This window comes from Phlebotomus papatasi, chromosome 3 (genome assembly GCF_024763615.1).
Source record: "Phlebotomus papatasi isolate M1 chromosome 3, Ppap_2.1, whole genome shotgun sequence".
Lineage (NCBI taxonomy): Eukaryota > Metazoa > Arthropoda > Insecta > Diptera > Psychodidae > Phlebotomus > Phlebotomus papatasi.
The window spans coordinates 57,702,272-57,846,450 of NC_077224.1; the positions used below are offsets into that span (position 1 = coordinate 57,702,272).

The following is a 144,179-nucleotide window of genomic DNA, read 5'->3' on the forward strand; positions in this document are numbered from 1 at the left end:
TCGCAAAACATTCTCAAGGAGTGTATTCAAATAAAACTCACGATCAGCATCCACATAAATTTTGAAGGATCGTGTCTCACGTATGAGTTGGGGAAAAATATTTAGTCACAGCGCTGTTATTGACGAATCATAACAAATTGCCCCAGTGCTTTATTGTTGAAAATATCATTTATAATGAAATTACACTGACGATATAATCGACAAAATACCAAATCGGCATTCTGTGAGACATTTTATTGTATTTGTATGATCGAGATGTAAATAATATTAGGTGCAGTCGCGAAATTTGATTTAAGGTGATTCCTCTTGCAAAATCCTTTTAGCTCCTTCGTCTTCACTTTAAATGGCAAATTTAGAAATTTATCACTTTGTCACGAAGATTTTTTATTTTCACTATTGTGAGAAAAGAAGAGATCCGCGGTCTTGGAAACGGGCACAGTAACACAACTGGTGGGGGTGGCCCAATAAGTTAACACTTATTAAGAGTGTAGTTTAGAAGACAACTCAAGATGAACTGCCAGCTCAGAGCGAGTCTAATACCATCGAAAGGCACATTCTCTCCCTGTGATAAAGATGTTACACCCTTCACCTCCCACTCAGAGGGCTAACCCTAAGGGACAAGGCACATTACGTACCCAATCAGTCTTTGGGAATTCAAAATAACGGCAGGGTCTTTAGCCGCGGAACCGATTAGTCTTACACTATTTACACTATTTTCTCACAATGAAGATCACTGTATTATTCCAGCAATTGGATATCCATTTGATGATCGCATCTTTAACATGTCACTCACTAAAATTTTCACTGGCAGGTGCGATCGTGAAATAATTTACCTTTCACGCAACTCATTGTAAAGGTATTCTAATTATTTTTTGGGTAATAAAAAGAAATTTACCACAAACATGATGGAAGTGACGGAGTGAGATGGAATGGTATGTGAGTGGCTTCTATGTGAGGTTGGGTAGGTGAGGCACTCGGTGTGTTTAGTTCTGCACTAAGAGATTTTGCCAGTTCAATTTTGTTTATATAGTGCGCTTCTGGATCCTCCAAACGAATGGCGGGGATTGAAAAGTGCGCCAAGCACCTTCCAACACGTGAAGAGAGCTTCCAAAGCAAATCGATTACAAATATACTTTATTGCTCCATTCTTTCAAAGTTCTCAGAGGCAGAAGACTTTGTGATTGGTCGCTTTTGCATATTCACTAACCTTAAGTCCTTTCACGATTGCATTTATAATTACTTAATGCGATGGTTGATTTTCCTTTCTTTTTTTCTGAATTAAATTGATTAGGATAATTTAAAAAGTTTACTTAAAAAATTTTTGATTTTCTGTATCTTGCTAGAATTACTAGATTTACTAATGAAGCCGATATGACTCTTGAAGAGTACTTGAATTTGTGGATGAGTAAACACTAAATCAATACCCCTATGTTTGATTTCTCAGAATCCCTGATCTGAGATTGGAGGTTAAATTTTTTGGATTAAGCAATAATTATCTCGATTCTAAATTTCGAATTTGGATACAGTAGAGTCTCTCAAATTCGAACGATTGGGGGGTATTTTTGACATTTCTCACCTCCCAAATTCGAACGATATTTTTAAAACTAACTGAATTTATGTGAGATTAAATTGCACTTTGAATCAAATGCCCGTAATTTCTCACAAGTTTTAGTGGTAGCATACTTCCTTTTCATTTTATTCGCACATAATGTGTGTAAATGTTCAGGAAACAGCACGGAAATATGATTTTTAATCATCCACAAAACGAATTTTTTAACATAATCTTACAATTGACATTTTAAATCCAACCGGCGTTCGAATTTGAGAGATTCAGATTTGAGAGACTCTACTGTAATTGATATAGAGAAATGTAAGTTTAATCGTTTCGGATCTTCGGATATTAAGATAGAACGGAGGACTAGAGGATGCATAGAAAGTCCAAATGAAGACTGAAGTACATCGGAACCGCAAAGAATAATCTGATTCTTACACTGAATCAATTTTAATATTATAAAAATCGTATGCGAATTCCGAGTCTATTCGATTCTAATCTAGTAATATACCGTTCATGTATTTCCCTTTGGTTTTTCAATTCAGAGTGATATTAGGATCTGTGAAACATTAAAAAATATAGGAAAAAATGCTATAGGGTAAATGTGCCAAATTTCGGCATAGTTGCATGCAAGCGCCAAAGTCTTAAGTTTGAAATGTAATATTTTTAATACAAATTGAATATTGTTGTTACTTTTTATAAGGATCGTTGCTTGGAACCTTGTAGACAGTTTATAGACTTTATTTTCTTTAAAATCATTCTTAATACATTTTAAAATTATTAAAAATGTACACATAGTATTGGTGGCTTATTTCGGCCACCTTCTTTCTCATAGTTCCTTGTCCTTCCGGAATTCTTCCTTGTCTTTTTCAGATCATCTTGTTCGCCGAAACGACATTTTTTTGTTATTTTTTGCATTATATAATCGCTAGAGTATGCAGAAACTAACAATTCATGGAAATTTGAGGAACAAAAAATGTGGCCGAAATTGCAAGCTGGCCGGAATTTGGTACAATTACCCTAAATGATCGAATTTGAGAGTCTGAAGTTTTTTTTTGTTTTTTTTAACTTAACTGGTCAAGAATTTCACTAATCTCAATTTTTTGTAACGAGTAAATTAATTCAATAAATAAAAAAAAATCTGAGCCTATTGGCATGGGTAAATTTATTCTCCGCACAAGGGTATTTTCCTGAGATTTAGCGACCGTTCTCAATATTTAATTTTCAAACTTTAAGACTAAAAGTTCAGCGAAATTGAAAAGAAAAAAAATATTATCCCGAATTATTTTCAGTAAATATAAATTTTCAATCAAACTTCATCTAAATAAAACGTTTTAGTTATATTTTATAAAATTGTTCGTAATGCCCTAGACACACTTACGACTTAAGCCGAGAGACGACTTAATGAAAAAATATGGAAATGTAGTTTAATCATTATTTCGAATATAATTACAATAAGTCGTTTCTCGGCTAATCCTGAAGTCTGTCGATGCCCTAATTGTTTATGAATTCCCAGTGAGGGGACTGGGGACTTATAAGATACTTGTAAAGCGTCGAACTCACTTAAAAGTTCGTAAAATTTTGTACTTTATTTTCACAAAATTTGTTCGTAACATCATCACTTGACCAGAGTTTTTTGTTCTCTTTCAAATATTTGTTCGTACATTTTTGTGTATCTGTCAAAACTTTACGAACAAGTGACGAAATTTTAAGAACATTTTTTGTGTTTACGAACATTTACGAACCAATGTTTTTAAAAGAACAAAAGATGCTCGTCAAGTGATTAATTTACAAATAATGTTTGTGAAAAAGTACAAAATTTTACGAATTTGTGTGTGACTTACGAGTTTTTCTGAAGACCTCAATATAGGCATTTACAAACATATACGAACAATTTACGATTTTCTTTTTTGTGAAGACTCATGTTGGGTAAATTTTACGAGATTTCTAATATTTTGGTTTTTTTTCTTTAACAAGAATAAAGATCAGTAAAGCACAACTTTTAATATATTTTTTACATGTGTACAAAAGACATGGAAAGGTCGAACGGAACAGATGATAATACATATAGCGCCTCTTGATTTTGGACGAGTTAAAAAAAAATTAAAATTGCAGTTCAAACCCGTGATGACACATTAATTAATATACATTAATACACGATATTAAACATTTTACGGAATTATTATTTTTACAAACTGTTAAACATAAAAACGAATGGAAAAGTGGACGACCATCTTGCTATCTTCGTATTATTATTGCAAATATATAGGTAAAGTTCGTAGTACTTGTGTGTTTTTGCTATGTTCCTTAAGTAAATTTAGCAGTACGACTTTACTCATTAAATTAAAAAGAAATGGAAGACTAAGATTTAAATGGGATGTACTATAACTAAATTTTCAAATATTCCGTAAAGTCTTCCTCTTGACTATGCCTTTATCTTAAAGAATTACTCATACTACAAATTATGGCTAAATGTATTATTATACTACAGATCGTGCTACTTATAGTATATCGATATGTTTTTCCAACGTATATGAGCAGAGCACTCAACAAGAAGTCCTATAGCCTTCGGCAAATCTATTGCCTTATTTTTCTTAAAAGATTAAATAAAAGTTTGAGGATCGAGGGAGGTCACTGAAGAATATTAGACAAAGAAGGAAGGTAAATATTTATTTCTCTCTTAAGGAAATTGTGGCAATTGTCGCGGATTTATTGTGAGAAACAGTAACACTCCAGCTAATGAGTTAATGATGCCTAATTTCAGATCATGGTCATGATCATTTATTGCTAGTAAAATGTTTTTTATGTAAGAGGAATGGAAAATACGACTGCGAAAATATAATGACTGGTGATTTGCAAACAGATGCAATTAATTGTGATTTTGGTATGTTTATCGAGGGTTTTCTTGCACAAATATACATATAATCATTTTTGAATTTTAAAGTAATGTATATCGCCAATTGATCAATTGCAATTTCCCTTTCGATTGCACCAGACGTGTTATTCAACGACAATATGTGCTAATTGATTCCTTGGTGATCGTCCCCTTGGGCGACGAAATCTTGAGACATTTCTTCCTTATAAAATGTTCCAACTTGGAGAATATATTCGAAAGTACCGAAGAAATGCAAAATTTCAATAGACCACCACATATTTACAATTTCGTAGATATCTTTCCTTTAGGCCACTTGATAGACTGCTTCTATGGAGATCATGGGAGAAATGTTGTCAATTTCATCAAATCTCAAAGGCAAATAGTGCACAAATTTAGTCATTGTTGTTATTAATAGTATCGCGATATTTTGATATCACATCGCTCCGGGCGGCATTTGGCTCTTTGCTCTGCATCTGATTTGTTGAGTATCTCATATGGAACTATGTTACGAATGCAATACACTCGGAGAAATAAGGTAGTAATTTTTACTATTTACTGGGGCTTTTTTTTACGTTAACGATACGAAGAGATAGGGGAAGGAACAGGCATGTGTCCAGGAATGCATGATTTTCAGAACTAGAAGATTTTGAAGTAAATTATGAATATGGAAAATGCGCAATTTATTTTCAAATAAACATCTAAGAGAAACAGCTAGATTTATGGTGCTATTCCAATGAAAAATTAATGTTTGTTTTAGCATTTTACTGTTCTCAAGTGCTTCTACATAATTGACTTTTCTTTTTATTGGTTCCTGTCACGACTCTTTAGTGGTTTTAGAACGCGGCGAGGACAGGGGACAACAGTCGAGACAGAAACCAAAACAGTGAAAAGTCGATATTGCAGAAGTATATGAGAACAGTAAAAATGCTTAAGAAAAATGTTAATTTTTCATTGCAATAACACAATTAATCAGTCTCAATACTTTATATGGGGCAAACATCTTATAGATGTACCCCTAATAAATTAAAAAATATACTGTCAAAGTAATACTTAAAAAATTGCTTCTTGAATCTGTCCCATCTTCCCTTAATCAACATTACGAGAAAATATTATAGAAATTATTTACCAAAGAATAACATCTTACAAAAAATAGCAATAATTGAAATAGAGATACACTTTCTTTGAAGTCTTCAAAATTATATTTTTTGTCTCTAATATTTTTTAAAGTATAGGGTAAGTGTACCAAATTTCGGCATAGTTGCATTTATTGCTAGTTGTGTTAATACATCCTAAAATGAATATATATTTAAAACCAAAATGAATTCATTGACAATTCGAAGATTACATACATAATTTTAATTAATTTATTTGCATGGCCGAAATTACACTCAAAGTGGCCGAAATTACACTCAAAGTGGCCGAAATTAGAAGCTGGCCGAAATTTGGCACACTTCCCCTATCGTTGATGAACTCAAATATTTAAAGTTATTAAGCAACTAACTGTATTTTTATGATATGAAATTGTTATTTAAAATGTAGCAATTAAAAAAATGGGAAAAATACATATACAAACTTGTGAAAGAGTTTTTCTCCGTTTTCATTTTGGAGCTTGGGAGCTAACACTAAGACGGCGGTGGCCGCAAATTTACAAATTTTCCATTAATTAATCAGCAATGTTTTCCTTTGATAACAAAAAGAATTTTCACTTTTTTTTAGATCGTTTCTCTAAGTTTTGCTTATGCTTATTAATATTTTATAACCAACTGTATTAATGTTAAAAAAAACTAATTTATCTCTTAAGTCTTAATTTTAATTTAGTTTATTGTGACTTTAAAATCGTTAAATCAAAATTTAACGATTTTTGTCTTATTACATTCTAAGAATAATAAATACATATTTAAAATAATGAAATCACGTAAGATTAAATTCGTAATTTTAATTAATTTAGTTGCCTGATCGACGGGCATACAAGTACAAAAGGCAGGCGAAATTTAAAGCTGGTCAAAATTGGCACACCTACCCTAATAACTGTAAAGCGGTCTTCATTCAAAGCGGACTAGAGGTTTAGCCCAGTTCCCGTAGGTCTCAAAATCCTAAATAGCGTGCAATTTAATTGCTTTTTGAAAGGCTAATAGGTTATTTAACTTTTATAATCCAATCCTAAGTTAAATTTTTCTAAAAAGTAATTATTCATAAGAAATTAGAGCAGTTAGCCATTTGGCTAAACCTTAGGTCTGAAGCCCGTATAATAATGCTTTTTTTTATAGAAAATTTTCGTTATAGTCTATATATGTGAAATAATTTGATTGGTTACGGTTTTTTAATACTTTTTAATATTATTCAAGTTCTAACCAATCAAGCAAAGGAATTAAATTAAAATATTTTATTGTATTAAATATTTAATAACATAAGGAAATGTTTTAAGTCATATTTTGATATTTTCAACAAATTCACTCTTATAATTTTTTTTTTGAATTAACAATGCCTACATATTTGAATGTTTACAAGCAATTTTATGCAGATTTAGATCTCTCTCTCTCTTTCTTAAATAATAATATCCGCAATGTGATGAAGAGTTGAGGTGGAGAGTTTGTACTAGAAAGGGCATTGAAGAGACACTGCAACAAAAGATCTCAAATAAATGACTCAGGTATTTCTTTCATAACAATTGGCCCTGTTTCGCGCTGTTGTTCCTAGCATAATAGCTGGAAAATGTGCAAAATCGTCATTTTATCTTGTGAGCAGAGGCGAGATCACTTGGGTGTGTGACAATTTATTGTCAGTGTCTTATAATTACCTTCTCAAATGCATTAAATCCCAACCTCATCGTTGGCATAGAAAAAGCATCACAAAAAAGGCGAGCAAACAAGACAGAGAGAAATTATATCTTAAAACCGTGCAATAAGCAATTTAGAGACATTCTCTGTGGCGGCATCACATTGGTTATTTAATGTATCATTCTTGAATTAGAGGACGTTATGCAATTAAAAATCTGCGTATACCTTGCGGTTTTAATATCCATAACCGTATAGAAGACAAATTCCTGTGCGTCATCGTGTCAAAAGATAAAAGTGAACACAAGAAGGGGCTCCACTTTCTTCTGGTGCGTAGCCAATTGACTCCAAACGGACATGCCAATTGACGCGTTGCTTTTGCTTCTGCATGGCTCAATCACGCCTTACTTTATTAAAGGTGCAGTTACAAGAAATTGTTGCTAAGGTCACTGAAAGCAAAGGATATTTGTTATTTGGACATTTATTTAGAATTAGTCATCATATAAATTCGTAAAATTCTCTTTGTCATGGGAATGATTTAATATTTTGAACAATTTGAGGAAAAAAGTGTACTTTATTCATGTATTTATTGCGTGCACAGAAAAAAATATTTTGTAAAATTGTTCGTAAATGTTTGTGAATTCCTATTTGAGACGTAGGTGAAACTGGGGCACTACCAAACACGGGGTAGCACTGAACACTCATTTTTATATCTTGACTACTTGGACTATCTCAACCATTTTTTCAGTAGACAAGCATCCCTATAGTGCCTATAAATTCCTATAGGTCTTGTCCTTAGAAGTCGAATATCTCATTAAAAAATCGCAGTGTTTGGTGCTACCCCGTGTTTGGTGGTTCCCCAGTTTCCCCTATGCTCAGCGCACAATAACTTTTGTTTGTATATATGTTTTCAAAATTTCCTGTGAGAGTAAGAGAGATGACTAGATTTAAATCTCATTCCCTCTCATTGAAATGTCAATTTTTTTTTGTTCTTTTGCAAACTGTTCGTAATTTTTTGTCATTTGTTCGTAAAGTTTTGTTAGACAAACAAAAATGTACGAAAAATCGTTGATAAAAGAACAAAAATTGCGCATCAAATGATCAAGTTACCGTCGTTGCGGGTGACTTTGCACGTTTTTTCAGTGTTTTTCAACTTTACCCTCTAAAAATGGACAGTTAAAGTGAAGGGAGGGGGGTGAATGGATAAAATTATTTGTATTCAGTTGTTAATGAATGGATTTTGTGCCACTAACATTAATTTTATAAAATTTTACTATGTTAAAAAAATAAAGAAAAAAAGGCTTGCACTTGGGATAAGGTGCGGGTGACTTTGCACTTTTTAATAAAATTTAAAAAATCAACAATTTCTGATAATAAACGACAATGAAGATCTTCACATCTAAGGGTAAGATGCACGAGATCTACAAGATGACGTGGTCGCCATCTTGATTTGACGTTTCTGCCCGCCATTTTGAATAACTGTCAAACCCTAAAACTAGTCCGATTGGGTTGAAATTTTAGTATGTTGTAGCTGATGTCAAGACCTTTTTAAAACGTATCTATGTTCCAGTCTACGTCAAGTATTTACCTAGATACAGAGGCTCAAAGTTTAAAATTTTGTAATACTCATATTTTGGCGGTCTTTATTTTTTAATCTTCAATATTTGAAACCTTAACGAAATGCATCAGTAACCGTTAAAAATTGTTGAGTCTTTAATTTTATATATTTATTTACTCTAACATAATTTAAAAAAAAATAAACGAAAAGTGCATTTAATAATTTTTTTTTATTTTCAATCTTTGCGAAAACAGTTTTTAAGATTCTCAAATAATGTGCTGTTATAAACAAAAACATCACTTTTCTTTTGTTTGTTTGTTAGATCTTATCGCCTAACGATAGCGCTGTCTTTTTTGTGATGGTTTTGATAAAAGAAGCTCCCTGTAGTTCTGTATTCATGAAAATGTCAATATTTTGAAATTTGAGACCCTATATCCAGACAACCACTTGACCTAGGTCGGATTTTATATATGTTCTGAAAAGGCCTTGACATCAGCTACAACATACTAAAATTTCAGCTCAATCGGATGAGACTTTTGTTTTGATAGTTATTCAAAATGGCGGACAGAAACGTCACATCAAGATGGCGACCATACCATCTTGTAGATCTCGGTCATTTTATCTTAAGTTCCCACAAAATTGGATAATTTTTAGCCAAATAATTCTATAATAAAGCTTTAGAAAGACTATTATATGCAATTTTGTAACATAAATCATGCGTTCTTAGGAAGATAATAGGGAAAAAAAATATTTTAATAAAAATAATCAACAAAATCGAAGTGTATTATTCTGGCCAGATAAATTTAGATTGGATTTGGGCAATTTACTACTCTGAAATCGATTTTGGAATTGCACCTTCAGATAACTTTTTCACGGAGTCGTTTTTTGACAAAATACCTATATTTGCATTTCATTTGCTATTACTGAAACTACAAGAATCTTTTTGGGGATCATTGTACCTTACTTGGTACATAACATATCCCTATATACTTTGACATGGTAGACCGGATCGGCGAAGACCATTAATAAGTGCTAGAATTTATGAAAGTCTTACGGACAGCAGAGTGCAAAGTCACCCCCCGAGTGCAAAGTCACCCGCAACGACGGTACGAACAATGTTTGTAAAAACGTACAATTGTGTATTTTTATGACCCAACTTGTTATTTAGTTTGATTAAGTAGGTTTGTAAAGCTGCAAACCTTGGACACAAAGGTTTGTAACTCATTCATTTTACAAACAAGGGTTTGTTTGGTTAAGACAAACCTTGAAGGTGAAAAGCTGAAAATCACATATTTTACAAATATTTTGTTCTCACTAAATTCAATGAAATATTTATTAGTTTTTATTCATATACTTTTTAATCTTTCATAATTAAATTAACTGGATAAATAATTAAGATCTGCGTTATTTTTTAATCTAAGTGTGTGTGTAAGAATTGAACTCCAAAGAAATAGGGTTAAACTATAAAGAAAATTAAAAATGGGGCACTTTTAGAATTGGGATTTTTCTCCTATGTTTAAATGGAACTCAGCCATATCATAACGTGATTTATCTTCTCAATCTGGTTGTGCAGCTAAATTATATCACGATAAGGCTCAATTTTATTTAAAAATAGGTGAAAAATCCCAATTTCAAAGGTGTCCTACTTTCAAAGCTGCCCCACTTCTCCCTATTTGCAAATATGTTTACAAATATTCATGCTTCTTAGTTTCTTCGCACATTCGATTCGTGGATAGAGTAGTATCTCTATGACTGTCAGGTCTCGGGTTCGAGACTAGGCAGCTGCAGATTTTCAGCTGTTGTAGTCTTGAATTCGACCGGTGTATGACTGAAAAAGTAATGCCAATACATTAACAATGAACCGCCTAAAAAAAGAGGTTGATTAGACAAATCTTAATATTAAACATAAATTCCAGGCTTTCCAAAGTGGTCGAACTCGTTACTTAGACAATATACCGCAAAAGTACTTTCGCATCATTTTCCGTTACGGGTTCTCAGCCGATTTGAACCGATTCATAAACCACTCAAAAGATACTAAATGCTTATCGGTTCATAACAGGTTCATTACTGATTCATAACCATTTGGAACCGTTTCAAACTTATCATAAATTCCAATACTTATCTAAAAAGTTATACGATGATACGATTCGATTAAGCACGATCGCTAGAACTTTTTAAACGTTTGACCTTGATTCAAGGTTTTCAAGTTTTCGAGGTCCTTGAAAACCCGTTATTAGGAATGATTCAATATTATTTTCGTGTATGGACGAAATGTCCTCCCGAATAACCTCTACAACATATCCAAAAATAAAAGAAATCGTATGATGCGTTATCGTGCAATCTTAAAAACATGGTTTTGAAGAGGGAGGTGGGGTGTGGTATATGGTATGAAGGGCTTTTTAATGGTCCAAGGGTCAACTTATGGGGGGTTCTCCGAAGGTGCTAAGTCTCTATCTATAACCATTTGGACTCTAGGCGTGGTAACGGCCGGACGGACAGACGCATAGATGGAAAAACAAATGGTGGAAATTTTTGGGGGGTTGAGTTCGTGCAATAAAAAATAAATTATAATATAATTTGCGGTTTATATCCTAAACCTCCTATACATATAAGCTTTATGGATTTTTAGTTCTAAATTTTCGCAATCGTAATTTATAATTTATTCCAATAAGACTAGGTTTTGTGTAATGCAAATTATATTAAATATTTGCTCAAAAGATTTAATTAATGAAACACTTTGCTTCTCATCTTTTTAAAGTAACGCAAAAAGATTTTCCTGACCTATTATCATATCAATTTTAGAATACACGCTTGTAATCTGATTAGAAAGGCTCTGTATACAATTTCTAAAAGCTGAATTACAGAATGACCTGAGTCTGAGTTGTTAAAATTTTCACGAGTTTGTACAGAAAGGTTTTTGAACAAGAGATCGTACCAATAAATCATACCAAATACAGCAGAGCATTGTTATCAGTGGAATAGATTAAGGTCACGTAGTGTCCACTTGAATCTCTATAAAGCTCAAGCCCAAGCTCTGTGACAATTCTGCAGCATAATCGCGTCAGAGATCTTTCTTAGCATAATCACTTTCACCACGCAAGGTTGCCGCCTGACTGGTTAGTCGTTTGCATTATTTGGCTCCCTTGCTGTGTCTTAATTGAGTTGCTGTCTCTAATTTGGTGCAACGTATTAAAGGGATCTGTGACATGCCTTTTTTGCTGGGCAACATTTTAATACTAAAGTCTAGTGAGATCTTATAAACTTTATCCCCTTGGGGCTCTATATTCATTATAGGCTTTAGTAAAACGACAATTTGACCCAGTTGCATAGTAAAATCCGAGAGGGCATCATTTTCAAGGACTGCAAAGGTCTTTCCCTTCTGTGCCAATTAATTGCTAATCACGAGATGGTCAGTTAGTTGTGTGCTTTTCCATGACGAAATTGATTAATTTATATACACACAAGAGTAATTTAAAAATCTCAATTTGGTTACCGGAATAAAAAGATAATTTCGTCACTTTCGCGTGCGAATTTTGGTGTGAAATAGTTTTCTTCACCAAAATGGTCTTTTTCTAAATCAATCCACGAAAAAAGATATCATAAAGTTTTTAATTGTCATTTTGTGCGACTTAAATGCAAAAGAGAGGAAAATTAAATCCAAAATGAATTTAAATATCAGGTTTAATTGAGATTTTTAGTGCTTTTTATCACACCATAAAATATCTATTTGTTAATGATTTGATCTATTTTTTGCACAGTGATAATCACTTTTGGTTTGTTTTTTGCTTATTTTCTTTTACTTTTTAAGAACAAAAGAACTGCTGGATATATTAGATTTTTGCCGAAAGGTTGCAATTTCAGAGACTTTTTACGTAACATCGAAAATTGAGAGATTAATTTCTCAGTCACATTCAGTTCATTTCTGCAATTTTTGATTTATTTAGTCATGGAGCACGCTTTTTCCAACATTTGAACAGTGATTGCTATACAAGACATGACTTGGTAGGCAAAAAAGTCCTCACTATTAATTATTGAACTAGATAATTACAGCTTTCTACACGGTAATTACTCTTAATTATTATATACAATTTGTTTTAAAAGTATACTGTGAGAAAGTCTTTACTTGTTAAGGGAATTTATCACTGTTATTGCATTTAGGTATAAGAAAATTATTTTCTTCAACTTATTCGAATTTAAATGCAATAAATAAAATTAAAAGATTATTTTTAAAATATTGTACGATTATTTAAATTAATTAATGAAATAAATTATTTCGATTTTTTTTTAACTTTTTGTGAAATTTTCAAATTTGAAAATGTTTTTAAAATGAATATCAAAATTAATTGATTTTAAATTGAAATAATTTCATAATTTCACATATATTTATTAATCATTTTCTGTTCAAATTTCGTGAAATAGAGGAAGTGTCCTAAATTTCGGACAGCTTAAATAACGAATATTTACAATGTTTCTCAAAATTTTTAAATGTTTTGCTTATTTATCATTTTATCAGGGTCATACGAGTCATACAATGATAAGGAAACCAAAAAGTGTAGTCTCGGCTAATGAGATTCTGTGGAATAAGTCTTTGAAGAGTTCCAGAAGAGCAAGAAAATAAGAAATTGGAGAAACTTTGTGTCCGATATTGCACACAGAGAAATGTTTTTAATTTTAATCATTTTTAAATGTGTTAAGAATTATTTGAGAGAAAACAAAGATAATGTACTAGTAGTGATAGTAGTAATACTAATAGTAACTTTATTGAGTAGTTTAAAACTACTCAATAAATTTCCAAATAACGCTTCTAAAAAAAGGAACAAAAAAAAATTAAATTTTTAACCAAAATATTTATTTTATTTTTATTTATTGATACATAACTGCTTTTAAACTAGGGCTTTTGAAAGAATATTCCACAGCTCCAGAGAAAACTGGTAGAAAATTCTTTTTCAAGTTGTATGATCGAAAAGGAGCTTACAAAAATAAGCAAAAAAAGAAGGAAATAAAAAAAGAAAGCTTGGAAAATTAATCTTTATTATTTTAATTGCTATTATAAGTGTTTTCAAGTTTTTTTTTAAACACAAACATATATTTTAGAAATGATGTTATCACTGAAATTTACTGATTTATTTACTGATAAACCGGAAAAAACACATTTATGTTAAATATTCCTCAATCCTCACTCATTACTCAATTTTGACAATTTTCGATATAAATGAAAAGATTTTTAAAAACTTTTCATGATAATCACAAATACTCCCTCTGTCCCGAAATAAGTCGTACATTTTTCATATAAAATGTACTAGCAAACGTACGACTTATTTCGGGACAGAGTGAGTAGTATTTTCAGATCTAGAATTCTTAAAATACAAAAGCAGGAACCGATTTCCCAGCTAGGTTATTTTGATTTTTTAAATCAATTATTACGTACTTTTAATAAAGTCACAAAAAATTAAATTATTATTTTTTTTTTATTTTTCAAATCTTTTTTTGGGAAATCTATTTTTACCGCTCGTACTCTACAGAAAGACTTGTATGCGTTGTATGTATAATCCCTCAATTTTGGCCTCAATAACGGTATTTCAAGTTTAAGATCAAAGCTTAAAAGCTCTAGAGAGCGTTCAGAACCGATTGAAAACATTACAGTTTTATCGGGAATTCGAAGACCTTGACACAAACATGATACCATTGGGTTGAGAAATCAAATAAGGGAAAGTGACCTGCTTTTGAATGCGGCAGCCTTTAAATATTTCAATTTTCATCTTATTTTCCAAACCAAAAGCCCTACTTTCTAAACTATATAGTCAATACAACTAACTATTTTTATTAACTTCGATTAACAAAATAGAATTTTTGCTTTGGGAAATAAGAGAAAAAATAAATGTGCAAAGGCTGCCGCATTCAAAGACAGACCACTTTCCCCTATTTCATTTTTCAATCCAATGGTATTATATTTGGGCTCGCTGGAAAGGTCTTGGAATTTCCGATGAAACTGAGCTGTTTCTAATCGGTTTTACACCGGTACTGAATCGGATCATAACTGATAATTAATTTTTATGCGAACTTAAATTATATTACTCTTGAAGTATTTTTTGGGCAATGTTTTGAGTGATTTATGAATTGGTTCAAATCGGTTGAGGTATAACATCTAAGCCACGAGTTCGAGTACTTCGCACAGGTAGAACGCTTTACCATCTTTTTATTTTTTCCGATTTTTTTTTGGAAAAAAGAAACAATATGCTGAGATTTCTCTTTTAATATGTTAAATTGTAATTAAATTATTTAATTATATTAAAATTACTTGTGACTAATTTATTGAATACAGAAAACTTCCTATTTTTTTTTAAAATTATTTTTGTACATCCTCAAAATATTTCTTAATTTTCTTTTTACAATGGTATAATTTCTCAATTATTTATTTTCGGAGTCACAATATGAAAATTATTTTCATCATTTTTACACAATTTCTGCAGCTTTGGAATCCTTCAGAGGCACACATTGAAAAATTCAAATATTCTTATTTCCTGAATTGAGCTTTAGATAAAGTGAGTTATATAATATTATTTGAATTTTGCAGGATGAATTCTGAAGTTTATAGAATCTAAGAAAAATATAAAAAAAAAAACTTATTTTATACATTCGTACCATATCTAACTTTTGACTAACTAATGTAATAGGGGAATGTAGGCATGGTTCGCAAAGAGTGAACCTTTAAACGATGCGAATTTTCTCTTTGTTTGCAAAGACCTGACCTACCATTTCTTATCTCGTTTCATGAGCTTAATAATGATCTATCTTATGGCTAAGAAATGGAGAACTAGCTGCAAACAAAGAGAAAATTTGCGTTGTTTGAAGGTTCACTCTGTGCGAACCATGCCAACATTCCCCTAGTCCTTTAAATATATTGTATGCGCATTCATGAGATTTAAATTTTCTTGGACGTCTAATTTACTACATAAGTCACTGCTTAATATGGTTCTCCTATGTGTTTTGGTACAAAATTGCAAATGAGAGTGAGAGTTGAGGTATGAGCCCACCTCAAATGACATTAATACTTTGCTGAAGAGGTGAGCAAAAAAGTTAAATTGAATAGCCATAAAAAAAACAAGACAAATAAAATACACGATGTTACAATTTTGAGATTTTATTTTTGTCCCACTTAATCCAAATTGAAAGGAGCATAATGTTCATTTTGGGCGATTGCTGAAAAAGACCCGTTTTATTTCTTCAAATATTGCCTGTATGACTTTTTTTGTGCTTCACCAACTAAAGACCGTCCGATGAATAAACCATTGAAACGACCTACAACATTATAGGATATAATACAAATAATTGCAATATTGAGGTGAAGAAAAAAAAGACTATAGCAAATATGTTTGTTTACTTGGCTCAAATCGCGAAAGAGAGAGAGAGGAAAAGAGCACCATAAAGTTCAATGTGCTGTGCGTGATTGTGGTCAAAGGGACATGAAGCATTAGTTTCGTGGATTGCGCAAGATAAAGTCGCCAAGTCAGACCTCAGACTAGCCACAATTATTAGTGCTCTGGAGCAGGTAAAATATGACACGGACTCTTTGAATTTCCACAATGTTCGACATGTGTAAAATTAAGGGCTTGGCAAAATCTCTCTAAAAGTCCAAGAATGATTCGTGCATGAGGTCACAAGAAGAATTTGAATGAGATATTCCTCGATTTGAGAGTCTCTCCAGTTACTTTTCCCAATCACTTCAAATGCGTGATTTTTCATCTCACCAAGGTTGTTTTCAAGCCCAACACCCATTAAAGGGTCACTCATAATGCATCGATTCATAATTTGTGTGGAATTTTAAAGAGTCAGGCGACTAACATAAGGGTTTTCTCTTCTGAAACATTCACAATATTCTGATTTATATTTATGGTACATATTATCATGGATTTCCAGTAAATTTCAACAACAATGAACAATATTGGATATAGGAAACTAAATAACAAGGTATTTTGTTCACAATTTGTTAATAAAATTTAATGTTACAGACAATATTGAGAAGTTTTCAATAGGGACTTTAGGGTACAATAAAGTAATTTGGAATTGGATCTAAGTTTGGCCCTTTGATTTTTTCACTGTTTTGGATGGAAAATAGAAGAAAAAACCACGTAGAAGTACTCTTGACTAGGGCATGTACTTCTACGTGGTTTTCATTTTTCCCTTGCCCTTCTGAAACAATAAGCAAATCTCAAAATTCGCAAATGTTCGATCCTTTTCAAGATATCTTGATAGTATTTACGCGAGAAATTCAAAGCTTCTGCTAAATATTGACAATTTTATTCTCGCCTATAGTAGTTACTACTAGTAGTAGTCTACTACAATATAGGCTTAGCAACTCTGCATAATGCTAAATTAGTCTTCTGGAAGTCATTTGATTTACCTATTCGCAGCTAATTTATTTAAGTCTTATTCGACAGATTTAAAGACTATAGGGGAACTTGGGGCATTACTGAACATGAGGCAGCACCAAACACTAAATTTTCATTTCTAAACTACTTGGACTATCTCGACCATTTCTTCAATGGACAAGCATTCCTATAAATTTTTATAAAGCGTGGAATCGTTTGAATTTCCCCATTGATATGATTTTGATAGTTTCAACTATTATTTACTTTTTGTTTGTCAGTTGTCATTTTTAGTGCATTTCATTAGTTTTATTTTGATACCACTCTCGTTAAAAAATATTAATTTTTGGTTGAGATATCTTTAAGAGGAACCCTTCTCTATCCCTCCATGATTTGGCCAAAAAGACGGGTATTTCACACTACCTAGTTCATAAAATTAAAAAGAAGAATGATTTAGTGACTTATAAAGCCCAACCTGCACCTCATCGTACAGATAAGCAACGACAGTCCGCCTAAACAAGGTCCAGAAAGCTGAATGATCACCTTCTTAAAGGTTTTGAAAGATGTGTTTTAATGGACGATGAAACCATCGTGAAAGCCGACTTTCACCAATTGCCTGGACAACAATACTATATGGCAAAGACTCGTACCTGGGACACCACCGAACATGAGGCAGCACCGAACACTGATTTTTATTTCTAAACTACTTGGACTATGACGATCAGTTCTTCAGTGGACGGACAAGCATCCCTATATAGTGCCTATAAATTCTTATATGTTTTGTCTTTTGAAGTTTAATATCCGATTGAAAAATCGCAGTGTTCGGTGCTACCTGTGTTCGGTGGTGCCCCAGTTTCCCCTACTCATATGACAATTTTTTGCTGTGGTCTACAGAATTCGTGCCCAGGCGTTACGATCTTCGTCTGTTTCTCCTTTGAGAGAGAAATCCGAAAATATTAAAATATACACCTTTACCCTTACCTTTACCCTTCTACCCCAACAACTATGACTAGAAATCTGTGTATGTATCACCTCTTAAAGTTAGGGGTTCAGTTACCCTTATGAAAAAATTCTCTGAAAATGTTGTAAAATTAACGTAAAAATATTGATATACTTTTTGACCTAAAAAATTGTAACCGTTATGACGAAAGAGAGTTAATATAACCTTCTTCGGAGATCGGAGCAGATTTAGTCAGGGGTAGAATTAGACAGTGGGGTGTTCTTAGAAAGAATATTGAGCAAACTACTATTTAATCAGAGTAATAAACGCCCTTCCTCTTCATTGAAATATTTATCAGGCTAATGCAAATGTTTTTTTCGTAAATAGACAACGAAAAACTTTATTTACGGCTAATTCTGCCCCGGACTGCCCTATCCCTCTGTTTTTTATAAACAATCTCAGAGGCTAAACTGTTTGAGATATCGATTTCACATCTTCAGTAACCCCCTCATTTGTGTATTTACCATTAATAACATAGACAGTCAAAGTATTTAGAGAAAACATTAATGTTACAACAGAGTTTTATAAGAGCAAGGGTTTTTTGCACACAGCGGAATGTTTATATTTTTATTTAAAAAAAAATCATTGTCTGTTGCTCGTTTAATAAATGTGTATCAAGTATGAAATCATAAAATTATATTCTTTTTTGCAAGAGATTAAAGGAAATTTTTCCAAAAGATCATACGCATTGAATCCTAATGAAAATGATCTCTGTTAAGTGGAGGACTGCTTTGAGGCGGGTAGGAATTAATTACCGGTATTAAGTGAAATAGTTATGATTAACTCACTGGGCATGAGGGATCACATAGGTCTCTCATTCTCGGCCTCTTCTCCGAAGTCACCAAGTTTACACACGCGATCAACGGGCTCTTAAATGGAAAACACCATCGGTCAATCAGTCCCTGGTATCTCTTGCTGTGACTTGTATCCCCAGCTACTTACATAAGTTTTTCGAAGCAGCCCAAGCGACATGTTGTCTTTCTAAGCCATTTCATCGTCCACCGGCAAAAGCAATATGAGACGTAAGATGGTAAAAAGTTTTGAGGAGGTAAAAAAAAAGAGGCGAAAATATAAATCAGAGAGTCGCACACAAGATTCAAAAACTGGGTGTTTCTCTTGGGGCAAAAGCTCATGGTGCTTGAGGATAAGTTTTGCGCTTTCTCATGTGCTTCATATTTTTGCGATCAATAAATCTGTGTTAAATTCATTTATGCGAAATGGATTATATGCGGCTTTATACCTCCATTGCTCGGGACATTTCTTTTAATGACTTTTCAAATGCAACGAACAAGTCATTAAATGGAATTCCATTTAGTGTTCATTATCGGCACCATTGCCTATTTAATTGAGCATTCTGCAATGAAAGATGACGAATGAAAGATTTGCTAGTAAGATCACTCTATAAAACATACACACGGAAAGGGGTTTATATTCATTATTTGACAAAAATCTGATACAGATATGATCATTTCGATTTTTGTCCCTTAATTCTTCATATTTGTTTAGAATTCATTTCCCAAATAGCTAAATATTAGATGTGAACTTGGAAGCCTTCTCGAAGGTACATAATTTCCCATGTAAATTGTTATAACAAATATGTAATAAATTAATAATCAAAAATTGCACAATTCGCCGGTTTTTCACAAGAGACAGGTGCAAAAAACGCTGAACCATATTGGGGGATATCGTATCTCCACAATATAATTCACAATTGCGGCAGAGAGAGAGAAACGGTCTGCAAGACAAAATGATCAATTGGCAAGATTTGCATGTTGGCGGCTGGAGATCGTGCTTTTGGTGTCCAATAAAATTGTTGAATTCATTTATTAAGATACTGTTTGGCATTCGTCAGACCTCAACGCTAAATACACCAATTTATTTTCCTTTGCTCTGCGTGTGAGTTAACAATAGTCACACCATGTTTGGAGAGACGAAGAAGAAGGTGAATTTAATGTTCCTCCACTATTGTTTTATGTGTCGTTTTTTCCGTACATTGAAGAGGTTATTTTTGCAAAAGTAACACGCCAATGATGGATTGAAAGGAAGTGATTTTTATCATTATGTAAGACTTTTCAACAGGTGAAGAAAGTCCAAATATTCTACTGCTGTACCGGCTATACCCATTTGTCGTTATCTAAAATATACACAGACTTCCCAAAACTGGAATTTGAATTTAAGGCGATATTTGGTTATGGTTATTTTTTGGACACGCAAAAAATTGCGTAAATTTAAATATGTAAATTTTCCTCATTTTATTTTTGTCTATCAAATTTCACATTAAAATGCAGACTGTAATAGTTTTAGACATGGTAGTCTTTTAAGTTAAATAAAATTTTATAGTTTATTTTCGTGGGGGTTTTAATTAGTAAGGGTAGAATAGACTAATTCAGAACCTGCTCCAAACGCAATTTTTGATTAAAATTAGTGATTCCAAATAACCGGGTTTTTATGATAGACAGTTAACCGGTTTTGGGTAGCTCTAAAACCGGTTAACCGCTTTAAAACCGGTTTCAAATTTGGGCTTAGAATATGAAATTTTGAGTAATTTTTCAGAAATTGAACTTTTATGTAATATTTAACACATAAATATATTCTTTTTCTCAGTTAGTTTAGAACTTATTTAGGGTAAAGTGATATAATTTGGAATTAGTGTTACAGGTTGGACAATTCGCCGGTACAAGTTGGACATGGCTTTTTTCTTGATAAATACAGTACAAAATTTGTTTTTAAGCACAAGGAACCAAATTATAAAAGTAAAGCATTAAAAATATACAAATAAAAATGAAGTACTAAATTTATCAAGACAAAAAGCCCTGTCCAAATTGTACCATTGTCCAACTTGTAGCACTGTCCAACTTGTACCACTTTACCCTATTGCTTTATATTGTATTTAAAATAAATCAGAAAATTTCAGAGTGCCGAAATTACTGGGAGTTTTTCCAAGAATATTGTACCGTGGAAAAGTTAACGTAGTGTATATTTCTGTAAAAATAACTGAATGTATATCTAAAATGTATTTTGTCATATAATTTATTTTTCTTAGAATAAATTGGTTATAAACGTTGACATTTTTGACAATCTTCAGTGAGGAAATACTTAAAAATTTTATTCTAGATTTTGAAAAATGAAAAAAAAAATGATTTTTTTAGAAAATGTTTTAATGAACAAACCGAAAGAGTTTTCCTCTTTATTTTTAAAATTCTTTGACTTGTTAAATCTTGTTAAACTTAACTTGTTAAACTAAACTTTTTAAACTAAACTTAAGAACTTAAGTTTAGAAAATTTGAATCGTGGAAGAAAAATAATATTCGAAAAAATATAGAAAAAGGAATATTGAAAGACAGAAAATTTAAAACAAGATTTAAGACAGGGAGAGGTAAACATCTTGTTACTTTTCCACATAAATCAATATTTTACAAGATTGTACTAACTCGTTTACAAATTTTATCTTAGTATTTAGTCTTGTAAATATTTAACTAAAGGTGAAAAGGTAGAATATTTTCAAGTAAAGAAATTCTGGGGTGACATGGTAACTTCTTTTCGACAGTATCGACTGTCGATTATAAAAATTTTAAATGATAATTACACTTTTTATGGATGTTACAAGTCTTTATCAACTACCAGATACAGATTTATCGATACTATCGATTCGATAGTATCGAAGAGTTATCATGCCACTCCTGAATCATTTCCGATAACCTTTAAGCAAATAATTCTTTTTAAAAGTGTAAGGAATGTACAGGAAACCCATTAATATCCTTCATTATTAACATACTATTACTGATTACATTTAGAATCATATTGCACTTCAGATTCCCTTTTAAAGTCAAGGAAATATTTTGTATTGTATCTTGATTTTCAAGAAATAAACTTAAGCTTAAGACAAATTTTAAATTTTTTGTAAAGAGACGGTTTTAAACCGGTTTCATCTCTAAAAACCGGTTTTAAAACCGTCTCCAAAATAGAGCTGTTAACCAATTTTCGAAACCGGTTAAACGTTGTTGGAATCACTAATTAAAATCTACCAATATAAATGGATTTTTGATTTATCTAGAGCACAAATTGTGTCTTTGTCACCCTTTTTAAATTACTTAGGTGAATTTTGAGTCTTGTGTGCATTCTTATAAAGACATTCTTATGCTCTAGGGGAAGTGCTCATAATTTCGGACAGCTTCTAATTTTGAACACTTTGAGGGTAAAATTGGACACTAAAAAATTGATTAAAATTTTCTTCCAATATTTGATTAATAATGTATTCTATCTAAATATTTGTTCTTTTTAGAAGATTTAAACACTTAATTCGTTAAATTTTGAATACGATTCGAGTTAAAATTACTTTGTTGAAACTTCAGTGTGAGCAATTGCTTTCGAGAAATATGTCAGAACTGCGAGTTTACCTCAGTCTTACTTAGCTGTGATGAAGTACTAACATTATTTTCTCTATATTTTTAAGTGATATTCATATTCATTGAATATTGTATTGATTCACGTTAATAGTGATTTGTTTATTTGATCTGAAATGAAATTTGCCTTGTGAATTACATTTTTCGTGTAAAAATAGACAAAATATGTCGGAGATTTACCAATAAGGTGAGGTGATACTTGCTATTTTGCACAGATGTTTTTTCTCGATATGTTGTAAATTTTTAACTTTTCTGATGACTATGTTGTATAAATGCATAGAAAAAACAAGGAGAATCATCTCTACGAATGAAATTTAGTGAGAAAAGACTTAAAAGGGTCTCCGAAAGGCCAAGGAATGCCCGAATCCGTGCGCACTTGGGGAGTACCGAGGTCAACTCACTTTGATGAATGATAGGGGAAGTGGGGCACCTTTGAAAGTGGGGCACCTTTGAAATTGGGATTTTTCACCTATTTTTAAATATAATAAAGTCTTATCGTGATATAGTTTAGCTTCTGAATTTGTTTGTGCAACTAAATTATATCACTAAGGCCCAATTTTATTTAAAAGTAGATGAAAAATCCCAATTTCAAAGGTGCCCCACTTCCCACTATGGAAAGCTTCCAGACTCCTTGTGACAATTTACGATTTCTTCTCATAAACAGTAAGAAGACTTGGTAGTATAGGCTTTTGAAATGGAGAATAATGCCCATCCTATTGAGGTGGATTGGATGTCCGAAATTATAAACAGTGTCCAAAATTACAATCAAGGTGTCCAAAATTTGAGTCAAATTCACCTCTATATATCAATTCATTTTTAAACGTATTGAGACTAATTTTAGTAAAAACAAAGACGATAAACAGTGCTAATTTTTAAACAATCCTTCTGGAAAGAGAGTAACAAAAAAAACAATTAGTATTGAAAATATCGCACTTCCAATATGGAACATTGATACTTATAAGCACTCTGTCCAAAATTATGAGCACTTCTCCTAATATAGGTTTTTTTTTATAAAACTCTTCTTTGCAATGTCATTTTAAAATTTTAGTCTATTTTCCCTGTGTCAATAAATATTGTTTTAAGACATTTTTCACATCAGAAGATAGACTTAGATGGAAAGTATTTTAAATATAAAAGTCAGATTATTTAACCTGTCCATTTATTAGGGTGGAAAAGCCGTGAAATTCCGTGCTTTTGATCTTGTAAAAGAGATTTTAATCAGAATTGCTCGCAGGTGAAACACTTCAATCACTTCTCTTTTCCTTTGCATTTTATTTCGCACTATTGATGACTCAATGTAAGACCGTGAGCAACATTTTTTTCTTATTTCACAAGACATCATCTTATATTGCAAATTTGTTTTATTTTCAAAATATACAGATATATTTTTTTAATATGTCTAACATGAATTTCACCACTTTCTGGTTTCTTCTGTGTTTTCTTTACCAAAAGAAAACACCTCCTAAAATACATTGAAGAGACTTCAAACAAACAATTATTTTTCTTCGTAGATTAATATATTCTTAAAAAATTTCGTACAATCCATCAGATTTTTTTTTCTTTAGTATAATTTGATAAATTTTTGTTTTCAACAATTGTGTGAAATCATTCAGTAAAGTCAGGATGGAATATTTTAAATACTTTGTTCCAGCAAACTCCTTCCACAAATCCATAAATTTGCAATTTTATTATAAAAGAAATACAATGCTCAACTATGGAAAAAAAGAAAGAAATAAAAGCAAAAGCTTCTTGTTGAGAGAATAAGTTGTTTTGTTACCAAACTTTAAAATACAATATGACCTTAAAGAGTTAATATTTTTCTCTTTCCATCTTGTTTCAACTGAAATAAAAAAAAATAGTCCAACAAAACAAAATGCTGTAGAGATTGAGAGGCAAAGAATTATTGGACATTGTGTTATGAACCTGTATGTATTTATGGCACTATTCAAGTTACACTATTATACCGATTATGTTGATTTATGAAGTCACCGAAATGATATTAATCAGCATTATCGCACACACGTATCAGTACGTGCGAGAAATTAGATCCTAGTATAGCTTATTTAATAAACCAGTTTGAGGATGCTATAAGAGAAAGATATCAATATTAGGGTTAGTAATATTTTACGTAGAAAAATATATAAGTCTTGAATAGTGCCTGAAATCAACATGTTTATGTGTATATCACCATAAAGAGTGTGTTAAAAATCATAAGATTTCAAACTATTGTACTTTTCTCAGCCTGTTCTTCCGTCCTTACTTTAGTAAACCCATACATCATAGCAAAACTAACTAAATAAAGCAAAATAAAATTATAAACTGTTGACAATGTCCAGCATGACGACAATTATATAAGTTATATAAATCTGTTCTGTAAACTAAAACTATTGAGATGAAATTATCAAAATTTCACTCTGGCAAGAGCTTAATCAAGTGCATTTCTATTAGCAATAATTGAGACATAATTGGCAAAATGTCGCTTGTATCAGCAATTGTCGTAACTTTGTTTGGAACGTGATTGACAGTCTATCTGAAATTTATGGAATAAATACAAAAATATAACAGTTCATATAAGTCAAAATTCCCAAGAAATTTATGGGAGCAAAAAACAAATTTCTGAGAGCCAAACCGATTTTAGGGGTTTTAGTTTTTGTAAATTGTTTTTATTCCTATTTGTCTTCTATTATATTTGATTCCTCTTTGACAAGAGTCCATTTCCGCACAGTACTAATTTGGCTATTCATAAGATTCATAAAAACCAGGGGCATGACATTTCCTATGTTTCCTATATATTTTTAGCGTGCCGAAAAAACTTTGGAGTTTATTAGGTGTTTTATGTCATTGTAGAATGAATTACCAAAAAATACTAATACAAAATAAAAGCCAATTTAATAACGAAGAGGCAACCGAAAACCCCAAATTGGCAACCTATGTAGTTTTAGAGATATCTTGTGAAATGTGTACAAAAACAGGAAAAACTTTACACTATAACCGGTCGCATTTTTCAGACCTAATGTCACCCCCTGATAAAAACACTACCTAGCTCTTTCGAAAATAAAACTACACTCCAGTAGATCAACATGATCGGCGGATTTCTCTCCCGAAAATCACAAATCTGTTTAATTTTGAGGTTAGTTCATAAAAAATCCATTACGGGAAATCATTCCAGAAAAACAAAATTTTAAAAGTTTTGTTTTAATTTTTTTTTTTAATGTCACTTTGTATTAGAATTTCGTAATTGCATATTAAAATTGCACGAAAAATACTTGTAATTTAACGAAAACACAAAACACGTAAAAAAAATTAAATCGAGCACTTGCTGATTCAAGCGACCAAATACAGAATGATCCTAAATAGATATAAATATTATATAATATAATTATATTATAAAATAATTTTTCTTTGCAATCTGTCTTTGCACAATTGCAAGACACTGAGGGTGTTAAACATCAACATAGTTAGAGCTAAATTATTGACTAAGAGTTAGGATATATAGAAAATCTGCCAAGACAGAGAGGCCCCAAATGGCTGAGGAGGGAGATTGTTGCTGGCCAAGAGCTAGAGTACCGATCGCCTGATGTCTGGCTTTTCATCTTCATCACTCACATACATTCGTGTTAGATCAGATGCCACGGATGCTGTATCGCAATTGCTGTCAATTGGAAACACAAACAGACTCTCGAGATAGAATGAGACTGCTAGTGAGACATCGAAAAGAAATTCACCTGACAACATCTTCGACAGCCTGCACAGATGCGTTCCAAACGGTAGACTGGAAGTCATCATTTGGCCTTTCGCTGTCACAATCCTCCTTGTTGGTCAGATGTACCACATTAACAAGGAGCGGTGGATCAAATGGGGCCTCCGGAGAGCCCTCAAATATACCACCACCTTCACTGTTGTCCGAGACACCGTTGGTCTTGGGACTTGGAGCACCAGCATGGTCTGGAGTATCATGCTCTGAACTGGGGAAAAAGAAGAAACGTCCAACACATAATATGCTGCCAAGTAATATAAGACGCAAATCTATGTCTAGCAGGGTCGATTGAATCAGTTTCTTTTCTTTCTCAATGTTTTGTTAAAAAATCTTTCTTATATTGCTGGGATTGCTGGTACATAAGAAAATGACTGCTTTATAATTTGGTTATGAGATGTATTATATCTCAAGAACTTTAGATACACTTATGCAGCAAAAGGGAATTAATTAAAAAAAACACATCAGAATTCATAAGAGAAATTTCTTTAAAAATTCATGACATCAATAGAAGTTTTTTTTGTGTATGACGTTTTTACGATAATAACACTGTATCATCCATAATTGCAGTTTTTCAAGATCAAATACTAAAAAGGCTCTAGAGATGCAACCGAATGTAGTCACATTTGGAAAGGTCTTGGATTTTCTGAAAAGTTTTAAACGGTTCTAATCAGTTATGAATCGGTTACGAACAGATATATAATTTTAATTCAATATTTAATTTTTTTTAATTCCACCTTATTTATAAGGTCTTATTGGCTTATAGCCCATTAAAGACCGCAGATTAAATTGTATTACTATTAAGATATTTTGAATGATCTTTAAATTTTTTTTTGTAATAAAATGTTAATTTATACTTCTTCGGCCTGAATTGTTGAGTAAGGTTTCCTTTGCATCTATGTTTCGCTGTTCTCTTTATAAATTTTATACTTCATAATAATTTTACATCTACTGATCTAAATAATATTTTGAGTCAAACTTTCTGCTTGGAGATCTTAGGTATTTTGAAAAACTTTTAAAAACTAGTACATATTGGTACAACGGGTACAACCTAATCCATGGTGGTAATCGCCCCACTTAAGCCGTAAAATAAAATTTCAGACCAACAAGTGTCGATTAGGAACCAACAAGAAAATTGTACTAATTCATTCTTTTTTAAAGCTCTGAAAACTATTAGTCCTTTTCTCAAAATATATTAATAAGGCACAGTTTGTAGTTTCATAAAACAAGGTATTTAAGAAAAACACATTTAAATCGAAATATTGAGTTAGATCTTGATATATTATACTTTAGTAGAGAACTCTATAGCATTTATTCAATTTATTTTATTGAATGTAATATTCTTCAAGACAGTCTCTCTTAAAACATGTCCTAGAATAGAGTAATGCTAGTATCAAAAGAACAGATTAATGCTAGTATCTATTTCGTTTCGTTTTTGAAACATTCTCAAAAATCGAGAATCAAGAACTTAGAATCGAAATATAGGGATGTAATCATGGAAATGCGTTAAATGAATACCGATGATAAATCTATTGAATGCGTGGCCGAAAAAAAACTAACATACCCAAATAAACGTTTCTTTTATAATTTATACTTTCAAAAATCCTGTAACAAACTATAAATGTACTAATTTCGTGTACTTCTCCTGAATCTCAAACAAGTGGTCTATAATGGATTTGAGAAAAGCTCTATCTCTGATTAAAAATGGTTCTGGATGATCTTAATTTCATACGAAAAATGTGTGATAAAAAGCTAAGATAGATCCCCTAGTCTTGAGTCTTCTTCAGAGAACACTACTATGCAATTTATTTAACATTTAATGTTCTTTTTTTTACCTTTTCTAAATAGTTTATTAGGATAGAAGGAAATGTGATCTAAACATTATTATGATCTATAATTACGTTAAGCCGTCCTTCGGCATAAGCCGTAGGTCTGTCCAGCATATTACGTCTTGAAGCCTGTTTAGGGAGAGGGTAATGTCGGCTTCAGACTGGAGGTTTAGCCCAGTCCCGAAGGTCTCAAAAATCTAAATAAGAAGCAATTTTATTGATTTTTCAAAATCTAATGAATCATTTCCCTTTAATATCCAATTCTAAACAACAATTTCCTAAAAAATCGTGCCTGATGAGGAATTAGAGGAGTTAAGCCGGGTGGCTAAGACTTACGTCTGAAACCAGTATAACTTAAAATAATTGCTCCTCGAAGCTTAAATAGAAAGTCAAATAATACCTTTTTATCACAAGAAAAATGTGATATAGGTGTTTTAAATCAGTGGCAGCCAAAATCCCGAAAGCCAAAATCACAAACGCCAAAATCCCGAAAAGGCCAAAATCCCGAATGTTCAAAATCCTGAAAGGGATGAAATTATGTGTTGGAAAGTGTTTATAATAATTTCTTAAGACACAGAAGATTTCCCTTTGCCTCCAGTAAGCGCGGGTGCAATCGTGGAAGTAGCTATAACACTTTAAAGAATTTGGGATTTTGGCTTTCAGGATTTTGGCCCATTCTAGATTTTGGCTTTCGGGATTTTCGCGTTTGGGATTTAGGCTTTTGAGATTTAGGCTTTCGGGTTTTGGCTTTCGGGACCCGTTTTAAAGATAGTCATAAAATGAGGAGTCTCCAAAAAAATATAAATTATTTATATACAAAAGAATTACGGAAAGTTCGATCTATGAAGCTTTGAGTTTGTTTTAAATACATTTCGGTAAATATTTTATGATTTAATCACTCAATTTTTAGTCAGGCGGTGGAAGTAAATAAATATTTATAGAGTTGATTTGCAAAAGCTATTAAAGAGTAGAAAAAGAAGATTAACACTAGCTATTGCGGCTATTTCTTACTCTATTGATGATTTATTGTCAAGAAGGGCTATAAAAATTCTGCTTAACAATATAAAGTGGTTTAGTATAAATTTACTACTTTCATCACTTAATAGCTGCATAAATTTGCAAAGACGTTTGTGAAGGAGATAGTATAATGCAAAGTGACAAGTTAATTACATCGTAAAATGGTTTTGAAGTAGCAGAATAAAAGATGGATAAAAAAGTTTATTTATTTCTGGAAGGTGCATTTCAAAGTAGTTTTAAACGTGAAAAACCATTGCAACTGAAACAGTTAAAACGCCTTTTCCTTTGATTATAATTTATGGAATTGCTTTAGAATGATTTATTTAGTATAACCATATTGGCACATCTTTGTAATGATTGTATTGATGCTTTGTCGCTCAAATGCAATTGTCTTTTGCGAGAAATCACTGAGAGAAATTTGAAAATCAGTATTGTTCCGAAATCGGTGTAAATATTATGCTTTTTAGGTGTATAAGGGGTTAAAGTTACCCATTAATGTTAATTTTACCCTTAAAAAGGTGTAAAATTAACATTAAAACATGTTGATATATTTTTACACCTAAAAAGTGTTAAAGTTATGAGCAAAAAAAGTTAATCGCACCCCCTTTTTTTCTCAGTGATTACAGTTTTATGCCTTCACTGGGATCTCTTTGGAATTATATTGGAATTTTTGAGCTTAGTGTGAGATTTCCAAGGTAAGTGCATGTGTTACCGAAACAATTTTGAAAGCAATCACACTGTGTCTTTTTCAATGAAATGGCCCTAATCAGTGTTGGGGATTAATTAAATGTGTCTTATTGTAGTAGAAAAAAGGGTAACATGACTTTTTATGTGCGCCTAAAAACTCAGACTTAATCTTGAATTTATCGATTTAAGAGCGATTTGTGCTCGGTGATTTTATATGGGTGAGAAAATATCCAACGAAATCGACCTTTTGCCAGCTAAAATCTCTATTCTTATCATACCTATGATCGAGCGTTGTCTTACTCTGCATGACGATCTGCAGCCAATTGGGTAGGGAAGGTGTCGATGTGGGTTCAGGTGTGAATCTAGAAATTGAAAGTTGAACATTATCACACCCTCAAGATCACACACATTGCACCTTCCCCTGGAAAAAGAATGCAAAATGGTTGAGCAATAAATTGTGTCAATTGCATTACCTAATGATCGAACTGGTTTGCTTCAATCCAGGAATGGCAAAGTGCTCACTGGAACCCTGCAAGCCATCCTGTTTGGCATTGAAGTGATTGCCACATTGTGATCCCTTTAGCTGATTCACGTCGAACTTCAAGAGACCTGTAAGACATTTTGGATTAGATCTCTTTCAAATTACAGAAATTCTCTCTCTCGCTTTGACGAACATTTATCAATCGGTCCCAATTTCTCAGCAATGCTGTATAGAATATCAGCTGTCCAGAACTCAGGGATGCGTATAAATAATTTTCCCGCATCAACGGGCAAATGGAAGCCCAATTTATGCAGGAGAAGCATAAAAGGCTGATATAGCAGCACAGCACATTGTTCTCCTGTCCAGGGAACAACAGGAATGGACTGCTTCTTCACTGTAAAATCCAATATTCACGGAGATATCAGTCTGATATCTCACATCAAAAGACCTTTCAACAACTTACAAATGCAATGATGAGGAACGGGTTCCATCGTCTTCACATCGGACTCCACAGCAATGTCTTTGGATGTTAATTTGCCCTGACTTATGCACAATTTTATGAAGCAACATTCAACAAGAACCTTCTGGAGCCACAGAACGAACTTCCCTTTGTTCTCCTTGTAGAGACGATCGCGAAGAACCTGCAACAGTCACGCTCTCTTAATTATTCAAACATTTCTGGAAAGATGTTGCCACTTGTTTTTGAGACAATGTAATACAAAAAGTTCAGAGATTGTTGCACTTTTTATGTTGCATAAAAGTTCATTGAGTGAACTTTGAGTACTTAGCATAGGCACATCTTTAAATTATTTTAATTTTTCCTACAAAAGTTACCTAATAGTGATCTTGCGCTGGTATATCCTTAATTTTCTTAATTTGCTATGAAAGCAATAGGGCAATGGCACCCATTAATGCTATGGTATGGTTTGTTAGCAATATTTCGGTAATCGGAAATTGATAAATTATAATATTTTATTAAAATTCTCAAATATTGCAATATTGATGAAAAATACACTTTAATAAAGATAGCATTAAGATGGATATTAGCATAAAAGGATAACACAACTCTAAGTAATATGCTTTTAAATAAACATAGTACATTTTTAATTCACAGAAAGAATGATTTTACACAGAAAAAATATTTTGTAAAAATGTTCGTAAATGTTTGTGAAATCCTATGGAGGACTTACGAAATGCTCGTGAATCATATAACCCACAAACAAGTTCGTAAAATTTTGTTCTTTTTTCACAAACATTGTTCGTAACATGATCATTTGACGAACATTTTTTGTACTTTTACAAACATTTGTTCGTAAATGTTCGTAAACACAAAAAATGTTCGTAAAATTTTGTCATTTGTTTGTAAATGTTCGCAAAATGTTCGACAAGAAAACAAACATTTACGAACAAATGACAAAATTTTACGAACATTTTTTTGTGTGTTTACGAACACTTAGGAACAAATGTTTGTGAAAATACAAAAAATGCTCGTCAAGTGATCAAGTTACGAACAATGTTTATGAAAAAAGTACAAACTTTCACGAACATGTTTGTGGGTTATACGATTCACGAGCATTTCGTAACTCACCCATAGGAATTCACAAACATTTACGAACATTTTTACAAAATATTTTTTTCTGTGTATGAATTCTATTTAGGACTCACGAAATACTCGTCAATCGTGTAACCCACAAAAAAAGTTCGTAAAATTTTGTATTTTTTTTACAAACATTGTTCGTAATATAAACATTTCACGAGCATTTTTTGTTTTGTTAAACACTTTTTTTTATTTATCCGGAAAAACTTTACGAACAAACGACAAAATTTTACAGAAAAGAATATTTCGTAAATGTTTGTGAATTCCTACTGAGGGGATTTCCAAAATGCTCGTCAAAAAGTTCGTAAAAGTTTGTAGTTTTTTACAAACATTATTTCTAGCATGAGCATTCGACCAGCATTTCTTTCTTTTACAAACATTTGTGCGAATATTTTTGTTTGTATGACAAAACTTTACGAACAAATGACAAAATTTATCGAATATTTTTTGTGTGTTTACGAACATTTACAAACACATGTTGGCAAAAGAACAAAAAACTTTCGTTATATGATTATGTTACGAACAATGTTTGCGGAAAATTGCAAACATTTATAAAGTTTATAATGGATTAAATAATTTACAATTACAGTGGGACCTCGATAGGGTCAACCCCTGACACAGTCAATCTCCCATAGAGTCAACAGTTATTTTTTTACTCTACGGACTCCGATAGAGGCAACTTGGACCCAAATTGACTCCGATAGAGTCAACTTTTCTATTATTATTGAACTAATAATATTGTATGACTTTTTCAAAATTAAAACCAGTGTTTTGATGTATTAATGTAGCGTTTATAACAGAAAAAAAACAATATTATGATAAAATTCGTATATTAACTGTGGAATCAATTTTCGACAAAATAATTTTCTTTTCGTGATTTTAAGCGTTTTGACCGATTGAAAGTTCTTTTGTCTTTTTTCTCTTGACTTAGAATTTTTTGATTAAGTCCTATGATCCCGTATGACATGTTTTCCTGTATTCACAAAAAACAAACGATTTTGGTGGCGAAGGGGAGGAGTATGGAGAAGAAATGAGGGTCATAAGAATAATTCCCAAGTTGACTTATTAGGGGGTCATCTGAAGACTCCAAGTAGATATCTCTAACCATTTAGCGCCCATTTTCAGAACAAGAAGAAAATGAGAAAAATTGGTTTTATTGCTCTTTTTGTGAAGTTTAGAGCCAACGTTATGTCATAACGAAAAAAACAACTATCAATCTCTTCTTTCATACAATAACAGTTTAAAATAAATTCTAATTAATAACGTTAATTGCATCAGAATTTTCAACAATTAAATATCTACCGGAGCTCTTCTAAAAAAAAGTAAGAAAAGAAATCTTTAGGACAACTTTTCCTTCTCTTAACATCGTGGATGAACCTCAATGTTATCACATTTTTCACTTATAAGATACTTTCTAATGATAAAAACATTCTGTAAAATCATTCCTTAATCTCCAACTTTTTCCCAAACATATTTGGTTTTTGGCCCAGAAGGTGTAGAATTTATGGGTTAATTAATTAATATTCGACTATCGTGTTAAATTTATCAATTATCTAGTACAAACATAAAATAATACCCCTTTATATCAAAATTTCACATTTTAATTAATTTTTTTCGGACTCCGATAGAGTCACCGAATCCAATGGAGTCAACAGGCCTGGAAATAATTAGTTGACTCTATCGAGGTTCCACTGTATTTTGTAAGTCCCCAGTAGGCATTCACAAACATTTACGTATAATTTTACATTTTTTGTTCTATGTAGGAATATGCTTAACAACATAAGCAAAATAAGGGAATAACAATTGGAATTTGTACCCTCCAATCACTTTAGCAATCAATTTCATTATTTTAGTTAGGAGGACTCACCTGAATATCATCAGTTGGTTTATTTGTGGGAGTAAGGTTGTCTTTCAATTCAATCCCACTTTCTGCTGTGCTTGTGGAAGCTCCAGGAGTTTTGATATCTCTCTCGTAGTGAGCATCTTCCAGTTTCATGAAGTCATCAAATTCCAAAAGAGTAATAATGTCCTGCTGAAGGAGTTGCTGAATAATGTCAATGCGAGTCTTATGGCGAGTTCCATTGTCTTGGAACTGCTTAAGAATATTCCCTATAACATCCCCGGATTTTTTATTCTGGACATAGTACCAGTAGAGTGTATCAATTTCCTCTTTGGTCCAAACTGATGGGGCAACTGTTTCGCCATTCTGGCCAGGTTCTAGACTAAAAGCTGGATTTGGTAGCTCAAGGGGTGGCTGTTGAGGAGTGTTGACAAATTTATGGATAACGTATTCAATCAGATCGGACCAGTCCTGGCAAAAATTGAATTGAAAAGTTTTATAATGCTGAATTTTATTAAAAAATCAGTTTAAATTTAAACTTACATCGCATAATTCGTAATCTGTCTCCCAGATTTGAGTGTAAGTCTTGAGGATGATGGGTTGAAACAGAGTGGCCACTTGTCCAAGATCCCCTCCTATGTGGTGCATCATGGTAAAAATGCAGTCATTGACACATTCTCCATTGTCACGAAAGTCCTCCAGTAGCAATCCGTAGTGATGCATGATCTCAACAGTGGCAAACCTGATGAAAATTTCACATCATTAGTGTCACTCACCGCAGTAATTGATTCCCCGGACAGAGATCACTCACTGTTTAATGTGCTCCAGCATTTTGGTGCTACCTTTATGTTCCGGGAATTTAGCGACACCCTCCAGCAGCAACAAAAGAATGTGATTGGTGACAATTAAATCCGTGAGATACTGCTTGCTCTGCAGTTCAGGATTGAAACGTCCCAGGAGCAACATAAATAGACACTTAAGATCTTCAGTGGCGCCAATTTGCAGCTGAAGAAATCTCAGGTGTTCCTTGTCCTCGTCATTCAAATGACTGATTTTCTTGTATGTGTCCAAAGCCTGGAGAAACTCCCGAATTGCCGTGACCACGAGATGCATCCGTCTGAGGCATGGTTTGAGATCTGGACTCTGCTGCTTTGTGGCCAGTTCTAGCTGCTCACACAAGCTCACACCCTCGTATGTCAAGTAACTAACAATCTCAAAAGACAGCACGGAATTTATGTGCTCAAGATCGAGCTCAAGTTGAGCAGCAAAACGCAAAAAGTAGGTGACTAGCCAGAAGAAATGCGATGTATCAATCTGAACTTGCTGCAATAAGAATATTAGACCTCAATGAACCAATCCCTATTCCCCATAGTCTATGAGTCATTACCAAATCAGTCAAGAGTTGTGCGTGGAGTTCTTGCACCAGGCAACCATATCCCTTAAGGAGGAAGTCTACTGTAAACTCCTTAAGGATGTTAGAGATATCTTCATCGGTTGGAGTATGATAGAGCAAGCCCTTCATGTTAATTCTTAAATCAAGAAATATCCCCATTGACCACTGGCACTGTTTAGATTCAGATCGAAATTCAATTCTTACATGTTGCTCCTACTACGCTTAACCAGTTTCTTCCTTCGCAATTCCTTTTTGTCTTGAACGGTTGTGGCATTTCTCTGCTTATTTGCAGCATTGTACCGCTGCTTTTGGTTACACGGTGGCTTCTGATGCACCGGTTTCTGCTGTGGAGTCTCATCTTCGTTGCTTGATGTGGAAATGGACTCATGCTGATCTTGAGTACCATATCCACAGTCAGATTCTGACTGCGATGATGGTCCACCGGTGTTTTGAGCAGTGCCAGATGTAGCACTTGTACCTACCTTCTGGGATGGTCCTTGTTGCGGACCAAAAGCCTTAAATGAAAAATATTATCAAATCACCGGAATAGAGGTAAGATTAATGAGAAATTTGTGTCGTCACAAAGGTCCTCAACTGTCGAGACTCTAGCATTTGTGTGTGTGGTCAGAGACTTTACAGAATAATTAGGTGTCTTTTTGTCTAATTGTTGTTTTCAAACTCTTTGATACTGATTGCGTCTTCCTCGGAAATGGTACAGGTCATACTATCTTCGATTTTTCCTTCAATATATAATAGAAGATAGTAAGACCTTCAACCCTTCCTATATACGCAATTTTTAGTCTTGTCTAGTCCAGTCTGGTCCATAGTCCAGGATTGTTAAAGGTATTATTGCGGTAATCCAGTAGAAAGTCTTTCTTTATTTTTTGTATGGAGAAGTGGAGTACCTTTAACCTTGAGCACTTTGAAATTAGTTTTAATTTCCTATTTATAAATGGAACTGGACCTTTCAAAGATGTAACTTAGCTTTACAACTGTGAAGCTAAATTGGATTATGATAAGGCTGATAAAACTCAGTTCTATTTAAAAATAGAGGAAAAATCCCTATTTCAAAAGTGCACCAAATCTAAGGTACTTTATTTTCCCCTACTCTCGAATAAAGTTTTGTCAAATTAAGAAGAAAAGTTTGTCAGACGGATGTTCTTCCATACGGAATATGGTAAAGTTTTGTCAAATCAGGGGCCTACTGGATCTTATTAAAAGTTTGTCAAAAGGATCTTTTCCTATATAAGATATGAAAACAAGTTTTGTCAAATTCGTAAACCTCTTTTTGACGAAATTTTAACAAGATCCGTTTGTCCACTTAACAAAAGTCTTTTTTTTTAGAGGACTTAAGTCTTGGTTTCAGTTCCTTGATTGTCTTATTCCTTAAAGTGTTGTAGATTGGGTTTAGACGGTTTATATGAGTTTTTTTTATAGTACCAAGGGTATACGTTTGACGTAGATCAAAATCAGTTCATAAACTTATTTGATACAAGAAATATTAGTATAGTTTCATATGGGTAGAATTTTATACCTCATTATCTTTCGTTTTATATCAATTTAAGATGGCAATCAATCTCGGAAAACTGATTCTATATCCATTACAATGATTACTTTATTTTATTTAATTAATATTATAAAGTAAGAATAAAAGTTTCATTGTGAAACTTTTGCAACCTTTTCTTTCAATGTATTAGATATGAAAAAGATCGTAAAAGAAAAACAAAAATAAAACTTGAAAACATACTATAACTAAAGTATTTAAGTTTCGAGTAAATCCATTACTAATAAAAGATATGCATTCGGTTATAAACAAATAACCGTATATAAAACAATAATTTGCAAATCTCACAGAACTTAAATAAAAAAATATACATGAATTAATTTTTTTTTGGTTTTTCAATGCAACACTTCATAGGACATCTTTCTATTTGTCTTTCTATCTTTTTATCAAACCAAATGAGATAGTGCCATGTTCATGACATGTATAATTGTCTTTATAGTGTGAGTTGTTTTATATACGGTTCATTTTCAGATATACAAGTATGCAACCTGTAATCCAGGTTCGCTGTCGTTTTCTTAGCGAAGCCGGTATTTATAATTCGGAGGCAATTACAAGTAAATCAGTAATTTTTCAAAGTGTTTCCCTCTTACTAGAATCAAGGAGTAGGTAACTTCATTACCATTTTTTAAAAATGGAAATAGAGACCTCCGTAGATCATTTGATCTATGCGGCGTAGAGGCCCCTGGTCCATGGCTTAGAAATAAATTATCTAACAACATAATTCCAGGCCCATCTAGTCATGCACTGTCACTGTCTTTATGTCTCAATGAAACTACACCGACATTGCCCAAAAAAATCCGGGAGCACGAAAGAAGCATCCGCATTGCGGGAAAGGCGGTCCTGAGCGATCTACACTGAGAGAAATCCGAAAAAGTTAAAATAACATTCCGGAAATGTTCATTTTACCCTGCAATCCGAAATCGGTGTAAATATTACCCTTTTAAGGTGTATTAGGGGTTAAAGTTACCCTTTTTCATGTTAAAGTTACTCTTAAAAAGGTGTAAAATTAACATTAAAACATGTTGATATATTTTTACACCTAAAAAGTGTTAAAGTTATGAGGAAGAGAAGTTAATCGCACCCCCGTTTTTTCTCAGTGTACGTAGAGTACATTATTCCAACACGGGATATACAACTTTGCAACATGATCGAATTGTAACAAATATATCCCGATACGATTAATATAAAAAGTTAAGTAGATTAATTCATTTAATAAATTTCGAACACGCAATAACTAGACTTTAGATCTTCCCATGACAAAAAGGCACTATACAAATAATAGCAAAAAATTAAATTTGGTCAGCAGAAAATCTGATTTGAAACTTTATACAACTTTTAAATGTTTAAACTCATTTTAAAAGGGACAGATAATCCTAACCGGCTTATGTAGGTGAGATTCTTAACGTGAGATAGCTCGGAGTGCATGCAAATTCGATTTAGAGCTGAAGTTGGGAGACGCCATTCAGTTATCTTGAACCAAATTCGTGAAATTATGCAAATTTTGTATTTAAACCAAAATATCAAGGATTTGGATGAACTGGCAGAAAAGTGATATATAGGTGAAATGTAGACCAGAATGTTCTCTATAATTTTCCCATAGAACATGATCTCATCGATTACTCAGAAGCCAGATAAGCGAGGTTTTTTGTTTCTTAACTTGTTTTTTCATCCAGAGTGCCCCAAGTAGTCATTTGTTGAACTTCAACTATATCAAAGAATTGTTGTATTTTGTGAGACTTTCCATTTAAAACCCTATTTTAAGTGTCTTGGTGGAGTAGAGGCAGTCAAATTGGCATCTGAGTGATTTCAAAGCGTTATTATGGGAAAAATCATTTTTTTCACACTTAAACGGCAAAATCGGAGTGATAGCGTAGTCTGAGCGGAAAATGATGTATGGACGAAATGTAGAGACAAATGTGTTCTACAATTGTGTCGAAGTAATCATCAAAATCGGTTCAGCGACAGTCGAGATAATTGAGGTTATGTGATATTGAAATTGGTTTTTCGACTGTGGCGCCCCTGGTGTTGGTCCCACGAAGTTCAAATATTCTAGAAAGTTGTAGCATTTGGTGAGATCTTTCGTTTAAGCCCTTATTCATCAAAATCGGTCACATAGAACCGGAGATATGATTTTTTGAATTTCGTGAACTTTGACCCCTCATATCTCCGGTTCTATTGAAACCACAGCGCGCATAAGCACCATTTTGGAAACGTCCCAGACTGGACTACAACATACTAAAATTTCATTAACTTGCACAATGCCGTTTTTGAGAAAAGTGACTTTGAATTTCGATGAATTTTGACGCTATCACAGCGCCACCTGTGGTGACTTTTTAAACTTCCATCTGAAAGTTCTCATCGAGACGAAACCAAAAAGGTAAAATTTAGGTCGCTATGTTAATTAGAACCGGAGATAGAGGCCGGTCAATGTTCGAACTTTGACCCCTTATAGCTCGGGTCCGGGGTAATGGATCGACTTAAGGTTTTTTTTGTTTGATAGGTATAATCAACGGCTACAACATACTAAAATATCAGCCCGATTGCATAAGGAATTTTTGAGTTATTTAACTTTTAAGATTTAAAAATTTTCTTTTTAATAATAGCGCCCCTAGCGGTGGTTTTATGAACTTGCGTTGTTAGAAGGGGAAGTGGCATTTCACGAGAGCTTTCCAAAAAGCCCTCATTTTTTAAATTCTGACAATTAGAACCGGAGTTATGGCCATTTTAAGAATTTTTTTTTGGACCCTTATAGCTCGGGTCAGGGGGGTCAGGGGACCTTAAGTTTGGTACTGATAGAAAGCTCTAAGGCCCAGCTATAACATACTAAAATTTGAGCCCGCTCGATGCCATAGGGGCGGAGCTATTGAGAAAACAAAAAAAGGGGGGTCTTCAAAATGGCGGAAGGAGGGGTGGGGGGTGGGGGGTCAATGCACCATGTTGCAATTTTCATACGATATTTAACCTTTGCCGAAAACCGCAAGTCGATATCTTTTTTAGTTTAGGAGCTATTAAGCTCCAAAGAGCGGCCGGACGGCCGGACGGCCGGCCGGCCGGCCGGCCGGGAACGTAACTTAGCCCCCCATGTATTCGTGATCAGGAAGTGGCGAAACACATTTTGGCCAAGTTTGAGCGCGATCAGAGGACATGAAATTTTGTTAGGATTATAGTAGGTGAGATTGTTAAGAATCTCACCTAATAAGGAAAATAGAGTTCAGTATTTTCCCTCAACCACTTTATGGATTAATTTCAACTTTAGATTTTCTATTAACCAAAATTTAAATATTTTTACTGATCACTTGTCTTTTTGCCTTACAAAAAAAATCTGATTTACCCGGACTTACCTGACTCCACAGAGTCAACTGAACTATTAGAAGTTTGATTAAAACGGTGCATTTACTTTATGTTTTACAATTTTGTATAGGTTGTTCATGCCTTTATACTATGTAAAAAAAATAAATAAAAAAGAGGATCGCCTGATAAAGTTCATCTGATAGAGAGAGTCTGTAGTTAACAAGTTTTGATTTTTTATGGTTTTAAATAAATAATTTAATGTCATTTTAAAATCTTTTGTAAATTTCTGGAATATACCAAATACACGAAACTGACACTACGGACGCTTAAGTCACTACATCCAGATATTGATTGTTTATTTTTTCCGCTGTTGTATAAAATTATGCGTTTTATTTATTGCAACACAAGTACTCGTCGTCATTACTTCTTTTTTATATTTAAATAACAAACCCTGTTTTAAATATGTACATCTAATGAGTTAAGGGGTTATGTGGGTCACGCAGACTAAAAATACAGCCTATTTTCTTTATATCTTTTTTAAACATAATAAAAATATATTTAATTCAAACTCTTAGCATATAGAGGTCCAACATTAAAAAAAAAAACTATATTATCTGAAATTTTCAATATTTTAATTCAGCCATTGGTACTTGATTTTTGGAGACTGTTTTTGAAAAAAAACCTATTAAAAAAATATTTCCTCTTATTGTTAGCTGATGAGTCAAACTCGTACTTGAATGGTAGATTTTTTTTGAATTGATATTTATTGATATATTTGTATAAAGTTCTCTAAAAAAGTACAAATTTCAAGTACCGTTTAAGTAGGAGTTTCACTCATTATGGCCGCTACACACTATGAGAAATTTCTTTAAAAAATGCCTTTTTAAAGAAAATTTCCCCTATCCTTCTAGGCAAAAACGTCAGAATTTTTTAACCCTTTAACGACGAGACGCTTTTTACGGATTGAAAATCAACAATGAAAATTAAACTGAGAAACATAATCAATGATATGTCTTACATCTAACTTTGGAAAGTCCAACAGAGTCTGATTCGGTGTATTTTGTGCTTCTATGAACGGACAAAAATAGCCCAGAAATTTAAGTAATTTTTCTGACAAAATCAACTAATAATATTTTTCGCTTTAATGATAAATATTACGTATGAGTATTGTAGTTTTTATTGCCAAAAGGGTTTAGCTTAAAAAAAATTGGAAGTATAAAAAATAAATAAAATCAATTATGTATTTGAGAATTTAAAAATTCGCTATTTTTGAGCTTAATTATTTACTACATAGCAAATAGCTAGAGATTTGCAAAAAATATTCTAGATTCCTTCAACCTTCCACTTTACAATTATGTACAGACATAAGAAAAAAAATAAATTTAGGTAGTCAGGAAAAATTATTTTCTTTATGGGACACCGGTGTTCCAATCGTCCTTAAAGGGTTAAAAAAGGCAATTTTTGACGAAAATCGTTTCTAGTGTGTAGACACCATTAGATAACAGAAAATACTTAATTTTTTTTCAGATTTGATATACTCTGAGAAATCTTGTCCACCGAAAAGTATGTTTTTTAACGTCTCCGAAAATTAGGTCCCTACGGCCGGATTTTTAAATTTTTTAAATAATAATTTTTATGAAATATAGTTTAAATATTGTACTTTTATACGCTTAAAAGCTTAAATAAAAATTAAAAATTTATTATGTTGAAAAAAATTAGAGAAAATATTCTATTTTCCAGTCTTTGTGATCCATGTAACCCCTTAAGTTTAGTATAAGATCAATGTTTTAATAAGCTTTTTGAAGCATTTGTTAGTTTCATTGTCTTATATAGATAGTGTTACATGTCCCCAGACAAAGAAAATGAAGTGAGGAAATGATTAATTCGTGCTGCAACATCTATTAAGACATTAGAGTCCATCATTTGGCATCCTCTCGAAGCACGTTGTAAAATCAAGAGCGCACGACTTTTCATTAAAGTTCGTCTCCAGAACACAATACAGCTGTGCACAAAATCAATATTATAGATTTTTGAAACATTTTTGAGCCCAATAGAATGTGCTGACATTTGAAAAATGCGAAGTGCCTTCAGCTTGGGCATAAAGCTCCAACCTAAAGCTGTTAATTGAATTACCTTCCCACACGCGGACTCAATCAAGAGAGACCGAAAAATTGCTGCAAGCATTTTTGCGCAGTGCAGAAGATGGAATCGTGATTCAGAGAGAGATATTTAGGCGAGAAATTTTCTGAGGCGCACTAATTGCTGTGGAAAGAGGTGTGATCACAAACACTTTGCCAGAATCTGCAATGAGATTCACTTACCTGTTGCTTTTCGCCGGTACCGCTAAAGTTGAAGGTGGAGGTGTGGGTGGTCTTTGGATGCGATTGTTTGGTGTTGGATTGGTTCTGGGGCTTTGTCTTGCTCCGCATTGTTTCCATGCGACAAAATTGAAGGGATTCCTGCATAGATGACTCAGATGTTTCCTGTGTTGTTCCCGAATTGCGCCTTTCATCGTGTACATTCATTTTGCTGCTGCCTGCAAATGCAAAGTCTTCGGTTTATAAATTATCATTGCTCAAGCGTCATTGGTAGTCAATGAGCTACTCGCCTCCATTGTCCGATGAATCTGACGTTGGATCTGACGTTAGCATGGGACTTGAATCTCCAGAACACTGTTTCGGAGGCGACGTATTGGATTCATTGTCGTCGGAACTCTCTGAAATGGATGACTCAAACCATATGTTGAGTAGCTTCTGGAGTGTCCCCACGTGCTGGTCCTTGTACATCAGGGCAATCACCTGCACCATCGTCACGCCCCAATACGCTCGCTGAGGACACGACATCAGGTGGATGAGGAGCTTGTCGACGCTCTGCGTGAACAAATTCCACACGATCTGATTCTGCATGGATGTTCCACCATGATGTCCTCCATGATGTGCCTGCGCTGGCTCTGGGATATGCAAGATGTTCCGCAGTAGCAGAAGGCAGTTGTTAATGCCATCGCACTGCTCCACACCCAACTTGCCTTCTTTCTCTAGGATGCTTCTCATGTAGTCCAGCACCGCTTTGGTCGCCTTGCTGTCCGTGAAGGCTTCTTTGCTCTGCACCAGCAATTTATTGAGTTCAAAAATTGTATGGCGACCAACATCAGTGCGGGACATCATCTCCATGGGGAGCAAGCATTCCACCGGCACCGTCAGATTCACGAGGATACGAATGGTAGCCTCGATGAGTTTCTCATCTTTCACATTGAGCAAAAGAGGGATGATATCCTTTTTTATGCACTGACTAAAGCCAATGGCTCGCCTAAAAGTTCTTAGGGTGTGATCCTCGATGGAGAGCTTATAATTGATTTCCTCAAGGAGTGCTAAATTATTTGTAAGGGGAAAGAAAAGAGGAATTGAAAATATAAAGAATAAAGCACAAATGAATATTCCATTGTAGTTATTTCTACAAATTACATTATGTTAAAGTGTTAACCGTTCTTGATGTCCGAAGGAATTTAAGTCACGCCCCTTTTGCAAACAGTTGATTTTCAGTCACTATAGCTACCCTTATAGTTTTAAAATTATAGTCGTGCGATTCGTATTACGGAATTTATAGAGGTTACTCATCAGTAGATCAAGATAGAATTTTTCGAAATAATTTCTTGTAAATCTCTGTTTAGGTTCAGGATATGCTTGGCTAAAGACTTTCCCTGTGATAGTGATATGTGATAGTGATAGTGTCTCATTTCCGATTTTACTTAGAAGGATATGTGGTCTCGCGGATTTTGCAAAGTAATTTTTGAAGATTTTTGGATTCCACGAAACGTTTCTAGGTAAATTGATAAGATTTTTTCCACATGAGTAACCCTTTGAATCGGGGAGTAAACAGATCTGCCACTCACGGTTTATTTTGGGTGCCGATCAGCGCGATCCTGGAGACTGATTGCACCAGACAGCGCAATCTTGGAGACAGAGGGCTAATTTTTGAAGGTCTCACTCGCACCCGCGAGCTCTTTAGTGGCCGAGAGAAATTGACTGGCACACCCCGGAAATTCTTGAGTACGTGCAACGAGTACTTTATGTTATGGAGAAGTCGTTACAGAAGGATTTAAATCTACGGGGTGTGCGAGTGGATTTCTCTCGGCCACTAAAGAGCTCGCGGGTACGAGTGAGAGTTTCAAAAATTGGGCCTCAGATTGGGCTGACTGATTGATCGGCGATATGCCGATTTTCCACTCTCGATTCACTAGCTGGCTATACTTATTCGCCTCCTGCTTTGAATAACTCTAAAATCTCTTAAACTTTGAACTACCACTTAAAGCTCTAAAACCGATTTTAATAATTCAAGAATTAAAGATTACTATATTATAAATAAATAAGTAATGTCAGCTTCAGACTGGAGGTTTAGCCCAGTTCCCGAAAGTCTCAAAACTCTTAATAACAACCAATTTTATTAATTTTTTAAAATCTAATGAATCATTTGCCCTTAATGTTCAATCCTAAACAACAATTTCCTAAAAAATCATGTTTGATGAGGAATTAGAGGAGTTAAGCCAGATAGCTAAGCCTTAGGTCTGAAGCTCGTATAAGTTTATGTAAAACAGCAACATGTTATTATTTGTTTAAAAAATTCAAACTAATATTTTAACTCGCTTTACTACTTAATACTTTGTTTCTGCGGAAATGAACGTTTTAATAAAAAAAAAAAATGCAAAAAGGAATATTTCACTTTCATGTCATTATTTTTTTTTAATGTGGAAAATATTTTTTATGGTGACTTTTTTTTACATTTCAGAAATAATTTAAAACAGTTAAATTATTATAAACTGATGAATTAAAAGTATGACTTGAAATTATCAAAAATACGAAATTGTACAGTACAAAATGTTTATAACTTTACAAAACCTGTGACTACAAATGAATGTTATTTTTCATAAGAAAAATGAAAGACTAAAATTAAATGAAATGTGTCACAATAGGACATCCTTATGGAGAATAAGATTTTTGTTTTTCAATTTAAGTGAATTTATTATCATCTTAAATTTAAATACAGTCTTCTCCGCCTTAAAGTCTAGCCTTACGGTCGATTTTTAGCAAGAAATCCACAAGTTTAATTAAGTTTTGTTTTTATATACAAAATGAAAACATTTTTCTTGATTATAAATAATTTAATTCCTTAGAATGGTATCCGAAATGTACAGTACATTCATTTATACTGAAAATTTAAAATTTGTCAAAATTTTATGAAAGTTGGAAAGTTTTCAAAAAAAGTGCAGAGTGGAAAATTCGGAATTTCACTTTGAAAAATATTTATTTATCAAAAAAAAAACAAGAGAAAATTGAGTTATCTCGAGGTTCAAACGAAGCTTTTATTTTAATAATCTAAAAAAATCTTCTAAGATTAGAACTTTGGGTCAATTTAGGGAGGATGCGTGATTGGTGAAAATTGTGTGGCTTTGCCATCTCTCCTATGTAACACAAGTTAAGGTATAACACGGTTTGTCTCATTTTCATACATTTTTTAAGCAGTTCTTTTTACAACTATTTAAAATTGAGGCAGTGCACTAAATTAAGTTCTTATTAATTGCTTATTAAGTACTTAATGTGTTCAAATGGCTGTACTCCTGAACAAATTCTTAGAAATATATATTCAATATATTCGTTGACATTTTAACATAAAATTTCCGGTTTGTGTACTTAGATAATAGGGGGAAGTGGGGCACCTTTAAAAGTGAGGAACCTCCAAAATTGAGATTTTTCACCTATTTTTAAATAAAATTGTGCCTTATCGTGATATAATTTAGCTGTACAAACAGATTGAGAAGCTAAATTACATTAGATATGGCTCAATTCTACTTAAATATAGGGGAAACTGGGGCACCACCAAACACGAGGTAGCACCAAACACTAATTTTTATTTCTAAACTAAGACTATCTCGACCATTTCTTCAGTGGACAAGCATCCCTATAATGACTATAAATTTCTATAAGTCTTGTTTTTTTAAGTCGAATATCTGATTAAAAAATCGCAGTGTTTGGTGTGGAGATGGTAAAATTTCAGAAATTTCACAGCAGTCGCTACCTACTTTAGGCGGAAATTCATGAAATTTCTTGAAATTTACCAACTCTAGTTTGGTGCTACCCTGTGTTTGGTGCTTCCCCAGTTTCCCCTAGGTAAAAAATACCAATTTCAAAGGTACCCCACTTCCCTCTACCACAGGTAGAAGTGGGCACCTTTAAATATATACTTATTCTTCTAATTCTAAATGAAATTAAACCTTACTGTGATATAATTTAGTTTCACAAACCAATTGTAAAGCTGAACTACATTATAATAAGGCGCGATCCCATTTAAAAACAGGAGAATAAGCCCAATTTTAAAGGTGTCCCACTTTCAAGCTGTTCCACTTTCCCCTATTAAGCATGTAAAATAAATAATTTAATTTTACGTAAACAAACAGTTTATTGGGTGTGCCTTTCAAAGTAGCAGGACATTTTTTATATCATTATAATGTTGTCTACAAAATATAATAGTTCCTTTATTTTGTACAGGAATGCAGCATGTCAATTAGATTGACTAACTTTAATTTTTATTGATGTTCTAATTGGGGGCGCGGTCTAATTTTTCAGTATTTTGTGCCACTCCTACGATTGGAATTATTAGTATAACTTGCTCAGAGGGCCTCATTATCGCTTTTTCTTTTTATTTAGAATTAATATAAAGAAATGTGCTGAAACATTAGATTATTCTTAGTAATTAATTAAGGATATCGATCTTAAATTAATTGTGGGTGGAGCTTATTGATCCACAAATACATCATATTAGTGCTCCAATTACGAAGTATTCTGAATTCTTAATTAATTGTAAAACTTTTTCTCCAAAATAATTTTAAACTTGAAGTATAATCAATTCAAGTGTTTGTCTCCATTCTTGATTTTAACATTCCCCCCACAATGAGCATGTGAGTGGAATCGATGACCGATTTCCGTGATCGGGTGTAACGTGTTTATAATTAATGTGAAAATAGAGTAGCACATTTAGGTGTTTCCCATTCACAAACTCCTCGGCATTACAAGAGAAATTCGACAGTGAGGTTTGCAATTGCAAAGTGCGTCTTGTAAGACTTCTCTCCTAAGCACGAAATTCTGTGAAAGTCACACCAAAAATATCTGGGCACGTTAGAATTGTAAATAGGGTTTCGCATGGAGCCTCGTGCGTTTGTGATTGCGACACCAAGAAATCGCAAATCGACTCTGGAGATCAATTGGAATACGAACGTCATTGATACATTGGACAGGGGCAGATGATAAAGTGCACAGTGTGTGAATTGTAGCTATTTAGCATTGAATAAGCACGATCATAGATCGTGGTTTAAAAAGAAGTCTTTTGCGGGTACTCTACTCACCCAGGCAATTTTCACTGGCCACGTAACTGTTGTCGTGCATAGTGCCAAGAGAGGCAAAGATGCTGTGGATTTGGGGATTTGCCAGCAGCCACTCCATGGTGACACTTGTTTTCACTTTGATAATCTCTTCCCGTGGTACTTGGTGCAAAGCTCGTAATTGCTGGTGTCTGCAAGTGGCATTTCCTCAATGGATCAATTTCCATGGGAATCATCGACAAAATGCTAATAGTCTCCCTTCCTCGTGCTTTTCGGATGCGCCTTCAGATCCAGAGGACAGTCTCCCTTCGCATGAGTTTCCTCACCAAACGTGGCTGGGAACTTTTTTTTTCCTTCCACTCTTCACAAATCTGCAAGAGAATAAACACATGGATCACATTGCCAAAACGAATGGAGCATTTGCTTGTGATCCACAGAACGCACGAGTTCGGAAAAGTCACTGAAAAATTTTCCGTCAGCCTGCATGGCTACATGGAGCAAATGAAATTGTGCCATTGAACCAATATCGGTCACGGGTCGAGACACGCGACCACTTCACTACATGACACTCATTTCTACACCAAGGGAGCTTCTGGATCTGGAGTAAAATTCAATTATCCCAGATAATTTTCTGGCACCTCAACTATTTTCATTTCTCCTTTTCAAATGGAACACTTTCAGACATTGCCATTCAAGTAGGATATGCCGTAAGACCAAGATTTAATTGAAGGCTGAGAAATAACAGACGTATACAATTTTAGAAATCTTATTATAAATAAATTATATTCATTTATAATTTAATTCTTGATTTGATACACTTAATCTACTCTGAGTAATCTTGTAATCTTGTTCACCGACAAGCGTTTTTTTTTTTACAAAAAGGGTCTCCGCAAATCAGGTAAAGGCGCCGACGGCTGATTCTTTTAAATTTTTGAAAATAAATGTCAGAAAATACAGTTTATATGTCTTGTATTTTTAAGAGCTTAAAAAGATATTTTGAAAAAGTAGATGAAATATGCTATTTGTTTTTTTGTAAGCCTTTTTGGCAAAGGATTCATATTCCGCCACGACATATGTATCCGTTTTTACCTAGCCTTCATACAAATTTCAGATTTTAAGTTCATCCTAGCTCAATTTCCGAATGTTTCGAACAATTTTACTGGTTTTCCAAAATCAAATGAATCATTTGTCGTTAGTATTTAATCTTAAGTCAAATATTTCCAAAAAATCTTCCCTCATAGGAATTTAGAGCAATCAAGAAATATAATTTAAACACAAGTTCTGAAACCCGTATAAGACAGTAGGGAGAACTGGGGCAAAAAGTCACAAATCGAAAATTTCAAAATTCAATATCTTCCAAGATAAATAAGATAGCGGCTTAATTTTTTTTCCATAGGCATTCTTCAATGTCGTAAGTTTGTTAAAATTTGAACAAGGAATTTAGAAAATAAAAGAGAGAGACATCAATTATTAGCTACTTATTTTAAATTTGATGCACTGGTGAATATTTCCTAAATTACCTGGATATTCTTTGAATACAAATTTGCTATCTATTTTAGAATTTTAGAAAATTTTTTTTCTCTAGAAATCGTTTTATTAAACACGACCATTTGGGGTAAAAAGTAACAAAAGCTATGGAGCAAAAAGTAACAAAAACCGAAACAATTTCTGATGTCCCACGGTGAACAGAAACGTCAATGCTATGTGTCGCCGCTTGTTGTTTGAATTGGTCAAATGATTTGCAGTCTTTTGTGTGTGTGTTTTTTTTGTAAAATAGCTTAAAATGCGCTTTTCCCGCTCAGATAGAGAAAACGGTGTTTTATAAAGGTGTAGAAGAATAAATTTCCTATGAAAATATGTAATCTAGGTATTTTACTTAAATTTACTGAATCCCGTAATAAAGCGAATCAAAATGTGATAGTATCTTATGCCTGGTACTATTTGCCCCAGCATTTTTGAGAATGATCACAAAATTACCTCTTAGGAAACGGCTCGATAAATATATTTCCTTACAAAATAGAAGAAAATGACTTTCACAGAGTTGTAGAGTGGTAAATTTCCTATAAAACTATGCTAATTAGAAATTTTGGAGGTGCTCGGGTAGCTTGTAAAAAAATAAAATATCCGTTTTGTTACTTTTTGCCCCAGTCTTCCCTATTTTTTGACCAATAGATTAGTAGAATCTGTCTTAATAATATCACTCAGAAATTCTTTTAATACATTTGAATTTAATATTTGGTTGCTTTAGCCTTAAAGGGTTACGAGAGTCAAAAAGATTAGAAACCAGCATATTTTCTATATATTTTTATTTCAATATAATAAATTTTTATTTTAATTTAAGTTCTTAATCATATAAAAGTATACAACGTTTCAACTATATTTTCTGATTTTTTTTTATTTTAAATCTTTAAAATTCAACCGTTAGGGTCTGATTTTTGCAGATCCTTTTGAAAAATATTACTTTGATTGCAGTGAACAAGATTTTTAGAGTATATTCATCTGAGATCAAAAACCAAATAATTTATACCTGAAATTTATTTTTATAAAATTTACTTGCCACAAATTTTTAACATATTGATTTTCTCAACATACTATCTCAGTGGACTTATTGTTTTTAATTACCTTTGACTTTTTCTCATTCATTCTCTCTAAAGCAATCTTGCGGAGATTTCCTCATTCCTCAAACATGCAAATTTTGGGAAAAACTAGCTCGAAGATTAATACAATTTTTACCCTTTGTACTTCTGAACTTTGCACAAAAAAACGTGTGAATTAGATGTATCACAACGTGTACAACAAAGTTTTCGAAAAAATTGCGTACCTGTGAGAGATTAGAAACGTCGGTTCTCACAGAGAAAAGAAAGAAGTCAAGCCAAGGGTCATTTCCATGTTAAGGTTATCTTTTCTTGAGTCTCGAAGCAAATAATATAAAGATTGAGTCATAAAATCTGAATTCCGTCACATTGCAATATAAAAACAGTGATATACATTAAAAGTAATTAAAGATCTTTCTAAATAATAACAACACAGCTTTTCACAGAAGATTTATGAAGTGCCATCACAGAAAGTACAAGGTGAGTTATAAGATAGGGAGAGAAAAAAAATGCAAGATCTGCAAATGATCGTTTAATATCAAAGACAGATAGTAATACTAATTTTTGTATTTTCTTATTTCAAAAAAAAGATCCACATATAGAAATATTTATTTAATGACTTCTAAAGCCGTATGTGCCTGTATAAAGCTTAGTTCAATCATTATGCAATGTGCAATATGATTGTGTCATTATGTACACATAATGCAATTATGGATAAAATGTCTTGACTCAAAAAAATATATTAGATCTATTTTTTATCGAAGTGTTCACTTTAAAATTAAATTTTTTTATATCTTTTTTTATAAAAAAAGGACTTAGAAATTGAAGCTCTTACGATTTTTTATAAGCTACTGAACGGACTTTTAAAACTAATGAAAAGTTTCTTTTAGTAGTTGATATTTTAACTATATGGGGTGAGCAATATACAATATAAAAATCATTGTTTTGGATAGGGGAGGATAGAGTAGTTTCAGGTGGGTAAAGCTCTTTTATGGCCTCTACACACTAGAGAAAATTATCTCCATATTACGCAGTTTTTCCTACACAAGCGTAGGTAATTTGCTTCAATATGGACATAGATTTCTCTAGTATGTAGATACCTTTAGACTCATATTGTCCATTTTCCACACGTCTACGAACCTTACAAACTTATATTAAAGCTAACTAATGACTACTACACACTAGAGAATTTTTAGTCCATATTGAAGCAACTTTCCAACGCTAGTGTAGGAAAAACTGTCAAATAAACACATAAATTTCTGTCGTGTGTAGAGGTCTTCTGATAGGGAAAACTGGGGCAAAATTTGTTATTTCGAATAATTAAAAATTTAATATATAGTAAGGTGGGGTAAGTGGATCGTTTTCCGACGAGTGCTACTTAAACGCTTGTTTTTGGACTGATGAAATTCTTTTTTACTTCTTCTAAATCCATAGAATTATTCACTGTTTCATTCAGAAACATAATATAAAAAAAAATTATCAAAAATATTAAAGAAAATTTATAAAATAATGATAATACTGAAATAAGTCAGTATGCACTAACTGGGTCGCCTTTTCACTAATTCACTTTCAATTAAAACTTTGGATTTAAAATACTACACAAAGAAAAAAACAATAAATGTTTTCAATCAACCAGCTGCCATTAGCGAAAATATCACTGCTACAAATTTTTTAGTGAAGAACCCAGCTGGCACAAGATTGAAATAAATCGATTACATTCACTTATTTAATGGATAAAAATATTATTTGTGCTTTTACTTAAACTTGAATCAGGGGCCCATCAAGCCTAATAAAAAGTGAAGATATTTTTCACTTTTCCTTGTAAAAAATTTGCAGATATTGCACCACGACTTAAATAAATTTGCTCGTAGTTCTTGTATTATTTCGGCGAACATTATGAAATATGTATTTTCAGATAGATTTTAATGCACGATTTCGAAATATATCAGACTGATAAGTCAATTTTCTTTAGGAAAAAACTTGCCAATAGTCTTCAGTGCCTCTATGCAAAAACGTATGGAAAAATGAAATGTCGAGGGGCCCCTGCTTGAATAGTTATGTTACTGTAGTGACTATAATACGGAAATAAAAATGAAAATATTTTAAGTGGATTAGTCATAAACGATCCAGATAGCCAAGCGTCCGGATTAGCACACTTGACTATAATACTTTCCAAAGCAAAAAAGACTGAGACTTCAAATTTTTATCACTGATAGCCTTCATAAACCATTTTAAATTTACAAGATTTTAAGAGCGAGCAGGGAAAGTGAAAAATTAAAAAAAAATATATATATATCTTAATATTGAGCCCTATTTTTGGAATATATTCCTTACAGAATATATCAATATTAATTAATTTAACTAAAGTACGTTTCTTGTTAACATATAGGAAAATAGTAGGGGAAAGTGCTCTCCCTTTGAACGTTCATGCCTTCGAATAATGTGAATTTCTTTTGTTTTTCGTAAGAAGTTTACACTAAATTATCACGAATTTATCAACAATTGACGATAAGCTATCTAATATTTAATAGAAATGTGTAAGTCTCTTAGGAAAACTAAAAATAAATTCACATTATTCCAAGGCATGAACGTTCGAAGGGAGAGTACGGAGAGTACTTTCCCCTAAACAAATTTGTAGAGGAATAATTTTTTGTAAATTTGCCAGATCAGTTTTGAGAATCTACAAAAAGCATATATGATAAATAAACCTATTCTAAAATTTAGAAGAGTTTTAGGCTATTTTTGGAAATTTGTAAGTTTCCGTCCTTTGTTGGTCAGAATCCTTAATTCACCAAAGACTTTATTTGCATCAACAAGATTTTATAGCTGACATTTTTATTACAAAAACATAATTTGTATAAATTAACTGATCCTATCGAATTTTTAAAAGATTGAAATTAATAATTTTCGATTGTGGATTTTTTATTCATTTTCTAAAGCTTTAATTATCTTTTGAAAATAATTACATAGGTATATTACACGTTGAAATAATATTTTCCATAGACAAATTTTCTTTATCATGTATCAAATTCTCTTTTTTGTGAATTTGATAGAATTTGTCTTCACAGCCTCTTCAACAAAAGTATTGAAGTTACGCAAATATGGGAAGAAAGTTTCTGATTTAAGAAATTCCACTTGATCAAAATTCAATTCTTGCGACTTGGTAATAAAATGCTCTTGAATTCCTCTCAGCCACAATATTAAAATGCAAATATTCTTTCTGGATGAATGACTGACGAATGATTATTCAAATTCGAACGGACAATGCATCAGAAAACAAGAACAAATCGTAATTTCTAATGAATTATGTGGCTGAATTTAAATAAATGCTTTGCTTAACAATTTCTATCGAATTTAATGAAATTCAGTGAGAAACTTTTTAAAAAAAAAATACCCTTGCAATCATATTCACAAGATTTGTGTCTAAAATGTGACGCAGCTGCTGACAATTAAATTAGCAATTTCTATAGGAAACTCTAGAGATGATAAGAATTAGAAGTAATCACACCTGGACCTGGTGATTTTGCCCAGGTGTTTCTGCGTGTGAATAAAATAAAATTTCCACAGCAGAATCGCACATTGTAAGCACATCCTTCCAATAAAACCATCAAAGATATAATAGAACTTTTCTAGCAATATTTTTATCCACAGGAGATGAATGCAGAACATTGTTTACAAAGAAAATTTTATATATCTTTCCATAAATAAATAACATTCTTTTTGCATGGATTCTCTAGAACTGATAACTTTCCCCTTGTACATACTTTAAATTTTCTTCTGCATTTTGCTATGGTACAGAAATAGGGCTTTTGTTTTGACTAATGTGCATGAGGAGAAAAAAGTTCTGTATACAAAAGGAAGAAATAAAAACGTTGCACAAAAATAAAATGTAAACTTTTCCATGGCAGAACAAAAAGATAGAAATGAGAAGCGTAGGAAGGATATAGAAAGAAAGTCTTTAAATTTAGATCATTTGTTCCATGTTTAGCCACCCACTTGGCAGAATCAATTTGTTGAATAACTTTTGTGTTATTTAATTAAACTGAAATGCCGAAGGGAATAAGGTTCAATCATTGCTGAAAAATTTTGGTGACGCAGGCACCAGAAATTCTCATAATATTCCACAGAAACAAACATCTTCACAGATTCCCCAGACAAAAGCCCTTCTCTTTTGAATGCTTGAACTGAGGTAAAATGTATAGAATGTAAAGTTCGTGCTCGAAACAGCAATTTTCATAAAATCATCTTTACAATTGCAACGTGAATTTGTCTCCTAACATGTGCGTAACCGTTTTCATCTGAACCGACAAATTTTCAGAGGCGATGCACGGCCGGCGTCAAGAACAGACAGAATTGATCATTATTCACATGTAATTAAATATTTATTGTCATAAAATATTATAGTCCAATCGCATTCTATGCTTGATTCTTCAAACTTTTATAGCTTTCAGAGCTTTTGCAGCTTAAAAAATCACAGAACACGATAATTTCGCATATCGCATATTTTTAAAGGAAACTGTGCTTTAAAGTTATGTAATTTAGATTGACAATACAATTGTGGAACTTATTAGAATAGTAAGACTTATAGTCTCTACACACTAGAGCAATCTATGTCCATATTGATGCAAATTTCCTGTAGGGGAAAGTGTTCTCCCTTCGAACGTTCATGCCTTCGAATAATGTGAATTTCTTGTGTTCTTCGTAAGAGATTTACACTAAATTATCACGGAATTATCAACAAATGATGATAAGCCAACTGATATTTAATAGAAATGTATAAGTCTCTTAGGAAAACTAAAAGAAAATTCACATTATTCGAAGGCATGGACGTTCGAAGGAAGAGTACTTTTCCCTACTTATGTAGGAAAAACTCTTCAATACGGACATATTTTACTCTAGTGTGTAGAGGCCATGAGATATTTTATAGCATGAATAGCCAATTACTGAAATCAGAATTATTTAGTTTATTGACATTATTCTAAAATTAAAATTAAATCAGATTTGTCAATCCTTTTGTAAGAACGTGTAATAATATTTTAGCATAGGGGATGATGGTCAGCTTTCGAATACGAAATTTTTTTAAATGTAATAGGGTAACGTGTGGTATTTCTGGACAAGGTGCTTTTCGGGACACAATATGGATATTTATAAACACATCAAAAGCATTATAATAATTTTCTTATTATTTTTAAATTCTTTATGAAATATTAAGGTCCTTATGTATCAGATAAACATAAAACTTCTGCAATTTTATTTAATTTAAAGTGTGAAATACGCGTGAATTGTGAGTGTCACATTCCACATTTTGCAAAATCTTTAGTGTTGTCAATTTAAGCCACTTTACAAGTAAAATTTAAACAAAATTTTTATAAAAGAGTGAAGTTTGGACCTTCTATTTGAAGGTAAATAATCATGCTCAGTGAAATTTATTTGCATAATAGCCACTTTTGATTGTCCCGAAATACCCAATTGTCCCGAAATATACTATTCTTACTTCTTTACATTTTTTGCTATTTTATATAAAAAATTATAATTTTTTCGGTAAGAATATTATTCTGGATAGAATAAGGAATATAAATATTTGTATCAACAAAGAAAAAATAATTTGAGAAGTCGTTAAGCTGTTTGAAAGTTGAAAGATGCTAAAAAGTGTCCCTAAATACCACACGTCACCCTATTAAAAGATTGGTATATTTGGATGCTGATCACCTTCTTCTAACTTCTTTTGTTATACGGGAACTCTGTGTTTTTTATAGAGAGCTTGAAAATGTCAATTCATTAATAGTAGGGGAGACTGGGACAAAAAGTCACAAAACGTATATTTTATTTTTTTACAAGCTGCTCGATCGCTTCAGAAATTTCTAATTAGAGAAGTTTTATAGGAAATTTATCGCTGTACAACTTTGTGAAAGTAATTTTCCTCTATTTTGTAAGGAAATACGTTCATTGAGCCCATTTCTAAAAGGTAATTTTGTAACTATTCTCAAAAATGCTGGAGCAAATAAGTACCAGGCATAGGGTATTATCACTTTTTGATCCGCTTAAGGTAAATTAAGCTTTTATTAAGGTAATTTTTTTTAATATTTTAAGAATTTATTGAAGAACTGTGGCCAAAAAATGTATTACTTTTGAACGGTTGATTCGTTTCGCGATTATTAGAAAAAAATCCCTGCAGATATGCAAATTTTCTGGATGCATAATGCCATTTTGCGCGGTTTTTCGGTCCCGAAAATATGCAAAATCATTGATTAATAATGAGGTTTTAAATCGAAAAGTCCATGGCTTATCGATTTGTCCTAAAACTGATATTTACACTCTTAAAAAAGTTTAGACGTGATTACTAATGAAAATTAGTTGTTCGGGCGATTATTATCAAATCTATTTAAAATAGTTCTTATATTCTTAAAACATTACACTAATAATAAATTTATTAGTAGTGAGAATATAAGACAATATTTACGTGGATAAGTTGCGGCAATTATTTCATAATGCTTTCATACAATTATATTTGCTTGTGTTAATTAAATGAAATCATTATCCCAACTAATATTGGTCACTAATTCCTTTTAGTTCTCACAACCAATGTAAATAGATGGGCCTATATTTTCATAAAGTTATGACTACTTTTCCAATAGTAAAGAGTGGTTTTTATTTTAGTAATGCGTTGAAGCTCTTTCGAATTTTAAGCAACTAATAAGAAATATGCATCACAATGAATGCTATATAGTAACCACAACTGATATGATATAGTTATTACAGCCAATAAGATGGGTATCAACCCCATTTATTTAGTAATTGGAACTAATATGTTATAGTACCCATTGCTATTTTGATTTAGTTGTGATAACTAAATGAAAAGGATACTTTAACTAACTGTGGTCAACTATTTCATTTAGTTACCCAAACTAAATATATAGTTGGGTCTATATTTACTATATTTTATAGTTCTAATAACTGCATATGAGCTTGTACGAACTAATTTTTTCTAAGAGTGTAGAGGTTATAGGTTCTGATGGATAATGTAGGTTAGACAACTTTGTAGATCTCGCTGTAATTGATTTTTTTTTTTAACCAAATTAAGCTTGTTTTTGGTTCTGAACTTGGGATAGTTTCATAATTTCTCAATTTTAAAACAGGATAGAATACGGATGTGTAGTCTAACTACTGGTTTTATAACCTACGCCATGTTTGGTAGCCATTTTGTGAAAAAAACGTATTTTTATTCATTTTCTCTAAATGTGCAAATTTCTGGTTTAAAATATGTCTGTATTGGTTATTATAAATAAAAAAAAAACAAATAAAAAGCATATCGGAAATGATAATGCAAATCGATATTATATAATCCGGAAGCCATTATATTGCACTTTGGTTTACTTAAATTACGCGTAAAATAAAATTTAGGACCAAAAAGTGGTGTTTGGATAGTACCGAAAAAAGTGACCCAATGCATCCTATTTTAAAAAGATCTAAAAAATATTTGTGCTATTTTCAAAAAATCCTTATAAGGTACATTAATGGCTTTAGAATTGAGCTTTCAAAGAAAACAAAGTTGAAGGTGATAGAGATTAGATCATGAAATATTTAATTTCTTTTTGCAGAATTGTAAAACATTGGGTCATTTTTGCCGGGCACTGAACATCTGAATATTATTCACTATTATACAGGAGATTTTTTTCGTTTAAGTTACAGAAACGCCATAGGGGGAAGTGGGGCTCTTTTAAAAGTGGGGCACCTCTGAAATTGGGATTTTTCACCTATTTTTAAGTGGAACTGACCCATGTCGCAATGTACTTTAGCTTCACAGTCTGTTTGTGCAGCTAAATTATATCACGATAAGACTCAACTTTATTTAAAAATATGTGAAAAATCCCAATTTCAAAGGTACCCCACTTTCAAAGGTGCCCCACTTCCCCCTAATAACATGTAAAATTTCGTTAGCATCAACTTCTTGGACTTGCCTAAAAAATTGCTTGCATTGAAGGATATTTTAGAATCTCCCAATGGTAGGCAAACTTGCATAATAATGTTTGCATAATCCCATAACATGCACAATTCCGGGACACATTGTAGAACCTTTTTCCTAATTAGTTTGTTATCCCAGAACTTTGTATTTTCGAAAGGTATGAGTACCAGTATTAACGCACTTTCCCCTATCATATTAAAAAATTCCTCTATGGAGTTTTAGAAGTTTTAATAAAGAAAACCAATGATCCTTCAAATGGTTCTGACTGTTTTTACCTTTGGATTTATAAGATTTGTTTTTTCAATAAACCACCACAATTGATTTAGGTTTTTATGAGAACATTGATTTTTTTAAATTTTGGTTTTAGCCGCCAAAATTTTATCGACGCAGATGTCTACTGATCCGTATGTTTTTTACCAATCACAATAGATACACAGTAACATTTCTGTTCCTTTTCTCCTCAACATTGTTCCTTTTACATAATTAAATTACCTAATAAAATATTCTCCTTTTAAACTAGAACAGAGCTTTGGAAGTTTCTACTCACATTATTATCTGGCTGCTGCACGTGCTAAAATGGTAATTGATATTATCAATCAATTACCACTAGTGACGAAGATGGGAAAATTGCACTTTGATATCACGTTCAACGAAATGTTTCAATCACACGATCACAAGATTATGATGCATGATCTACGTAAGATGATTTAATTTTTCAAAATTTGTGAACACTATTTTGTCACTTTTTACTAATTTTATCACTTTATTAAAATCCTGGAATTATTCTTCTCAATCATAATGCGTAATTATTAAACTCACTGTTTGGCAATTCCCTCGAGTAATCTCAATTAATCACATAATCTTATTCACAATTTAAATATAAATATTTATTTCCTTGAAAAGACTTCTTCTTGTCAAAGGATGAATTTGAGCAATTAATTTCCCAAAAAGCTATAGAAAATTTTCCGGGAATTTTCACAAGACTGTTGTGTTCGAGAAATGCCGCAAGAATGATTGTAGAGGTGAAAATGTTCTGGAGACTAAGGGAAAATTGAGTACATAGAGAATAGTCTCGAAGGTGAGCGAATAGCTTCGTTTTCCCACCGAACAGAAAACTCACGTGGAAATTCAACGTGATGCTTATTATTAAATTTTCCCCATCAAACAAGAGTTACTCGCTCTCGCTCGTACTCACGCAACTTTTTCCCGGAGATAGTGACAATCTGGAAACGTTTCTGTTGGTGGTGCATCGTGCCGCAGAAATTCTGGCTTTTATCAAGTTCCGCCATAAGGTCAAAGGTGAGCTTCCGTCAATTTTACTCAAATACAACTCACTTCAACTCAAGATATCCATTATTATTGTAAATATCATTCTAATCAACAATTATTGCTTCAGAAAGGTCACTGTCGGGCTAATGAGGATTACGTTATCTTAAAAGGAATGGGTAGGAGGGTTGGAATCCCATAATTAATTCAAGTTCAAAGTTGTTCATTTGTACTGTTTTTTTTTGCTATAATATTAAATTAAATTAATTCTACTCCAAAAAATAAGAAATTGATCATATTCGTCCTAAATCGATAGCTCAATTTTAAATATAGTACATAAAAAACTGTAGGGAAAAGTGGGGCAACTTTGAAATTGGGATTTATCACCTATTTTTAAATAAAATTGAGCCTTATCATGACATAATTTAACTGCATAAACAGATCAAAAAGCTAATTTCATTTAAAAATAGGAGAAAAATTCCAATTTCAAAGCTGCCCCACATCCAAAAGTGCCCTACTTCCCCCTATTATGACCATTTCCATGTTTTATACATTGTTGGTTAGATTATGCTAACGCTTCGATTTATATTCATATGAAATCCTTAACTCTCAGAATATAATATTATGAGTGAATTGAAGGAAATCGTCTCCTGTGCGGTTTTAAAAATAGATATGACAGCGGGTGATATAATCAACGAATTTTAAATTCATTTTATTTTATGGTTCGAACAATTGTATTTTTTTTTAAATTTATTTCGAGATCTACAAGATGGTATGATCGCTATCTTGATTTGACGATTCTGGCCGCCGTTTTGAATAACTGTCAAAACAAAAATCTCATCCGATTGGGCTGAAATTTTAGTATGTTCTAGCTGATGTTGAGGCCTTTTCAGAACATATATAAAATGCGACCTAGGTCAAGCGATTGTCTGAATATAGGGGCTCAAAGTCCAAAATTTTGACACTTTCATGAATACAGAACTACGTGGAGCTTCTTTTATCGAAACTATAACTAAAAGACAGCGCCATCGTTAGGCGATGAGATCTAACAAACAAACAAAAAGAAAAGTAATGTTTTTGTGTATAACAGCATATCATTTGAGTATCTGAAAAACTGTTTTTGCAAAGATGAAAAAATAAAAACAAAAGAAATAAATGCACTTTTCGTTTTTTTTTTAAATTATGTAAGAGTAAATAAATATATTAAATAAAAGCCTCAACCATTTTAATGGTTACTGAGGCATTTCGTTTAGGTTTTAAAATTCAGTATTTAAAAATAAAGATCGCGCAAATATGAATATTTCAAAATTTTAAACTTTGAACCACTGTATCTAGGTAAATGCTTGACGTAGACTGGAACATAGATACGTTCTGAAAAGGTCTTGACATCAGCTATAACATACTAAAATTTCAACCCAATTGGACCAGTTTTAGGTTTCGACAGTTATTTAAAATGGTGAACAGAAACGTCAAATGAAGATGGCGGCTATGTCGTCTTGTAGATTTCGTGCATCTTACCCTTAGATGTGAAGATCTTGATTGTCGTTTATTATCAGAAATTGTTGATTTTTTAGTATTTATTAAAAAGTGCAAAGTCACCCTCACCTTATCCCAAATTCAAGCCTTTTTTCTTGATTTTTCTAACGTAGTAAAATTTTATAAAATTAATGTAAGTGGCACAAAATCCATTCATTAACAACTGAATACAAATAATTTTACCCATTCACGCCCCTCCTTTCACTTTAACTATCCACTTTTAGAGGGTAAAGTTGAAAAACAGCGAAAAAAAGTACAGTCACTCGCAACGACAGTATTTAAACCGATATCATTTTTTTTTAAGTTTGTAAAACCTACACCAGAGGCGCTGTAGTCTCAAATATATTATAGAAAACATGAAAAATTAATTTTTCAGCCATTAAACAAAGATATCTCTAGAACCAAAATTGTCTTTTGGCTCATATCTCTTGAGTTTGATAAAGAATTTTACTAGAGATCTTAGGGACACAGATATCAAGGTTTAAAGGCAAATCGAGCACCATGAAAGTTTTGTGTTTATGCAACTGAAGGTTCTTCCTTACCTTTCAGGTTTAGTTTAATATTGTAGAAGTCGGTGTTATCACACTTGCACATTAAAATTTTAATGTGATTCACATTAATTGTCACTTGTGAGCGTCCAAATATGTTATTTGTGTCTTTGAGTCACTTAATATTTGGGGTTTTTCTATTTATTGATAAAGAAGTGGACTTGGCCTGCAAAAATAAGTTTAAATTTACCTAAAGCATAAATAATTTTCACATTAAAAAATTAAAGAGAAAATCGCATTAATTTTTCGCATTAATGCTATAAATCAATTTATATCAAATTTTGCGGGCCAAGTCTACCTTTTTATCATCAAATAAATCAAATTTTGAATATAAAATGATTCAAACACACAAATTACACTTTTGTACTCTCACCAGCGACAATTAATGTGAATCATATTAAAATTTTAATGTGCAAGTGTTATAACACAGTTATGAAAATACTTTATAATACGGGCTTTAGACCTGAGGCTTAGCCATATGGCCTAAATCTTCTAATTCATTATCAAGCAAGATTTTTGAGGAAATTGTTACTTTGGATTGAATATTAAGGGCAAATTAGCTATTAATTTTGAAAAATTAACAAAATTGTTTGTTATTAAGATTTTTGAGGCCTTTGGGAACTGGACTAAACCTTTAGTCTGAAGCCGGTATAATTTTCTAAAGTAAAACCCTTTACAAGTATATTAAAGAGTTTCCCTGATTAGTAGACAAAAAATTTGTTATAAGACATTATGAGGAACAGTTTTTTTCAGGAATTTGTTCATCATAATCCTTGTTTTTACTGAATTAAAAGGATAAATAAAAGATCGATTAAAGATTTCTCATAGAATTGAGTCGAAAGATTGCATTACACTTTAAGCAAGGCCTAATTAAGTTTCAATAACAATTAATTGGAACTATTGGATCATGTTTTTATTCAGTCGAATACATTTTCCTCCTGCTAATATTGATAATTGGATTTTTCTAATTAAACTTACATCATGAAGACTAGCTTGAGGTTCAGCAAGAAATACTTAAAGAACATCTTGACAAAAAAAATTGTTCTTAAAATGAATACCTCGAATTAATCAAAAAATCACCAAAATAGAGATATTTTTTGTTATGAATTTTGAGTGAATGTGAAGGTTAATCAGCGATACACAAAGAATGCATGCAATCTGTCTCTAACAGGTGTTCTCGTTCTCACACAAAAAACACTCACCTGTGACAATCCCAAAATAGCCGCTTGTGGTTATGTCTCCGGCACTTTTTTTTATTTCCCTGGCTCCAGACATCCGATCTGCCATTGAGGGGTGTGCACTGTGGGAATTTTTCTTCATCGAGAAAATCTCTCGTTTAACACCCACAATAAATGTGACTCTGTTTGGATAATTCTCTTATTCCTGCCCCTTCAGTTCTCCCTTGCCTGTTAAATTTCCCACATTTGGGAATATGTTTTTTTTTCCAACCCCTTTAGCACTTCTTTCTCATCCCCTAAGGTACCCCCTTCCCTTACCAGGCTAATGGAAAACACCAGAGGATACTAACACCAAATGCACGTGGGTGAAAGTGACTGAAAATAGATTAATAGCAGGAATCGACAAGCTAACAAATGTCCTAAATTAGAATTAACCACTTGCAATCACAAAGGCCACAGTTTAATCGTTCTTCTCAATTTCCTTCTCCCTCTTTCTTTCATTTTCCTTCCAAAACGAGGAAACGTGAGTGGAAAAGTCCATGATGAATCCTCCCAGGGAATCCTTCTCTATCCAAATCAAAACACATTTCATCCTCCTTCACCCTCCTTTCACTCTTCACTTCAACCTTAAAGTTACCACAATTTCTAATGATTGATACACTCAAAAGATTTCATGTACAACGATATTTATATATCAAAAAGAAAATTTGTTTCTATACATTTTGTTTTCTCTGAATAAGTCTATCATAAAAAATATCCAAATATATGTTCTCACTATCTATTTAATGCTTAACGCTAAATGTGTAAATACTTGTCGGCCGAGTGACAAATATTAATCTCTATAAATTAAATATCGGTTAAACAAAAAATTAAGTTGCCCAGTGATTTTTAACATTTCAATAAATCTATAAATAAATCTATTTCTATGCTCAAGTTTTGGAGTTTGTTTTTTTTTTCTTTAATTTACCATTTCTGGCAGCATTCCTAGTGCTTGGCATCATTTTTAATAGTTCTCTTCTCCTCCGCCTCCTCTGCCGGAAGAAATTCTCATTCGCACTTATTCTTCACAGTGATCATTATTTGATTTGTCTGGTGAATCAGGTAGAGAGCACTGATGAAGACTGCATTAGCCCTGAAAGGTTAAGGAATAAAAATTCCTTTTTTATCACACTTCCAAAAAATGACTTTCTTAAAGACTATCGTGATTTTACTGCTCGAACTCAAAGAGAGAGCAGTTTATAAAAGTCTTTTTTTTCAACTTATCACTGTTCTGGAGCTTAAACGGTAAGAGATATCGACTTCCAGTCTTCGATGACCCCCAATAAAAAGGGGTTGCAAAGCGCCTCAAGCTTTGCGAAATGCTCGAACTCGTGACTTAGATGCTATACAGCAAAAGTACTTTCGCATCATTTAGCGTTTACCGGTTCTCAACCGATTTGAACTGATTCATAAATCTCTCAAAAGATCCCCCAAAATAGTTTTAAAAGTATAATAGGATTGATTTTCAGATAAAAATTTTTTATCGGTTATGAACCGGTTCATTACGGATTCAAAACCGATTGGAACCGGTTCAGTTTTATAGGAAATTCCAAGACTTTTCCAACGACCCCAAACATGACCCCATGACCCCAGACAGTTTTCGCGGACCGAAAATCAGCAATAAAAATGAAACCGATAAACAAAATCAGTAAAAATCTTACATCTAGCCTTAGAAAATCCAACACTATATCCAACCTATATGAGCGATAGGGAGAAAAATAGCCTAAAAATTTAAGTAATTTTTCTGACTACCAATGACTGATAATTTTCACTCTAATGAAAAAATATTATGTTTCAGTATTGTAGTTTCTTTTTCCAAAACGGTTTTGTATATAAAAAAAAATTAAAATTAATTTTCATTATGAGAATTAAAAATTCGTCATTTTTGAGCTTAAAAATTTACTATATAACAAATAGCCAGAGACTTGCAAAAAATATCCTAGATTCATTCAACCTTCTACTTTGTAATTACGTACAAACCTAAGAAAAAAATAACTTTAGGTACACAGGAAAAATTATTTTCTTTATGGGACACCGGCGTTCTAATCGTCCTTAAAGGGTTAAGGAGAGACATTAAATTAAATAGAAATAAATTTTTATTTATTTAAAATAAATTAGAAATTACTCCTCTGATAAAAATCCGGAAAGAGCCAAAATCCGGAATGTTCAAAATCCTGAAAGGGATGAAATTATATGGAGAATAATGTGTGGAATAATTTCCCAAAACACAGACAATTTCCCTCTGCCTCCAGCAAATGCGAATGCAATCATGAAAGTAGCTATGACTCTTTAAAGAATTCAGGATTTTGGCTTTCCGGAATTTTGTTTTTTTGGATTTTAGCTTTTGGGATTTTGGCTTTCTGGATTTTGGTATTTTGGGATTTTAGCTTCTCGGGATTTTGGCTTTTGGGATTTTAGCGTTTGGGATTTTGGCTTTCGAGATTTTGATCATTCGTAAAATTTTGACATTAACGATTTTGGCTTTTAAGATTTTTGTCCTTTCAGAATTTCCGCGTTCGGGATTTCGACTCAATCAGGATTTTGGTGTTCGGGATTTTGGCTTTCTGGATTTTGGATTTTTGGGATTTTAGCTTCTCGGGATTTTGGCTTTTGGGATTTTAGCGTTTGGGATTTTGGCTCTCGAGATTTTGGTTATTCGGGATTTTGACATTAACGATTTTGGCTTTTAAGCTTTTGTCCTTTCAGGATTTCTGCCTTCGGGATTTCGACTCATTCGGGATTTTGGTGTTCGGGATTTTGGGCTTTCCTGGATTTTAGTTTCTCGGGACTTTCGGTTTTGAAATCTTTAATTTTGGATTTTTGGTTTTTTTGTGATTTTAGCTTCTCGGGATTTTTTGGCGTTTTCTATTTTCTTTACTTTTATTCCTTTGATTTTCTTCTTTTAATTTTTTCTTTTTATTTATCTTGACACAATTATAAGAAGGATGACCTTATTTTTATGATTAATAAATATTCTTATTATTATATAATATTTTGGTTTTCGGGGTGCCGGCTTTGGGGACTTTGGACTTTCAGGATTTAAGTTGGGTTTGGATTTTTGGAATTGTAGTTTTTCGGGATTTTAGATTCTTTGGATTTTGGCTTTTCGGGATTTCAACCCATTTGGGATTTTGGTTTTCAGGATATTGGTGTCTAAATTATTGGGTTTCACGATTTTGGCCCTTTCGGGATTTTTGCGTTCTGGCATTTGATTCATTCGGGTGTTTTGACTTTTGGGATTTGGCGCTCGAGATTTCCAGTCATTCGGGATTTGGGGTTTGCGATTTTAGCTTTCGGGATTTTGACCCTTTTAGGATTTTTGCGTTCGGGATTTCGACCCATTCGGGTTTTTGATTTTTTGGAATCTTGGCGTTCGAGATTCTGGCGTTGGGGATTTAGGCTATTCGCTATTTTCAACGATGTAGGATCTTGGCTCTCAGGATTTTGGCGTTTGAGATTTTGGCTTTCGGGCTTTCGACTCCTTCGGGATTTTGATTTTCAGGATATTAGCGTTTGAAATGTTGGGATTCGCGATTTTGGCCCTTCCGGGATTTTTGCATTATGAATTTAGATTCATCCGGGTTTTTGACTTTTGAGGTTTGGATCTCGGGATTTCGAGTCATCCGGGATTTTAGCGTTTAGGATTTTGGCTCTTTGGGATTTTAGATCTTCGGGATTTTAGTTTTTAGGATATTTGTGTCCGAAATTTTGGGATTCACGGGCTTTCGGTATTTTGGCCTTTTCAGAATTTCAACGTTCAGAATTTTAATCGGGACATCACATAGTCATCTGGTGGATGTTCTTAAAACTATTCTAGGCTACCTACTGAGGAGCCTTTGAAATTGACCAATTTTAATTCTCAAACTCCACTGGAAGAATTCATAATAACTTGAAATGTTGTAATGTTTGCAGTACAAGTTCTAATTTTTTTATTATTTTCTTTCAAGACTGTTGCTGGAAAACCTATAGATAGTTTATTGTCTTTTGCTGTTCTTTTTTTATTATTCTTAATACATATAAAAGTGAATAAAAATGACTAAAAATGTATGAAATTTGAGAAATACAAGAAGTGGACATAGTTTAGTAGTAATGCAATTTTTTTTTAACATTCTAAAATCCAAATATGATACTATAGACTAAACTGTTAGAGATAAAGACTTAAATTTGGTCAAATTTTTAATTTTTTGTTTAGCACAATTAAATGTTCAGTAAAAATTCAAAAATGTCATGAAAAAGTTTATTTTTTCAATAAAAAGATCCTTTTTGGTTAGAAAAAAATGAAAGTGATAAAAAATGATCAAAATTTTCGGATTTTCCAAAGAAGACCGAGGCTTAAACTTTCAAAATTTAAGGAATTTGAACAAGAAATTTGCAAAAATATTTTTTATTATTTATCTCAAAATTGGCCCAAAGTTTTTCAATCATTTTCGGATATGTTTTGCCAATTGGTCAAAATTCAACAATTTTTCGCGTTTTTCTAAACCATATAAAATTTAATCCGTAAGAGATATCGACTTCGGGTCTTCGATGACCTTCCTAAAATGACATGATCTTGAAACTAATCTCTTTCTTTGTTCCCCCTCCCTTTACGCGTTCCCTTTCTTCTTCAAAATACGTCAAAATGAGGTTTATAATTTTTTTTTAAATTAGCCCTGAAGATTTCGTTCATTTTTGGATATATTATGGAGGTAGTCTATCTGGATACAGGGAGTTCCGTCTTAAGTGAATACGGATTGAAAGAATTTGATATGAAATGCCTACGTTGCCTACTATTATAAAATAATTTTTGAATTGTCCCTAAATGTATGCAAATATTTTTCACTTCGTAAATTTGAAATACATGAACTGTTGGCGCTGAAAATAGGCTGAAAAATTGGCACCGAAAATGTTTTGCATATATCACGGTGTTTCCGCAACTTATTCCAAAGACCTCTTGTAGGTATGCAATTTTTCTGTGTCACTTGATTGAATTCACGGTCCTTTTCTTCGGTTTTGAGAATTTTTTTGAAAGAGGAACTCCGTGTATTGCTTGTATTTAGCCGCATCGACACCTTCCTAGGTCAAAATCAGATGACCTTTCTTCAAGGTCAAAAGTCAGTCATCCTGGAGGGCCTATTTATCACTCGATTTGGTTAAATTTTGGATTTATTTGAAAAGATTTGTAATTTTAAATTCAATTGATTGGTTCACAATCGGTAAAGTATTGGTATTTTAAGAAATAAATAACTTCCAAAACCATATTTCTTTTGGGATTGTTCGAAAACGTGTCGTGCGATTTTTTCATTTTTGGATATGTTTTAGAGATCACCCAGGCGGACATTTCGTCCTTAGACGGAAATAGCGTTGAATCATTCCTAATAATGGTTTTTCAAGGTGAAAAGTTAAAAAGGCTCGAGAGAGCGTATTTCTTAACCGAATGGGGTCATGTTTGGGCTCGTTGGAAAGGCCTTGGAATTTTCGACAAAACTGAACCGATTCGAATCGGTAATGAACCGGTTCATAACCGATAAATAAATTTTATACGAAATTGAATTTAATTACTCGTGAGGTATATTTTGGGCAATATTTTGAGTGATTTATAAATCGGTTCAAATCGATTGTGAACCGGCAATGAATCGGTTATTTACCGATAAGTAATTTTTGTTCGAATATAATTTTTATTACTCTTTTTAAACTATTTTGTGGGATCTATTGAGTGATGTATGAATCGATTCAAATCGGTTGAGTACCGGTAAACGGTAAATGATGTGAAAGGACTTTTGAGGTAATAGCATCTAAGTCACGAGTTCGAGCATTTCGCACAGCCTGGGACGCTCTGCCACCTCTTTTTCTACACAAATTATACTCAAAGAAAAATTAAATTTTCTGGCTCATTTTGCCCCGGTCTCCCCTATGTCAGTGAGTGTGTCCAGAATAATTGTCCTGCCAGAAATCTTTTATCAAAAATAATTTAGGACTTTGATAATAATCTGCAATGAGTGAATGACTTATACTCGGTACGCTTATATCTCCAATTTGGAAATTTCTTGACTTTTATGAACCAATGTTTTCCTGTCAAAAAACAGCATTTAGAAAATGACTGGAAAATCACGTCTTCTTCGAATTAAAGAAAAATATAATTTTCGGTAAATTTCCTATAGGACTACTTTGATTAGAAATTTTTGACTTTCCTGAAGCTCGTGAAAAAACAAATGAACTTTGTCGAATTTGCCCCAATTTCCTCTATAATTTATCATTTTTTCCAAAGAACTATAAGGACTAGCTTTCTTTTTTTTTTTGTTTTTCATCCAAAATCAGAAATAATACTGAGTTGTAAATGAGAAAATTGATTAGAATTTGGGTCTTTCCAAATCTTCATTCAAAAATCCCCAAAAGAAAGTCCGAACCACTCAATCAAGATAAGACGTTCCCATTGAGATTGCAACAGACTTTCAATTGTTCAAGACTCTGGATGCAAATGAATGAGAATTCTAGGAATTCAAAGAAAATGTACTTACTGTCCCTCTTTGAAGTATTCTTTGAGAGTCGTGCTGAATTTCTTGGAATATTTCACAAACTCCTTTTTCCTCTGTTCCACCGCCTGCTTCCCGGATGTGCCCGGAATGAAGCCCACAACCTCGTTGACAGCGTCCAGCAGTTTCTTGATGGCACTGGCAATCTCTCTGGAATTTTTTGGGATTTACAGTGAGAAATTTCTTGGAGGAGCAAGAAAATAATTGTCCTTGACTCACTTTATTGTCTCCAGGAAAGTCTTTCTGTCGGTAATCTCGTCGGGTATTCGGCTGAGGATTCGCTTGAGGGCTGCTGACTTCTTGTTGAGCTCCTGGAAGGCGTCTTCTGATCGATTGAGTCGATACTCAATCAAATCCGAATCTGAAGCTGCTCCCTGGAGTCGCAGGATGCTCTCGTTCATGTTGACATTAATCTCTCCTTTGCGCATAATGCCCATCACCAGGTCGTACGTGAGTCCCGGATGGGTTTGTTCTGCCTTCGTGAGAGCTGCCCTGAGTGTCTGCGAAGCCACAACATCTCGCCTCTCGAGCTACCAAGAGACAGAGAGAGAGGTATTGGGCAAACCTGTTACCACGCTATCAATTACATCCGACGCAATAGAAAATATCTCTCTTTTCGTGTCTGATTTCTCGCCAGAGATAACGTTAAAAAAATGTAATTTCCAGAAGAGTTAATTGAATGTCTCTGGTCAAGGTGTTTTCTTTTGTCTTCAATCGCCAAGCACTCCCTGTCCTGTGTCAGAAATTCTCCAAACGCTGTGAGAATAGGGCGTGGGAGAACTTGGGAGGTCTCTGACCAGGAAAGCCAAGAAGTGCGGAAAACCTTGAGGGAAAAATTGAGGTGTTCCCAAATGAAAATACCTGTGACAAGATGGGGCGTATCAAAACAGCCAAAATTAACGATGTTACTGGCGTCTCGTCACCCATTGTCATCTTCCTCAGGAATTTTACTATTCACTACAATCTCAGGCACACTCTTAAGCACTTTTCATTTGGGAAAATTCAAGAAAATCTACGATTTTTCACTCTTTTCACGCAGCCAAATTCTTAGAATTTTTTCTATTCACAATTGTTTTACAGTGCTGCACACCAGAGGCGCTGGTGTCTGCAATTGTCACGCAATGTAAAAATTACGCTAATTTTATACCTGTATTAAATACCTGATCCGATCTAACCACAACTAAAAAATAAATTACACAAACAACATTTAATTGTAATGGGACCATTTTCTTTAAAAAAAAATTCAGATTTTTGTAATTCTCAATCTACACAAAAGGTCGCAATAAAGCCCGGTTTTTAATCTATCTCGTTGACATTTCGTCAGTTAAATCAGCATTTGTCGTAACTTTATTTTTGCGATTTTGAGATATATACATATTTAGAATCGGCGTAATTTTGTTTATTAAACGCACTTGAGAAAAAGAAACTTTTATAAGCCCAATAAAAATTATTTTAAAAAAAAATTATGGTAAGTGCCCTTAATTAATAAAAATTTATCAGAATTTGTCGTAACTTCCATTTTTGGGGAAGTTACGACAAATTTTCATACAAAACTTGCTCTAATCAGCATTTGCCGTAACTTTTTTTAGCTCGCTTGCGTGGCTTGTAATTTGCAGCAAAAATATAATATTTCTCATTAAAACGTTCACGATCTCTTCCAAATATCCAAAGACAGTGCGAATAATGCAACATTAAATCATTTTAGTTCAATATTTGTGAGAAAAAAGTGTGAAAAAATCCCTGTCCATCTGTCATTATTTCAAAACAAAACAAGTGACGCTGCGTACAAAATTTATTCAATAAAATTTATGAAATAAAAGTTTTTAGGGTCAGGGATAACAGTATAATTGACTAATTTAGTCAAATAAAGACACTCATTATCACTAGAGTAATTAAAATTGATATAATGTATTTTTGAAAATTGTCGTAACTTCCAAGACCTCCATACATTAGAAGTTACGGCTTTATAAACGATGCAAATTACGATAAAATATTATTGTGTTTCTTCTAACATATATCTCAATATCTCAGCTTTTAAATCATTTTATAATGCTTTTCTCAAGTTAACTTACAGTTTATTAGTGGCACTTTTATTATTTTTACTTAAAAGTATCGCATTTGGGGCTCATTTTTAAGAAAAATAATGCTCAACTGAAAATTTCGTCTCCTGAAAAGTTGTCAAAAGGAAGTTACGACAAAAGCTGATTTAACTGACGATTTGGTGATTTCAATTTACAGTAGACTCTCGCTAATTCGGCTCTCTTAAGATCGTGCTACTTTTTAATTCGGGCAGAGGTTATACAGTAGACTCTCGCTTATCCGTGAGAGCGTGACCAAATGTCACACGGATTTTGAGATTGATACAAATCAAATTGTTCGAAATCCAACGATTTTTTTTTTATTTACATTGAAAATTTGTGGAGTGAATTCCGACTTGACTGAATTGACATTGTCTCTAAACATGCGTACTGTCCAAAAAAGTTACAGTGAGAAAGAATAACAGTAGATAGAACACATTTGCTTTAACAAAAAAAATCCAAAACGGGGACAATTATGTCAACAAAATTTTTAAAATTCAACTGTCTCACGGACTTTTCTATGCCACCCGGAAAAAGAGTCCACGGATAAGCCAGAGTCTACTGTATTTCAAAAAAGTTTGTTATTATTTTTCAAGTCTGATTATGATTATCGAATAAAGCAAATATGCTTAAATTTGCTATGGTTTCTCTTAGTTTTGATGTGATTTTGCACTTATAAAGAAATTTAATGTAATTTACAATATATATAAAAATGTAAACTCAATATGTGTATGCAGTTGAACAAAAAATTGTTGCATTTCAAAAATTTTATCGTCCGAATTTCTCTCTAATTCGGGTGACATTTCGGTCCCAAATGCCCGAATTTGAGAGAGTCTACTGTAGTTTTTGATAAAAATGAATTTAAACAATCGAAACCTTCATGAAATCACTGCTAAAGGATGTATTTAGTCGTTTAATACATAAGTATTAATCTACGTTAATGAAGAATTGGGGATCTCGGTGGTGCAATAGGCAAGACCGTTTACTCTTGGGTCCCGCCCGGTGCAAAGATCTGAATGTCTAGAAAAAGACATTTTCACATTCACAAAGTTCATTCATTTCAGACATTCAGGTGCAATCTCTTCTTCATTAGCACTTTCCAATATTATTGGATTAGTGGAATTATTTGAAGTATTCTAATGTGATTTTTATTGAGAAATTTTAAGAATTGCGGATATATTATTATTTTGCAAGATATTAATCATGGAAAACAATTGAGATTACTCGAATACTATCCAGAATGAGTAAAATGGTCGATTTCTGCGAATTAAGTGAAATAGATAAAGAAGCAGATTTCAACAGTGATGTTAATTCCCTAAATCGTCCTTTAATTCCCCAGATCGTGAAATAAAATCAGAAGATGATCAATGTATTTCAGAGGACATTCAAATTTTACAAGAAGGTGACGTTTTCATACCTAGCCTGCGATCTATTAGTTTAAAACTCAGTCTTATTGCCATACCTTGAGCTTCATTAACGTCTAATTATAAAAATTATAAACGTTTTTTCCTAAAAATTATTATTTTTGAGATAATCATAGAACATTCATCCATAAAAAACGTTTAAAATTAATTTATTTTACTATTTGTTCACTATCTTTCGATAAAAATATTTCAGTCTTTTTATGCTCTAAACCGATATGACCGCCTGGAGGCGGTCTTTACCTTTTCTCACCTGGCGCCCAAACGGAAAGAGGTAATGAAGAATGGATGGTATTTTTGAGTTCAGTGGGCCATTAATTACCCTAAGACAAAATTATTTAACTACTTTTTTTTTGCATACGTAGTGCCGCTTTGTAATCCGGATGATTGGGAGACAAAATGACAGATGTCCGCTTCGTAATCCGGATGGATTTTTTAAATTTGTTCAACGTTTTGAAAATATAATACAAGATTTTTTTGTAGAAATAGAATAAAAGTTTTAAAGAAGCTTAAAAAGACATAATTAGAGAATTCTATCCTATTATACTTCATGTATTAAACAAAAACATCACAGGATAATACATTTTCATTGATGAAGACACATGCATACATGACCACAAAATTATTTTAAATGTAACCGTCAATAACTCGTCCGGATTACGGCGATCCGGATTAGAGAGCGGGTACTGTATTAAAGAAAACACTGTTACGGCGTTATCACACTTGCACATTAAAATTTTAATGTGATTCACATTAATTTTCGCTTGTGAGCGTCCAAATATGTTATTTGTGTCTTTGAGTCACTTAATATTTGGAGGTTTTTTCTATTTATTGATAAAGAAGTGGACTTGACCTTCAAAAATAAGTTTAAATTTACCTAAGGCATAAATATTTTTCACATTAAAAAATTAAAGAAAATATTGCATTATTTTTCGAATTAATGCTATTAACTATAAATCAATTCATATCAAATTTTGCAGGCCAAGTCTACCTTCTTATCAACAAATAGATGAAATTTTGAATATAAAATGATTCAAACACACAAATTACCCATTTGGACTCTCACCAGCGACAATTAATGTAAATCATATTGAAATTTTAATGTGCAAGTGTGATAACGCAGTTATACATGGCTTTTCTGGGAAATCTTTTTACTGTATTTTACATAAATTACATACAATAACATACATGTAATAAAATAAACATAAATGTAGAAATCGTCGAAAAATGCTTGGAAATGTCATAAACTTCCGGTCGAACCTCATTGTTTTTTATTTATTAGAAAAAGTCTGCCAAATCCCCAATCCTAGCTGTAGATACCTTCCGGATAGTGTTTAGAAGTGCTCCAGGGCGTCTGGGGAGTCAAATGCACAAAGGAATTTCGTGAAATTATGTGAGTATTGTGCAAAAATCCTGGCAGTTTCCCAATGACTTTGTTTACCTGTGTCTGGGTCACCAGGAGAGACTTCTACAAGCCCGACGAACCGGAGTACGTAGACATTGACGACGACGAGATTGATATTCTCGGGGAGATCCAGGCTGAGATTCACTTTGCTGAGGAAATTGTCAATGAGATGGCGAGCGAAGCTGAGGAAGCAGAATTGGACGTGACACTGGACACAGATTCGGACTTTGAGCCATCCAGCTGTGAGTCAGAGGAGGAAGTTGAGGATGATGCAGAAGCGGAAGGGGTCAATGAGGATGAAGATAATGAAGAGGAGACAGAGAAGAGTACCAGGAATTCCATGGAGGAAGGTAAGGACAGGTCATCTAAAACAATTACTTTGCAGGTGAATCTAAGGGAATTTTGGAGTAAGATTGAGGACTTTGAAGAAGTGTCAGGGTTTCAGCTTTGTTTTTTTTTGTCAGGGAAAGCGTTTGAAACGATTCTTTCGTCAGGGTTTCAAATTCGTTTCTTCATGTTTCATGAAACACGGGATAGGAAATGTTTCACATCTTTTTTCCAGACGCCGACGAGGATTATGCAATAGTCCAGCGAATAATCACAGAATTGAAGATGCCTCGGAATCATCCAAAGGACATTCAGACGGAGGAGTTTGTGACTGATCTCTCCTTCCATCCCATTTCTGACCACCTGGCCGTGGCTCTGATAACTGGCGATGTTCTCCTGTACAAATACTCCTTGGAGGAAAACACAATCGTGGAGACATACGAGGTTCACACAAAAGCCTGCCGGGATGTGGAATTTAGCGAAGATGGAGATGTTCTATACTCGACGTCCAAAGACAAGAGCATAATGATTACAGATGTAAAGACAGGAAAGCTCCGGAGGTATTACGATGGAGCCCATGAGACGGCTATCTACTGTGTTAGGCCTATCAATGAGAATCTCATTGCAACAGGAGATGACGATGGACATCTGAAAGTTTGGGATCTCAGGACGCAAGAGAAGACTCCTTTGTTCTCACTTCACGAAGTCGATGACTACATTTCCAGTATTCACTCCAATGACTCAAAGAAGATCCTCCTCATGACCAGCGGAGATGGATATCTCACTTCTATCAATCTCGGAGCCAGGTAAGTTTGCTTTTTTGGGCTTTCCGGGAAGCTCCCGGCTAGGGATCTGCGCACGGAGTATTCTTGCGCGCTGCGCGCAAAAAAATTTTCGACTTTTGCGCGCAAGATTCACTGCGCGTAATTTCTTTTCTTGCGCGCAAGCTCTATTTTTGCGCGCAAACTTTTACGCGAAAAACATTTTATTTGAGACTGAAGAAGGTAATACCAACCAACAAAAAGGCTTCAGTTCCCGGTTTCCAGAAAAAGCGTTTAGTTTCTCTGTGGATTCGTCCTTTACACAGTATATTTTGTTCCGAAAAAAGTGGCACGTTTGGGATTTCAAAATCTTTTGAAATCGTTAAAAATAATAAGAAAATATAAGTATACGTTGCATTTACAATATCTAAGGCCAACACATTCTTATAAAACTATATAAGAATGTCTGAAAATATGTTCATTTTTGTCTATAATAATAACATAAAATGTTTAATAGATGGCCAGATTATTTCTCGAACGTTTTCCAAATGCACATATTATCTTCACGTAATTTAGACAATTTTTAAAAATAACACAACTATAATTCAAAACTTTATAAAATACCAGCGAAAATTTTGCTTAAAAATCAAATTTGCTTAGCATTGGAAAGTACAACTACTTATACGTCATATTTTTCATTAAAGTGAAAATTAACATTCATTAGTTTTGTCAAAAAAAATTCTTAAATTTTTCAGCTATTTTGTCCCTATCGTCCGTAGAGGTGCGAAAAAAATACTGAACTTAGACAATGTTATGTATAAAATTCGCTCAGCTTAAACAGAAAACGGGTAAATTGTGCATAAAACTCTCAATGCTTAAGCATAAAAGATTAATTAATCATTTTGCTGAAGTATGAAACGGCTAGTTAAGCAGTCTCTGCTTCATCAGTATATTTTAGCAAAATCTTTACCATTTTATGCTTAAGCTGTGCGAGTATTATTCACTATCTTAATCATTTTATACTAAGGTTGTGTAGGTTTTGCACACAATTTAGATTTTTTTAAGCAGAAGCTAAGGTAAATGTACCAGCGATCGTCAGTGTTCCTCGGATCGGAAGGTTGTCCCGCGTATCGGCACCCCAAAATAAAATGTATTTTTGAAAATTATTCACTGTATTTTTAGTAATTTTCTTTAGCAAGATGCATCACGTTAGTTCATATTTAATCTACAGAACCAATTTTCTCGTCGAGTTTCAAACAAAATTGCTATTATTTGCCTAATTTATTGAATCACTGTATCAGAGTCTTGGCAAAAAATCCGCCATTCATCACTTTCTTAATATTTCACGCGAGAATTTGTCTGCATGAATATGAGGAATTTTGTTTGATTAAAATGATTTACAAATCTGTTTTAATTAAAAAATGAATATTCAGGAACTCTAATTTCACTATCAATACACTTTTTCAATTATTTCGGCAAGTAATATGAAAATAAATTACTTTTGCGAACAAGTACGTTTTCTTTCATCTGTTCCTCGAATCGACACAGTTTTTTCGTGGAAAATTGCGTTCAGCGCACTCAGCTGTCATCTTCACAGCCATTATTAGATGTTATTGTTGTGATAGAACAATTTACCACTGAAAGTTTCATTAAATTTAACAATTTTAGAAGTTGTATCATGTGAATACACAGTGCACAGTGTAAGGATGACAAAGAAGGTTCAATGAAGCCTTGTAAAGTGATTTAGATGCCAAGAAAGCAAGAGGATTCTCATCAAAAACATCTGCCGATCCGTGGCTCACCCCTTCCGATCCGCGGAACACCTGATTAAGTGCCTTCCGATCCGCGGAACACATTTCATCCTTACAATTACACCTATATATTATTAATTTCCATAATTAGCAAAAGTGTGAATACACGAAAATGGTTAAATGAATCACTAATTTATCACTTAGCATTTAAAAAAATACCAAAGAGTGTTTTGGAACTCAGATATTCAACTAAATATGGAGCACGTCTCTTTACATTCCGATCCGTGGTACACTTCCCTTATACAGTTTTAGTACACAATTTTAACTGTTTCATATTAAAGGAGAAGAAGATTTATAAGACTTTACACGGTTTGTGCTGAGGTAGTGCAGGATTTGTGCACAATTTCGACTGTACTACGTTTTCTGGTTGTTTCTGGAAAATTTTTCAAATCTAAAAATTTCTAAAATAAGGTATTCTATTAATAAAATCATCCCAGAGGATTTCTAGAATTGATCATACGGAATTTCTAAAATTAGTCCTAATGCTACTCCCACAACATTTAAATTTAGTGAAATTCAATCGATTAAAATTTTACCTCTTACACTTTTACACTGGTATTGTCTACATATAATTGTCTTTTTGTCAAGTGCTATTGATTTATTTCTTTCTGAAAGAAAAAGAATTAATATTTCGATTAAAAACAGAACTCTAACATTTTTCTTACGGACAGATAAAATCAAGTAGGGGAGACCTGGGATGTTTGGGCCATTTTTATCGTGTTTTCTCTTTGAAATATTATTCCAAGGGGAAAGTAAACTTTTTTAGAATTTTTATTGACCGTAGAATACCCATAAGTATTTACTTTAATAAAAGGATTCGATGGAAAAGGGGAATGTTGAATATGTAATTTCGTCCCTTACATCCTCGATCTTGGGCACAGAGGGACAAGAATGAGGATATTTGGGGTGCGGTTTTTTTCTGGCATAAAATTTGGAATTTCTTGAAAAGGGGAATTTTGCAAAAGCATATCGTTGTCGCTCTTACTTTGACAGTCAAACGATCTACGCTTCACCCTTGGCTACACCTAAGATTTCATAGAAAGTGAAGTGAACAAACTTCCCCACGTGTATTTTTGTTATTTAAAATGTTAAAAAATAGAGCATAATCTTTGTAACTATTTTTTGAAATATTTTTCAAAAATACTTTGTAATCTAATGAGATAACAAAATTTTCTTCATTTATAATTAGTATAAAACACAAAGAGGAAACTGCAACATCAGAAACCTACTATTTTGATCAATTTTTAAAGAATTGTTTATAGAATCCAAGCAATAAAACTGAGGATATCCACAATTCTTATCAAGATAGATCTAAATGCGGCCCATGAAAAAATCTACCGTGTCTTATGTCCTGGACACACTTACGACTAAAGTCCAGAGATGACTAAGCTCGTTCATAGCCAAGTCAGTTCCTGATACACTACAAACGAGGCTTAACATTTTCTAGCACTCACAAAACAAAACTTTCGTAGGTTTTTATGCAGATATTTCTACTGAAATGCACTAGTAGTCCTTTGAAAATGAAACTACTTTTAAATTTACTTCACAATTCACGTATATCAACAAGAATTATTCACTAGAATAGCTAAAATTGGCTTAAGTCGCGAGTTAGCTTCCACCTCACAAATAATTGTAATTAACAATAATTATTGGACGTGTACTGAGACATGATATTACAAATAGTTTCAATTTCAGAGGAGTATTAGTGCATTTCAGTAGAAATAACTGCATAAAAACCCAGGGAAGTTATGTTTTGTGGTGCTAAGCCTCATTTGCAGTGTGTCAGGAACTGACTTGGCTATGAACTAGCTTAGTCGTCTCTGGACTTTAGTCATAAGTGTGTCCAGGGCATTAAACTACCCTGTTCCTAACATCTCCGGTCTCCCATATATATTTATAAAAACTGTCGACATAAATTTCTATCTTCAGATTTTCTAAAATCAAATCCAATCTTCTAAAATTAATGAACTTTTCTTCTAAATTCAATCCTATTTATTATAGATAGATATTGGGTTTTTAGTAGCAGGATTTTTTAAAAATAAGTGAAATACATGATAAATATCTTCTTATCCGCTATAGAATTGATTTCATCATCATCATTTTCAACCACTTATCGCTATCGGGGCGCGAGTTGTACTGATTTTAAAAATAATTTATGAAATTAATAATAATAATAATAATTATTATTATTATTCATCTCAATATAAAAAAAAACGTAAAAGGTAAATGCTGCGCGCATAAAATATTATTTGCGCGCTACGTCGTAAAAATCAGCTTGCGCGCAGCGCGCATAAATGCGCGAACTCCTTGAGCAGATCCCTATTCCGGGAAGCTCCCGGCAGATGAATGTTTCATGAAACATGTTTCTCTGATGTTTCAACCAAGGGAATTCCTTAAAAATTTTCATGTTCAGGAAGATGTACGTGCAGTCGGAGCAGTACGAGGAAGAACTGACTTGTATGGGTCTGTACAGGAATGACTCGAAGTTGGTGGTGGGCACATCCAAGGGACGCATGTATTCTTTCAATTGGGGCGAATTTGGCTATCACTGTGATGTGTTCAATGGCCCAAAGACAGCCATCAATGCCATGCTGCCAGTTACGCAGCGAATGGGGGTACTTGGGTGTGAAGATGGGCTCCTGCGGGCCGTCAATACGGTGCCTGGGAGGAATTTGGGTGTCGTGGGGCAGCACAGCATGGCTGTGGAGACAATGGACATCAGCAATACGGGAGAGTTTATCGCATCCAGTTCGCATGACAATGACATTCGCTTCTGGAATATCAAGTACTTTGAGGACTTTGACGATGATATGCCCACCAAGGATGCCAAATTCAATCTGCCCTCGTCCAAGTACACAAATGCACGGGATTTCTTCTCCGGACTTGTTGATTGAGTCTCTTGGAGATGATTTGGGCTGTTTTTTTCCTTCTATTCGATGTAGAGATGGTGTTTAAATTAAAGATTTTATGAGATATCCTATAAAGATCCTTTGGTTTTCTCTTCCCGGCAAAGGCGGATTTATCCGTGCGATTTTTTACAGTGTAGCCGTGCTTCTGTTTTACCTTTCTCGCTCGATTTCTGGCCAGGAAACGTCAAGTGCCGGAGCGAAGTATAAACAAAAAAGTGCTCGTGGGGGAAAAATGCGGGATTTGGTGTGAAAATCCGTGGCCGGGAGTGCAGAAATCAGTTGTGATGTCTTGGGGCGGGACGATGAGACGAATCTCTGACAGAAACTGCATCTGTGTGTGCCTCCTGATTGTGATAATTTACTGTATCTGGCCGGGCAGATACGCCACGCACTACGTCTCCCTGCCGATGGATCAAATGGAAGTGGAACTTGTGGCCAAGACAACCAAGAACATCACAAAACGTGGCCTAGAAACCTGCAGCTATGGGGACATCATAGCCGGGAACAAATTCATGCTGACTGACGAATATCTGGGGAAGCTGCACCATCCGGGCAGCATTCGATTAGGTGGTGAGTACTTTCCACCAGATTGTGCCCCAAAGTACAGTGTAGCGGTGATTGTGGTGTACAGAGACAGAGAGAGGCAGCTCAGGCAATTCCTAACCTACATGCACAACTTCCTGCGCGAACAGAGGCTCCACTACCGGATTTTCGTGGTGGAGCAATTCGACAGGAAGCCCTTCAATCGCGCCAAATTGTTCAACATCGGCTCTGTGGCTGCCATGAAGTTGGGCTTTCCCTGTCTAATCCTCCATGATGTGGATCTCTTACCCATGAGCCTGGGTCAGGTGTATGCCTGCACCCGTCAACCGAGGCACATGTGTGCCAGCCTTGACCAATTTCGCTACAATCTGCCCTATCTGGGTCTCTTCGGGGGCGCCGTAGCCATCGAATCTAAGCCCTTCGTGGAGGTCAATGGGATGTCCAATATGTTCAATGGTTGGGGAGGGGAAGATGATGACTTCTTCAGGCGCCTCCAGGCCAAAGACATCCAGATCTGTCGCTTCGATCCCGCCTACAGTCGATACACGATGCTCAAGCATGCCAAAGAGAGACCCAACGAGGACAGGCTGGCTTTCCTCAGGACGGGACACTTGCGCTACGACACGGACGGTCTCAATTCCCTGATCTACGAGCAGAAGGCATACATCCTGCACGATCTCTTCACACATCTTCTCGTGAATACCTGAGATGATGAAATACCACGAAATCTCCCACGTTATTTATTTTAGCACGTATTTATTTTAAGGATTTTCTAGCTCGATTTGCAGGAAAATCTCATGATATTTTCAGTGGAAATAGTGAAATAGTGATCTCATTTTAATTACTCAATTTTGAATCTCATGAATCCCCATTAAAAAAATCAAATATTGATCAGGAACAAGTTCAATATTCAATGTTTGTGTAAATAAATAAAATTTTCTATTATACATGTTTTTACGAATTAAATGTGAAATAAACATGTTCTATGGTTTCTCTTAGTAAGCACAAGAAAATAGTAATAGCGGAAATTTTAGCAAGATGCTCGCACCTTGTAAAACTTACATCGTGCATAAGTATTGCAAGCAATTTTCTTATGTTCAATTTGATTGATTATTTCATGCGAGACCAACAACTCCAGCTAATTTTTCTATATTTTTTTTTTTTTTTTACAAATTTGTATCTTTTTTACCCTCTCCATCCTGAAAACAAACACCTTTGGAGTCTTTGGAGTAAATGTGGTATTTCTTTTTAAGTTTTATCGGTATGATGGTTAAGTGGTTTGAGATATCGATTTCTGGATTTATGTGACCCCTCCCAAGACACAAGAATTTGCAGCAATATATACACTGAGAGAGAAATCCGAAAAAGTTAAAATAACATTCCGGAAATGTTAATTTTACCCTGCAGTATTGATCCAAAATCGGTGTAAATATTACCCTTTTTAGGTGTATTGGGAGTTAAAATTACCCTTTTTCATGTTAATTTTACCCTTAAAAAGGTGTAAAATTAACATTAAAAAATGTTGATATATTTTTACACCCAAAAAGTGTTACAATTATGAGGAAAAAAAGTTAATCGCACCCTCTTTTTTCTCTCAGTGTAGTTTCACTGAGAAAAAAAGAGAGTGCGATTAACTTTTTTTCCTCATAACTTTAACACTTTTAGGTGTAGAAATATATCAACATTTTTAATGTTAATTTTACACCTTTTTAAGGGTAAAATTAAATAAAAAAAAGGTTAACTTTAACCCTCAATACAGCTAAAAAGGTAACCGATTTCGGATCAATACTGCAGGGTAAAATTAACATTTCCGGAATGTTATTTTAACTTTTTCGGATTTCTCAGTGTTTATCAGTAAAAAAATCAAAAGTGGTTAAGAAAAGATAACAGGTGATTCATATAGAATGCGCAGTTGAAATTTTACTTTGTATGTAAAAAATTAAAATTGATAAGTAAAATAAATTAAATTTGAGCAGTAAAAAAAACAAGTTTGATTAAAATAAAAAATCGATTTTAGTCACTAAAAATAATGCTAAAAATATCACTTTTGATCACTGGAAAAAACAATTTGGATTTGTACAAAATTCAATGGTTTGTAAAAAGAATAAATTTGAGCATTATGCCTTCGCCACACCTTTTAGATCGGTATAATTTCATGAAATCGACATTCGCGTCCTTTTCTTTCTCAGAATATTTGCATAAGTCTATCTCACTCTTTCGGTCTCGAAATTAGATTAAACTAAATTTAATTTGATGTGATGTTCAAAATAAGAAGAAGAGTGCGAAAAAAATGGATAGACATATGCAAAAGTTTTTAAGAAAGAAAGAGATATGAATTTGGACTTTGTGAAATTTTCCTGATCTAAAAGGTGTGCTGGAGCCATTATAAAACAAATTTGTTCATTTCTAAAATTTTGAAGTATTAATATCGCCATGTAGGGGAAAGTACTCTCCCTTCGAACGTTTATGCCTTCGAATAATGTGAAATTCTTTCACTTTTATTAACAGACATACACACATAATTATTACATAAACATAAATAACGGATAAGAAGCTAACTAATATTTAATAGAAATATGTAAGTCTCTTAGGAAAACTTAAAGAAAATTTACATTATTCGAAGGCATGAACGTTCGAAGGGAGAGTACTTTCCCCTAAGTTTTAGTTGTTAATTGTAATGGCTCTGGCACACCTTTTAGATCAGTCAAATTTCACAAAATCAAAATTCACATCCCTTTCTTTCTTAAAAGTTTAGCATATGTCTATCCTACTCTTTCGCACTTTTCTTCTTCCTTTAAACATCGCACCAAATTAAATTTGGTTCAGTCCAATTTTGAGACCGAAAGAGTGGGATAGACTTATGCAAGTCTTTTAAGAAAGAAAGACAAGTGAATCTTGATTTCATGAAATTTGACCGATCTAAAAGGTGTGCCGGAGCCTTAATAATTGAAGTTATTGATCTGAATGATTTTACCTAAATTAATTTTTTTTACTGAGTACAACTTTTTTTTATACTGACAAAATTTTACTAACTAAAATCTATGTTTTTACTCACCAAAATTGATAGTTTTAAAGACAAAATAGATTTTTTTACTAATCAAAACTAATGTTTTTCTGATCATTATTTTTACGCACCAATTTTTTTTATTGACAAAAACCGACTTAACTGAACAAAATAATTTTTATACTGAAAAAATTAGACTCTTATAACTAACCAAACTCATTTTTTTACTGATCAGAATAGATCTTTTTACTAAACAAAATATATTTTTACTGATTAAAACTGACGTTTTTCTGATTAAAATTTTTTTATTAGCTAAAAACAACTGACCTAAAAGATGTGCCGGAGGCATCATTGACTAAAGTCGATTTTTATGGCTCCGGCACACCTTTCAGATCAGGAAAATTTTATGAAGTCGAATTCGAATTCCTTTCTTTCTCACACGCTTTGCATATATCTCTCTTATTCCTTCGCACTCTTCTTCTTCTTTTAAACATCACAAAAAAATCAATTTAGCTCAGTCGGATTTAGAGTGCGAAAGATTGAGATAGACATATGCAAAACGTTTGTGAATGAAAGGGATGTGCATTTTGATTTCATAAAATTTTCCTGATCTAAAAGGTGTGCCGGAGTCATTATGCTGATAAATCGATTTTTACTGACCAAATTATTTTTTTACTGACCAAACTAAATTTTTCTACTGACGAAATCGATTTTTAGATCCAAATTAATCTTTATATTGAGAAAAATATTAAAAAAAATATGGCTTATGGTGTCTGATTCACGTACATTATGTACTAAAAAATATTAAAGGGAAATTCAATTTTCCCTCTTTTATATTTTTTGTTTTCAATTGAATGCCATCATTAGTCATGAATAAACAGGCTAAAAAAAATTAGAGTAAACATACTAAAGTTTAAGGTGCGCGTGACAGAAATATAAATTATAATAAAATTACGCCATTTAGTTATTTCTGGAAATTACTAAGAAAAAACAACAATTTAAAATTTAATTCCATTAAGAAGCTTGTTTACTGGAAAATGCGAAACTATCCTCCATAAAAGCAGTTGAAAAATAATAAGAGTGTTCGTAAAGTTCATGTATGATAGAATAAATATGTAGCTAGGGAAAACCGATATTTAAAATAATCCATTTTTTGTATTTCTCTAGAAATTTTCTATCCCATTGCCAAAATTGTATTAAAAAATATATAGTTGACCTTAGTATGATTATTCTTTGTCGTTGCAATTTGTAAAGGGGCGTGACTTAATTTTTATAGAGTCATGTGAAGTTTTTTTGGGTGGAGTTTTCATAGGAATTTGAATACTTATATTACTGCAAAATATAAGGCAAACATATAGGAGAGTTAGCTGAACTGGAGATGTTTTATAGTTTTTTTCCTTCTAATTTTTTTTTCAGATAATTGCTTCCAATTTTATTTGATTTAATGATTTTTATGTTGTACGATTTTACGGCAGTTTTTGTGCTGTCTAGAATATGTTGGAATTAAACTTAAATCTGTAAAAATAAAATTTGAAAGAAAATTTTTAGAATCTAATATTCTTATCTGTGAAAATATTTTTATCTGTGAATGTTTGATGAGTATTGTTTTTTTAAATAAATTAAAAACCCATAAAAATAAATTGAAGATACTTCAATATATTTTTGAGATCCCTGTAAATTGTGCTAGAAAACATTTGCCATTCTAAAGATATTTTTTTTTGTGTGAATAGTAGAAATGTATATTTTGATTTATAAGAAATTTTTAGTTGATATTATCTCGATATTTAGCAATTAAGAGAGAGACTTAATAAAATTTTAGAAATCTCAACATGATATTAAATGGTATAATGTACGATGATTTAGTATTTACTATTTTTCAAGTAATTTTCATGTGTTCACGTTTGGTGTTGCAGAAGAAAAGAATAAAGTGAAAAATAATAAAAAAAAGAAGAAAATCTCTATTTTGCAGTTCTTATTGTCGAATAGATTCCCTGGCGTGTTGCCCACGTGTTAACGTGAAATCTCTCTGGGTTGATTGACGGTGTGGGTGGGAGACACAAATCATATGCCAGAATCACCTGTCGATTTATGCTTTTATGAGTCATCAATGTTGAATAACAATGCACAATGGACACTTTTGCTGCACAATTGCTTGGCACACATTTAATTTTCTCTCCCAAATCACTATTTATTGTCATTTTATTGGTGCACATTATTGAAAGTGAAAATTATGCAAATGCTCGTTTGATCCCTATTTCAAATATGAATTTTGTGGAGGTTTTATTGGTCATTAAGGTGCTCAAATGCCTAACTTTTGGCGCTTTTCTGACGATTGTCTTTCAAATTTTTATTTCGGGAAAAACTGAGATCATTGAGAGATTAAAATAAATTAAGTAAACTTGCAATATCTGCGTAATATTGTTTGATAATGAAGAAGGCAAAAAAAGAGCCATAAGAAAGCCATTTAGATGGATTTCTCTGGTTCCCAGACAAGGAGAGTCATCGATACTTTGCGGTGGCGTGTGCTGTTTATAGTTGGATTTAGGAAAATAGACAACTCCATTCGTAGATTTTATTGCATTATGTAAAAGCTATTTTACAAATCTGCACCCATAAAATACCACTGGGAGAGCAGATAAGGATGGATAATGTCTATGTTAGCTGGTCAACAGACGCACCATTGCAACAGTTACCAGTTGATTCTTGCTCGCAATCGTCCCTAAAAAAGTCAACCCATGCCTTAACAAAGTTACCGGCACAAAGAGTCACTAAAGGCCTCCAGAGACTCTTGTGTGGATACACCCCAAGAATTGCGTGGGATAATGCATCTCTAGTCGCCCTGCGCGTGCCTTTTTTTTTTCAAACATATGCTTCACCTCCACCTCCACAGTTCACGTGCCAAAATGGTCAGAGCAATCTCCTCTTGGTCAGCTTTTTTTTCTCCTTGCTGTACTCCTAACTCCCGCATCACCCAATAATTTCCTGGGACGAAGGTTGGTCTCTATTTCTGATTTACAATCGCACCTCACTTATTCAGTCTTTCGTGGTATTTATTGGTTCACTGATAAGGACAGGTTACAAGAAAAAGTCACATGGCGCGGTGAGATTTTAATTCAAGTCGCAGCACAAACACTGGATTTCAGTGTTTTCAGCACGACAACATCTCAGACTTTAGTAAAAGGAAAATTTAAAACAAAGTGTGACTATTTCATCCTTTTTGATCATTTTTCATTACCGCTTTGAATTACAGGAGCACACATGTTAACTTATTTTAGAAGGACTTATTAGAAGGAGAAGTAATTTAAGAAAATAAGAAAATTAATAGGAGTATTATTTATGTCCACTAAAATGATACTCCCTCCGTTCCGAAATAAGTCGTACGTTTGGGAAAAATTTTTGTTCCGAAATAAGTCATACGTTTGGGAAAAAATGGGATTAAGGGAAAATTTGTTGGTAAAAGTTTTGTGTACCAAAATTATCTCTTCTAAGGAACTATTGTTAATGTTCAGAACTAAAATTGGGGTCAAATCTTCATGGTAAGTTGAGAAACGAATGTCTTAAAAATGTCTTATTTTTTGCGTTTTATTTTCCATCCATTTTAAGTGCAAAATGGTGAGAGATAGGGACTTGGGACCTTCAGGGAACCCCCCTTAAGTTGACCCTGAGACCATTAATATTTATGTTCCTACTTTTCCTCCGCCTCTCTCCTACCCCTGAAAAAATCGCACGACATATTTTCGACCAATCCCAAAAAAAAAAAAAGATTTTGGAATGGAACGGGAGGGATGGAGGAAAATGAGGGACATATTAATGATCCCAGGGCCAACTTGTGGGGGGTCCGCCGAAGGTCCCAAGTCCCTATCTCTAACCATTTAGCAGCCAGATATTCGAAAACATAAAAAAGAATGTTCTTTTTATTGCTCATTCTGCAAAATTTGAGCAATAAAAAATGTCATATTGGTAATAACTGTTGAGTTGTACTAAAAATTTAGAATAAATTCTATCCTGTAACGTTAATCACAGTCCATTTTTTAGTAATTAACTATCTACCGGAGCTCTTTGAAAAAAAAAAAAAACGCGAAAAATGGACAACTTCAACATATCGAATCCTCAACTTACCATCGTGGTAAGATCCCCATATTATCCCTGAACATAGAGGATAGTTCATACTTAAGATATTTGCAAATAACAAAAACATTCTCTGAAACCATTCCTTAATCCCTAGTTTTTCCCCAAACGTACGACTTATTTCGGAACGGAGGGAGTAGGGTAAAATTTGGAATGTGAGACAGTTTGGAAAGTGGGACCAAGCAATGTGAAATGTGGGACACCTCCCTCAAAATTTGATAATAAACCAATTAAATATTATAATTTTCGATCAAACGAATATTAATCCTAATTTTGTGATTATTTGAAAAGTTAAAAATGCAAAAGGCGTTACTAAACAATAAAAGAGTGACTTGCAAAAAGAATTTGAAAAATGTATTGCATGCGTGATGTTCGTAACCTTAACGCGGTAGCTGTCATTTTCTCTATTTATTATGGAAGTTGATAGGAAAATCTCAAAGTCTTTTGCTTGATTTCTTGGCAAAATTTGTGATTTATTATTAAGTGCGCAGTGAAATTTAAAGGATATACATCCATTTAAAACGTGAATAAAAAATATTTGTGAAATATTTAAGTTAAAAAGAGAAAAAAGTGATTTTATTTTGTGTTGCATTCAAAACAACTTTTTTGAAATCATGGACAAGTTGTTTTTGTGAATAAATTTGGTACTTTTGTGTAGTGAAATCACATCAACAAGGAAGAAAACCATCCCTAAGTATCCGGAGATATAGTTGCAACAACAGTAGTAGCTGTTAAGGAGGTAATCTCCTGGAAAAAGGCTACCAAAGCCATCCAGATTCCCAATACCACCTTGTTTGACAGTTTGGTCAGCGAAAATACCTGGAAAACCTGGAAAAGGGCAAGTACTGCAGTACTGCAGTACTTCCGAAGCACCTGGAAATGGACCTGGGCAGTTTGGGTAAAGAAATGTACTAAAAATTGTATCCTCATCAAAGATGTAATTGCTGGACACTGCAGCGCACCTGTTTGAAATTTACGGAACCTCTTTTTGTTGGTACGTCCAGGAAGTTCTTGGTAATTTGGATTACTTGAGCGTCACTAGGAGAAAAAGGGCATAACCATACAACCATCCAATGCAAGTATTGCGCAGAAAAACCACACCAATTGGTTTTTGTACATATTTCATAAATTATTTTGTCATTAATATCCATCTGTGTCCACCTTTCCAAAAGTTTTTGTCCCACTTTCCAAAATTTTGTCCATCTTTTTAAAATGTGTTCTTTTCTGAATTGTTTGAATTTTCCAATTAATCAGTCGAAATTTGTAATAAAAGTTGTGAAAATTCTGTTAGAATACTTCACAAGGAATCCCATGACGCAAAGAAAATGAAAAAAATAAATATTTATCCAACTCAAAAATGTATTTCAAATTGAAATTTTTCTTAAGTGTCCCACTTTTCAAAGTTCACCCTAAATATTTAATGTTTGATGAGCAGAGTGTCATTCAAAAATTTAACTCCTTCCAAAGGATTAGTGATATGGAAAAGTAGGGCAAATTTGTATTGAGTACCTTCAAAAGTATAGGGGAGACCGGGGAGGATTGGGACAAAGGTAGTGTAGGACAAGGCGGTTTTTTCATTAATTTTTGAAATAAATGGGATTGAACCACTATTCAATCGTAAATAACACTATGCAACAAATTGACAACTTTTTTTTGTCACATGGATCTCACATGGTACGTTTGATAGAGTCCAGTCCCCTGATCAAGAAGCTGTTCTTGGTTTTTCTCCTATACGTCACAATTTTCTTTAATTATTTTTTTTTGTTTTTGCTGTTTTGTCTCATATTATCAATTATTCCTCCGGTCTTAGTGTACAGAACTTAATAAATGGGCATCCGTTGGAAAGGTAAGTAGTTGTGCTTCAACTTGAATATTATGTGATATTTTTTCAAAAAATCCTTGGGGGCGGAAAAACAAAATCAAACTAAAATTTCTCAAAAATGGTTTATATTAATTTGATCCTTTGAAGGGTTCACTGGTATCTCTTGAAATTTTGTATGCATATTAATCACGATAGATTATGTTTTATCCTAAATTATTATTCAATTCATATTTCTGTCATCTGAGCGTGAACCAAAGATGACTTTTTCATTATTTTTATTCGTTTATTCCGGAGTTAAATAGGTGTCAAAACAGTGACCTTTTCATTTTTACCAGTGTATATAGATTGAGCTATCCATCATTCAGGATTTCTAAGTAATTGTATTTTGTGTCGCGTGTGCACTCAAAATTTTAGTAAGTAAGGGGTCAAAATGGAGAATTAATCCCAAGAGAAATCGTCTATCGAACGCAAAGAATAAGAGTTTTCTTGAGCATTTGCAAAAAAGTCAATTTTTCTAATGATTTTTTTGTTTATTTAATAAACAATATATTAGAAACTTTAGGCAAAAGAAATCCACTTATAAATTGTTTTAAAGAAAATTTTGTTTGTTTTTTTAATATCTACGCAGATTTTGACCGATTTAAACAAGGGTCGGGTACAATTTGTACTATACAAATACGTCCTCTTAGATTTGAGTAGCTCTTCATTGGAGAAAATTGCATTTCAAGCTTTTGAGAATAATGTCCCAAAACGATGTTTTTAGACAGACTAAAAAGGCTTTTAGACTTTATATTTAAAAAAATTAGTATAAATCTTATTTTAATCTAATTTTGATGAGGTTCAGACAGCTCATAAAGAGTTTCCATTAGTTATAAAAACAAACAAATATTAGCTCTTTTTGTTTTAAGGAAAAGAATTAAAAGCAACTACAGGGTTTTAAAACTTCTTCAGGGAGATTTCTACACGTTTTCTGTTTAAAATTCACCATAGATCCATTTCCACTTCATTTTTTTACGATCTCAAAATTATTTGGAAAACCGAGAACACTTCCACAAAAGTTGTGTTAAACGTGTAAAACAAAACATTTCGAAGTGGGCTTTTCTTGGGTTGGATATTCCCATAAAGAAAAAATTTCTTTTATGTGTTTAAAATTAAAAATTTAATTTAAATCCAATCTTTTGGAGGATTTCATAAGCTGAAGGCTTTCTAAATGACACCAAGAAGACTTTTTCTTGAAGGAATATGGGGACATGTTCCTGCCAAGGGGGAGATATTAGGGTTGGAAGTGGTGTACAGATGAAAATGAAGTATTTGGAAGTCTTTGGAAGTGGAAGTGCTCGAATATAAAGTCTTTTCCGTCTGATTTCGTATTTTTCAGAGTATGTTACTTTTAGTTGAGATTTTTAATTGGAGAGGCAGTATAATTTGAAAATATTTGTAGAAATTTTGAAGTTTTTTTATGACAACAAAATTGAGCAAATACGCTCAAATTTATGATAGCTTAACTTGTGTTGTAATTTTTCCGAGGAAATAATCAGTTGAATAATAATTTTCCTTAATTTTTACAGGAATTTTCAATTCATGTAGTGTCTGGCAAGTAATAACATAGCTATTGCAGTTGACTTTACATCAATTTAATTTTTTTTCTAATTTATTTTAAATATGTATGTACTGGATGATTGTATAAATTCGTCGGACTTTATCGCGAATGTCGTTAAAGGGTATCCCATAGGTTACTTCCATCATTTGTTTGTTTACCTTTTTGCATATACTCGAAAGGTTTTAGTGTTCTACAAGTACATCTCTTCAATGGCAAAAGTAGTCTTCAAAAAAGTCCATATGTGATTTTGAAGACTTATACAAAAATAAGGAGCGATAAGGTTCATTTGTAATATTTCATGTTAGACTAATTTTGGAAAGGTCTAACTAAGTGATGGACTTCCATAAAAAAAGAACATTTTAGGGGTTTATTAAACAAAATGTAAAAAATATGTGTAAAAATAAATATCTTCAGATTTTTTAATAGTTGTCCTAATTAGATTTTTCATCAGATTAAATAAATTATTGATTTCTAAGTATGAGAAGCGCATGAAGTGCAAGGAAGTGCTCGAAGTATTGTAACATTTTCGAGAGTGTTACGAAGTTTTGGAAGTGCGAATGCCTCTTCCATATAAATATTGGAAATGCCTAGAAGTGATGTACACATTTTCACCCAAATATCTCCCCCTTTGTTCCTGCTTTCCTTAAAAAAATATTTTGCTCAGTGTACATTTCAAGGGAAACGAGAAAAATCCACTGTCTACTTCTACCCCTGGCTAATTGTACCCCGGTCTCCCCTAAATGTTTTGTGTATCAACAATTAATACTAATGCCGGCTTCAGACTGGAGGTTTAGCCCAGTTTCCGAAGGTCTCAAAAATCTAAATAAGAAACAATTTTATTGATTTTTCAAAATCTATTGGATCATTTGCCCTTAATATACAGTTCTAAACAACAATTTCCTAAAAAATCGTGCTTGATAAGGAATTACAGGATTCAAGCCAGATAGCTAAGCCTCAGGTCTGAAGCCCGTATAAGCCACCTCTCGGCTAAAGCCGTAAGTTTGTCTAGGGCAATAGATGATTCTATCTAGGGTTCTAGTTAGGGAAATATTAAAGTTTCTACAATTAATTTAAGACATGGGTTTCGCATTATAGACTGTCCCATCTTTAACGCGTCTTTCAGGATTGTAGAAGAAACAAACAATGATTCAAAATGCTCATTTTTGTTGTGAATTGTCGAGTTTTTTCGGCTAACAAAATGCACATTGTGTAGACGAGACATTGTGCAAAATGCACTCTTATGAGTCACAATCAGGATTTATGCTATGTGTGCCATAAAATTATTTATATAGAAAATAATATTGTGTAATTGAAAGATCTGCAGTGGAATTTACTCTTGGCACTTGGTAAAATCTGGGCAAGGGACGGTGTTTGACAGAGGGGAGGTACACCAAATGCAAAGTGATTTTTCCACGTGGTTTGGGGGGGAAATCCAATCATGCAGCAAATGCGAGATCTGCTAAGATCTTTGCCCGAGAGAGTTAACCTGAATTTGATTATTAATTCACGCTTAGCATGTTTATGACATTCATAGTGAGTGACATAGTCTCTGTACAATTAGTTCATAAATCCACCCTGACAATTTTCACTGTTCTGAGGCCGCCCATCTATGTCTGATCGCGGCAGGATGAGTGACATCCGCGTGACACTCCCAGGCGTGCGGAGGACGAGATGATCACCTGACGCGCACACGATCAGCTCAGGACTTTTTGGCGGCATAAATCAAGATCTCACGCGTTGAATAGTTCGTTCCAAGTGTATGATTCAGCGGATAAGCAGTTGGTGCTAGAGGTGTGCTTTTTCCCGCCATCACACCGGCGCTTGCGACAATCTCCACAATATTATTCAAATTAATCGCAGGACAGCCCCATATCTTTTCATTAATTGAAACATAAAGCCATTCGTCTTTGGCCAGATGAGAATGGTAAAAATCACACACAAATAGGCACCGAAAAAACAATAAATTATCGCATTTCCTATTGTAGCATACAAGATATTTTGAATCACAACGGATGCCAAATGCACCACAAGTGTGACAATGAAATTAGCTCTTTAATATGCAATAATCACAAAAGAGATCGCGAGCTTGAAGACAAGAGAAAAAATTGAACACCTTTTGCCTGCATAGAATATTTTGTGCTTGTGGCAATTCTTGCACTGGCGCGTTACAATGGAATACAAGCCGCCAAACCTGTTGATTTTTGGCGCCGTCTGACTCAGTGACACAACAGTTTCTCCCGCATTTTCTTCGCTTTCGACCCCACTTCGATCGCGGCTCCGGCACCGGCCAGGAGCGATCGCGGTGCTGAATTGATTGACTTCCTCCTCCGGAACGCTTCAATGTCATCCAATTCAGAGCGATGCGGTGCTCTTTGCGTTCTCTCACCTTGCGAAGAATTTTGTTGATTTATTGACGAGATTGTTGTCTTTTTTTCTGCTTTGTTTTGATCACCGTTCCGTTGATAGCATATGGGATTTGTGCTGAAACGTCTTTTAACAGGTATGACACTTACTGGCATGTGACTTTCGTGAATCTCGATCAGATCCCTAGCGGAATTGTTGAAAGATTACAAGTTAATGGTTGACTTAAAATCAGAAAAAAACCGTTCGAATCCATTCATCAACAACAATTTAAGATTTACGAATTATGTGATATGCTATGCTCTAAAAATGATCTTCGCATTTATTCACCACTTAAAGCGTGTTCACGATAAGATTGTTCTCAAGAACAATGCTTTAAAAATGAAGTCTACATAATATTAGAAAAAGAAAAATATTTTTTGAAACTTTAATTCATTGTAGATTTATTAGATATATTGGTTTTTTATTCAAGTATTTGATTGGCGAAATCTCTAATCTTCTTCTTGAGTCCTCCGATCAAGGTCTGTACAAGATCATCACCGCGATTCTTGGTTGTTTCATCCGATTTTTTCTTTAAGTCCTCGAAGTTCTCGACGCGTTTAGCCTTCTTCTACTGATCGTATTTGATAATAGCCCAATATGTTTCAACTGGACGTAGGTTTGGAGTGTTTGGCGGAGTCATCTCCTTGGGTACATAACGATCGTCGTTCTCCTCGTACCATCCTTTGGTTGCTTTTGAGTAATGGCACGACACCAAATCTGGTCAGAAGATCGGGGGTATGTTATGGCATCTGTACAGAGGCAACATGCGTTTATGGAGGCACTCCGTGATGTAAATTGACGAGTTCATGTTGCCCTGTATGAAGAACGCCTTGCTCTGACGTCCACATGAGCAGATCGCCATCCAAACTATGTACTTTTTTTGGAAACTTTTCATAATTTTTGTACGTGTACTTTTTCTTACATCCTGTGCGAGACTTTGCGGTGTAATATTGCTGTCCTGGTAATTGTTTTAAGTCTCCTGTTACGTATGTTTCATCATCAAGATGCACCCACTAAAGCCAGACATCATCTTATGGTGCAGCCTTCGAGCTCGTGTTTTAACTGACTGATTTTATGCATCCGTGAGATGAGGGGCTGCTTGGACCTTGGAAGTCTTCAGGTTATTCCTCTGTTTGATTTTGCGCACAAGACTGGGGGAACATTTAAGTTTTTTAGCTATATCCCTCACAGATGTCGAAGGATTGTTCTTGTAGCGCATGATCAGCTTTTTCTTCAAATCTCTATCTCCAATACCCCGATTTTTACAACATCCAAGTTTCTGGGCAGTGGTTTTACTGTCGAGGAATCGAAGAATCACCCTCCGGACGGCCTGGCGTGAGATATTTGTGAGTTTTCCAAGGTCCGCGTCATTGATTCCAGGATTTTTTAGATACGTATACACGATCAGTTCCCTTCTCTTTTCCATTATTATTTCGTATTTTAGTGAAAAATGAACAGAATTTGATGAGAGTTTCACCAAAAGATAGGTATAAACATGTCTTACAATGTTTACATACAACGAAAATGCGAAGCTAGTGAGATCTGTCATAAAAATATCAAATCATTTGGAAAAATCTTATCGTGGACACGCTTTACTATCCGGAAAATTCATGGTGGAAAAATTTTTCAAATAAGTTCTGGAAGATTTGTAAATTACGATCAAGTCAGGGTTGTTTGAATGGATCAACATGGACAAAACATCTTAGTATTCACTAGATTCTAGATATTATAGAAGAATATGTAGAGCGTATGGCCTATTCGACGTATGTCAACCCAGTCGACGGCCATAACCCACCAATCCTAATTCCTCATTCCTTTGACACGCCCAACCCCTACCATCCCTATGGGTGCTGAAAGGTTGCTTTGGGGCTCTTACTGTTAGGTAAATGTTCTCAGTCTTCAGTGAGTGACCATCAGTCGCCGTGGACGGTTCACTCTCATGAAGTGAAAAATGGGTGGCACCTTCAGTTCTCCAATTTCCCTCTAAGTTTGTATTTTTCTATTTAAGTGAGCCCCAATTGGGCTTACAAATAGAAAGAAGACAGTTTTCTACTGTATCATCACTGAGAAAAAAACGGGGGTGCGATTAACTTTTTTTCCTCATAACTTTAACACTTTATAGGTGTAAAAATATATCAACATTTTTTAATGTTAATTTTACACCTTCGTTTTAATGTTAATTTTACACCTTTTTAAGGGTAAAATTAACATTAAAAAGGGTAACTTTAACCCTTAATACACCTATAAAGTATAATATTTACACCGATTTTGGATCAATACTGCAGGGTAAAATAAACATTTCCGGAATGTTATTTTAACTTTTTCGGATTTCTCTCAGTGATAGATTCAAAGCCCTTATTTAGGGGATGTCCAATTGAGCTGAGGGAAGATTTACTTATTTGGTTAACCAGAGGTATAAGCAATTGCTGATTTTAGCCTGACTCACGACTCGTCGACGCTTGAGCCTGTTACGTGCAACTTTTACTCAATTTCTTGCTCTTAATGAGCTGTCGTCCTGGGTCGAAGTTCTCGAAGTATAGAACCTGTCCCTAGACTTTACAGGGTCTTTTTCATCTAGATATGGGATATCAATGGGGATAAGCGGTTGAAAATGATGATGATGATAACACCGTAACAACCGAAAACACAATATATTTTCATGAGTTTTTAAAGAATAGCGTAGATTTTAAAATATAAAAATAAGGACTTTTGTACATGAAACATCTTGATATCGTCTATGTTTTTGTCATATTTATTTAAATAATCAAAGAATAATTCACCGTGTCTCAAACTACCTGCTTCTCAAACATGCCGGCTCTCCCCTAAGTGCAATATTAATCCACTTTTGTGCATTATTACTTAATCCACTGCCCGATTAGTGGAGGTAAATTAATCAATGGGAAGATTTTGCTATAGCTCCACAACGATCTTTCAGCATGTTATGCGACTATATCAATCAAACGAAGGTGTTTATGGGTGATCATTGGTGCGATCGTGATTTGATCTCTTCGACCAAGACAGGTGGGAAAGATTGAGGAGCAAATTGTCGCATGGAGGGACAGTAAAAAAGCGTCGTACAAACACTTGTCACCATGTATTGAACAGAAATTCCAGCACGACAAAGTCGCGGAATGCGCGTCAAGTGGACAGAAGGAGAGGAACAGATCACGACCGCCGTGTTGTATGAACGATTGCGATAGCGACAGAAAGGATGGATGGAATGTTTTCAAGCAATTTTGTGCACAATAATTCCATTCAGTTGGGCTCCAAATAGGGCAGCAAAATGAAAGGGAATTTGATGGGATTGCGTGGCAATTGAGGTTTCTGATTTGTGGTTCAAAACAGCTCCATCACCACGGAGGATCACGATCACTGGAGAAAATATGCATGGATGTGGACTTTTTTTTTGGCACCGCCAAAAATCGTGCCAATTAGAGACAATATTGTCTCTCCTCAGCGTGATTTTCTCAGGCCAAAACATATACCGCAATATACAATGAAAGTCCCCCATCATTTTGTGAATCTCCTCACCACGCACAAGATCTCTTTTCACTCAATGTTTATGCCTCGTGGGTGAAGATCTTCCTCTTCCGCACACTCACCTTCTCGTGCTCCCTCCCCATTCAGATGATTGCCCATGTGGGTTTCATCCACAACCAACAAATAGATCCCAAAACAGACAACGCCAGCAGAGGAGTCTGGCAGAGAACCGGCAGGAAAGGTGGAATTGGCGCGCGAAATGCACTTGTCGGAGGCGGAACTGTCTGTTAAATGCTAAATCCATCAACTCACAATTTGAATGATGATTATAACTTTTGTGTGGCTTTTACAACTATTTCTGTTTCCCAGCTATTTTCCCCACACTTGACTCCATCTCAATGGACTTACAAGTCATTTTCACCAATAAATTATAGCTGATTGATCTTGTATATTTATGGCCTAATGGGATGGTGAGTTAATACACCAATTTCTTTTATTTAACATCCACAATGATTAATCAGTCAGACAATTAACTTGAGAATTTTATTGTAGTACCACAATAGGAATCTCTTCGAGAGATCTCACAGTGTGACCTGAGAAAGTTCATTGCGGAGATACAATTGGAGATTTCGGCACCATTTGGACAAATTACCCCAACTTATGCAATCTCAATTAGATCTTGATCACTATATTAAGCACGTGATGGATATAAAATGTCTTTCAATTCTCAATTGTTATGGGTAATAATTCCTACACCGACTTGAACACTTATCATAGAATTTAGAATTCTTAACAGTCCTATTGTGATACTAAATAACGATGAGTTTATCAAGGATGGGATGGTATTTCCAGGTTCAGTGAAATCGAATACATTTAATTCTAGTGATTCGAAAGAGGTTCGAATCCAGGACACTTGGATTATAGAGTAAGTGCTCTATTAATCAAGAGTATAATTATTATTTGTCGGACCCAATAATAAATAATTTATGGAAGAAGACTCAAAAATTGCTTGAATTTTAAAATATTAGGCATTTTTATCCAGAAAGATGACTCAATTGAGTTAAGTGTAAAAATTTGAACTAATAAAAACCTGATCAAATTTTATTTTAATTCTCTTTGTAAATTTATTTTTAAATTTTATCTCGTGCGATAATCATACCATTTAAAACTTACCCGACAGGTTAACGAAATGAATCAAGAGATACGATGATTTCCCACATCAATTGGTCCAAAACCGTTGCCCAAGCGAGGATCACGCACTTGTTCGAATTTATTGAATACCAAAACGTCGTCGCAAGTCTTTAGCGGTGCTCAACGACGATCGCGGAAAGATGAATGAAGAGCTTCGAGGCATCCACCAGAGTCATGCTGGAATCACATTGCGATCCAGTGCGGCATTCAATCGAGATCACCCAATGCTCCCTGATTGTGATCTCGTGAATCACTTCACACACGCACATCACTTGAGGGATTTTTGCACACCAAAATGATAAAGTGCCCAGCAAAAAGGCGATCAACGCCTGCGATCGGTTGATTGCTTGAGGGTACGAGATACCAAAGTATTTAATCTCTCATCGACATATGTAAATTTGTAGGAATTCTTATTATAGAGGTGTGTTTTTTGGAGATTGGCCCAAAAAAGCCAATGAGATGAGAAAGAAAAAAAATAGACTTAATTAATATTATCATAATGAGACGATCGATGATGATCACCATCTGGAATAAGCCGACAAATTAGCATATTTAATGCTCCCCAAGATTACTGCAAATTGATACATTTTATCGCTTCATTCATTCAATTTTGGCAAATGCCATTGGGATGTGATCGTCGAGATGATCGTGGCTGCCGATCACTGATCACCACAGAGAGTTGAGCAGAAGTGCTCCATTACCACGATTATGGAACTGAATTTTATCCACTTTGTTGTATATCACTTCTTCTGATTTGAAATGCTTTTCTTCATTGAGATCACATTTCGCTGCACGATCGAGATTTGATGGACACCCGATGACCTGTGGACTCTTGGATTTAAGCGTTCAGTGACCACTGAAGTGGCATCATCAATAACAAGAGGAAGTCATGCAGAAGAGTGCAGAAAAAAATCACGGGGGCACTTGCTAATGATTGATTGATTGCCTCTTGCGTTAGTATGACTGTCCAATCTTGCGTGTTGTGTCACGCGAAGGGACAGCAAGATAATGAAGAGTACTCACAACAAGGAAGAATCACAAGACAGGTACGAGTAATTGCAGATTGGGTTTGAAATTCGAGAGGCGTTAATACAACAGGAAGTCTTCCCTTTGGTGTGGAAACGTGCAGAGGTACTGATACTGACTTTATTTAAAATAAAATATTTTATAAATAGATTAGGGGAAGGTGGGGCTACTTTGAGGTGTGGGGTTACATTGTTATACGATTTTTCGCATATTTTTAAAGGAAACTGTGCTTTAAAGTTATGTAATTTAGATTGACAATACAATTGTGGAACTTATTAGAATAGTAAGACTTATAGTCTCTACACACTAGAGCAATTTATGTCCATATTGAAGAGTTTTTGCTACACAAGCGTAGGAAATTTACTTTAATTTGGACATAAATTTCTCTAGTATGTTGACGCCATTACCCTTGTGTAGAAAAAACTCTTCAATATGGACATAAATTTCGCTAGTGTGTAGGGGCCATTAGATACCTTTAGAAATATATGAGAAAATTGTATATAAGTGTAGGTTCACCCCTCAAAATAGCCCCATTTCCCTCTAACTCTGGGCGTTTTTTTCTTTTTTTCTATTTTTCCCTCACGTTTTTTCATCCTATTCAAAACCAAATTTCTTCGGTTTTTCTCAAAACTAGCCTAAGTTTTTCAATGATTTTTGGATAAGTTTTTGAGGTATTCCAGGTGAATATTTCGTCGTTAATGACTGGAAAATTCGCCATTTTAGATTATTGAAGGATTATTTTGGAAGGCTCATTTTTCAACCTATTTGCTTAAGTTTAAATTTTTTGCAACCCGAGTGCATCGGTCCTAACCAGTGTTAAATAAGTTACGGTTCCGTAATGGAAATACATTTCGGAAATTATTTTTTTATTTGACTTTATATTTGTTCCCGAGCAAGAGGCCAATCGGTAAGAGATATAGATTTCTGGTCTTCGATGATGCCCCCGTAAGTGGACATTATCTCAGACGGTTTTATTTTCTTTTTCCCCTCATTTACCTCTAACCCTTCCAAAACCATTTTTTGTTTCCAAAATTGGCTCAAGCTTTTTCAATGATTTTCGGATATAATTTGAAAGTACCGCATGGAAAAATTTCGTCCATATAAACCTATAACCGGAAATAATTAATTTGATACGATGTTTTAATGTTTTTCTTGAGTTTGTTTTTAATTGACATAAATTTTCTTCAAATACCTTTTGGCGTTATTGAGATTATTCATGTGATGTGAATTTGTGGTGATTGAGGGAGGGTCTGAACAAGAAATTTACAACGAGGAAATCATTTGACAAATTTGCATTGTTTTCTTATTGAGTGCTAAATGGTGAATTACGCTAATGTCGCGTCGTGTGTCTCCTTTAAAGTGTGAAAATAATCAATGCTACTGATACCCAAACATGATTACACCGGTACAAAAGGGGAGAGACAACAAGGAGTAATGGCTCTGAGGCAGGTTAACATATTTCCGTGGAGCACGTGACATGAAGCAATGTTTTGTGTCCATTATTCAATAGAGATTATTGCCATCAAGTGAATAATTTAGTGAATTCAAAATAAGTGTTCACACCTTCTCGACAATGAGAAATTCAGGCATCTTGCATTGGTTTTTGTTGGGAGAAGTGGCCAATCTTGTCTTATGCAAAGTTCACACGTAAGAAAGTCCCCCTCAGTCAGCATCGTCTCTGACGAGATGCTGGAGGAACTCCATTGGCAAATGGAATAATTGCTCTGTGTCTGTCCATGTGTGATGAAGCACAATCCCTCGAGAGGTGAGATATTGTGCTAAAGTGCAATTTGCCATACAGACGCCAAGTGAACTTCTTTGTTTCACCTCTATCATGATTCGGAGCAGAACAAAAGGGTGTCGCATAGAATCAGCATCGATGGCATATTGAATCAAAATGTGTACACCAACGGCTTGGAATAAAGAAGCTAAATAATGCACATGAGACGATCAATATTGAGGAAAGCCCGGCGTGAAATATCGCACTGTACCTTCTAGTTAACCTCTAACCCTTGTCTCCCTCACAGACTCTCTGTCCCTCCCCAAAGAGATGGTGCAACTGTGAGATGCTGGAATCTCTCAAGGCATTGCATTGCAATTGCCGACAGTAGAGCCCAGAAGAGGGGTCTCACTATCTAATAAAATGCATACAATAGGATCGAATAAACCAAGTTGGAAAATACCGAAAATCTATTAGAATGAGTCATTCTTTCAATACTGAATTCTTTCAATGATTTTTGCAATATTGATACACAGTAAAAAAATGTGTAAAATTTTACTACTATAATAGTGCAAAATCGGCCATTTTAGTTGTTTTGTTTAAAAATGTTTAAAAAATACACAATAATTTGGTAATTTATTGTCACGTGATTGAAAATTACTACTATTATAGTTGAAAATTTTAAACAACGTTGTTTACTTTGAAAATATGTAAAATTTTAACACTATAATAGTGTGAAATCGTATAAATTAATTATTTAATTGCGATCTGTGCTAAATTTCTCATTATTATAGTCATAAAAAATTTTCGACAATGTTTGGTAATTTAAAACTGTTGAAAAATTCTAAAAATTACCACTATTATAGTATGATTATAGTTTTTCATATTATTATAGTGTGAAAAAATACACAACTTTATGGTATTTTTTGTCACGTGATCAAAAATTAACACTATTATAGTTTGATCATAATTTTTCACACTATAGTGTGAAGCCTTGTGTATTTCAACCAAATTTGTTGAATTCTTAAACAAAAGTTGTTGAATTTTCAGACAAAAGTTATTGAATTTTTAAACAAAAGTTGTGTAAAAATTGTTGAATTTCCATTTAAGACATATACTTCAATCGAGATGCTTTTCATTGGGCAAAATTCATATAGATATAGAACATCAAATATTTATATGCATAATAAGTAAATATATAGTAAATATATCGTGAAGATCCGAGCATCAGATGTAATCATCTCGCATTAGGGAGGATCCCGAGTACAGAAAAAAACATTACAAATGTCTAAAAAGGCAAAAAAAAAAACATAATGAAATGAAAATTCAACAATTTTTAAATTCAACAACTCCAAATTCAACAACTTGAAATTTAACAGCTTTAAATTAAGCAATTTTAAATTAAACACTTTTTTTCCAAATTTAACACTATAATAGTGGTGTGAAAGATTACACATTGTAATAGTGTTTATTTTTTTACTGTGTAGAATAACGCTTGATTTTAATTTAGTATACAAATAGCACAATTTTACTACTTATCGCTCTGGTACAGCTTTTAGATCAGGAAAATTTCATGTAATCGAAATCAATTTCCCTTTCTTTCTCAAACGTTTTACATATGTCTATCCCACTCTTTCACACTCTTCTTCTTCTTTTGAACGTCACACCAAATTCGATTTAGCTCAATCTAATTTTAAATGCCAAAGAGTGAGATAGACATATGCGAAGTATTTGAGAAAGAGAGGGATGTGAATTTTGGTTTCACGAAATTTTTGCTAATTTTAGAGGTGTTCCTGAGCTATTATGAACAATACAATTTGGAACCTTTAACATATTTAAGATTATAACTGTGAATTTAAACATATAACCAAGAGTTATCATACTAGAGGTGTAGTTCAGATCTCGAAGATCTCGAATTTTTCAAAAAACTAGTAATTTTTAAAATTTTTCGAAATATAATAGAACATTTGAACTTATCAAATCCTAATTTAAAATTTTCGGAAAATGCTGCTTGATAATGTTACCTAAATTTAGATAAACTAGGCCATAAGGCTAAACTTTAGCTCTAAAAAATGTATATGACATATTAATGCTATCAAGACATTAAAAAATGTTAAATAAAAATAAGAAGTTTAATACAAATTATTTTTTGTTAGGGGAAGTGCTCATAATTTGGAATTAGGACATGGTGCATATTTTACTGGGGAACTGTTTCTTCCTTATATATCCTAGAATATGTTAAAGATGTTGAACCTGGATGATTTTCAGGGTTTCCTTATTGTGGATAACTCACAAGATCTGAGAGAGATAAAGTAAAACATCACGTATTATTTCTTTTTCTGTATAAACTCAAAAAACATAGTAATGTGAGTCGTCTGATAGACATAGATTAAAATATCTAAGTGGTCACATAATGTAAAGTGCCCTCGAGTCGACCGGTTCCTCGACTCGACCGGTGGGTCAATATTTGAATGTTTGATGGTGAATTTCTATAAAATTGTCACTGATTCGTATTTATTTATGTTATTTATTTATATTAATGTTAGATCATACGCCAAATACTAGTGCAAATATAAATAAATTAAATAAATAACTCTACTGGTCGCATTGAGGAACCGGTCGACTTGAGGGCACTTTACCTTAATGGGTTATACTTCTTCTAGAGCTAAATAGTTAGTGGCAGAATAAAACCTTAAAGTTACTTTACAGAACTTTGAAGGACTTGAAGTGTTTAAAATGAAGCCGAAAGGGATCAACTTATATTGATAGTTAACATGAAACGTGAACATTTTAATTATAGAGTATAAATCTTAACTTTAATATTTTCGCACCTAAATTATAAAAAAAAACTATTTTAAGTACAAGCACTAAAATGGTTATAGCAATTATTTAATATATTGTGCCTTCGCAGCTTTAACCTGAGAAAAGACTAATAAAAGTTGTTTTATATGAAACAAGGGAAAACTAGAATAATCTGCAACTAGTTCTTACAATAAAATGTTGTATTGCCAAATAGTTACCCTTCACGATCTTCTAGAATCCGGAAGTCTTTCGTAATGACCACATGCATCACAGTATTTTCACAAAAGCTCCCTAGGGATCTAACTAAATTCCCTGAATGATGCAGCAAAATAGGTTTATAGTTTTCTTTCATCATCGTGCAGTGCCACTGAAATGATAAGCCCCTGGAGCCCAACCCGCGTTTGAGATGGAGAAGGTGCGCGCGCGCACGTTTTTGTTAGAGATCTATCTTGATGCTGGCAGGAGGATTGAGGTGAGAAGAGACATTTTCACACCACCTTTTTGACGAATTGCTGCAAAATAATTGAATCTCACTCATGATCCTCAAAGTGCCAATATCATCTATCAGTGTCAATATAGTCTCGGGTGGTTTGTGAGAGCTTGGAGGGCTGAACTGGCTCTATGACACCAGCTTTTCCTCACCTCTAATGCAATCCATGTGGTGAACTAGCTATAGGCTCCAGGTCCTCCCGAGAGTGGTGCTATTAATCTCCCTCATAAATAGATTCAATTGCAAATCGTGACGCTTTGAGTAATTATTGTGATCATTTGTTGTCTTGGTGCTTGGATGAAAAACACTGGCTTGATGATTAAAAATGATCTCTCTTCGCCCGCGACCACTGGCTGAGAAAATGGCAAAATTCAAACCGTCAAATGGCCTTAAAGTTCACCAGTATCTATGGCATAACGATAATGATCACGTTTAATTGCGGGTGGCTTGGGATTAAAACACTGTACACGTGACCCAACAAATGCAAGAAGTCTTATTCTTACCATTGGAGGACACACGATCACACTCCTGGGTGAAGATTCGCGATTGAAGAAGCTGATGGAAGCTCTTGTTGGCTATAGGAAGGGGCCATATAAATAAAGTCACAATCGAAAAATGATCAATTTATTTGATCAGCAACAATAATTTTATCAATATGCCACAATTTATAGTCGTTAATCATTTTGTACGATAATTTGAACATTTGCCATTTCACCCAGAATGAGAAATATATGACCATCTATATTCCATTGGTACTTTAGACGCCGGCTCAGCGCGTCGGGGGGTCCACAAACGATGCCATAATTTACGAGAAGGCACTTGAGCCATTGCTTTGAACCATACATATGTCCAATGTGCACTTTCATCGCCTCTCTGGGGCGACTTTAAGAACATTTCCCCAGTACGCACCATCCACACCAAACAACTGATCAATTCACGCCGAGACATCTTCCTCCAGGGTATCCTCGCCATCATCTATTCATCTTTTGCATCATTGCCATTTTTGGCACGCCACCATCAACAATTGTGTCCATAAATCACTACCAACAACAGAATAAAAAAAGAAACTGATCAACGACGATCAATTGTCTGGATGATCCTCCACTGATCGGTTTATTTATTTACTGAGCACGCCGAAAGGAAAAATTTTCACCCACGTTAAATCTATTGTTCAATTTCAGTGACACACATTTCCCAGTATCTTTTCCAACATTTACCACACACACATCATTCGATGAAATGCCAAATGATCTCTCTTTTGAATAACTTTTCATCGTAAAAATTCACTTGTCTCAATGGAAAATAAAAATTCCTCGTATTGAGAATGGAGATAGATCTGTGTGATTTATCACCACATTTGCATAAATTTTTGAATTTGAGATGGCGAGACAAAGAGATCGTTATCGTTTGTTGTGATATTTTGATCATTGGATAGAGCATGAATTTGAATTTTAGCCAAGTGTTGTTCCTAGAATCAAAAGTTGTTGCCTAATATTAATTCTTTGGGCTATAAGAGTTGTTTAAGAATGCGAAAAATTTGTTTTCTTTTTTTTTTACTTCCGTAACACAGAACATATCTGCAATTTGCAAATTATGAATTTTTATCTGAGGATTGTGCTCTTGTAGTTTACATCATGGTTTAGCAAATATCCACATTGTTCAGAAGTATGGTAATAAATACGTAGTCATAAGATCGTAGTGTGGTCGTAATGTGTTAATCGTATCTAAACATTATTCTATTACAACTCAATCATTTTACAGTATTCCCTTCATCATAGGCTTCATAGACTATTCCTAGGAACACTTCCTCCAAAGTGGATGCTCCATATACATCGCGCTGCATGTTATTACGTTTTATCACCTGTGAACACTCTTACAGATATTCTATTCCTTGCAACAGGAGGGCTCCAACTCACAACTGCGAGAGCCGGGTCAGGGAGTTTGATGGGAAAAGAAGTGACTTACACTATTAACTTGCTTCACAAAATCCCCGTAATGTGCGGTAATAAATAAGTCATATTGTAGTCGTAATGCTGTAACAATATATTCAGATCTATATGGACTTGATTTCTTTCATTGGAGCGAGGGCCCACAACTTGCTTCACATAGTCGAAAAGGATATTCAACGCTTTGGAGAGTTTTCCTCATTTAGTTGTAAAAGTACTGATGTGAAAAATTTTACAAGAAATAGGAAGATGGACTCCCCCAAATTACGTCATGAGCGGTGTGTATCGGTGTGTGGAAATATAAATATCCCTGATGTAATTGGTGGGATTTCATCTAATTTCTTATGATTTTTCTAATTTAGTTTGTACCCATTTAAGGGTTTCATGCATCAGATAAAACAATTGAGGAGAACAGGGAATACTTAATTCACTGAGAGAAATCCGAAAAAGTTAAAATAATATTCCGGAAATGTTAATTTTACACTTAGAAAGGTGTAAAATTAATATTAAAAAATGTTGATATATTTTTACACCTAAAAAGTGTTAAAGTTATGAGGAAAAAAGGTTAATCGCACCCTCTTTTTTTCAGTGTTACCTTAAATTACTTTGAGGCTGGATCGGCTAACACATTAAATACTTATTAAGTACCTGATAAGTTCTAAACTCAATGGCTTTATTTTAAGGAGTTGTTATACCGATGGTATGGCTTAACTTTATAACTAAGTTAAGTACTTAATTAAGACCTTTGTTAAAGCCCTTAATTAAGTAGTCTAATGAGAACTAGCGGGATTATTTTTCAGCAGGTTTAAAGTTGTATTTACGTTTTGAATATTTTTGAAATCTTCACGATGACTTTCGAAAACATAAAATTCTGGTATAATAAACTAAAAAGTTAGCTTGAAGTTGAATACCTTTGGCAAATTTATCACCTTTGATTTATCTATACATTTTGTTCTACAACTTTTTAATAATTTTTTGATACCAATTTTAATTTTAAAAACTTTTTAATAAATAATGAAGAAAAATAAAAGGACAAATTTAAAACTACTTTATTTAAACGATTTTTTTAAAAGAGTAAATTGTAACAGATTTACCGCTATGTCACAAAATTAATACTGCAGCAGATTGGGAAGTATTTTGGTAAAACTGGTAAGTAAAAATGAATAATGGTAAATAAAAAAAGAAAATTGGTAGTATTGTACTATTATCAAAGAAAAAATTAAAAAGTTATGAGTCTGTAGTGTGCATCTAGGGGAAATTGGGTCACCACCAAACACGGGGTAGCACCAAACACTATTTTTTATTCCTTAACTATACTTGGATTATCTCAACCATTTCTTCAGTAGACAAGCATCCCTACAGTGCCTATAAATTCCTATAGGTCTTGTCCTTAGAAGTCGAATATCTGATTAAAAAATCGCAGTGTTTGGTGCTACCCCGTGTTTGGTGGTGCCCCAGTTTCCCCTATAATGACAAATCCTTTATTAATGCTAATCGTATAGTTATTACTTATACTATTAATTATTATTTGTACGTAATTTGGATTTCGTGAATAAAACAGTCTTTGGCGAGTCTTCGGACAAAGACGTGTCTTTTATTTATGCCGGATTACCACATGGCGATCCTGCCAAGTTACACAAGCCATTTGAATTTTTATTTACAAAATTTGCTAATTTAATTACAAATTTTGAATTTTTTACTTACTAAGTTTACTATTTTACAAACCAATTTACTAATTTAATTCGCAGAATTATTTAACTCAAATTAAATGATAATGAAATTAATCCAGTACTTCGTCTCTTCTTCTTTATCCATATTAACTAATTGATTTAATTTTTGTTAGCACTTTGTCACTTCTAAAATAAAACTTACTTTCACAGACTACTTTTGATGATAAAATTTAATTATTTCCAGTTTTTCTAACAAATCTTCTTTAAAAGAATAGAATGTTCTATTTTTCGATGGGTGAGGCTCTTCTCTTTAGATTGAAATTGTAGTAGTGATTAGATAATTTTATTACTATAATACACTTTTTATTATTTGTTACTAGTAACCAGGGGCCTCTCGACATTTCATTTTTCCATACGTTTTTGCATAGAGGAACTGAAGACTATTGGCAAGATTTTTCCTAAAGAGAATTGACTTCTCAGTCTGATATATTTCGAAATTGTGCATTAAAAGCTATCTAAAAATACATATTTCATAATGCTCGCCGAAATAATACAAGAACTGCGGGGAAATTTGTTTAAGTCGCGGTGCAATATCTGCAAAATTTTTACAAGGAAAAGTGAAAAATATCTTCACTTCTTATTGGGCTTGATAGGCCCCTGCTAGTAACCAATAAGTTTCAGCTTCATTTCTCTGATTCACAGGAAGATTAATTTAATTCCTCACAAGACATATATATGTCTCTCTATTGGTAAATTTATAAATTATACTTTTATAGATTTTTTCACTAGCAATAATTCAAACATTTCACCAAAGTAGTGCTATCAAAGAGAACAAGAGCCCAGAGGCATATAGCAAACAATTTGATGTGAATATTTGACAAAGTGTCTAAAGTTAGTAGTGCTACTCACATTACAATGCTGAGAGTAAATGGATTTATGTACCTCCTGGTGGAGTCTGGAGTTGTATTTGTACAAAATCTCAATCAATTGCAATTCTCTGTGAAAATTATTGCACTAAAATAATGTTAATTTGCTTCACGTTGTGTACTGGAGCATAATTTTCCATATGAGCAAGTGATTGCAATCAAATTTGGTACGGCAACCTAGAAATTGAACCTCCCGCATTCGTGCACCTCAATCAATATTTTGAAATGCTGAAGAAACACGCAAATGACTCATTTTCAATTTTCTCTACCTTTCTTCCCATTGCTTCATGTGTCACTTTTAATTGAAAAAAAAAAAGAAATTGAAACGAAAAATAAAATTATTTTGGAATTGGGAGGGGAATCGAATGCAGAGAGATGAGGAGAACATCATGAAATGATCTGGAGAATTTCTGATGAAAAATTCAGGTGTGCAATTTCCTCCTGGGCATCACAAATTGATTAATGATCAGCTTATGGGAGTGAAATTCATCAAACGTGGGAGATGATCCTGATGGTGGATTTCACATGCAAATGCGCTTTTAGACACGCACATTTTTGAGACTCAAATATTCAAGTGAAAGAGGTTTCCTTCCGTGCCACCCATTGATCTCTTTCTCTGAGGATTAATCAACCGTGAAATGAACCTCTCCCTCATCCAAGCACCTTGTGTTATTCTCACACATCTCATTAGTAAAACATTTACTGATGATCCTGCAAATAAATCAATTTACAAATTTGATAATATTGAAATGAGATTTTACGAGCACGAGACTACAACACGCAGATATTACTAAAACTTGAATATAAGATTTGTTTTATAAGACAAAATAATTCTTATTTGAAACGAATTCAGTTTTTTATATTCCAATCTTAATTGAACATCTCTGTAAAATACGGTAAAAGCCCTGTAGTCGGCCGATTCCTCTACTCGACCTGTGAAGTTATTTATTCAATATTATTCAGATTTGCTATAATGCACTGGTCTAACTTGTCTAAAATACAAGGTCTATACATAATGCAAATCAGTGAAAATTTAATAGAAATTGATTATAAAAATAAAACATTAAAAAATGGTTAAATAATTCCACTGGTCGAGTTCAAGAGCCCGCCGACTATAGGACCTATGCCTTATTTCATGAACATTACTTTTGCTTTTTAATGGGGCGTGGCCCAATTTCCTACCGCTGACCGTTTAAGGACCTTTTAGCTTCAATTAAACTATTGCTACTATAATAATTATAGAATAAAGAAATAAAAAATAATAATAATATTATTATTTAATTATTAAATTAAGCTAATTAAATTAAATTTGCAAGTTAAAAGTAAAGTTTTTAAATTTAGAAATTTTTCTGTTTCGAGAAAAATTTCGAGATTAAAATTTTAAGCTTTCGAATCAGGAATTTTTTTCGGTCACTAAATGATAGCAAAATTATAAAAAATTGGCTAGTAAAAAGCCAATTTTTTGTGCCGAAACTACCTCCGTCATTACCTATTTTTAAATTAGGAAAATTTCATTAAATCATAATTTTCATCTCCTTAATTCGAAAATATTTCGTATATACACTGAGAAAAATAAAGGAGTGCGATTAACTTTTCCTCCTCGTAACTTTAACACTTTTCAGGTGTAAAAATAAATCATTTTTTAATGTTAATTTTACGCCTTTTAAAGGGTAAATTTAACATGAAAAAGGGTAACTTTAATCCATAATACACCTTAAAATAGTAATATTTACACCGATTTCGGATCAATACTGTAGGGTAAAATTAGCATTTCCGGAATGTTATTTTAACTTTTTCGGATTTCTCTCAGTGTACCTATCACTCTTTTTCGCTCTTCTTCTTTTTTTGACCATCAAAATATATTTAATTCAATTCTATCAAATTTTTGTGTGCGATTGAATGGAATAGACATATTTAAAATATTTGACATATTTGAAAAAGAAAGGATTGTGAATTTTGATTTTATGAAATTTTCCTAATGAGAAAGGTGTATCTGTGATATAAAAAATATTAACAGCAAAACATTAAATTTTGTTTATTTTTCAGTCTAAATCTCTTTTCCAAAACTGCTCCTGCCACACGTTTTAGATTAAATTAATGTCATAACATCAAAATTACTTTCTTTTTCTTTCCCAAAATATATCGCATGTTTGTATTCTACTCTTGCAGTCTAATCTAAATTAAATTTGTATTGATTTTCATGTCATCCATCGAGTGTCCATCAAAACCAATAAAACAATACAAATGTAAGACGCCGTTTGAGTAAAATCATAATTTAAAATTTTGGTTTAACGAAAGTTTTGCAATATAAATAGTGTGGCAGAGTTAATAGAGTTGTAAATTGAAAATTGGTTAAATAATTTGATACAAGATTAAAATTTTCACGGTTCAAAAAAAAATGCAGCCTTGTAGCCTTCTTTCCGCTGAATGATCCTTAATTTAAAATCCATTTTAAATTAAATAATTTCAACAAATCTCTGACTTAATTTCGATATAAGCGATCGTGCTAAATCCATCAGATTGGAATTTAATGAAAAGACGTGATGAAATAAATTGATATTCATTGGTATATCTCCTGGCAAGATAATCATCGGTTTCAAGTGCACAAGAAAATGGCAAAATGTAGTGCAAAATATCAATCCAATTGTATCAATTGCATCGCACTGACAAAATCAGGGCAATTGCAATTGATTCTCTCTCTTGGACCCTCCTGGTTTAGTGAAAAGTTCAAGACCATCCATCCCACAAAATTACCAAACAGAGGGCGGTAACTGTGAAAAAATTCAATTGCGACTGACACACAGAGAAGTGATTTTGAGAAAGCGGTGTTGAATTTGGGGTTGAATTTGGTGTTGGTGTTGCTTGAACACCAAACGTAGTAGCATTCACACCAAATTAACACCTAGTTTTGAATCAATGGTGTTCTATGAAATGCTTTGGCGGTGTTGTATTAACTCCGCCACAGAAATCTCTGAAATGGTGCAAAAGTAACACCATCAATTTTCTAAACAGTGCTGTTGCAACGCCAAACGGTGTTCGTCGCTCATCATCGACCACACACACAGAAAAATGAAAAATTCTTAAACAGAAACACCCAGGAATTTAATTTCAAATCCCATCCAATGAATGCCAATGCCCTAATTCTAAATCCTTTGATCATTTAGTTTTAGTTGCAAATCTGTAGACATTTTTCATTTATTGGTGTAAAAGGAACACCTATATTTTCTTGAGATGGTGTGATACAAAATCCACAATGGTGTTCCAACAACGCTAAATTTGGTGTTAATAATTGGTGTAAAATTGATGTAATCAGAAACCCAAAGCCGGTGTTAGTTACTTTGTGACACCACTTGGTGTATTCTGAACACCGAATTGGGGTTAGTTGATTTTGGGGTTGAGGTTGGTGTGTCCGACAACACCATTTGGAGTTGTTATGCCACTAAAATTTCTCTGTGTGGATGAAATGATCTTCATTAACCTGAAGACAAAATCCAAAGATTATGGGAGAGGTTAAAATTAGTGGTGCTTTGGTGGTAAATTATTGGTTTTGCAAAAATATTCTCTTGGCTACTTGTAGTCAGACCTAGGCTCATTTATTGGTTTTCCAGTCAATTGCAATTTATTTAGTAGACGAAGTAAAATTGGTTCACATGAGTCTTGCAAGAGGTTTGGAATTTGGCTCAAATTGTATATTGCAGTGTATAAATATTTGCATAAGACAAAGTGCCACAATTACCAAGACAAAATATATTGCAAAAAATTATCAATTGATTGTGATTCACAAAAAAATTATTCCTCCACAGGCTAATTTCTCAGTTCCAAATGGACCATAATTTAAGGTTTATACCAATTGGAATAAAGTGCCAGCAGTTCCTCGGCACACAAAGTCTCACAGTCTCCCAGCATTCGCATATTAATGGCTGAATGCTGGAAATGCCTCGAGGGGAGAGGCAATCACTTACACGACACCTCACAATTTAGCCACCGTTTAATGGTGTTTTCCCAGCTGTCTGGATGCATCAGACGCTCCTTCGCCTGCATCTCCCAAGATTTCAAAATCACACACTCTTCCACGCACCCAGAAGACACCACCAGCAACAATAGCACCTTCAATAAGACTCAGACAAATTGATTACTTAATTATACTATTAACCAAGAATGAGAGGAAGGTGCAAAACACACAGTGAAGAAGGAAGTTGCTGAAGCACAAATTCCATCCCTACGAGGAAATCGTGACGCTTCTTTTTCAGTTCTAGTCCAAAACTTAGACTTCCGCAGTTCATGCAACGTAGCTGGAAATTTTGCAACTTTGTAGTAAATTAGCGGATCAGGTCGGTACATTAAACTACATTTTAGCTGAAATAGCTTAAAAATAGTGGAAGATGGTGCTGTATCACACAGTATAATCTTTAATGTTTTCCACATAACTATTTTGCTCAAGGAATATATGTATAAAGAAAAGTGGGGCAGTTTACAGTAGGAGTAGTTTCATCTCTTGTATTTTTTTTATCTGTCGTTCTGAAGGGAATTTACATAAATTTTCATTTTAAATTCTAAAAAAATTAAAAATTAAAATTTTATGTTTTAATTAAATTAAAACATAAAATCTCATTTTAAAATTGTCTTTTTAAAAATGTAGTAAAATATTTTTAATGTGGATTAATGATAAGAATAAAATATTTAGCCATCAATGGATGACTTTAAAACGCTTCTGAAAATTTAGCTTCAAGTAAGTTTAAAGCTGTGACATATACAATTCTTGGGATAACTATAACTTTGTGCGCCCTTTGTCAGGGGCGCTATATTCGAAAAATGATTTTCGTAATTTCGAAATCGAATATTTCGAAATCCACGTATCCAATTTCGACGAAATTTTTGTATGTTGTATCAGAGACTGAGACCTTTCTAACGATGAGTCGCACTAGCCTCTCAATGTTAGTTGGTTGAACCGACTTATAAAAGATAATTTATAAACAATAATTAATTGAATTAAATTTAAGGAAAATAAAAATAAAATTTGTTTTATGTACTGTTTGATTGTGATTATATAACACTGAGAAAAAAACAGGGTGCGATTAACTTTTTTTCCTCGTAACTTTGACACTTTTTAGGTTTAAAAATATATCAACATTAAACATCAACAATAAAAAGGTGTAAAATTAACATGAAAAAGGGTAACTTTAACCCATAACACACCTAAAAAGTATAATATTTACAGTGATTTCGGATCAATAATGCAGGGTAAAATTAACATTTCCGTAATGTTATTTTAACTTTTTCGGATTTCTCTCAGTGTAGGTTCGAATGAACACTTCTTTGACAGGGAACGCCTATTGACACTTTTGTCAAAATATTGGAATTTATTTAAAGTTTCTAATAAAATGTAAGTACACACGGCTCTTCGTTATCCGGCTAACTGGGAGACAAAATGACATTTAGGTTTTTTGAATGATCAACGGTTTTTATATTTTGTGCTGTGTGAATTTATTTTCTGTCTGACAAGGAACAAGAGAATTTTCTTCATGGTGTGCTTATGTTGCATTTTTTATCACAATTATGTACTAAAAACTTCGATACTATGATAATAAAACCTTAATTCACACTGGAGAAACTTCATGTTTAGTAAAAATAATTTTGAATTCATCAACCGCCAGTATTTGGCAGGTGTCACCCGGATAACGAAGTGCCGGATAACGAAGAGCCGTGTGTAATATGGCGTTTTTTCATTAATTTACGTTTTTCGATAGAGATAAGTGTTCGAATTTCGTATTCCAAATGGTACAGAGTAGAGTAGGGTGTCAATAGGTCCTGACACGAGTTATTAAATAGGTAAATAGGTGTTCCTTTCACCCTATATAGTGATGATTTGAAGCCAAAATTGTGAGATTGGACAAGTTCATTACCAATTTTATTGATAAAAACGGTGACACAAAGATGTACAACTTTCGTTTACAACTTTGTACCACATACAAGAAATTTTCCTCTTTGTCCAATGATACCTGGTTTTTTCCACCATGGGGCTGTGTTCCAGAGATGTGTAGTTATGCTAAATAAAAATTTCATTTAAAAATCTCAACTAATTTTCAAAATGTTTCGATTTCGACCAATTAGGGATTTTTTTCGGTAATCAACGACTATACTACGCTAAATACATCGATTCTCTTCCGATCACCAAAAAAAAAAACTGATCACATTTTCAGTATTTTGCCTCTTTGAGATTCTAAACATTCAGGATTATGAATTTTCGGGATTTCGACCCATTTGAGATTTTGATTCCTCGGGATTCTTCCTCCTTCTGGATTTTTTTTTGAGTTTTCCTTCTTCGGGATATTGATCTTTTGCCTCTTCAAAATTCTGAACTTTTGGAATCTTGACTTTATACGATTTCGACCAATTGAAGATTTTGACCCTCTCAGTGTTTTGTTTCTTTAGAATTTCGATCTATTAGATAATTTAACTTTCGGGATTTTAACCTTTTCGGAGTTTTGTTTCTTCGGGATTTTGGCCTTATTGGTATTTCTATCCATTGAAAATCTCGATCCTTTCGACTTTCGGGCTTTTGTTTTTTTTAGGATTACGATTCATTCACGATTTTTACTTTCGGAATTTTTTCTCATCAAAATATTGACTCTTTCGGAGTTTTCTTCTCCGAGCTCTGGACCTTTTGCTTCTTAGAGATTCAGAACTTGTTAAAGGATTTCTTTTAAAATTTATTTCTTTTAAATTCTTTTAAATTTATTTCTTTTAAATCAAAGCTAATTAAAGGTTCTAACACTTTCGATATTTTGCCCCGCTGAAATTTTGCCTTTTTCAGTGTTTTCAGAATTACGGCCGATATGGGCTTTTGCTTCTTCAACCATTTGGGAATTTAATTCTTCGGGATTTGGACCAATTTGGGTTTTGGCCGCCACCGACACTGATATTACACATATCGTAATGATTCTTTTAATTTAACAATTAATTTTTTATAAGATTTCAAAGTTACATAGAGACAAAAAAGTGAATCTTAAATTTGTTTTATATTTTGGTTCAGAAACCTTGAAGACATACTCGATAAACTTTCGTCTGCTTAACAAAATATGTTTTGATGAAGTTATTTGGACTTCCAGAGCAAATTAAGAGGAGATGCCATGAAGGTGCGCATGCATGAGACTTACAGAGTAGAAGGAGAGGTAGATTAATTCATGATCTCGAATATAAAGTGCCACAAATTTAGTGGAGATTGCGTTGGAGGACACCTGACAGGTTGAATTTTCATTCATTTGCCGGTGCGACATATGAAACTTATAACAACATATTCACAACAATGTATTCCTCATCGAGCAGTGCATTGTTCTTGCCTGTGACCCTTCTCTTTTCAACACACGCAGTTGATGGTGGATTCTGTGACGGTGGCACGACAGAGTTAATGGCATTGAAAATGCTGTTTTCATGTGTTCGAACACGGCCAGAGAGCATAGAACACAAGTTCTTGCAATAACTTGCCAAGAAGTTGGATTCATGTTGCATTCTCCTATATGCCCTCTTGCAATTGCAAGCTTGAGTGTTTTTTTTTATCACGGGGATGGAAAAAGCTGTAGCAACAATTGAAATTGATTTCTCGCAACAATATATTGAATCATCTTATGAGAGAAAATTTTCCTCAGCCTTCATATTCTTTTCCGCACAACACTTCGTATCATAATCTGGGGCGAGAAGGAACGAAAAGAAAGACCTCAATTGAAATTGACTGCAAAGTATTAAGCATTATTTATTGAAAATGTTCTTTTCTTTTACTACCTCGATCGGTGCATTTCAATGTGGATATTTCAGGGCGATTAAACTAGCATAAAATAACTAATAAAAGTGGCATTAAGCCGCTTTAGCAGTTTATTTTGAACAAATTGCTGTACAAAACATGTGCAAGAGATCGCAAAGGAGAAACCCGTTGTATTTACTATTATTGCACCTTTTTTTCTACTCTTAGCCACCATAAATGAAAATGTTTCTATTAGGAGAAGCAATTTATCCAAGACAATATCTCACTAAATAAATTTATGAGAATTAAATTCTTGTTGAACTAATATTTTGCTATATTTGTCACATATCCTCTGTGTCTCACATCATTGCCTTATTTCTTTCTAATCACTAATTGTTGTTTTTATATTGAGATGAAAGATATTAAATTAATGTTATTAAGTATTTAGATTAAAATTACAGTATTGTGAAATATAGAAAAAGACTGTAAATATCCAGTGAAACCATAATTATTTTATGAATTGTTAAATTGTAAATTCAATTTATATAAACAGTGAAGAAGTATGATATACATTAACTTAGTTTTAGTAATTCCAGTTAAGATTTGAAAAATGATTACTTTGTGACAACTTATATGACAACAGTTTCAGTTAAAAATTTTAATTTGGTTTAGAATTCGTGAAAATAGCGAAATTTGAATGATTTATTTATGGGATAAAGAAAAATTCAGACTGGAAACTATGCAAAAGTATTTCCGCATCGTTTATCGTTTACCGGTTCGCAATCGATTTAAACTGATTCCTAAATTACTCAAAAGATCTCCCAAAACAATTTTAAAAGTAATAAAATTAATTTTCGGACAAAAACTACTTACCGGTTCACAACCGATATGCACCGATAAATCACTCAAAACATTGTCCAGAATACCTAGAATATAGAATTGAATTTCGGATAAAAAATAGTTTGGAATCGGTTCAGGCTTTTCTAGAATTCTAAGACCTTTCCAGCGAGCCCAAACATGATATAATTCGGTTAAAAATTGTCCGGCTGGGTAATCTCTAAAAGCTACTATCTTTTATTTGACTTCTAGCTATGGTAGAACTATGATCAAAATGGAATATCTGACATAATGTGGATAAATATTTGCTGAGCGCGCTGGTACAAATGAAGCACAAAAAATAGTTTTGGAAATTTAAAAAGTGTATTATTTGGATTATAATAATTATTCAGCCCCTATAGCATGGATCGGTTTCAAATTTTGGTATGTTGTAACTGGACCAAAGAGCTTTCGATAAAAAATAGGTGTGATTATGTAAGAATCACATATAAAAACTTAAGGTTCTCCGACTTCCTGACCGAAGCTAACGAAAATTTAATTTTAAAATGATCATATATCCGGTTCTAATTGTCAGAATTTCAAAAGCCTTCGAATCGAAAGTCCGATTAGATTAGATAAGTCCGAAATCTATTGTAAATCGAATCGATTCACAATAGATTTTCGAAAATCCAATGTCGAATATCTCGGAACTATCATTTTCAATTTTGATGAAATTTTGGAATGTTGTAACTGAGATGGAGACCTTCCCAACAGTGCATCTCACTTTGCCTTTGCTCTACATTGATCTGAGCTATAAATGAAAATAACCTGACCAGACCATATTGTCGGTGTTTATAAAGCGATTTCGATGAAATTTAAATAATTGTATTTGAAATAGGTATTTTTCTAACGATAGGTCGTATCCGTCCGTACTCAACCCGACTGTATCTCGATCCGACCATCACTATACCGAAATTGACCGGACTCTATCTCTAACGTTTATTGACCGATTTCAAGTAAAACTTTTTTCTTTTCTTAGTCTTCTGTATTCAAAGTATTTAGAATAGAAAATGGCCAGTGATAAGAGCATAGATAAGCATAGAATCGAATTTGCACGCATTCGGATTTCCAAGCACCGCGAGTTGCAAGAACTCCGAAATCGACCGTAAAGAATCTTATGCTTTATAATTGTTCTTTATATGCAATTTTATTGGTAGTCTATATTTTACGAGTTTAAAAAAAAGAAGATTTTAAAGATGTGCAGTATGATTTCAAATAATGTCTAAACAATTGGAAGATATAGACCTGAGGTCTTTAAAAAGTTCTTCTCTCCTTAAGTGACCGCCGTTTTCAACAAGTTTCCTTATAATTAGCAGAAATTCTGCAGCAATGCATAAAACTGATCATTTATTCGGATCAAGTTTCACTCCCCATAAGTTTGCCTATTTTATTTCTTGAGACAATAAGGTGGATTTTTCACAAGAAATACGATGTGTCAGAGTCATAAAATTTAATTTTTCTCCTGACATTTTCAATGCAAAATCTCAATTCACTTTCATTGGGCATTCATGCCATCCAATTTGTGTACAAACTGCCTCATTTTCTGCCATACTTTCTCACCTTGTTAACCAGAAAATATATAATTTTGCAAAGAATTGTCCCCACCAGACAATGGTTGGGTATGTTGATCGTACAGCATTCAAATAATTCCTGAGCCTGAAAGTAAGAACACTCAGGATGGATGTTTATGGTTCAATCTATCGAGAGCAACTTCAACTTAAATCAAGGTAAATTTCTCTACTGCAGACGCATATAGAATACTGACTGCAATTTGCATGACGGTGTCGAACAAAATGGTTTCTCTTAATGTCTTCATGCTCTCCCCAGAGTCCGTGGATAATTAAATTTGAACCCTATTGTGTGAGGCACAAGTGACCGGCTTCGCAAATGGTTGCCTGGCAATGTAATTATACTCTCTTTGTGGATGGTCACAGGTGCACCAAGTGGCGAAAAAAAGGAGCAAGAGCAACACCAACATGACTTGTGGACTATTGTGATTATTTATCTTGGCACCAAAAGGGAAACTTTGCCATATCGAGACCCTGAACACCGCAATTCACACCTTAACCGCAAAACGGAAGAAAATTACCAGCCAATTTATGACTTATGACCCAAACACGGTATCCTTGATATTAATGACCCACTCACGAGAGGTACAATTTTCGTCTAAAGAATGTGCTGCTGCTCTGGTTGAGAAACTTATATAGCTCTGAGATTATTGGAGATTACTCAGAGGCTAGTCAAATTCTAAGATAAATTGAATGATTCTCGGAAAAAGGCGGGAAAATGAATGAAGTCGTTTGATGAATTTTGAAACACCTTCCTCCCTATTTATTTAAATATTTATCAGTGTGTTTCAAACCCGCTCTGAAGTACAGCGTCATTATTTCTGTACTAGTCTAGCTTGGAAATTTTTCAAAAGTTTTTTGTTTTATTTTTATTTAATGAAATTAAGTGAAGTTCGAATATTTTGGTATTAAGTATTATTTTTTAGAAAATCTTTAAAAAATGAGATTAATTATTATAAAAGAATAAGGAATAATATAAACATAAGAAAAAAATTCTAATACTAGAGGAATGTAGGCATGGTTCGCACAGAGTGAACCTTCAAACGATGCGAATTTTCTCTTTGTTTGCAAGGAGCTGACCTACCATTTCTCATCTCGTTTCATGAGCTTAATAATGATCTATCTTATGGCTAAGAAATGACGAAATAGCTCTTTACAAACAAAGAGAAAATTTACGTTGTTCGAAGGTTCACTCTGTGCGAACCATGCTAACATTCCCCTAATAATTCTTCTAGCACAATATTTTACAATAGGAATTCTAGAGGCTTTCTTTAAAGTGAGATTATGTACCATGTGTTATTTTTTACTGCTAGAACTCCACAAGGGGTCGTATTTTGGGAGAATTTTGGAAATCCGAAGTTATGGGTTTTTTTGACGTCACGCTGTTTGTTCATCTGTCCGTCTGATCCATTCGGCTCTCACCAGCTCCAGAGATCAAACGTTTAGGGATAGAGACTTGGAACTTTCGCGGAACCGGCCATAAGTTGATCCTGAGATCATTAACATGTCCTTCATTTCCCGACCAACCCTACCCTCCCAATGCCATGTTTTTTTTCAATTGATCGAAAACGAATTAGGCGATGTTTTTCCACTTTTGGATGTGTTTTAGAGATTATCAGGTGGATGAGTTGGACATTTTGTTCATATACGAAAATACCGAAAATACCATTGGATTATTCCTAATAACGGTTTTTCAAGATCAAAGGTTAAAATGCTCTAGACAGCGTACTTCTTAACCGAATGGTATAATATTTGGGTTCGTTGAAAAGGTTTTGGATAAACTGACAAACCTGAGCTGATTCCAATCGGTCTTGAACTGGTCCTTGACCGGATATGAACCGAAAAATTATTTTTCTTCAGAAATCAGTTATCTTACTCCCAAGTTATTTTGGAGTATTTTTTGAGTGATTTATGAATTGGTTTTTAACTTGAATTGATAAATAATCAGCAAATGGATAGATGATGTGTAAGTAATTTTAGGCTATCCTATCAGAGTTACTAGTTAGAGCATTCCGCCAAACATTAGACGCTTTGCCACCCCTCTTTATTAATATTGTTTTTTTTTTTGCCCAAGAATGGGATAGTCAGTAGTCAGTCACAAGTTCAATGGAATTTAATGCAGTGAATATCACTTTGAAGCACATAGGGGTAGTTTCCGATTTACAAAGCAAAATAAATCGATTTCTTTTATTGCGTTAACGATAGATGAATAAATTACCTAGGAATTCCAAAACTTAATTTCAGGTATTTTTGGAGCAGAGATAAAAGCAAAGAAGCATCGAGCAGGTTTGCGATCGCTCAGACAAATATCGAAAACTTTGAAGCAGATTTCCTCGACTTCTTATTTTTATAATGTTTGTGGAATTAACAGTAGGGAAATTCTGTTCCAGTATGACAATGTCAAATGATAAATTGAAATTTTGTTATGTAGTAAATTCAAAAGAAATAATGGAAAATCAGATTTATATCAGTTATAAAAGAAAATTCCTTGCAATGACCATTCTATGCTCATTACAGCCTCTTTAATAATGTCCTTCAGGAACAAACACAAAGAAAAGTCGATAATACAGTAGCACTTAAGAACAGTAAAGTGTTAAAAACATGCTCGTTTTTCATTGAAATAGTATCCATCTATTCTCTTTAGAATTAAATTATCTTCTAGATATTTTTAAATGAAATGAAAATCAACTTTTTGAAATATTTTTTTTTACTGAATATGTTAAATATCAATATTTTACAATAGAGAAGTTTTACATAGAACTGCTCAGTAGTTCACCAATTTATAATATTTTTTCTAAATATTGAAGTAGGAGAGACCGGGGCAGAATGAGCCACGCATAATATTAGATAGTGCGGTATCTTATAGTTTGCCTGGGAATGAATATTGAGGAAACCACTCTTTATTCCAAAATTACACTTCCCTTCCTATTCATTAAAATATTTATCGGCTTCATACCATTTTTTGTACAAATTATACACAATAAAAATTTCATTTGGTGGCTAAATCTACCCCGGTCTCCCTTAGTTTAAATTTTCTATAAATCTGAAAAGAATATCATATTAATTGTTCAGCTTCTAAGGTGTACAGTGTTCATGTAGTACTATACATCATGAGCTAATAGTCCTGTATGAAATTATACATTTTGAAGCATAATGCTTTGTCAACTTAGCTATTGAGGCAATCTGAATCAATTATGACAATGAAGTATTTTTGAATCAACAGTCATTAAACAATTTCACTTTGATTGCATTACTAAGGAATTAGAAAAATTCACTTTCACAGCCTAAATGCGCCAAATTGCGTTTAAGTTAAGTAATCGGTTGGGAGCATTTTAAACCTCTTGCTTATCTTAACATGTATGTGAAGAAGCATAAAGGATCACCGGCAAAAAATGCAAAATCGCTAAACATTTTCATTTGCAGAGTGTAATTTCGATCTTCCTCCACTTGAGACGTTGGCGTGGAAGAATTATATTTGCATTTGTGAGCTTTTTCCTCCTCTCTGAGCTCATTTTGTATAAAATCACAGTTGAAAGAGAAATGAAGTCGTGACTGGAGTCAAACGATATCATTATGCTTATCTTGGCAAATGTATGTATGTGTGGTAAACTGAAAATGCTTTAAATTTCATGTTTGAATTCCAGAAATCAATGAATTGCTATTGAAGCTCGTGTTACAGTGATTTCAGCAATGGTGAAGCCAAATTGATTGTGTGCAATTCTCCAGGTGAGCCCTCCATCTCATAATTACCCCATAGATCTACATTTATTGACAATTAGTCGTGGCATTGCTGAAGAAAATTTCTTCATCTCGGGCGCTGACTTGCGACGATCTTTCTCCATTAGAATCTTTCATCTTAGGATTCACGAAGTCTTCAGGTGTGCACCGACGTCAAATATTGGGCTGATTTATGGGGCTGTGGAGCAAAAGACAAAGCAAAGAGGCATCAACTGGAGAAAATGGCACAAGATACGGGCGAAATTGCGAACTTTGGTGCGATAAGAAATATCAAAATAGTATAACCTCATCGACCTGCTTTTAACCCATTTTGATCTGCCCAGGAGAGAATGTTAAATGTGGATCGTGCTCATGTGGCTCGCACTCGACGAATCATAAGTTGGCGTGATTGCAAGTTTATCTCATCGTCTTCCATGGTTCGCCTCTTTTATGACTTATATCTTCTTTATGAGACAACAGAGCGCCGGCCCTTGTCTCCAAGTCACTCGCAATTAAATTTCACATCGACCTGCACCACATCTCTGTTGACACTGAGGTCTTTTTAGTTTTCTTCCTTCTTCAGCTTCTTGCAGAGCTGGTAGCATTTAGTATGTTTTAGAAGCTGACTACTTCAACTAGCTACTTTTACTTTTATTGAAGCATTACTTTCGGAAATACAAAGGCTATTATAAAGGATAGTCTATATTAACCATAGGAATGGAAAGAGATGGCAACAATATTTTTACGGGAATTTATTCATCAAGGTTTTTCTAAAAAGAATCCTTTAATCTATTGCTATATTTTCAGGAAATGTGTGACTTGAGACTGGTTATTAAAATCAGATTCATTAAAGGAATATGCTAATGGTATGAAAAGTTTGAAACCAGAGACTGAGAGAAATCCGAAGAAGTTAAAATAACATTCTGGAAATGTTTATTTTACCCTAGTATTGATCCGAAATCGGTGTAAATATTATGCTTTTAATGTATATTAGGGGTTAAAGTTACCCTTTTTCATATTAATTTTACCCTTAAAGAAGTGTAAAATTAACATTAAAAAATGTTGATATGTTTTTACACCTAAAAAGTGTTAAAATTATGACGAAAAGAAGTTAATCGCACCCCCGCTTTTTTTCTCAGTGTGCGAACCCTAAAAGTCTTCCTGTTTGTATGTATATCTCAACATTATTTAATTAAGTTATGAGATTATTAGTTTAAGATAACTATTCTTGGCATATCACTGGTGTATCGATTAATAAACTTTTAAGTTATTGGAATTCTAGTACTACAAAATTTCTAGATTTAATACTACGTCAGCAGAACCATTAATTTTCTATTGGCACCTTCATACTAGAGGTTTAGTACCAGATGTCGAAAGTTTACAATTTTTAAACAACAAAGGCACGCATTCCTTAATAACTGACAAGTCAATTGCCCTTATTAGTCCATCATATATATGAACGTTTACATTGAAGTCCAAAATATATTATTAAAAAATTTGCTTCTTATAGGGGGAAGCCTAAATTAATAGAACAAAAATTCGTTCTTTTATTGTTTAAGTCGATTAAAAAAACTATATAAGACTACTATAAAAATCAGAACCCAATTTAAAGTATTTTCGAAGATACAGAGACGGAAGCAGTTAAAATCAAATTCTTGTAGATATCAGTAGAAAAGCGCCGAGTAGGTTTCCAAACGTTCGAGCGAATGTCCAAAGAGCGAGAACGTTTAGAATTTAGTTTCCAGAACGTTTAGAATTAAATTCACATCTACTTGAACTTAAATGATCTTATAATACTTTTTAAAAATAGTTTTAACAGCACATAAAAACAAAATTTTGCCCAAAACTGCAGTTTTTTCAAATCCTTTAGAAAATCCTATTTTACGAGATTTAAAGAATGAAATACATTTTATGTCGATTACTAGTTTTTGAAATTCTCAAAAAACATATCTATGAACCGTATATTTTTGGTCAAATAAGGGACTGCTGTGACGAGGTGCTTCAGTGAACTACTCATAGGTTTATCATACTATAATATTTTTGTTTTAAAAAAATGATTTTAGCACTTTAAATATTTATAAACATATAGCAAAAATTTCATTAAGTCTGGTTGCTTCTTTCTTCTTCTTCCAAAAAAGAAAAAAAAAACGTAAAACAATTAATTTTTTCCTCCTAATTCAAGCTGATTCTTAAAAAAATAAAGCGATTGAGCTACAGTGAGTGTCAATAGTTTGATGCCTAATGCATGTGTGAGAAAACAGTGAAAAAAAATGATAGAAAAAAATACTTTTTAAAATTTTTATTTTTGCAGATGAGTTCCCTGTAATCCGTAAATATTATTTATATTTTTCAAAAAAAAAATTAATTATATTTCATATAAAAAAAAAATGTTTTCCAAAAGTTGGTCATTTTTGAAAAATCAAAAGTTTGTTGCCTCAAAAAACTAATTCAAAATGGTCAAAAAATGCAACCAACTTAATGTAAACCGGATTTATTTCAACAGTATTTCTGGACGATTTCCCACCTTTTAACTTTTTGTAATTTGCCATTTTAACCTAAATTATAAATTATCGAAAAACGGATTATTTCTTATTATTTATCATAATTTTTATATACATATATTTACCATTGACAACTTTAAAAATGTATAAATACACCTTTTGCTTCTCAAATGACATAAACACAAAACGTAATCGGTTTACATTAAGTTAGTTGCATGTTTTGACCATTTTGAATTAGTTTTTTAAATGAGGCAACAAACTTTTGATTTTTCAAAAATGACCAACTTTTGGAAAACATTTTTTTTATATGAAATATAATTAATTTTTTTTTTGAAAAATATAAATAATATCTACGGATTACAGGGAACTCATCTGCAAAAAGAAAAATATAATTTTTTTCTATAATTTTTTTCACTTGATTACTCAAACATGCATTAGGCAACAAACTATTGACACCCACTGTATATAGGTAAGTCTTAGGTCTGAAAACCGTGTAAGATATATCTACAAAAGAATTAAGTTTAAATAAAGAATCTCAGCTAAAACTCGAAATCCAACCATTAAGCTTGAAATGATACACTGAATCGGGTCGTGATCTGCCATTAGGAAGAGCTATCAATTTAGGCTTATTCTTACTCAAGTTTCAACGTCTAGGAAGAAATTTCTTTTACTAACTTTATTAAATGTGGAATTCATAAGCCTCTGGACATACGACAGTTTAAGTGGAGGCGCCAGTATGAGCGGCATTGTTGGCCTGACAAAAAAACTTACTGTACCGAGAAATAGACGATGATCTATGGGGAGTCTCCATCCGGTTTGCAAGTATCTCTGTAGCTTTCCTTTCAGCTATTCCTCAAGCTCCGGCATCACTGTTGTGGGTGGAAGTGTGCGGAAAAGTATGTCGAAATCTCGACTTCAATTGCAATCTGTAGCTAGCACCTCGAGGAATACTCTACTCCGTATGGATAAATTTGAATATTAATTGTTAAGAGACAAAAAAAAAAATCGTCAGGAGAGTTTATCTCCTTGGAATCGCGTTGATATTTACCCTAAATGTTGATATTGGATGAATTTTTAATAAAGCCACAGAATTTATGACTCCCAATTAGACGTGTTACTTGTCGATTTAACACTGCCAGTGAGTCTCGCACCAATTGAACATAGTCAATATTTGTAACCGTGAGCCCACACAGGATCGGCGCTGGTTTGGAAGAAAAAAGACCTTCCATCTGAACTCACCTCAATTGCCGTGTGCCGCATTTCTCATGCCAACATGTGCAATATTTAGCGCATTAGTGAGATTAGTCATCCAGAGAATATTTCTTCTTGTCTCGTGGAAGTCTCAAGAGTACGAGGAGTTTTTCACAATTGCACATAACGCAAAAGTATGGTTTTGGAATGATTGAAAATGCATTTGGCAGAGATCGCAACCACGATGCAGAATTTATGGTTAGTAACAATGTTAGCAGTTACAATTACAAAATATCTACAAGAATTTGATTTTGACTCAGGAGTGTTTAATCGATTTTTTATTACTTTCTGTGCGATTTGCTCCCAAAAGTGCAACGGAGAGTTGGAGGATGATGGTGGATTTGATCCAATTGTAACACTAAAACATCATTTGATTGCATGTTTCTGCTTAGCACGACATTCGAGGCAATCACATTGTGAGATATACAATCCGATTGGGATGAGTAAGTGAATTGCAGATGTGGGTCAAGAATTGAACATGGCAGAGATCAACATTGAACTGTTTGATCCACAACTTCTCCTACGCCAAGAGGAATGTTTTAGGAAAGGTGTTGTGCTACAGAAGAACTATACAGAGTGATAAAATTGCACTGAAGTGAGAGATTAAAGAACATCCATTTGAAATTATAAAGTAACTGAACACAGATAAGTGAAGGGATGAAGAAGAAACATGTTAAGAAATTAATAGTCTGTAATTCTATATGTACAAATATTATGTTTAATTGCTAATAGTCATACATAAACATGAGACTGGGTGAAGAATAAGACGATTAGAATGAATATTCATAGTAATAAAAAGATCTTCATTCTAATCTTCTAGTGTGAAAACACTTGCTGAAGAGGTAATCTGCTGTTCAGAAAACAGAAATGTCTGTATTAATAAATTACAGTTGGAAAAGTTATTATATTTAATTCACTAATATTATTTTTTTTCAAAAAGAAAATGAACAGTGAAAATCAAATTCGGTAAATGAAGATCAAGAAAATTTCATGCAGTCAAAATTCACATCCCTTTTCTTTCTTAAACGCTTCAAATATATATATTCCATTATTGGGCACTGAAATTGAGTTGAACAAAATTGATTTTATTGTGATGTTCAAAAGAAGAAGAAGAGTGCGTAAGAGTGAGATAAACACATACCTATGTAAAACGTTTGAGAAAGAAAAGAATGTGAATTTTGACTGCATGAAATTTTCTTGATCTAAAAGGTGTGCCAGAGCCAGTTCTAAATTGAGTACTTTTTTAATTTGTGTTCTTACGCCTCCGGCACGCTTCTTAGACCAGTTAAATTTCATGAAATCAAAATTCACATCCCTTTCTCAAAAGTTTTGCATGAGTGTATCCCATTCTTTCAGACACAAAAATGGTTTGAACTAAATTAATTTTGTGTGCTGCCCAAAAGTCAAAAGAAGAGAACGAAAGACTAGGACACAGTTATGCAGAACTTTTGAGAAAGAAAAGGATGTGAATTTTGACTTTATGAAATTTTCTCTATCTACAAAGGTAATGAATAAAATTATTTTTCCTGTTTGTACAGTTATTTATTTTCTCTAGCCATAATAAAGTTTTGAGTTATTTTTTAAGTTACTTACAAAATAACATGTTAGATTTTGCATTAACGAATCTTCAATACGCGTGTTTCTAATGCGACAAAATAATAAACCTTCCCAGTTCTAAGATTAATCCTTAGGCAATAAATCTTCAAATAGGCTTCTATTACGGATTTATTTTTTCTAAACAAATTTTAATAATGAATTGTATTTTGCTTTCTTTTTTAATTTGTAAGCCGGAACACAATAAACTTGACAATATAGCTAAACTGAAAAGAAAAATTAAATTTCATAAAGTTTTATTTTCGTATATTTAATATTATTAAGGTTCTTGAGAATATTTTCTAAACTGAGATCTTATTCGAAATCTTCAATTTGACAATATTTCTACTTAAATCTTTGTTCTTTATCGCAGAATTGAGGAGAATAATTGTTGTTTCCTCCATATTTCTTTAATGTATCTGACCTAATAGTAATATATTTAATAACTAGTCTTAGGTGTAACATTTCCTGAAAAATTTAGGTCAGTTTTATCAAAACATCGGAAAAATATGAAATGTACGAAGTCAGAGTATGTACAAAGCCTAAAAACTCTCCTCTATTACAGTATTTATTTTATAAGTTAAAGGGAGCAATAAATGGTGATAACTATGGTGAGACCACTATATTCTATCGGCATCAAATCTCCTGTACACTCATGATCCTACAAATAATCTGAATTAGTGCCCTAAAATTTTATTTGCTAGAAAAAGTTTAGGAACTATTCTCTAACTTAACTTGAAGTCTATTAAAGTCATTTGATAACTTTAAGGTTCTAATTACAGCGACAGGCAATCACGGGAGCGACATGCGTTGATTATAAGATCATTTGGATAACATAAGAAGCATAGTGAATATAAGTAAATAAAGCTACAATTACACAGCATCAAATTTTTTTTTCAAACATGTCTATGCATTAAATTTCAATTGATGAGAATACCTTTTTGATGTGACCCTCCTTGAGATCATTGGGAGCAACCACATGCGCTAATGTGGCTTAGAAGAATAGCTCTATCAAGTGCTAAAAAACCCTCCTTCGCCTTGCACAGACATTAGGCAATTTGATAATTTATTGCTAAGCCATAAATCGCTATTGGCACATTCGGCTAGTGATAAATGATGTCGGTTTTTTCGGCTACTTTCTACCGTAGCACGCATTATGCCTATATCACCTACGACAAAAGGTGTGCGCACCAATTTTGAACTCTCAATTTGTGAACAGTTTCACGCTCACCACCTCCTTGTCTTGCTTGGCAATAGGAGTTAGCAACCTGTTTTTACAATTTGCACACTATTATTATTAAGTGCGCATTATTTTCACATAATAGTGTCAGTGGTGTAATTTACGAAATTGCACTTGGCGGCTTGTACGAAAAGACCCATAAAATGGCTAAGAGCTGGGGACACAAGAGTGGCATTTAGTTTGCCTGGGTGCCCAGGAGCTAAACACCGGGAGAGTCCTTTTCCTTAATTGAAATGAAAGTGCCTTTTATGTTGGGTACTTAGAGGTGTTTTTGTACACACTATTGAGGTGTCCAATTTTCTAAAATTGTCTGCAATATAGCATGGCATCTGGTGCAATGTAGTTTACATTTTCACTTGCAAACACTTGTGGCAATGAGAGAAATTATGGCATTATTATTTAAATAGTCTATACATTTATTATGGGAATTTTAATGACATAAACAAACAACTTACTTGTATTGTGATTTGAGGTAATAAACACTTCAGTTTATGCATTAATATTTCCACTAAACTACTCAGTTTATGATGATCAATTAAGCTATTAGATTTTATTTTCACAGAAACATAGTCCGTACAGGTGCATTTCGCACACGGACAAAAAAAAAGAACTATTTGGATTAAATACTCATAGTTTGGAATTCTATAACGCACTTTCAATCTCACAACAACATATTTGAAATCTTATAAAATGTTAGAGAAATTTAGATTTATTTACCAGACGTTATTGAAACTGTGGGATTAAATTTTTTAAAGTCTTCGTTTTTTGAAACAATAATATATGGGATTGAATCAGAAAACGTGGGATTGATTTTACGTCTTTGTGGTATTAACTTCATAAAATTTATATTCTAAGAATACAAGGCATAGATTCAATAATATTTTGAACTCTGATTTCTATAACTATTCCAAAATAAGTATTGAAAAGTCTTTCGAAATAAATTTCACATTTTTTTTAAACAAAGGCATTCTAAATTAATACTACAATACCTTTCAAAACTATTTCCAAAATGGTTTTAAATCTAACAAATTCAAAAAACAAATTACGGAATAGTATATTCTAAATGCGTTGTCAAAACGTAATCTCCGAATCTCTCGAAATCAATCCCAAAGTATAAGAAAATTTATATGAAACTCCTAAAAGTCCAAAATGATGTATGTTTTATAAAATTGGTAATTCTACTTTTTCTAAACCTCAATACCAAAATATCTTAAAATTCTTAATATAAAAACTATAGGGGAAAGTCGTCTGCCTTCAAACGAAAAATGGAGTTCCAAATTTAAGATTTTTTTCTGAAGAATCCACAAAATGGATTTTATTTTCTACTAAACCAAAAAATTCTCTTGTTCATTCGGCGTGTATGATTACCTCATTTAACACTTGCAAGTCCTCAGTTTTTCCTTCTGAGGAAATTAAAAAAGTGATGTCGATTTGTATGAAGGCAGCTGGCATAGTCTGCCTTCAAACGCGAGGCAGCTGCCTTTAAATGTTTTTTTTTCACTGAGAATATTGAATCAATAAAACTAAATGGGCTATAAATGATTGTATTGAAGCCTAACGCACTCACTAAAATCATCACTGCAGTCAAAAGACATTAAACAATAACTTTTCTTTACATTTTTCTGAAGCACTGTTTTGCACATGAAAATTTGGAAGAAAAAGCCATTGAAGTTGAAAATTGTCAACTTGAAACATCCCGGCCGGAGCAAGATAGCAGGTTATAAGTATTTGTATGACGTTCGTCAGAGAAAAGTAGGAGTTCGATTTCACATGTTTTGATGTATGAAAAGATAGGATTTAAAGGCACACGACATTAGCATTTAAAGGCTGCTGCAGGGTGATATTTGCAAATTTTTGCCACCCACAAAAATTGTGTCATCTGAACCAAAATGTATTAACAGAAATATTAAGCCTGATTAACCTTCTATGTGTCACAATGGAAGATTTATTTGTAAAATGATTTTTACTATGAAAAATCACATGATTTGTGGAACATCAAAATTACAGTTTAGAGCTCATTTTCATTTTTTTTTATCTAGCATCTAGGAAATAGGAGCTAGGCTCTCCATTTTTTGATGATTTGTGAGGATGATGGATAGCTACGTAATAGTTAATAGAATATAATTTATGCTTTTGAGAACAACGAAAAAATCGAAACATTTGAAGGCTGTTGCATTTAAAGGCAGACGACTTTCCCCTATGCCCTAAATGAAATACTCTTTATAAATCAAAAAATTGTACGTATGGGTACAATTTTGGAAATAAGAAATGATTTCTAGGGATTCTTTAGTTATTTTGAAAAATCTTGAATACTTTTACATTATCATTAAGCAGATAATTAAAAATTTACCTTAGTGGAACTCTTATTCTTAATGATTTTACCCGAAAAAAACAACTTTTTTGTGAGTAATAAGGAGTCGAGCAATATAATTGATCTCAAATGCCTTAAAAAGCTATCGGTTTCCGATAGTTTCTAATATTTTATGTATTTCCAGTATTTTTTATTTTATTCTATTTTGCTTTAAATCCATAATACGGGAAGTCTTTCAGGCTTCGTACTTACTTTGGCTTCAGACAATTTATATTTGTTCTATATCCCTTTAATTAATCTAACGTCACTTTTTTTTTGAAAATGTGTGACTTAATACTAACCATTAAAATATATTGCAATAGGTCAGATTCATTGAAGGAATATGGGGAAGAAATGTGTGTGTGCGAAGCCTGAAAGTCTTCCTCTATTCCTAAAAACTAGTTACTCGATATCTTTTTGTAAAATTAATATGATCAGTAAAATATTCTATTTTGGCCAGTTGGAAACGTGGTAAAATTGACTACACTGAGAAAAAAACGGGGGTTCGATTAACTTTTTTTCCTCATAACTTTAACACTTTTTAGCTGTAAAAATATATCAACATTTTTTAATGTTAATTTTATACCTTTTTAAGGATAAATATAGCATGAAAAGGGGTAATTTTAACCCCTAATACATCTAAAAAGCATAATATTTACACCGATTCCGGATCAATACTGCAGGGTAAAATAAACATTTCCGGAATGTTATTTTAATTTTTTCGGATTTCTCTCACTCAGTGTAGAAATACCTAATAATATCTGAGATGTCAGGATGATTCGTAATTTCATAATTATCATTTTGCTTACAATATTTTTCATTACTTTGTTTCTTGTACTGCATGCATTAACCCATTCAGTCAATGTACCAGAAATACTTGAGATAGAATGTTCATATTTTGGAATTAGTTTCCTACAGATTAGTAGATGAATTTTTTGAAAAGAAAAAAATTTATCTTATATGGGGGCGCGGGGAGCCTCTGTCAAACACACGTCTTAACGGTCACTGAATTTAAATTCCGCGCATTAATTCATTACAAACTCTATTGATTTAGATAGAGTAACTATCCAAGAGCACCAATTGGCAACTAGAATTCAAATTAGGAAAGAGGAAAGAGGCCAATTTTAACAAATTCGACGGGATGTCGTATTTTCCGTCCGCCATTTTGAGCAAAAATTTTGCATGACCTTCCGCGAAGCAAGAAAATAATCACAAAACGTATTTTCATCACTGTCGGACTATTTTTCTCAAGTAATTGAATAACTAACGTTACTAAAAATCCATTCCCGACAGCAATTCGAATAAAAATTGCCCAGAAATAAATCATCAAAAATCACTCAATTTACGTATGATGTATAATACAATGGTAAGGAATGGGTTAATGAATATTTATACTTTCTGATATTTTTTACTAATCTATTGTCTAATCTTTTGCAGTCTTTTAAAGACAGTCAAATACACACAGAAAATATTTGATTTATATAATGCGTTAAATTTTAAAATATTGCAAAATTAAGATATATATATATATATATATATATATATATATATATATATAAAAGATATGTTAAAAGCCTTTAAGCCCCATATTCATCATAAGGCAAAAAACAAACGAGCAGTAAAAAATTCAAAATGAGCAGTAAAATATCTAATTATGGTCAGTAAAAAACCTAAATCTTTATAGAAATGGGCCTAATTTATATATTTAGCATCTAAAATTGTTGCAGATAGAATGAAAAACTCTTTATTTTCCCTTTGCCAAAATTTGGACGATAATATCACTGTTTCAATTTTTTTTTGTTACTGCTCAATTTTAACTTTTTACTGCTCAATTATACAATGCCGCATCATAAGAATCCTCCTAGGAGATATATTTCGTTTTAGGTTGTTGAAGAACACATTTAAATTTTTTCAGTACCTTTTGATTTTGCACAATAGCTGTGATTTTTTATAAAAGTTAGCAATACAACCTAACAAGATTTTGATGTGACGTGCGAATGAAGGTGCTTTTCCCGCCCGATCTGTAGATTGTGATGTTCATACAATGGGTAACACCGTACAATTAATTATTTTGACTATGGAGAGCTTCAATTGTGATTGCAGAGTTGAAAGAATTCCAATCGAGAGTAGGTTAACACTTCACCTTTTAATTGATATCAAGGCTTTGCGACCAATGGAGGATCAACCGTATGATTTAACAAGTGAGGCATGTGAAATCTTAGCTCAAAGTCTCAAATAGATACCTTGCCCTCTGCAAGAGGGAGAGAAAACCTGTTGCACCAGACACCAAAAGTGATTTTTGCACATGGTGAGAGCCACGAGTGTAAATAGCACCATATAAGAATCGATCGTGTCTCGATAATCTTAATGTTGAATCTCAAATAATATATCAAGCGATCGATATCAGCAATTATCGTATTATATAATAAAAGTCAGTATTAGAGACTTCACCTGATTGGTACGACAAGCGCGGAGGTTTTGCACTTATTTGCATCATATTCACATAAATCAAATACCCATTTCACCCTCAATGAACTCCCGCGCATTTTTTTTCTGCAGGTTTTCTTTGCTTCCTTGAGATCTGATACAAGGCGGAGTGAGGGGAATAGCCTGACGTGGTGAGAGGCTTGTCATGAACATGGACAAGTGGACAGTGTCCATTGGCTTTATGTCTCAGATACGATGAGGCATAATAACTATAAAGATTTAAGTATATTGGAGGATGTGAACAGAAAACAGTTAGTTAAAAGAGTTTAAAAAATAGATGTCAAATAAGATTAGTTCTTTGCTTAAAAATGTAAAATAATAAATATTTTATCAAAAAAGTCGTAGGAACGTTCGGACAAGCGACAAGTGACTGTAGATTTAGGAGAAGTCTTTCAGGCTTCGTACAAACTCTAGCTTCAAAACCTTTTATATTTTTCCCATTTTACTTTAATGAACTTGACCTAGTAGCAATGTATTTTAATAGCTAGTCATAGGTCATATATTTCTTGAAAAAAAAAAAATGTCAGTTTTTCGCATACTTACAAAGCAGGATGTAAATTAAATTATGGTTAACTTCAAAAATCGAAATATGTTTTCAATGTAGTCCCAGCTTAATGTAGTTGAGTAGTTTGAACGAAGGAGTTTATTTGCTGATATGAAATGATATCAGTATCGTGCATATACAAAATTCTTTTCCGTGTCGTAAATGACTTTAAAATTAAAAACCATTTATTGCAACGAAGTCATCTTGTAATTGGTTTTTCTGTTAGTTATTGGTATATTACTAATGGCATCACCGCTTTGTATTTTGAAACAAATTTAAATTTAAACGTATCGCGGACTACAAAACCTGACTTACGAACCCAAGTCTTAAATTTGGTGTAATCGGTTGAAAAATAAACACTTCAGAGATTTTTATCCTTTGAATTTCAAAACTCGTTTATAGAAATTACTGAATATTTCTTAGGTAGGGGAAAGCGCTCTACCATCGGACGATTTAAGCTTCGCACAATTCATTTTTATAATGTGTTATAAATGAATTTTATTTTTATTTTATTTTATTTTAATTTTTTATAAAAGTGGAATGAGTAAAATCTATAACAAACATAGGGTAAAGTGGTACAAGCTGGACAATGGTACAAGTTGGACAATGGTACAATTTTTACAGGACTTTTTTCTTGATAAATTTAGTACTTCGTTTTTATTTGTATATATTTTTAATGCTTTAGTTTTATAATTTTGTTCTTTGTGTTTAAAAACAAATTTTATACGGCATTTATCAAGAAAAAAGCCATGTCCAACTTGTAACAACATGCCCAACTTGTATAACTTTGCCCTAGAGAAAAAATTGAATTGTCCGAAGCTTCAGTCATCTGAAGGTAGTACGCTTTCCCCTACTAATCTTACAAACTTACTGAATTTTTATTTCAATATTCTTTGTTATTTTTCACTAAGAAACATAATTGCTTCTATTATCTAATTGCCGCTCAATTAATTTAGTTAAATACTTGTGTGAAAATCTTTCAAATGTCACTCACAAATGCAGCTGAGTCGGTTCCATTGGTTTAGCCAATGATGAACCCAATCCGAACCAGTTCATTTTCTCATGTGCATTTCAATGTCTTACGCCTCTTTCTCCTTTTCTCACTTGGGGCTCCCTCTTAAATAACGCGATCACGATAAAAGTCAATTCCCTGAACGTTATATTGATTAATAATTTCCCATTAAATTAATATTGTAAAGGGAATATTGTATAATTGCGAATTTATTGCAACAACATTCATATTAGTGTAGTGGCGTCGAGACGACATGAACATTGGTGCGGCGTGCACAGCTGAGAGAATCAAGCATAAAAGTTAATATCCTCGGGCCCTGGGGCCAGCCACTGAGTCCAGATCTCCAAGTACCATTGGGGGCTTTCTTGATCACCACTAATTGACAAGGCGAACACACAAGAATTGGCCACAGTGCCATTCTGTCGTGATTTTCAACTTGGTACGCCGAAGTGCATGCACCGGGTGAAAAGTGAAAAGACGAGGGAGATCCAAGCTAATGGTGTCGGTCTCTCTTTACCTCGTGCACCATTTGACTTTCCTGGGCAGCCTCACAAATCAAAGTTGCGGCTAAAAATAAGAACCACGGCGTACGCGCTCCAAGAAGTTGCAATAAAGAATAGCTAAAATATGCTGATCAACACAACACTTTCCATCTCTTCTTCATCAACTTGCACCAATGTCATTCAACGGGCTCAACCACTTGAGACTTCTTGGCTTTGAGTTATTGATATCGGACTCTCAGCATTTGATTCACTGGTCTTTTGTCCCTTCCTTCAGTAGAACTTCTTGTCTCTTGAGCATCTTAGCTAAGGATCTCTGAAAGTGATTCAGGAGAGATAGGCTCCAATGCAACAATGTAATTGATGTTTGGAAAGTTATTAGCTCATTTGCTGGGATTCTTGGACTTGAGCTTTTGCATCTCCTGATTCTTACTCTAAGCCATCTAACCATTATTTCAAAATGCCAAGATAAGATATTGCTATTGAAACAGCAAGAGCTTTGCATTATCAATCTTGGTTCTCTATTTAAATCACTTCAATATCGTACTTTTATTTTCTCGTTTAGATTTATTTCAATAAGCTTAATAATTTAAATGGAAAAAATACTTGTTTTAATGACCCCAAATTTAAGTTCGCCTAAGTATTGCCGACTAAGTGAAAAATAGGTGATATTATTAAGAATCTTACTTAATAGAAGTCTGACAATATGCTTTATTTTTGGCTCTGCTATTTCAAGTCTAGGGGTTGCCTCTCTAGTCCAAAGTTAGGCAAGTACCATTAGATATTTTTTATGGAAATGAATTTTTTTTTAACGGCTGCTTAACATTATAACTGCTTCTATCTATCAAACTATCAAAACTGTTCTTTTACAGAATTATATTACAATCCTGTACTAAATTCGCAATGGATAGGCTTGTTTGATGTTGGATTTCGACTATATGGGACATATTTAACAAACTTCAAAGCGGAGAATTTAATCTGCTTTTTGTTATTTAATTTTGCCCTATTCAACAATGCAGAATAAAAAATAATTTTATAATTAATTAATAATTAGAAAACATTAAGTTTTATTTACTCGGTGTATAGGAAAGGAATCACGTTTAATTAAGGAAAGTTGAAGATCAAAAACCATATTGAATGTCCCGTCTTGACTTCCACTAAGCTTGGTCATTACATAATCTGAAGATTCTAAATTAGAGTCGAAAAATAAAAGGATTGAAGATAAAGTTTTACATTTTTATTGCAGATTTTATTTATTTGTTTAGCTCATCGTCTTTAATATGGTATAAATAACCTTGGCTATAAATATGTCGTAAACTTTATATATGTACGCCTCATTTGATGTAGTGAAAATATTGAATCAAAGTTTCTTTAAATGAAAACAAATTCTAAATTAACACGTTGTGTTCTTTAATTTAATGGAATATAAAAAAAAATCAAAATCCTACAATTCAGTTCTTTTTGTTTAAACATTTGTTGTAGTAATATTTAACATCGAATCACCTTGAAATCTTTAGTAAATCCAGTAAATCAGATGGTCATCCGTAACTGCGTGTGATATTTTAAGAAACCTTTCATGAGCCTAATTGTCTTTGCACTTGTGTTGAGACATCAAAGGACTTACGGTTAATTAAAATGTCACGCGAAAGTCTTATTCATTTGCGAATCCTAAAATAATTGCACATGTCCAGAAAATGGCCGGTGTGTCAGGCTGATTGTTGAAAGTTATGGCCCTCATAAAGGGGGATTTTCTCATTTGCTCTGGTTTGTTTCGGTGCTCATGAATAAATTAACTTTAATACAGATTTTAGGTGATTCCCAAAATGAGAGGAATGTTTTTTTTTCTTACCAACTACCTCATACAAGTTGTTTCAATTTGTTCCAAGCGTACTTTCTTTTTAGTGTTGACTTTAAATGAGTCTGAAGGATATTTTCCCACAGTGAATGAATGTTAAATTGGCTAAAGTGGATGAAATATAGGACAATGAAGAGGACACACCCGAATTTACACAAGTTTCACCCCATTTCTTTCTCATAATTTGTGCGATAATTTTTCTGACAATATGCATCATGTCACTCCACACAAGACCATTGGCTGTGAATACATAAATTATTTTCTCAGATATAAATAGATGGAACCCTCCGTGGTAAATTAAATGATGTTTGATCCATCATACACCAAAGTTACCCTCTATATTGCACGATATTTTCTCATTGAGACCAAATAGGCAAGAGGATGAATCTTTGTTCAATGTATTTTGCATTAATATCAGAGATTCTCAAACTTAACTCTATTAAAAAAGGGATTGTAAACAAGCAGCAAGCACACCTAGTAACTTTATATATAGACAGTTTATAAAATTTAGAAATTATAAAGTCAAAATGGAAATAAAAGAAAAGTTTTTAGTGAAATTATATTTTACGATTTACGCCAATTTTTAGAATATATACTTTTCGTATTGGGTAGGTTAACCGAACACCGATAAGGCCTACAAATATTACTATAAAAGTTTTGCCTTTAATATATAAATAAAACACATAACGTAGTCTCCAAACAAGAGCATTGTAAGTGTAAAATGCAATTTTCCAGGAGAGATGTTTAACGTTTGTTATTTAATAACTTTTTAATAATTTCATTGCAATTAGTGCACTTTCAACTGTTCAAACTATTTAAACATATTTAGGCATTAGACTCAATCAATATATTTTTATGTAGATTTAAAGTTTCTGTGACCAATTTCTTTGCAGTATGAACTATGAAGTCTGGTAAGTGAATTGTAAAGAATGTTTTTGGAATGGTCATATGCTGTATCAGTGTACTAACTGAATTAGGTAAGACGTATGTAATCGCGTATGGTCTACGCAATTGCATAGAGGTACATTGGGTACAGTGAGTGTCCTTTGTCTGTACAATATAAAAAAAATATATATTTAAACGAAATATGAATTATAAACTTCTATACTTATGCATTGTTCACAGATGATCTGTATTTGAAATTGAAGAAATTGACTTAAAATCAATAAATTTAAGAAAATTTGAGACCTGTAGGGAAAATGTCCTAATTCAAAACCATTTCCAGACGCTTTAACTTTGACAGAAGATTAAACACATTAAGTTCATATTTTTTTGAAGAGCATTGCATAAATTTGCTCCTTGACTCTTTTAGAATGTTACTGTTTAGTGAAAATTCTTTAGATATAATTTGAAAACTTCTTAAATAAAAGAAAAACACACAAGTGCAAAATGCTTCTATTGGAAATATATTAATCCAAATGGAGACAAGGGAAATTTTCTAATTGGAGACAAACAGTGTAAGTGGAACCGCGACGAAAGGCTTCCAAAATCTTGCTGAGTTGCTCTTGAGTCCAGGATTTGGTTTTATTCCTGGTCTTTTCTCCTTTCCCATCTAAACCAATAAAAAAAACATTTTTCTGGGGTTTCCTATTGAAGCATTTGCAGACACTTCAGAAAAACTCTTTTTTTTTCACGAAATAGGTAATTATTTCATTTGAAAAGTTCACGTACCGTTAACATTAAAGATTAGCATTTAATTTAACTAAAATTAGCCAGAAATGTGACATTAAATGTTAAAGAAAAGGAATAAACAACAGTCACCTCATTGTGTTTTTCATTGGAAACACGGTCGATCGGTGAAAAATTCATTGGTGTAAAGGTACACTTTTAATTTATCTGAGAAATTAACAAATTAAAATTTGTGAATATGAATGGATTTTTGCTTTATTTGGAGCAAAATTAACTAAATAATAAAACTCTGGTGTAGAAAATATATAAATACAATAATTTAGTGCTATATTTGTCATGAAACAATGATGTTTCCATTTGGAGTAGCGAAAAATTTCCATTTAGAGCAGGTTCTGAATTAGCTTAATTTACCCTAAATTTATTTCTTTTACTTAATTCATTTTTTTACGTATTTGAGTAAAAAATCCTCGAACATTATTAGGAGTACCAAGACACTTTATTTGTATTACAATCTAATCTTTACAACGTACTCATGTTGGAAAAATCTGCTGATTATAGATCGCCCAGGAAGCCTTCCTCGATGTGCAGATGCTTCTTCCATGTTCCAGAAGTTTTTGGGCAGGGACGGTACATTTTTATTATGTTTTGTCACACGTGAAAATGTCTTTTTCTACCTTTTCTACACATTCAGTTGCTTGTACCAGACGGGAGTCAAACTCATAATACTGCGAGCCAAACTGAGGATCTCTTCGCTCAAGAGCCAACGGTCTTGCCTATTGCACCACTGAGATCCCCATTCTCGAATTTAACTGGTCGCAACTGATAACTGGTCACTGTCCATTACGTTTGTTGATTGCCTGGTTGATCGGAAATTTTGCCATGGCCAAAACTAATTATTTCGTACAATATTGCATATTCCATTAATGCGAGATATTTTCCCTGCTTTTAAAGAATGAGGCAAAATTATCTTTATAAAATATTATTAACCAGTCAATAAATTATCTAGTTAAAAAAAATACACGGATGGTACTTTTTCTCCTTTATTTTCTCCTACAACGTTTCGGAGGGGTTTTCCTCCTTTCTCAGGTATGGAAAAATCATGGGAAAAAATGTCAAAAATTATATTCAACCTAATTGGGAATTTTGAATTCTTCACTAGCAGTTTTATCAAAACCTTCCCACTAGTTACTCTCGTGATTTTGGACTGTATATCGTCTCTAAAGTTTTTGGGCATGGAAGTTTTATTATCAGAAATAAAACTAAAGGTTAAAAAAGATGTATTCCTGATTAAAATTTTCTACAAATGAAGATAACAGGTATTATTGGATTTATTAAATAATTTAATTAAAAAATATTTAAATAAAATAATTTATATTTTGTTTATTCAAGATAAAATTCAGCTACTTTTAAAAAGGATGTAAAATGTTTTTTCGACATGTTGAGAACCTCTGGAGAAGTACTTTTCAGTTGTTGAGCCTTGTCTTTCAACTCCTAAATGGTGCACCATGAATTTATGGTGCTTCATGGGCAACACGCGACCCTCATAGAGCATCTCTTCCGCTCTGACATCCGGGAGATGTTGAGAGACTCCCTGGATTTCGCTGGTTCACCCATCATTTCGGCAATTACAATTGATTGTATTACATTTTGCGCTGGTGCTTCTACCAGTCCAGAATATAAGGAGGGTTACCCAGGGATTCGTGTTCGTGGATGGGAGGGTGAGAAAGTCTGTGGGCGAATTTGAGCGTGAGAAAAAATCGAAAGTGCATCAATAAAACAGCCGAAAGGGAGGGCAGTTTTCACTTGCTGTGTTGGCGCTTAGAGGAGGATTTTAATTGAAATTGCCCCGATCTTGGTCAGACATCTCGTCGGAGATGGGAGAAGATGTGGAAGCGGCGGCTACCACAGAAGTTACATCTAGAGAGCCATCGGTCTGTGTATACAATCTATCTCTGACTGTTGCACATTTAATTTGTTGGGTGTCTGAAACACTGGAGAATTATTAGCATTATCACACTTTGAGAGTCGTTTACCTGTACGCCTGCAGGTGTCTGGTTAACATTAATTAATAATAAATTTGTCAAAACATCAAATTGTCCAAACGAATAAAACGAAATGCAATAATTTATGCTTCACATGCACTTCCAATGGTGAAAACCAACTTGATCGTCTTGAGTCTGGGTGGTTTTTTTTTGTGAGAGTTGGGACATTGGGCATCGCCAGGGAGTACAGCCAATTCTTTCGCAGAGACATTCGCAAATTTTTCACCCAAGACTTATTTATTTATCAATTGTGGAGACGAACTTTTTCTTAAATTAATCACACAGTACAGAAAAAAAGTCATCGACGGTGGTCGTAAACAAGCCGAAACTGGCTGAGGAAAATCTCGTGGTTTATGAGTCAGGAAGGACGGCATATACCAGAGATGGACGATTATTTATCTGGCAGTTGGGAAAATAACTCACTCTAGAGGTGTGAAAATGTCACTTGGTGTTAATTTTCCACCTCAAACTGCAACTACAGTGGGCACATCATTATCGATTTCGTGTGTATGTCTCGTTTTTTTGTCTTTTACCATCTCGATGAAATTCACTGAGTTATTGGCTTCGGGTGACCTTTCCATTCATAGGTGTAATTGGCAAAAAAATGTTTGGATTTCGCCTCTTGTCTACGTAAAATTGATTGTGCAGTGAATATAAACAATTTTGATTTCGTGCCACGATAATTGCTACAATTTTGACTGGGAAATGGTCGTTTATTATGTGCATGAACTATTGTACACAATAAACAATTTTAAAAGAGATTTAAGATGAAAAACGCTATTTTATTTCAACTGTAAATGATGCCGTTAATATGGTCATATTCTGTATCACTGCGTAACGTGCCCAATTGCAGCAACTGCACAGAGTTGCATGACGACATGCAGCGTCCTTGCAAGATTGCTATAGAAAAATTAGAAAAATATTGTCTTGTTTCTATTTAAATAAGTCCACGAACTTCAACAACAACCATTTATCTCGGTTTCTTTTTCTTTTGAGTCCACTTCACCCACAAAATGCTCGTGCATTGAGATAATTAGCCCGGGGAGGAGTGAAAAGCGTCGTATAAGAAGTTGGCAAGAGTCTGCAAACATAAAAAAGACAGTCAAGACAGAATCTAGGTGACTAGGTGCTGGAATTCCAAAGCAAAAATTTCGGTGAAGGTTGAATGTGAGTTGGCAAGTGTCGAGACCGCAATTTCTGTCGTGATGTTCGTCTTCCAGAAGATGCCCAATTTGAGTTTGTCTCTCCCACATCTCAAGATCATTGTGTTTTTACATCTTGTACCAACAATAACTTTAACGGGATCCATAAATTCATGTGATCTCGCAAATGATGTTGTCAGAGCATTCAGCAAAATGCTTTTCATTGCTCTCTATCCCAAATACAAAAAAAAGAATCATCTGTGCAACTTTTATCGCGATGCACTTTTGTCCATCATTTCTGGCAATCATTGTGCAGAGCAGATTGCTTGCAGAATGGGTTCATGATGTTAAATTTCATTGTGAGTGATTTTGCAATAAATCACAAGACACATCCTTCTGGATCAAGTTTTTCATTACAGATGGGTGGGTTAAAAGCGGAAGCGATAAATTGGCTAAAAAAGATATGACCCTTGTGACATCATTAGAAGCTTGAGTCTGTGGGAGGTGGGCGTTAGTTTTTACTCAAGCTGAGAGTTAACGCGTGTCAGTCACGTGCTGACCAGGGACAAGGAGGAAGCTTGCAGATCTGCAAGTGACATGCAAATCCTCAGCCTCTGCTTTGACCATCTTTTCGTGCATGAGATGTGGTGAGATATTGTTAACATAGTGGAATCAGTTAAGTGGATTTTATCGATATTTGCTTTTGTAGAATGCTCTCTGAACCAAAGGACGAAAAATTAGAAGAACGGTGTACATCAACTGAGAGAACCATATGCAATGTCAATATTTTCCTGCGGATACGCTGGAGCGGTTGAATGAAGCTTTAGAAACAGGATATATGGGAGACTGGGGCAAAAAGTAACAAAATGGATATTTTATTTTTTTACAAGCTACTCGAGCGCTTCAAAAATTTCTAATTAGCGCAGTTTTATAGGAAATTTACCGCTCTACAACTTTGTGAAAGTAATTTTCCTCTATTTTGTAAGGAAATACGTTTATCGAGCCAATTTATAAAAGGTAATTTTGTGACTATTCTCAAAAATGCTGGGGCAAATAGTACCAGACATAGGGTGTATTATCATATTTTGATTCTCTTCACTACATGCTTCCATAAATTTGAAAAAATACCTAGAGGACATATTTTCATAGAAAAATTATTCATTTACACCTTCGTAAAACATCGTTTTCTCTGCGAGAAAAGTGAGAAAACTAGAAAAGCGCTTTTCAAACTATTTTAGAAAGAACACACAAAAGACTGCAAATCGTTTAACCAATGCGAACAACAAGCGGCGAGACATGGTAATGACGTTTCTTTTCGCCGTGAGACATCAGAAATTGCTTCGCTTTTTTGTCACTTTTTGCTCCATAGCTTTTGTTACTTTTTACCCCAAGTGGTCATTCTTAATAAAAGTGTTTCTGGAGAAAAGAACTTTTGTGAAATTCTAAAATAGATAGCGGATTCGAATTCAAATTTCCATTTGGAGCAGGTTTTGAATTAGCTTAATTTACCCTAAATTTATTTCTTTTACTTAATTCATTTTTTTTACGTATTTGAGTAAAAAATCCTCGAACATTATTAAGCATTTCAAGACACTTTATTTGTATTACAATCTAATTTTTACAACGTACTCGTGTTGGAAAAATCTGCTGATTATAAATCACCCAGGAACGTCTTCCTCGCTGTG

The 144,179-nt window shown here is 33.4% G+C and overlaps 5 protein-coding genes across 6 annotated transcripts in view; 2 read left to right on the forward strand and 3 right to left on the reverse strand.

Moving 5' to 3' along the window:
* Positions 1–990, reverse strand: part of LOC129806991 (uncharacterized) — a 14,572-nt gene extending 13,582 nt beyond the window's left edge. Inside the window, exon 1 of the mRNA XM_055855935.1 lies at positions 896–990. Coding sequence (XP_055711910.1) covers positions 896–904 — 9 coding nt within the window. The 5' untranslated portion in view covers positions 905–990. The remainder of the gene's footprint in view (positions 1–895) is intronic.
* Positions 991–23,871: 22,881 nt separating this feature from the next.
* On the reverse strand, positions 23,872–58,990 carry LOC129806993 (protein timeless). Of its 2 annotated transcripts, none has more exons than XM_055855937.1 (15): positions 58,455–58,990; positions 47,375–47,721; positions 42,590–43,348; positions 42,303–42,532; positions 35,331–35,641; positions 35,121–35,262; positions 34,545–35,056; positions 34,277–34,475; positions 33,761–34,204; positions 30,760–30,937; positions 30,490–30,690; positions 30,289–30,424; positions 30,094–30,177; positions 26,254–26,493; positions 23,872–26,180 (listed from the first exon to the last, which is right to left on the reverse strand). In XM_055855937.1, exons 2-15 carry the CDS (start codon positions 47,469–47,471, stop codon positions 26,087–26,089), a joined length of 3,627 nt encoding a protein of 1,208 aa, XP_055711912.1. In that variant the 5' UTR covers positions 47,472–47,721; positions 58,455–58,990; the 3' UTR covers positions 23,872–26,086. The 2 variants fall into 2 exon arrangements, with proteins under 2 accessions (XP_055711912.1, XP_055711913.1); XM_055855938.1 differs by having other exon boundaries at positions 42,303–42,517; positions 58,455–58,922.
* A 4,114-nt stretch (positions 58,991–63,104) lies between these two features.
* Positions 63,105–70,094, reverse strand: LOC129806994 (programmed cell death protein 10). The gene is made up of 4 exons (XM_055855939.1): positions 69,848–70,094; positions 69,206–69,516; positions 68,972–69,136; positions 63,105–63,567 (listed from the first exon to the last, which is right to left on the reverse strand). The coding sequence occupies exons 1-4, from the start codon at positions 69,917–69,919 to the stop codon at positions 63,483–63,485; spliced, it is 633 nt and encodes a 210-aa protein (XP_055711914.1). The 5' UTR covers positions 69,920–70,094; the 3' UTR covers positions 63,105–63,482.
* A 3,603-nt stretch (positions 70,095–73,697) lies between these two features.
* Positions 73,698–79,773, forward strand: LOC129806995 (WD repeat-containing protein 55 homolog). The gene is made up of 4 exons (XM_055855940.1): positions 73,698–73,878; positions 73,945–74,240; positions 74,453–75,023; positions 79,203–79,773. Coding segments are annotated over exons 1-4 (1,350 nt in total). The 5' UTR covers positions 73,698–73,876; the 3' UTR covers positions 79,684–79,773.
* A 98-nt stretch (positions 79,774–79,871) lies between these two features.
* LOC129806996 (beta-1,4-galactosyltransferase 2) lies at positions 79,872–81,220 on the forward strand. The gene has a single exon (XM_055855942.1). It carries the CDS (start codon positions 79,983–79,985, stop codon positions 80,946–80,948), a length of 966 nt encoding a protein of 321 aa, XP_055711917.1. The 5' UTR covers positions 79,872–79,982; the 3' UTR covers positions 80,949–81,220.
* Positions 81,221–144,179: the final 62,959 nt, after the last annotated feature.

Coding starts and splice junctions, on each gene's coding strand:
- LOC129806993 (XM_055855937.1), bottom strand. CDS start 47,471: ATGGAGTGGCTGCTGGCAAATCCCCAAATCCACAGCATCTTTGCCTCT. Junction 34,205..34,276: donor CAGATTACGAATTATGCGAT/GTAAGTTTAAAT, acceptor AATTTTTGCCAG/GACTGGTCCGATCTGATTGA. Junction 30,938..33,760: donor AACCAACTGATGATATTCAG/GTGAGTCCTCCT, acceptor TGACTGTTGCAG/GTTCTTCGCGATCGTCTCTA.
- LOC129806994 (XM_055855939.1), bottom strand. CDS start 69,919: ATGACAATGGGTGACGAGACGCCAGTAACATCGTTAATTTTGGCTGTT. Junction 69,517..69,847: donor TACGCCCCATCTTGTCACAG/GTATTTTCATTT, acceptor GTCTCTTGGTAG/CTCGAGAGGCGAGATGTTGT. Junction 69,137..69,205: donor ACTTTCCTGGAGACAATAAA/GTGAGTCAAGGA, acceptor AAAAAATTCCAG/AGAGATTGCCAGTGCCATCA.
- LOC129806995 (XM_055855940.1), top strand. Junction 74,241..74,452: donor CAGGAATTCCATGGAGGAAG/GTAAGGACAGGT, acceptor TCTTTTTTCCAG/ACGCCGACGAGGATTATGCA. Junction 75,024..79,202: donor TCTATCAATCTCGGAGCCAG/GTAAGTTTGCTT, acceptor TTTCATGTTCAG/GAAGATGTACGTGCAGTCGG.
- LOC129806996 (XM_055855942.1), top strand. CDS start 79,983: ATGTCTTGGGGCGGGACGATGAGACGAATCTCTGACAGAAACTGCATC.